Raw genomic sequence first — 111,332 nt, 5'->3', positions numbered from 1 at the left:
GAAAATTATCATTAAAAAATGTCATTCAGCGTCCAAACCCTCAAGGAACATAAACGTAATGATAAGAAGCAACACATCAGGGTTTTAATGGAAGAGATAAATCAAACATCAGTCAAAGAAATGAATCTTATCACTCCAGTCTGCAAGAAAAGAAATGATTCGAAAGAGTGCAGAACACTGACAAAGCCTGTGATGGAGAGAAGGATGCATTATTGTGTTGAAAAGCACTGAATTAATAAATAAAGCAGATAAAGATGATTTGATTCATTTAATTTGTCCTGGTGAGACAGAAGTTGCAAAGCTGGCGGCTTTTTATCGCCTCTCTTTGGAACAAAACTCTACATGTGAACATGTGATTACTAACAGATCTATACAGTGCATGTGGTTCCAGTTTTACATCCTTTTCTGTGAAACATCTGAGCCAGACGATGCAAACATGCATCCCGGTGACGGGGTCTCTATGTTTCAGCCGAATCAAAGGTCAAACCACAGACAGACAACTGAGGCAGGAGCTGGAAAGACGAGATCCGGAGCTTTTACTGAAGAGTGCTCCGATCTCAGCTTTCCAGATCCTCATGTCTGTGATGTCCTCAAAACCACCTGCCAAACAGGTTTCACTGCATGTGTTCCAAACCGGGATCTTAGAGCTGGAGAGCGCCGGTCTGCTGACCACACTTTCCACCATCATGGAGGTCGGCTGGAGAGTTACTCCAGCTGTTAAAAGTAACGGCGAAACATACCAAAATATAGTCAATGACGCAGATACTGTATTTTCATCATGTGTTGAAGAGCATGCACATCAGAAACAAATCACAGCTGCTGATGAAACGTCTGCTCGCTGTTTTTCTCCCATGCAAAGTGGTTCAGATTCAGGGTGTGATGTCTTGAGCTACAAACTGAGAAAGCTTCAGTCTAAAAGCAGCTTCAATCCGCCTGTTTTCATGCATCATTAAAGGTGGAAACACTGAAAACACGCTGAAATGTGACAAAAAGTTGTGGAAAAATCGATAAAAACAGGACGCCACTTCACTTCCCACTCAGTTACTGTGGTCCCGTCAGCAGAGTCTTCCTCTGATCATGTGTTACCTTGGTTTGTTTCCTGTTCTGGAAACATCACGGCAAGCAATGTTGAATGTTGAAATTAACATGTTAGCACGTTAAGATGCAGTTCCTCTAACTGTCACTAGGTGCTGCCTCCACTCAGAATAAGACTGGATTGAAACTAGTCAGAAAAGCTTCACTTTTTCCCCCAAAAACAAGGTCTGAAAAGTTCATTTCACTTCTTCTGATTTCCTTGATGGCAATTTTTGTTCTTTGCTTAAAGCAGGCGCCGTATGTTTGGGGTTAAATTGTTTGATTGACAGGTGTTTCAGGCTATAAGGCTGCTTGCTCACTGCATGGCCTGTTTCAAAAAATCAGTTTGTGAACGGTGACACCGTCATGTTTCATGTTTGTCACTTATTGCAAATAAATTCGGCCTTCAGGGCTCGTGCACGTTGTTGCACGGCTCGCAAACATGACGTTTTTTATCATGAAGCCAAAATGAGCAGAAGAGGAGATGACAGCAAATCTCAGCTTGCATGTTGTACGTTTGGTGACACAGACTTCATGTTTCATTCATGTCTGCATGTTATTATGAGATCTTGTTTTGCATGGGAGAAAAACAGCATGTGGGCTCTACGTCTCCGAGCGTGTAAGCATGGTGTGAAAAATCTCTAAGATAGAACAAGACGGTGTTCAGCTTCATAAATACCATGCTAGCTTGCTTTAAACTGACATTACGCAAAGACGAACCCAAGTCTCCAGTCAAAAGCGTAGAGATGAAGAGTTTGTGGGATGGTTGAATCAAAGTGGACCTCCAGGATGGCTTCCTGGGTGGCTTTTAAAATGCGAAAAGCATCGATACTGGTTTCAAAACAGGTTTCTGAAATGTATTCATCAATACTTTGATCCAAGGACAGCAGGAAAGACAGAACGACAACACAGAGAGAACATTCGAGATGCTGAATCTTTTCAGATAAAAACAGACTCCGGAATTCTGTTCACGCTTCGTACAACATATACCAGCCGGTCACCTGTGTAATAAACAAGGTAGATATCAATTTTAATAAAATACTGACAAAAAAAAACATTTAAAAAATCTTAAATGTGTGGTAAAGCACAGAGCATCAACCGATAAAGTATATTTGTCATAAAATTAAAGTCTTTACTTGTGTGTTACTGTGTTTAAGTTGCTCTACGTACAATAAGTTTTACACCCTCTGACCTGTCAGACTGTCAGCAGCGAGCCTGCAGGACGTCCCGTGTGAGATGCAGCTTCGCTATGTTCAAGCAGTATACAGATGTTTATTGAATGTAAACTTTGTATCCTAACAACTGGAAGCATCTACAGTGGCTGTGTGTGTGTGAGTGTGTGAGTGTGTGTGAGTGTGTTTTCCGTCACGTTTCCTCCTGAAAGACTCTGTAAAAGCTGAGTCCTGGTTTTGCAGCCTGTAACTGCAGCTGTGATAAATGCGTCTCAGACATCTACCGACACGTAGATGAAGGTGGTTTCACCCTCAGTTTTTCTCTCTTATGTGCACAAAACTGGCAGTTCTGCAACGGACTAAAATAATTTCATGTTCTTCATGACGTTTTTTTTGGAAGTACGGGTAAAGCTGCTCCTGTCGTGAGCAGTGATGCTGATAAAGTTTTGGTTTGAAGGTAGCCGAGATGTTTGGCTGTTAATGACACCAAGCTGAAGGCTGTTTTAAGCAGTTTAAAATCATGTCTTCATTTGTTGTGACGGCAAATAAAACGGCTTGGTCACGTTAGGAAAAGATCTGTTCCCATGGGATCAGTATATTACCTGGAAGCTTTAGCCATTTGTATAATTGAGGAGTTTGTCTGTGAGCTTACTGCCGTGCAAATCTGCCACTTCCTTTATTTGTAAAGTTTGTAAATTTGTAAATTGCAGACACATATAATAGCAGTCCTGAGCGAATGATCTCAGGGATTTGGGTTCATATTTTTTACTTTTCTTTGCAGCTTTTTTCTCTTTCCTGGTCGACAGTTATGGAGGCTGCACTGGCAATTATACAGAAAACTTTTGACAGCAAATTCATGAGGCTCTTTGCTCTCGTCGCTCAGGAAGTGGCTGCTGCGCGGAGCTGATCATGTCAGCAAATTCAAGTAAAGTACAGGCTTTGCTTATTGTGTGCGAATACGCAGCACAAAGCACAAACATGGGTTTGTTTCCCCTGGTCACAGTCCAGTCTACGACATCCACCCCTGACCAATGGTGGTCTCCTCTGTTAGTTTCCAGCTATGATCATTCGTGCTTTGCAGCTTCTCAGCAGCAAAACATGAAGGTTCAGGAAACGCGATCACGAACAGTTTAGTTTGGTTAAATTCTGCAGCTTCGAACCTCTCAGAGCTTCAGCTGAGCGACGAACAGTCTGCTTTCACTCGGGTTTGAGCTGGAGTCAGTCAACGGGATTATTTGCATGTGATTTGTGATCATGTTTGTTGATTGGTTCATGATGCTGAAACCATGTCTCTGCAAAATCTGAACACTGAGTTCAGAAAAAGTGCTGCTTTGACATCTGCAGTTTAAATCACATGTTTTTTTTTCTCTTAAAATGACTTTTAAAGCTGCAGCCATCATGGATGTCAGTACTGAACATCACTTGTGTCTATTGAAGCAGGTGTTTCAACGGACAACAGACGGTTTGATGGTGATATCTTTAGTTTTTAGCCTTTGAAGGTCCAGTATGGAAGCTTTAAGGGGACCTATTAGCAGAAAATGGAATAAAATCTTCATAGTTATGTTTTCATCAGCGTTTAATCAGCTGAAAATACGAATCATTGTGTTACCGTGTTTCTACAGTAGCTCAGAACAGACAGACCGAACACTGACTCTAGAGGGCGCCTTTTGCATTTCGTGTTCTCCTGCAGGCTTGAACGAAGTGTGAGGCGTATTCAGCTGGTTGCATCTCACCTGTAGATGCCGCCAAATCCAACACACTGCTTCTTTAAATAACCAAAACCACAAGAGCAATTCAATGCATGGATTAAACAGCACGTTTGTCTGCTCTCATACGTTCCCTGGCGAGCTAGTTTACCAGCAGCGTTACTTTCAAAGCCACGGAGCATCCATAGCTAACAATGTTATTTTTCAGGATTGTATGTTAGAAAAGTCTCCTCTCCTAATGTTCGTAACATTAGCAGCTCAGTTTATTCCTATTTTCAAAGGCTTTTCTCTTGTGAAAGTGGAAGAATGAAGCTGTTCTTCTCGTCCCAGGGTTTATTTTAACAGAAGCTTCCAGGGTCCAGTTAGATTGAATAATGTTTTAATCCCAATTAAAATGAACCAAAGCTGCTTCTTTATTTCCATTTATTCCACATGGACCATCAGCTGGGGAGGACTTGCTGCCTGGCTTTAGCCATTTAGCCACATTATCATGTATTTGCTGCCACCTTCGTCTGCATATTTTTGCAGGTTTAAAACCAAACGGGTTAAAAAGCTGACAGCGTTGGCATCAGTTAGTCAGACAGCTAGCTGCAGCGGCAGCAGGCGGATCAGATCGCTCGGAGCCTGAAGAGGCTGCAGTCTAATTCAACTCTGCACCGGGTCGAGCCTCTGAGCTGCTGTAAGTGGGGCTGACATGTCATGTACGCTGGTGTGATAGTTTAACATTCCAGCTGTCTGCTCTCGTTGCAGTCGGCCACCTCACGCTTCCTGCCCGCCGGCCTTTCTGCGATCCGCTCGGCTGCATGTTTGCCAGCCCGACCGGCTTTTCCTCTGCTGCTCGGCCGTCGCTTTCCCTGCCTGCCGGCCCGTCTGCCTCCACCTGTTGAACCTCATGTCATAAACCTGCAGTGAACTGTTGGTTTTTGAAGGGCCTGAAGTACGGCGCGTCAAACAGCTTCAGCTGCTGCCGCTTTCATGTGAAGACGTAACAGTGAGTGGAGCAAACAGCAATAAATAAATATCCTGCTCTCTCTACGCTGCAGCATTTATAATTAGAAGGATTAGAATAAAATACTGTGATTTGAATGTGTAAATTAACACTTTTCTTAACACAGACAAGAAGCACATTTCCTGCCAATCATGTGTAGGTTACTGCCAACTTCACTGCCTGAGATGAATAATTCATCCCCGTGTGTGATTATCAGTCTGCTGAAGATAAAGTCTTTGAACTCATCTGCAAAGTGTATTGGCTGTGGTGCGTTCACGTGCTGTCGGGAAGCTCCGACATTTGAGTTTTCCCGTCAGCGAACAGAGGTTCTGTTTACATTCAGTGCTTCTCACCAGAACTCAATGAGTGTGGCTCCTCGCAGAACATTTGCAAAGCTAATGTTTTGACTATTTTAAATGATGCATGTTTGCTAGCTAGCAGGCTTCTTCTTCGCTGCATTGTCACGCCTGTTTGTGCGTCACCTGTCGATTAGAGAAACACTGTGAACTTAACGGTCCTGAAGTCATTTTCTTATCACATGTCAGTCAGATCTGTAAATTAATAGTTGAACATGAGATGTAGCTGAAAGCTAAGAGGAAAGCTAATAAGTGGACCTTGAGTTAAGTTATAAACTAATACTTACACTGATTAATACTTAAATGTTTTACCTGCATTGTGAAACAATGATAATGTATTGAAATAATGCAAATAAAAAAGAGAGATCATTAATAAATTTCTAATGTTTAAAACGTGCAAAAGATACGAGTGCGGCTCTCTAACGTGTACTTCTTTAAATCTTATAATACTGCCATGTTCAGAAACAGATGTAGTCATTATGTTCAGGTAGAAATATGACGAATGTGTCTTAAAGTCGCAGGAGAGGGTGACATGTTTTCCCTTTCTCTGACTTTGTCTGGCGACACATCGTCCTGTTGCACTCCTGACATCTACCTTTTGGTCGTCTTCAGCCAAACAAATACTTGATTACTTGAGTTGTTTTTGCATGACGGCAGAAGAAAGACTTTGACGTCTACGGGTCAGAAAAAGAGAGAAAATGGCCGAAAGGAAGAAAAACCGCATAATTCATAGAGCCGACTGGAACTGTAAAGGGCGGTTTGCTTTTTCCAAGAGATAACTGGAGCGAGAAAGATAGTTCAGATATTCTGTTCACAGCGAGGACGCCCATTAACCCCCCCACTGGACTCCCAGTAAACCCAGTGCCTGCCTGCCTGCCTGTCTGCCAGTTTTGTGTCCAGGAGGTCGAACCAGCTCGTTATTATCACCTCTGCTAATCCTGAGCCGTGCGTCTCGCCCCTTCAGGGCGTTTTTTTTTTTCCAAATTACTGTACAAAGACGGAAAGAAAAGTGCAGCTCTGGAAGCGAGCCCTATTTGAAGGATGATTTCCAGTCTCTCGAATGGCCCATCGCACGTAAACTGTACACCTGTAGGAAACAAGCACACGTGGCAGCTCGTTCTCGCCGTTTGTCCTCCTTTCTCCACCTTCTGAGACGTTCACTTACAGTCGCTGGAATTGGCACTTGACAAATAACTAAATAAATAAATAAATATATAGAACAACGTCGGTAGCTCTTAGGATCCCCCCCCCCTCCCTGCGTGAGGAAACGTCCCTGTCGTGGCCGTTCGTCTGCTTCGTATCGTAGTTCAACAGGACTCCAGCAGCAGCAGCAGCAGCAGCAGCAGCAGCAGCGTTGTCCGGAGGAAGGTGTCGCTCCCAGCAGGTGCACAGGTAAGTCAGTGTGGTGGAAACATCGATGTGGGTCTGCTGTTGAGCTGCTGTCCGACGCCTGGTTTAGTCCAGCGAGAGCAGCGGCTGCATGTTGTCTTCCTCGCTCTTCACTTTGTCCGGTCGCTTCAGGACGCCCGGCTCCACCACCGACTGAGACCTGGAAACACAGCACGAGACGATCTGCGTCAGCGTGGGCTGGAAGTCCTCAAGACCAGACCTGGGAGCCAGACCGGCTCTGATTTCTACTGGCACTGCTTGAATGGATCTGGCACATCAGATCAGACCCTGATAATTATCCTCAGGTCTATTTTGAACCAGTTCTGACTGTCCTCGGGTCCCCGTTTGATGCACACCGCACTTTACACCTACACCTCCACCTCCACCTGCACCTTCTGTTTACTTAACTTTTAGGTACACACATTAACTTAACTAAATTGTATACATTTTAGTATATTGGCACATTATCCACTGGTATATTTTATTTCCACTGGTATATTTTATTCTGTCGGTACATTTCACTGCGTATATTTTATTCTGCTTGTATATTTTATTCTGTCGGTACATTTCACTTCCATATTTTATTGTTTATTGTTTAGTATATTTTATTGCCTTAGTATATTTTCATTCTGGTATATTTTTAATTGCTTTTACGAATATTTTTATTGCATGTTGGTTTATTTTATTTTATTGTAGTTATCTTAATTTTATTCTTTTTAATCTTCTTATCTTTCTTACTATCTGTTCCTAACATGGGGGTTGCAATGAAAATTTCATTGACATGCTTAATGACAATAAAGACTCTTGAATCTTGAATCTTGATCATTTATTTAGAAAATAGTCAAAAGTTACTTCAAATGAAATGTTTTATGTTTTATTAAGTGTTTACTTTGTGATTCAGTCAAATGTTGAGCTCATACGAGAATTAAAAAACTGGCAGCAATGAGCTTCCATACATTTTCTATGAGAATATTTCTAATCTGCGTTCACTGTAACTTGTTTATGTTTGCAGCTGAATTAAACCTCGAGTGTCAGATAATTTCTAACTGACTTGTGATTTATTGATGATGTGTTGACGTCTGCTGTCGTGTTGTTGTTTGTTCTCCACAGTCTAAATGTTTCTGAGCGGATGAGTCAGCCGGTGTCACACAGCGGCCGGATGACTTACTGTCGCGGTGAATCACTCCGCATGGTGGCCGATGGGGGGGGACGATAGTCTGAGACATGTCAAACAAACTCACAGCAGCAGGGTGACAAAGACAAGTCCCAGTCCCAGCTCTGTGTCTACAAACATTCACATTCAATAATTTAACCAATGTGGCTTTTTAAAGTCAGACATACTGGACTTTGAAGGCCACTAATTGATTAACTCCTAAACAGATTAGCTTTTTATTGTGCTTGTTAATATTCAGTGTCAGCAAATGCTAAAATATAAATGGAAAGCACAATTTAAAATTAAGAGAAACAATTATAACAGTTGTCAACATACTTTATATTTGATTCATTTAGCTGAAGGCCTTTCATTATTTACTGTCTGCTTTTAATTTTATTATATTTTGTTCCATTTAATGTATTTTTTCACTGCTTCCCGTTTAGTTTTGTCCTCACTGTGAGAGGAAAGCTGCAGAAAACCAGCTGCTGCAGGTCCACATTATTTCACTCTGTGTTCTTTGCTGTCAAATAAAGAAATCAATGGGATCAATTAGATCGATTTCATCCTCTAAAGTCAAGCCGAAGATGGCAGGCGGTAGGAGGGACATTAATTCCATCATTACCTCATTTGTTTTTACTAATTATGCAAAGATAACATTATTAGTTTGACAATATATTCCTTTTCTGTTGAAGCATGGATCCATTTTTCACATTTGGATTCCACAAACATCTGCTGTGAAGCTCTACGACACGTTCTTAGAAATGAAGGAAGCGAAACCAGGAGATGAGCTGACCTCTTCATGGTTTTTGGGGACAGGTTTTTCTCCAGGTCTCTCTCCAGGTCTTGCACCGACAGCGTGTAGGACTCCGGACAGTAGTCGGCCTCCTCGTCGTAGGCGTGGTCCAGCAGCGTCCGCGCCCACGTGCCCATGTCGTACGGCGGCATCATCCCGCCGAGCTCCGACGGCAGGATCTCAGGATGGATCAGCTGGTGGAGGCTGTTCAGGTTGTTGCCGTGCATGAAGATCTGAGAGAGGAAGGACACGAACAGTCGGAAACTTCTTCACATTCACATTCTGGCTCAGTCTGTTGAGTAATAACTAGCATACAGATGAATAAACGATAAATTTAAGAAGCTTCTGTGCAGACAGAGATGGTTACCGTCAGCAGCAAAAGGCTCCTTCTTTAATATCTAAGTTACCTAATAAATCTGAATGAAACATTTTCAGTTTTTAGGTTATTAAGACGAACCTGCTCGCACACAGCTACATTTTTCCAGCAGTTACTGAGCAACATTATCATTCACTCTCCTTTCAGCTCTGCTTTGGTCTCCATCAGCTCTGGATGGTGACATCTTGCTCTTTGGTCGCTAAATTGGCTTTAAAAGCAAAACGAGCCGAGCGTCAGCAGGTGTGTGTCTATTTACAAGGACCCGTGAAGCCCTGATATCGATTACAGCTGCTTCAGTGTCATGTGGTCTGGCTCACCCGCTTCCTGGTCTTGTCTTTGAGGAAGGGTCGTATCACGGTGTAGAGAGCGTGGATGTACCAGGGCTGGTTCACGAAGTGGATTCCTCCAAATCTGGCAGGAAAACTGTCCTGTTGGAAAAAGGAATAAATACAGGTGAACAGGGCTAATCCCATCCAGGTGGTGCCTGTTGAAGAGGCCTCTGTCTGAACGGCCCTGTGAGGGGGGGGGGGCTCATTACTCTGTTAATGTCATGCTCAGTTGTCCTGTTTATGATGCACTTTTCTTCCCGGAGACAACAGACTCAACGATGGTCAATCGTCATAATTATAACTCATGAAAACTAAAATTCATCAGAAATAACAAAGAGCCGGGCTCAAGCTGTCGCCTTTGCGATCCAGCCAATGAGAAATTACCTCTGTGACTGTCCTGTCCCTTTTCATTAGATTACTTTTTTAATGGGCTCTAATCTCATAGTCAATAGGAAATGGTTCGGTCTATTTTGGAGTCGCGGCAGCAGATCCCTGAGGCAGACGGGTCCTGGTTCAGACAGGTTGGTGTGTGGAGTCTGGGTCTGACACGGTGGTTCCTAGAACGCTGGACACAATTAGGATAATTACACTGCGCTCTGTGTGTGTGTGTGTGTGTGAGTCATAATTCGGCCCCGGTTCAGCAGTATGGTGAAATTATATTCTGACATAACAGAGCAGGCTGCTGAAAACAGCTCGGGGCAGACATTTATATAAAAACTGTTCGCAGTCTGTGGGAGAGGCAGAGACAGCGAGAGTCTCCGAGGTCAGGCCAGGTTTGCAAATTAGGCTTTGACAGATATGAATCACACAGAATGAAGTCACCGCCGGTGGTTTGCTCGGCTCGCAGACCGGCCGAGGCTCTGATCCAGAGCAGCAAACTGTTCCTGGACACCTACGGCTCACATTTACATCAAATCTGATGCGAATCTCCACGATCAGAAGGATTTCATCTAACACTGACGTCCAGCCAGATCCACCTGCGACCAACACTGTGGACCGCAACAGGATCCACAAAAACAAATGTGTTTCAGTGACATCTGCTGCAGATGTTCAGAGCATAAATCCGTCTTTGCTCCAGCGCCACCATCAGGTCAAAATGTAGAGGAGAAATATAAATCTGTCTGTACAGGATGTGTTTCAGCCACGTTTCTCTGTCTCACGCACGTCAAGACAGACACGCTTCAGTTCTGATCAATAACGGCCTAAAGCTTATTTTCACTCTTTAGCTCGATGCATGAGCTGCACCTGCACAACCTGACTGTGTTGTGCTGAGTGAACAGCGGCTCTGTGGCTGAATACATCAAGTGCACATAAACAGAATAAATAGACTCTATTCTGGTCAAAAGCTCAACATCTCAACGTATCAGCAGCTGGTTTGACATGAAACTCAAAGACAGTTACAGACACTGTGATGACGTCTGACCTTTGTATACAAGATATTACAGATCTGTAGTTTTCAGAATGGAAAAGCTGCACATGCACACAAATTATAAGGATCAAAGTTTGGACAAACAGTCAAGATTTTTACCAGTTTTACAGAACAAATCCAGACGTTCAAAGAGAAAAATGGGTTTGAAACAATCCTCACTCGCGTTTTACATCCTGAAGCTGCTGCAAAATGTTTCCAGCTGCAGGAGCACGACACAGTTTACAGCTAACGAGTTTCGAACCAGGACCAGAGAATGAAAACTGACGGAATAAAAGCTTTTAATGATGAGCACAGCAAAGACAATCTGAAAAAAAATGGAGAAAACACACACGAGCCAGCAAATTCATCAGAATAAGAAAAAAGAAGAAATGTTTTTTTTAAATAAAATTTTCATTTAGATTTTTTGCAAAATTGACTTCAACTCATATTCATGGTTGCCAAAGGATTAGAAACCTACTTATTCTGATGATTTCCTGAGTTTGTTTTGTTTTTGTTTTTGCTTTTTCCAAATTTTCCTCGAAAATATTCTAAAAATATTTCCAAAGCAGCTTATTAAAGCTGTTTTCACTTCATTTTTCCAAAACATAAGAGTCCTACAGCAAATACACGTTTCCACCACGACAAAGCAAAAACTGCAGACGGCCAGATGTCGACTATCAGCAGCTCATAAAGAGGCTGGATTTGGTCAAAACGGCGGCCGGGCAGCCGCCACCTCGCTCTGACTCTGAACCTCCGGCCTGACAGACTGCCTCGCTTTGATGAAGGGACCTGCTGCATTAAACATGAAACCCTGGAAATGGAGTACGAGCTGCAGGAGGGACTGAAGGAGGAGAAGAAGCAGGAGGTCTGATCTCCTCCGAGTGATGAAGGGGAAGGAGAATATTAAGAGTGGAGATGAAAAAGGCCGGCTTCCCCTGCGTGACGGCTTCCAGCGATAAGAGGCAGAAAAAATGCTGATGCTTCTCAGCTGCGCCGCCGGTTTTTGTTTTTGAGGTCAACAGGAAGCCTCACTGCTCGCTATCAGAATCCAATGCAGACCCTGAAGTTTATATCATCCCTCAATCTGAGGGGCGGATAAATCCTCTGAAGGACTAATTCAGCTGTTTGCATCACATTAGACTTTGAGAGCGACTCATCTTTTCTAATACAGCACAAAACCCCCCGTTAGCCCAACGAGCCTCTGAGAGACACAAACAGGATCATCAAGCTAGCATCACAACTGATGACGTCGTTAGCAATCCGACATTTAATTAGCGCACTGAGCCTCTCGGTGTCGAACTAATCTGGCAAAGATTATTTTTCATGACGACATATTAATTTTCCTACAATTCAACTAACTGTTTGCAGTGAAAAATGTCCTAAAATCCAACGTGAAGTGAATGTGTCTTCCTTTTGGGGGGCTGGTTGTCTGAAAATTACACCTTATATATAAAAAGCTAATGTTTGCAATCCCAGGCAGTGACCCAGCCTGCTAGAATTCCTGCATTGATCATTTATACGTGTTGTGTCATGAAAAGACTGAACTCATTTCTGAATGCTGTTAAAGATTTAAGGCGGTCTGACGTGTGTTCTGAAAATGACGTAAACGCGTCATTGGAGCTCACGTGCTCTGCTTTGGAAAAGGTCTGCAAAGTGCAGGTGACGAGTCGAGCTCTTTGATGCTTCAAAGGGACGACGCCGAGGCCGGCGCCCAGGAACACGGCGCCCTTTAGGCGGAAGCCTTCACTGCGAGCCGAGACACAAGGTCACCGAGCTACGTGACATCAGTGAGAAAGAGCGTCTCAAACAAACAAGCTGCAGCAAATGATCGTAAAACATATGGAAAACAAACGTGTGGAATCTGCATCAGCAGGCCATCTTCATCAGACGCTGTGGTGCACATGACTGATCAATGCTAACGCTGATGGATGACAGGAAACAGCTGCATCACTGCTGCAGATGTTTGACGTGTCCGTCTCATTAAATAATTGTTTCAGATTTATTTTCTTAGTTTCAGACAGTTTGGTTTGGTTGTTTTTTAAAGATGCCATTTATATATGGTGCAATATTACATATTTATTCTTCTGTGTAATTGTACAAAACACTGTAATTATTATCCATATCAGACTCATGTGCAATCCGCAGTGGCAACAGTATTTTTATGGCGGTAGGATTCTTATACATACATAATTGATTTTTATTCTGTATCCTTTCTTATTGTCTTTTTGATCTTTCTGCGTCTCTTTTGCTCTTTGCTGTCTGTAACAATCTCATTTCCCCTGCGTGGGATTAACAGTTTGATCTTGTCTCATTTAGCGATGCTTGTCTGTAGCTCACTGTTACTCCTGCTGACCTCAGCCGGGACACTGAAACTGCAGGAGCATCAGTCGGGAAGACTTTTGAAAATCATTAAAATGAAGCAAACACACTAAAAAACGGACAGAAGTTACAGGATGTGCTGATTTGGACAGAAACCGAACAGAGATCACGTTGAGAGAAATGCAGGATTGCTTTTGACCGGCAGCTCTGACCTGGTTGAAATACTAGTGGCGACTAGTTGCTGATTAAACAGCTCAAATATTCATTAAATATAAAGCAGCTGTTCCAGAGAGCAGCCACTGAAAAGCTCTTCACCGTATTGTTTGATGCTCGGCTGCTGGAGGGAAACTGGCTGCAGGTCAGAGCAGGTTCAGCTCCAGCGAACGGTTGACGAGGGTCAAAGGTGAGAGGAGGAAAGCCTGTCGACACCAGCAGGAGGCAGAGGAGGCATCTTTAAAAACACCATCACTTCATGCACAGACGCATTTAGCATTTCGTGTTTTCCCAACATCTCCCTCGAACCCCGCGCTGCCTCATCTCTCACCTCCCCCTCCGGAGCCCGTGGCTCCAGCGAGGAGGATAAACACATTAGGAAAGATTTTCTGCGCTGGAGAAAAACTGCGCCCACCTCCTGCTTTGTGACACGAAGCAAATCAGCAGCTTTTCCTCTAAATCTGACCTGGAGCCACAACGTGGAAAACGCAGTGAAGAAGAAGCTGTCAGTCTCGTTGGTGTTGGTCGTTTTGTCTTCTACAGTAATTACAGCAATTCACTCAGAGTGAATCTGTTTCTTGTTCTCTGTCGGAGAGCAAACTGCTCGTCTTTTGTCTTCAAATTCAAAATCAGAGCAGCTTTTAAACAGTAAGTTTGTAACTGACAGGTTCACTTCCTCCGATGTGTTTATCAGCAGAGAAAATTATCATTTAACTGTAAAAATGACTAAAAGACATACGAGTTGACATATGTTGCATATATTCTTCAGCCTGGGATCTAAAACATACTTAGAAACATACATCCAGTTGAAATACTGTTCATCATCATGTCAAGCACAAAGTAAACACCACCAGGTTTTGATTTGCAGCTCATACATTTCTCCAGTGTGAGATGAATAAAGTCTATCTAATCTAATCTAATATTTAGTGGGAATTTTGAGTATTTTGACCCATTTTGAAAGTTTTATGAGCAGATGTAACTTGACCAGAATGGCTCAGTGTGTGAGCCATAATTTTGTTGAAATTATGCAAAAAATTAAGCATTTTTTAGTGAGAATGCCAAAAAAAAAAAAAAAAGGATGTGATCTTGATGAATTGTGATATTTATGTTTAATTCTAATTCAATATAAACACCTTCTTCCTCTACATGTACAAGACAAAACTGCAGCTCAGTAATAACTATGACTTAATTATGTGCAGGAAATTAAACTCGTCAGTAGTTCCCATCTTGTGCCTTCTGATGTGTGAAAGCGTTTTAGTTGGACCACATGACAATTTTTCCTTCACTCCCGTTTGTCCCACGGGACCTGAACGCAGCATCAGTGGAGCTCCTCATAGGATGCTGGTGAGCTGCGGTTATGAAAGCTCGCAGGTCCTGAGGGGACACAGACAGACAAGCTGCCACTAAAACACTGCGAGTGTGTTCAAAGGCACACACACACACACACGCACACACACACACACTCAGCGGTAACGACATGTGACGTGTCCCCTCGATGGCCGAGGCAAAGAGCAGATGAAGTCAGCCGATCGTCAGCTGCTTCTTCACTGAGTCTGTGGATTAAAAGCTGCACTCTGACGACTCGAGCTCTGAGTCCCCCGAAGGATCCTCCATGTGTCCTTTAACAGATAAAAACAAGCACACACGCTACAGCTCTGAGCAGCGTTCACATTTTGATTCCAGCTTTGATGGACTGGTGGCCTGAATCAGGATCAGCCCGGCCTGCAGACGCCAAAATGAACTGAAACTGACTGTTTTAGTGTTTACGTGACTTTAATGGATTAGGAGATTCAATGTGTTATTAAATGAGCTTCAGATGTGCTGGTATTTTTGTCGCCTCTGCACAGAGCCAGGCTAGCTGTTTCCCCCTGTTTCCAGTCTTTGTGCTAAGCTAAGCTAACTGGCTGTAGCTTCATATTTACATGAGCACACAACAGCCTTTATCTGCTTGCTCTGACCTCTCGCTGCAGCTATGATTTATTTTGCAGTGAAAAATTCAAATCAAAGCACCGTGTTTTTGTCAAGGCTGCACCATTATGTGCTGAAAATGAAAATGTTCCAGACGTCTTGTGAATAATTTCCTCCAGAAAGGTTTTGATGTGGAAAACAGAAAGCTGGCCTTGGATCTGTGTTTAAACACAAAGACGAACAGCAGTTTTACACATGGCAGCACTGAAGCTTGGAAAGCAAAATAAAAACTTTTGGACGATATTGATTATCTCAAACACATCAGACGCACACATTCGGAGTACAAATACAAAAGATGTGTTGTTACATGTTTTGTCCACCAGAGAGCGCTGACTATAAATGTTGCACTCAGGCCATCACAATTCTTTAAAAAAAAAAGAGATCCTTCACAGGGATCTGTTTCTGTTCATATTTATGCTACAATTGTATAATATCCAGTATCGATCTGGTTCTGCAAACCTGGGATATAAACTGAATCTGGCAAATCAGATTTCAGTCACAGCAGCTCATTAAAGCGAGCTGAGTCAGCATCTGATGTACACACCAACATCACGGCATGACGTCCATCACGCGACCACATGAGGAAGAGGAAGCTGGAGAGACGCTGCTCTGTGGTGTGTAAAGTGTCTCTTATGGCTGAACCTGCTGAAGCTGTAACATCAGGTCGTACAGAGATTCAACCTGTGAGTCACCGGCTGCTCATTTATTATTGAGCTGATCAAACGGGGGCTGTGACAGCAGCGCGAGGCAGGATGGAAGCAGACGATGGGAACCAGGTCTACATCATCCGCCCCGTCAGAGATACAGAAAGCGAGAGCAGCAGGTGAAAGACATTTGATTCACCTGTCAGTGACGGTCCTGCGTGAGCTCAGCTCACTAAAAACGTCTGGCTGAAACTATCTACAGGGACTCTGCGGCTGCTTGGATCTGATTCAAGACTCTGCTACCTGCTTAGCACGCTGCAAATGGCTCAGGACCATCCTACATCCAGGACGCGGTGAAAACTGCAGCCCAGCCCGCCCACGATGCAGCATTACTGCCAATCAGCTGGCTGCTCCTCTGAGCTGCATCCACATGTTTCAACCCACTTACCAGAAGTCACTTTGGTTAAAATAGCTGCATAACTCTGTTCAAGCTGCATTAATCTTTTATCCATCTTCATCACATTATGAACTCGTAATATGGGTCAACCCCCCAAATCCTAAAGGGTACTGCACAATCATGTGCCTTTGAACGCACCACAGGCATCTTCATCAGGATGGGGGACAGTTATTTCAGCGCTGCACCTACAAAGAACATTGTTCACACATTTTACTCCAGGGAGCATTTAGCAACAACTTCTTTCATTCATATCGTTCATTTGAAACGTGTTTGTGTCGCCTCCTTTCTCTCTGTTTTGGTCTCCACCAACCTCTGACATGTTTCTGCTACAGTCTTGCTCCAGTAAATGTTAGCCAGTTGCTAACTTTGTCCGTGTGGCATTTGCTTTCAGTTGGGAAATGTACAGTCATCTTATCAGAGTTTGTTTTGCTGAAATGTGGTATGATGAGCATTAAAAAAACCAAAACAATGAGCTAAAAGAGCTTAAAAACCTACATTATGTGTCATCAGACAGTAGTTAAATAATGGAGCTTTAAACTCACTATATGTCAGATTCTTAAAACTATTAAAAAAGACACTGTGGCAGACAGAAATAAAAGGTAAAAGCAGCACCTAAACCCACTTCTGCACCAAACCTCACTGGGATTATCTCGTTTTTTACTATCAGGGCTAAATGTGCACACATCCAGGCAAAGATATTCAGGTGCAAGACAGGAAGCCTGTATCACTGCAGGGCACACAGGAGAAAGGTCTGCACGCTGTTAGGATCCACATGCACTCTCTGTTAAAGGCAGCGTTTTGATCTACAAGATCTTCCTCAGGCAAGTGTCAAAGAGAACAAGCACGTCTTGTAGAGGCGGTAGTCATCAAATCACGATCGCCCGCTGGTGAGCGAGAACAAACTCAGGAGTAAAAACTCCACAAAAACCTCTCGGAGGTTTTAAAGACACGATGCTTCAGTCAAATCTGAGTCTGAGAGAGTCGTCACTTCTTACATGACCGAAATGTCATCACTTTAATCAATATTTCCTGGCAGTGTGCGGGAATACACGGCTCTTTCACACAACTTTATTGTCCTGCGCAGCCGTTAACAAAGTGTGATTTGTCAGTTAATCAACATTCATGTTTGGATTCGCTGCTTTTCTCTCTTTTATATTTGAAGTGAATCTCATTGGCCTTCAGCCTGCTGGCTGCAGCAGAAACTCGTGAAGGTTTGGTGAAATTAAAAGGGTTGTTTTTCACAGTTTGTTGATATTTTAGAGACAAATAATGATATCTTGATTTGTTTTGCAAATCCTTTTTTCTCCTGATGTGATTTTTGCGAGAAATGCGTCAAACGCTGCAAACTGAATCCCAAAATGAAAATCTGTAACCTCCGACATTTCAGCTTCTCGAGTCTGAGTGTGTCAGCACTCTGCTGGCAAGCAGCTGATGCTACATCATGCGACGTGCGTGGTCGACCGCTCTATGTGTCGGGGTCGCGGTCGTACGGCTTCATGCTTTTTCAGTCTCGGTGCAGCACATCAGGTTGATGAGCTCTCTCCACTCTGCTCTGCTGCTGTCACTCCTCATCCACAGAGGGATGAGTAAACATGTCCTCCAGTAAAAAGGGGGGAGAAAGTGAGTTCAGAGGGAAGAAAAAAAAAAAGACGACATGCATTTGAGTGCAGGAGGTAAAGTGTAGCCCGGAGTGACGACATTGTTCGGCTTCTTCCTCTTCTCAAAGACCACCTTCGTGAGAGGACTGGAGTTAATGGTGAGCTTTAAAAAAGGAGGTGAGGGACAGAAAACTGAGCTCGCCTCCATGGGTCCAGATTTTCTCCTGAAGATTGTCAAACCAGCTCCTTGTTCTGGGTTTGGGGATTTCCTGCTTCACGTGTAGCTCGTCTGTGGATGAGTTTCACCTGCTCCTCGTTAGTCCTCCCTCGCTCCCGTGGTGTATTCTCCTTCTTCTTCTTCAGTTCTTCGGTCAGGTTTTGGATTCCTCCTCAGGTTGACCCACAGCTTTTTGTGCCGTCCACCGGCCTCAGAGTCCTCTGATAGATGAAACCATTAAGTTAACTTTAGTTCAACTTCTTCTTCATCTTTTATCCTCTTCCTCCTCCTGCTGTACCTCCATATCCAGTCAATACATTTCCATCTGTGTCTGCTCTCCCCCTCAAACCTTCTCCCCGTTCGTTCCTTCCTGGAGTCACATATCAACTGTGTGTTTACATGCACATGAGTTTTCCACTATTATTCCAAATATGGCAGTATTCCAGTTTGATACGGGTCATGCAAACAGCATATTGGACATCTGAATTCGGCCTTTATCAGAATGGAGCGTTTTCTGATTAAGACATGATGGATGTGCTGATATTATTCAGGTTTTAGGGGCATTCTTTGCTCGAGTTTCCAGCAAATTCGTTCCTGATTAATAGAAATCCTTCATTAATATTTCTACAGATTTAATCCCGGGATGGTGCAGACCAGACTGAGGCTCGGGTCAGACACTGAAAGCACTTTGGTTTAAGATTTTGGTTAAATGTAAATAAAAAAATCTTAAAAACAGACCAGAATCTGTCTTGAACCCTGCAGTCACTGTGGATCATGCATTGGCAGATCGTCTATTTTAGTGGACAACAAGTGAAATATGCTGTCAGAGATGCAAACGCATTGATGCATAATTCAGTGCAAAGATTTCCTTTTTTAAATGAAGAACTGGGCTTCACATGTCTGAGTGCATGAAGGCTGATAGTGCTGACATGCAGGTGTGAGGAGGGCAGTTTGTGACAGAGAGCTGAGCTGCTCTACAGAACAACAGAAGCCGCAACAATCGCAGCTATCATCATTACCAGGATCACCGTCGCCTACACGCTCTACTGCTGCTTCTGATGATGATGGTGAAACTACCCAGCAGCCTTTATTCTCAGGATCGTCTTTCAGCGCTGTGATGCTCCTCGTCTCATAAACTCACCTACAACATGGTTGTTAAACACTGAGATTTATGCCGAACTGGTTCACTCGGAGTGAAAAATTGTCTGTACTCAAGCGCAACGAGCAACAAATGTTTCGGTCGACGTCTCCGTCAGCGTGAAGCCTCACAGGTCACCAGTCCAAACTAATCTAACAGGTAAATAGCGCCAGGTGCACATAATCAGAGCAGATGTGTCGGCACACGGACTACAGGAACGGCAACATATGCCAAAATACACGGTTTAATCCAGGACTTAAATGAAGTCATTAGAGTCTTATCTCCTGGGTGGCTCCTCGCTGTAACTCTCTTCCTGTCTACATCAGAAAACAGCAGGACTTTCACACGTAAGGCAACGGTAAAACCCTGATCTGAAGTATCCGAAGCAACTTTACAGGCTGCTTCCTGCCGGAGAGTCACACTGACAGTGAAGGTCACACCAATTAGACTGCAGCCTCTGCAGGGTATTAAAATACTCAGGAGCTCTGGGAGGGAAGGAAGCAGAGACCTGAAGTTTCTCTCCGGCTAACAAACTGAACTTTAAGTGTGTGAGACAGTTAAACCAAAATGTCAGGTTGGTGAACTTCCTGCTAACCTGAACACAGCGTCCTTCACTCCGGAGCTTTAAGGCGTTTTATTGGTCATTCAGGAGGTCGTGTCTTTGGCTTTGTCTCTCTGCTTAGAGCACATCTCAAGACTCAAGGAAGGAGAAAGACTGGTCTTTCATTTATTATCAGTCCTGCCAGGACGCCGCCTCTCATCCGGTGCATCCGTCCTTTGGTGCAGCTGACCTGCGAGTCCAGACTGTGGGCTGAAGCTCAACAGATTTTGTCCTCCTGCCAAACTCACAGGGGGATGGAGGGAGAGGTACGCAGTGACGGAGGACTGATTTGGCCTGTTTCATCACTGCGTCATGATTCCTGAAGCGTCTGAGCGGGAAGAAGTGAGTCTCTGAGTGTTGAAACTCATCCCCCAGCAGAGGTCTTCTTCAGTGTTTGACCCATGCTGTTGTTTCCTGCTGAGGACTCCTTCAACAAACAAACAGGGTTCGGAAATAAGCAGATCCCGAATGCTGGCAGAGGACGTCGGCTGTTGGCAGCGTCTTTTTGAAACGGCGTCAAAACCTCACATCAGTCAAACCTTGTGTAATATATTTAATTGAAGCGGGAGAGAGGGCGGCTGTCGTCGTCCAGCTGCAGTCAACAGATAAAAGGCGGAGAGGAAACAGTTTCTATCAGCGCTGGAGTGTTTTTAAGACAAACAAACGCAGCAGCTCCATTTCCTGTTTACAGACCAGCAGCAGCAGCTAAACTGGAAGCAAATCCACTTGTTAAAGGGAAAAAAAGATGCTTTCTCATACAAGGCTTGGTTATATTTAATAAAATAAAAGGTAATAAACACCCATTTCCTCATTTTAAAGCATATAATGAACTTGCTGTCTTAATTATACTGCTTGAGATAAAAAAAAAGGCAAATTATAGGGTGCTTAAAAACCTTTTATCATTTATTATACATGATGACGATAAGAAGGAGGAGGGCTACAACGAGCGATTACCTCTAAAGAATTAAAAATCTGCTCGCTGAGAAGCTACAGTAGGTCGAAATGAGTTTCCTGCAGACGTTGTTGGCACAGTTTTCTCAGGAGTCCCACTTATTCTGGAGGTGTCTGCTCGTTACGTAACAATGCTAATGCAGAGCGAATCCTCGGAGAGCTTCAGTGGCTGGAACTGTGCTACTGTACATGTTAATGTGCTCCAAATATCTGCGAGTGTTCAGGCTCCTAACAGGGACGACAGCGCTCAAACTGAAAGAGCAATGATTTCACTGCAACTACGACTAAAGATTCAATCAAAGATTAACAGGCTAATTATTATTTTTGATCCTTTAGTGTTTAAAACGTCAGAAAACTGTGAAAAAAGGTTATTATTTCTGTCCAAAACCACCAAATATTACATTTAAAATTACAGGGAAAAGCAGCGTTACCATGCCACTGTGGCATGAGAAATTATTCAAATAATCAATAATCAAAAGTTGTTGCAGCTTAATTCTATTAAATTATATAATGAAAGTAAGAAACCTGCATTAATTGACATTTTCCTCTGAACGAGAGCAACAGAAGAAGCTGTAAAAACAACGTGTATGATCAGCTGAAAGCTCATGTTTGACATTAGCTAAATGCTAACATGCTAATGTTTACCATGATTTACCTCCTCTTTTTAACCTGTTAGCATGCTACCATTTGCTAATTTGCGCTTCACACAAACTACAACTGAGGCTTTTTGCAGGTGTTTGGTTTTATTAACGTTAGACAAATTAAAAAGTTGACCTGAAGGTGGCGCTCTAAAGTCAATTAGATTCATCCTCTGGGAACTGCGAGTATCGGCACTAAATTTAGGGCCAATCCATCCAGTTGATTCAGATGTTTCACCGGATAACCAAAGAATTTGACTTGGTGGTGGTGCAAAATGAAAAGTCAGGTGATCACCAAAGTCATTATAGTTCATCCAGAGGGGAATGTGAATGTCAATAGTTTAGTTTTCAGCATTTAATTAAAATCAAAATAGAAATGGACGCTAAAAAGCCTCAAAGCAACAACACAAACACACATGATTGAGATGCACTAAAGAAAGACAGAACGGACTAAACACTATTGAAGTTACAGCTGGTAGAAGTCAGCGGCATCTAGTGGTGAGGTTGCAGATTGCAGCCAACAGAACTCCCCTCGCCTCAGCCTAATAAAAGGCGTCTGTACAGGAAGTGTTTGTCCGCTCTGGGCTACTGTACAAACATGCCGGTTCTTATTTTCAGGTGATTACACACCTCTGAATATTTTTTATTCCATTTCTGCTAACAGATCCGTCTAAATCCCACACCGGACCTTTAAATGTAGGAACTCTTTCTTTACTTTACAGTATTGTGTACATAATGATTCTTTTGTATTGACAATTACACTATTTATTATTCATCACACATTTACACAAACACATCATACATTTTGCGGTGCATTCACTGACCGGCCGAGCAGCCGCCTGCGAGCGTCTTGGAGGAAGATGAGAGCATGAGATGAAGAAATGTGTTTCTGTCTCCGCACAAACACACACGAGCAGGCGGACGCGCAACAAAAGGGAGCCCATCTGGAGGAGAGGGCAGAGCCGATAGCGCGGCAGGCCGACGTGTTGCCGTGGCAACGTGGCAAGGGTGGGATGGGGCGGGAGGGAGCCGGGGAGGAGGAGGAGGAGAGGGGGGTAGGATGAAGCACACTGTGCCATGCCGCTGACTGCTGATGAAGAGGACGATGATGCTTCTTTAAGGGTCAACAGGAGGAAAAGGTGGCAGGAAGGAGCTTTTCAAGATGATTTCTGTCGCTACTTCCTTTAATGCTGGATTGTTTTACGCTGCGATAGAAATTACTGCTGCTGGTAACGATGTATCATTTAAATACTGTTTGATCACTGAGCTCATTTTTAAACCAACAAGCTGCAGCTTTTCAGCTACCGGCCGGCCAATCGAACAATGACTGAACTCAGAGAGAGAGAGGGGAGAAGGGGAGGATGATGATGTTGTTGAAGAGAGAAGAGGGGGAGGGTGAAGAAAACAAAAGGAGTCCAGAGGAGACAGAGAGGAGGAGGAGGAGGAGGAGGAGGAGGAGGGGAGTGAAAGCAGAAAAGGACACGTGAACTTCACCTCCTTCTGCATGATCCTCTTTTTCATCAGTGTTGAGTCATTTGCACCATCGCAGAGTTGAAAGGAAGATGACTAAATCAATGAGTCCACTTCCTTTTTTACCCTCTTACTCAACACTCGAACGGCGAAGTGAGATTGGAGGTCGAAGAAAAGGTTGAGGTGTCAGCTGAAAGGGCTTCACGTAATTATAACAGGACAAGCGCTCATTAAAGCCCGAACGTGTTGAAACAGATGAGAATTCTCACTTTGAGAGCTTTTTGTTGTCAGATTGACATTTTCTCAATGCAGCAAACAGAAACTGTGAGATCGTGAAGCTCATCGGGGTTCATCCTGCAGGCAGCGTGAGTGTCTGCGCGAAATGTGACGGCAAACCGGCCAATGACGGCAGAGATGAGCGCTGGACCGGCCATGCTCGTGTTCAGTTTCCCTCGTCGTTGCGAAAATCTAATTCCGGGCCGATCGGTTATCAATAAGATGAAACAGATCGACGTGACAAAGAATTTCTGCACACAGCTCCGTTAGCACAAACATCAAAAAGCACATTTCCTGCACTTTCTGTTGCAGGGGCTCAGAAAGCTGGACGCTGCAGCCTCGTGTTGCTGAAGACTTCCACACAGTCGAGTCGAGTTATACAGACTTTACATTTGGGGGAAAAATAGAGTCACATCTGCAGATTATCAGAAGAGAAACATTCAAATCGGTGCATCGACACTTAAAACCACGCAGTGCAGCATGGAGGTCCTCACAGGTCTAAATCTGAAGGCCCTCACAGGTGTAAAACTGAAGGCAGACCCACATGAGGAGAACAGCGTCACCGCCAGCATCACGAGGCTCCAGCAAACAACAGTCTGGGTCAAAGAGCTGCTGCGGTGCGTTTCTCCTGCTCTTCACTCATCCATCCGACATTCTCTCAGACCCGAGAAGCTCACCAAACAGCAGAACGCAACTCAATTAGATTTAATATCATTTGGACTGGATTGGACCGGGTCCCCCCGGCTTGGTTCTCGGATCCTAGACACCACGTCACGTGAAGATTGATAATGCGTTTATGTAACTGTGACGCCGTCGGCTTTGTTTTGGGTCTGGCTTTGTTTAATTTAGGTTGAACCTCATTAGCTGCCTGTTTGCAAAAAGAACAGGAAGACAGCTTCTACTGTCTCATAGGTTGGACTCAGCATTTAGAGGTCGGACCATAACAAAATCCTGGATCCAGATCAAATCCAATCAGCTGAGTCCTGCAAACAGACAGATGTGAGAATGCTCCTCTGGTGCACATCATGAAGAGATGAAACAGCTTCAAATGCAGGTTAAACACATGAAGCTGCAGCGTTGAGTCCGCCGGCTGTCAGCAGCTGTTCGGTCAGTCATCTGTCAGAGACGCGGGACGGCTCATTCCTCACCGAGGAGCAGGTAGCTGATCTGAGGTCAGATGGCGTCAGACTGTGACGGATCACCTTAACGACCTGATTCACTTCTCTGATCCCGAGAGACAAGACGCCGATACGACACCAGAGGCTGCTGAGGTCCAGCGAGCTGCAGCCGGTATGAAAACGCACACTTATCAAACCATCTACATTTGTTTATTGTTTACTGAATTTTATTATATTAAAAAAAGTATAACAAAGTTTAGAATAAACTGTTCCGTTTTCATTCATTTAAGGGTCATAATACCTGATTATATCAAGAATAAGAATAATAGGAATAATTGCACAATGTGCAACCATGATATCTTCTGAGGTGGTAATAAATCAATTTCCAGTCATAAAAACACTGCAAACATAACTTAATAGCCTAAAAATATTATTTTAATGTTTTTAAGCTGTCTTCTAATGCATTGTGTATGAAAATGTGCGCTACATGTACATTTACAACATGCTTCATGTCGTGCAAAGTTTCGAGAACTTCGAGTATGTAAAAAATATGCTGATGGTGCTAAATTAAAAGGAAGGTTAACAGTGAGATCCAGCGCAGTTCAGCGGCAAAAGGCAACAACAACGAAAAATATATATACCTGAAAACAAGATGTTTGGATGCACAGCTGCGACGCCGTTCGGTTGACGAAATAACAGGAAAAAACAGATGGTGAGAGCTGCGTGGTCGCATTTTCTGTTGTGCTGCACTAATTATGATGATTTAAGAGAGTTCATGTTCCATGAAACGGCTCGATAAAACCCTGAAGTATTCTGGCCTGAGCGAAAACTGGACCAATGTGTCCAAGTTTGCCAGCTTTGTCTCAAAAGCCTGGAAATAAAAAGATTGACAATAGATTATTTAATTTGTGTTCATTCTGTTTGCTCAGAGCCAAACAGGAAATGTGTTTGACAGTGATTCATGAATTTTGTTGGACCATGAAAGCTTTAATCCTTAATTGTTTTGTTGCTTGTAAATGTCCACATTAATTCATGGATCTTACAGACTATTCTTCCTTTTATTGTGTTGATAATTGATGTAAAATGAGCCAATCGTTCACTTTTGGAGACACAATTTTATCACGTCTAAAGTACAATGTTAAAAACGGCGACAAATTCTTTACCAGATAATATTTTAACAGAGCACAAATAAAACAGGATGTGATAACCTGAGAATCCACATTCTCAACTGAAAACAGCACAAAGACAATATATTTAATGTTTTACCTCACCAGCTTCATTGATTTTTGTAAATATAAAGTCAGTCATAACCAAAAAACTTTAGTTAGGACAGGCGATTGTTAGATGGTGACCTCTAGTGGCTTTAGTAATTATGACGGGTGCAAAGGAGGAAGTCAGGTGATGGAGTATAAAGGAGGAGGAGGCGTGGTTGGATGGTCCAACAAACACCGGCCAACAATGACTTATTTTAACTTATGTGATGCTGATTTTAACCACGATCGTTTAAAGCTGACCAAGTAGTTCTGGTGCTTACATCTAAGGAATCTGCGACTGTTTTACAACATTAACCATGTGCTGACAAAGGTGCGGCCAATCACCGACGCTCTCCATTGGAGTCTAAGGCATCTGATGTATTCAGTCAGTTTGAGGACGCGCTGAAATATCTGCTGATTCTGAATCTGATGCAGCAACACGTTTCAAACAAGAGCAACTAAAGACTGGGAAAGATGTGGAACGCTCCAAAAACACCTGTTTGGATCATTCCACAGGTAAACAGGTTGATTGGTAACAGGTGAGAGGATCATGATTGAAAGGCTCAGTGGTTCACAGCGAGGATGGAGCGAGGGTCAACACTTTGTCAATACGTGATTGGACAAAGAGATTAATACCTGGACTCAGGAACACTTCAGGAAACTGTTGTTAGGAAACACAGTTTGTTTATGAATATTTATGTTTTGCTGAGTCGTGACCTTTTTTTTTAGACTCTTGTTACTTTGAATCCATTTTTTAAAAATTCATTTTGAAGTTTTTTTTTAAAGTTTTGAAAAGAACAACTCAAAAGAAGACTTGAAGCTTTAATCCGTGTCTAACATTGTAATCCTGGAGGATTATGACTGGATGGGTTTGTATCCTGCACCCTGTCTCACCTCCTTAATATAATCTCTATTCTGAATGTGTAAAGAAACGTAAGTGGAACATGGAGCATATGCTGTACTGTGAGACTCTATCTGAGAGGACGCACAAGCTGCAGACAGTGGAGTCTGTGGCACAAACAATCAGGCAGTGCATTAACAGCAGGACTGTAGAGGCTGAAAACATATCAATGTAAACCAGAGAGTCCGGAGCAGGGTACAGGTATCATGACAGAGACCAGACATACATTCAACAGACCCAGAGGATCAACCCTGAAGCAGAATACATAGACTCAGCCTGATTTTAGACCTGACAGATCAGCTGTTGTTTGAATGATCAAAGATCTGTCTCTCAGATGATTGATTGACGGTTTGTTTGCTCTCATGGCTGCTGGTGATAGAAACTGCACTGAGCTCGGTTTAGAATCGTTGACGTAGTATTTTACATGTTGTGGCTAAAAGTAAAAAGCATCTTCCAGCTGTGGCTGCTGGTTTCCTGTCTCTCTCTGCCCACATTCTGCCTCTTGACTACATACTTAAAGGCAAAAATGCCCCCAAAACAATCCTAAGAAAAACAAACATGCTGTATTTTCAGGGTGTAATAACCATCGAACCCTCTAGGAGGCGCCAGCAGGGATCCGGACTACCAGTCCTGCTCCTGCTGTGTTCTGCACAGCATACTGTGCTACAAATTTGGATCCCAAGGCATGTGGCCTACATGCTATTTGTATTTGCTCAAAGCTAACATTGTCATGGTTGCCATGACAAAGAGTAAATCACAACTGAGGCTGTTTGAGCAACATAAACACGGAGGACGAGACAAAAGAAAGGCGAGCAGACGACTCGGTGCAGGCAGAGATGAACAGAAACGCATCGCAGACTGCAGAGAGGCCAATCCAAGAGTGTCACATCTTATTTTAGGGCATTTAAATCTGATTCTCCCTTAATGACGATAAATAACACTGTCAAACGCAATTTGAATCACATTCTTAGACTGATTTCAGAGTAACATTCGTCACATATTCAAACAGCTGATGAGAAACAAATGTGAAAAGTCCATGTTGTAATAAATCTTTGCAAGACAAAACCAACCTGGATAATCTTTTTAAAAAAGTAGCTAAACTTTTAATTTCTGGGCAAATATGAACAAAATAGTTCAAAAGTTCAAAAACAGACTGAATTAGTTTGTTTCTCATGTTAATGGGATTGTTTTCGACACATTTTTTGCAGTGTAATTGCTTGTCATTCGTCACGCTGCTGTCAGTTCATACAGACATCAGATAATCCAGCTCTGAGCGGCGTGAAAAATCTGTGGAAACAGAGAGAAACGAGGACGGCGGCGGCAGATATGAAGCTGCTGATGCACACAGACGTCCACTGAGTGATGTGTTCACTGGAAATCAGCCATCAGAACTTCAGAACTGCAGAGGAAACTGTGTCCGACTGCCCTGCACATGAGTCTGACTCAGCTGCTCTTAAACACTTACTGGTTTGCAGATTCGTAACCGGACCTGCTCAGACTGAACTGACTCACTGTGACTGTTTTAAAATATTTAGATGTGTGTGTGTTTGTGTGGGAATGACTCAGCTCCACTATTCTCACGTACTGTACAGAGGGCGGGACATGAATGTTGAATGCGTTTGCAGTTGATCAACTTCAATATTAGTTTATTTAACAGGGAACTTTCTAAACATCTAAACTCCCTCAAGACGAGGCAGACGTATTGCTAACGGTATAGCGACTTAGCTGCACAAGAATGGAGAGAAAGTGAAGCCAAAACGTCCCAATGCTAACATGCTAGCTTGAGCGCGCTGGCTGTGTCTTTATAAATGATGCATTCAAAGCTGTAACTTCACGTACGCCTTTTCACATCTGCATTGTAAGCAACCAGGATCCGACATAACTCCTCAGTCTTTTTTCCCCCCACCCCAAACTATTCTCTGTCCTTTTCTCTGCAGGCCACGCCTCTTACACCTGTGCTCCTGGAGCAACAGGTGACCCGACAGCTATTAGCATCATCAAACTACACATGGAAAGGAAGAAAAAGCAGCAGAGCTTCAACCTTGCAAGGGTTTAATATGAAAAGCTCTGTTGTCTGTGGCTCTCAGCTCCGAGCCCCACTGACGACGTGAAGCTTTAAAAATGAACAAAAGTTTTATTTAGTTCCAAAAAAGGCTGAAGAGTTTAATAAAACAGCTGGTTCCTTGTAATTTTTTAACAAATGGTACCCAAACCAGAGGAAATTTGTTTGGGACTACTTTGAGTGAAGGATTAACATTAACATTTGGTGCTCTAGTGAGTATTTGGGGCAGCAGGGTGGTGCATGTGTGTCGATGAAGGTGAAGTCAGCCTGTGCAACACTGACGTGGTTTTAATAGTGTCTGCATGGAGCTCTGTGCCACAGAGGAAGAAAATCTATCAGGCTTTGATACACATGTAATACTTAGATTTGTTGGTACTTGTCTTTTTATGGGATTTGTTCATAATAAGGAAAATAAAGCTCATTACCATCGTCTTTGCATTCAGAGGGAAATAAACATTTATTTATTGCCACCGTGATGATTTCAGTAATGTGTTTTATGCATTTTATTTGTCAAATCAAATCAAATCAAACCAGCCGATTCTGCCTCCTCCTCCTGCTTTTTGCACAAAATGACGAGCGGCCATTTGTGAGAGCAGTTGCAGAGCTGGGAATGACTCAGGGCTCAGCTAACAGTCCCCATCAATAATTCAGGCTCTAATCTGTGTCTGGAGAGCCGTCAGAGATGTGTCGTATATGGACTCAGTGATACACCGGCTCGCGTCTGCAGGGAAAGGAGGAAGATTTTTCTTTTGCCGACAAACCGCCTCGACTCTGTGCTGACACTGCAGGAGACTAACGCTCACAGAAAGTTCGCTGAAATTGTTTATTCTAATATTGCTGATGTTTTAGTAGAGGAAGGAAATAAGTTGAAGTGATTTGCAATTATTTCTCTTATTGAAGTATTTTTCTAGAATTATTTTTAAAAAAAGCTTTAAACAGATTTGTGATTCATTTTGTAAACCAGAGGTGCTCAAACTTATGACTCAAACATCTGCATCTGATTTTTATTCAAGGTCAGAGGTCCACAACTATTGGCCATAACAACATTTAACCAATTAATTAATCTCTTCTGATTGTAGGGAACCAAACAGATGAGGCTCAGTTCTGACTCAGATACATGTACACGAGTTATTGTGTGCCAAAGTCCCTCAAGTGACTAACTGTGCTGCATCATGGCCCCCGTACGTTCTCCTACGTGCTCGGAAAGGGAGGGTGAGATGATGCGTATTCAGGTGGTTGCAGTCTGCAACCTCACCACTAGATGCCGCTAAATCCTCCACACTGGACCTTTAAAGGAACCCTGCAGCGCTTCTGACCACGAGCAGCACAATGAAGCATGTTTTTAATGAGTTTCTGTGTGTGTGTGTGTGTGTGTGTGTGTGTGTGTGTGTGTGTGTGAACTTGATTAAGGACTCAAAAAACTTGATTTTTCCCACCATTTATAACTTGACAGTTTGGTATTTGGTGTGGACACGTTTAGTCAAATAATAAAATTTGAAATCCAGTTTTGCTGTTGAAACGTCTTCATGATGATAAACAGGTTTGATGAGGGTCCAGTTTAATATTCACATTTTTTGAGTAACTCATTATGAATCGATAATGTTTGTGTTTCCTAGTGGAAGAAATTTTCTGAATTATTATCACTTTCTTTTACCCGCCGGGAGAAGATTTCCTCCTCTTATTTTATGTATAAAACCAAAATATAGGATGTGAATTAAGTGTAAAATTCAAGGAAAGCAACTCTGACAGTTTGGCAGCCGTCACAAGCACATCAGATAATCTTTGAGACCACGCGGCGTCTTACTCAACACTTCCCCCTGGAAACACTTCCCCTCAGATTTCACTTTGACTAATGGAGCCCAGCACAAATTGGCAGATGATTCACAAGGATGTTGAGAACACATCTACACACACACACACACACACACACACACACACACACACACACACACACACACATTTCCATCACTTTTAGGGGCATTACATTGATTTACATTAATTTCCTGGAGACTTCCCCTGAACCGTAACCCAACATGTAATGATTTACATTTATAATCTAACCATTAAAACCAACGCTTTGAAGTTGTGAGGCCCGGCCAAAATGTCCTCATTTTCAGAAATGTCTCCATTTTTGCACACACACACACACACACACACACACACACACACACACACACAGGTTTGACTGGTTACCAGAGGACAGCTGCACTCGGCCTGTGAACCTTTTCTCCTGTAACTCATTTCAGACTTGATGTTAAAGGTGTTCGTACGACTGAGAACACTAAACACGCCATGAGAACTCCTCAACGCACAGATACAAATCTAATGAGAACTGTCACGTTCATTTCATTTCTGTGTCTCCCCCCATAAAACCGCAATACCAAATCTCATTCGAGGAAGCGAGAACTAAAGAAAACCAAACTGACAACCGCTAAAAATCACTTTTTTTCTCTCTCTTTGCATCATCTACCTGCCAAACGAGCCTTGAACAAAACCGCCCAGCAGCGTGTAATCAAAATGGAAATGTCATTATTCCTTCCATTGCTCTTTAAACAAGCTCACGGCTTTAACGCGGTGCTTGACTTGTTCTTAAGTGGAGCATTTTGAGTGCAGTGGCTGATGGGAAGGGAGCTGGAGGTTTGCTCTGCCGCTGTCAGAAAATGAAAAATAGTCCTTCAGAGTCAAGTAAGGCCCGAGATTTGGCTTGTCCCGCAGCTAAAATAGCTTCTTTAAGGGACAAGACTGCAGATGTCTAGACGCTAACATCAAACTGGGAAAACTTACAGTGTTGAGCTGCAACTAACATTCATTTTAATTAATTAATCTGTTAATTGTATTTTCAATTCACAGACAAATTCAGGAAGTCTTTAAATCTAAATGACAAAACAGGCTGTTTGCCACTGTGATCCTTTCTTCTCTGATCTCACACCTTCATGTTTCAGGTTTGGCTGACGTCTTCGTATGCAAACCACAGTCTCCAGTATCAAAGCCCACCCAACCATTAGCCGACCACAGCAACATCAACAAAGCGTCTCACCTGCAGCCCCTCGATGGCCAGCCGCAGCATGCTGGGGGTCAGTTTGGACGCCTGCTTGAAGGTGAAGTTGCTCCAGTCGATGATGAGGATGAAACCGTTGACCTGCAGCTCCGGATCTTCTATCATAGATTCCAGCGACAGCAGAATAGCCCTCAGTATGTCCACGAATGTGTATCTGAGAAAAACGGAACAGGAGAGAATGTGAAGGCACCAAAAAGACGTCAAATGTGAATTATTATCAATTTTTATCCATGTGTCACATGTTGGCCGATAAGTAACAAGAAGGTGTCACCATTTGTCCACCAGAGGGCGCTGACAAGTTGAGTTTTACAATGAAAAATGTCACACTTTGCATATGTTCTGCTCTTAGATCTAAAGATTACAGCCAATATATTGTCACCAGATTTTTCATCCTCTCAAACATCGACGTCAATATTTCAGTATCAGTTGTGCTGCAAAAATAATCAGCAACTGTTTTATTTTTCATCAGTTTTTCCAGTCACTTCTCAGTCGACGGTGAGGTTGCAGATTGTAAATGACTGAGCTCTCCTCGCCTCACCCGCTCACATGGTGGCCATGAAAAACAAAAAGCACAAAAGTCTCCGTCATTAGCCAGTGTTAGGTTTGTCTGCTCTGGGCTACGGTAGAAACATGGCGGACATTCTAAGGTTTTAGATTTCTGCCATAGATCCCTTTAAATCCTCCACACCGGATCTTCAAATTCACATTGAAAGAGGTGAAAACTGCCTCCTTCAGATTGCAGTTTGTCGGTAGAATTCGCCCACTCGCCTTCCTTTTCGTGTAATTTATTCTTGAGTTAATAAGGAGGTGTTCAGGGCCAGTTGCTGTGTGTCGGCAGCTGATCGTGGAGGAGCTGGAACGTAACCGCTGGCTGTTTGTGTTGCATGTTCGAGCTGCTCTCAGCTGCGACCGGGTGGCTGCTGGTGCTGCGAGTCACCCTGTCTGCTGCCTCGGTGGCTTTTCGTCCAGCTGATACCACGGATACTTCACTGTCCGATTAAATGGTCGTGTTTTTTCCCATTCGCCCTCATTATCTTGTCTCCCTCTTCATTTCCCTCTGATTCTTTATCAAGAAAACTTTCACCTCCGTCTTAATAAAAATATTATACGTGGCAGCTACATTTGCGAGCTGAGTCTCCTGCAGCTGAAGGCCTGGACGCTAACCCTGAGCCGCTGCAGGCTGTAAAGTCCCACATGAGTATGACAAGTATGAGTCCCTCTGGTTCATCTTATCTCAAACAAAAAGAAAGATGTCTGCAGATTTATCCCTAATTTGATCCTTTTAGAAAACTCTAGTAAGTAAAGTAAAGTAACTTGCATTCACTCCACTTTATTTTTTTTAACCAGCTATCAGCCTTTAAAACTCCACTACTGGTCAACCCGCACTGGGATATTATCAGACAGCAGTGATTACAGGTGACAACATGATGAGCAACAGTTTAAATCAGCAGTTCCCAACCTGCTGCACAAATTAATCTCTTTTTTTAAATCTGGAAACTTTTAAGTCCTCATGTCTCCGAACAGTATTTAAATAAAACAGGTAAAGCGTGGAAATCATTCTTCGGTGGAACGACAGTCAGTGGCGTGCAGCCTGTGACAGGTGAACAATGCTTCACTTTAATGGTTTAAAAGGTGAAAAGGTTCTGGTGTTAACTGCTCAAAACAACATGAGTAAGTCGGACGTGCTCACGCTTGTTTCCTTTAATCAAAATAAAACGTTAAAAGCAGGAGGTTGACTTTGCAGTGTGTGCACCACACGGCCAAAAGTATGTGGACGCGCTGCCACTTCTGGGGCTGTTTTTCCTTGTTTGGACTCAAAGAAATCTAAACGCTGCACCAGACGATCGTATTTTATCAAGTGCTTCCAGCTTTGTGGAGGAGCAGCCTGGGGGAGACTTGTTCCTGCTTCAGCATGATAATACCCCCGTGCACAAAGACATGGTCAGTCTGTTTCTCCGTGGTGTCACTTTCACTCTTTGTGCCTACTCTGCACATCTATCACATGTCTCTGAGGAAGGATTCCTCCTCTTCCTCTCTTCTAAACGCTCCTTCCTGTCTCCCCCTGAAGGGGTATTTCTGAGGTTATGTTCTTGATCTAAATTTAGGATATTAGGACAGTGGGCGTTGTCTATTATTTAGCTTGTAAAGCACTTTTAAGCAAATTTTGGGGGTTTCAGGCTAAGATAACTTGACTTTTCTCAGTTTGGTTTGGAACTTGACTGGCCTGCACGACCCTGACCTCGACCCCATCCAACACCTTTGGGATGACGTGAGCTGCCACCTGTGAGCCAGACCTGATCACCCAGCATCAGTGCTGGACCTCGGTGATGCTCTTCTGTCTCAATGGGAGCAAATTCCTGCAGCGAGTTTCTAAAATCTGGTGGAAAGACTGAAACCAGAAGAGTGGAGGCTGTTATACCAGAAGATTAACGCTCATCGCTGTTATATTTGGGTGTCCACATACTTTTGGCCATGTAGTGTATTTTAAAGCAGCTGATTAAAGAGGAAAGATGAGTTAATGTGTTGTTTTCGGTGATTCTGTGGGGCTGAATGGACAGACTCCACTTCATTGTAATGGATTTGAAGCAGTGACTCTTTTGTTCATTGTGTGCTGTTTCTCTTTGTGTGTCTGATCAGATAACACGAACACAGACCTCACAGCCCACCAGCAGCAGCCCAACCCTCCTCTTCCTCCTCATTACCTGCTCTGGTCCCAGTTGGCCGCGAACAGGACCAGAATTTTCCTGCCGTATCTGTCCAGATTGGAGAGCACGCCGGGGAAACCGTCCTTCAGGGCCTGCTTGATGCCCGGGTCCGTGGCTTTCAGGTTCTTGAACATGTCCAAGTTCTGCTGTCGGTACTCAAAGTACTGTGCCAGCAGCCGAAACGCCTCGAAGTGGTTGAATTTCCTCGCCCGGAGGAATCTGAGGATGAACGCGTCGTCTGTCCTGAGGAAACCAATGTCCGGCCGGGTGATGATCATGTCCCGGACCTCCTGGATGTCCTGGTGTAAAGTCTCCGGGTTTTCCTTCAGCTCCACCTTGGCCTTCTCCAGGGTCTCTGGAGACAGGCCAGCCTGTAAGTGAGTCATCTTTCGCAACAGCTGTCCCTCCACGGGGGACCACAGCACACCAGCGTCCAGCGGAACAGAAGAAATGCGACCTCCAGCAACAGGGTGAAGCGGATCAGCTGATTTTCTGCACGGTGTCCTGATCAGAAGCTGACTTCAGATGGAGGCCTGCTGCTCTGTAGACGTAATCCACCCTGAACTGGCACAGACGCTGCTGCTATGATGCTCCTGCGATGCATTATCATCATGTGGGCCATTCACTTTTACGCACAGAAACATTCAATTCCGCGTTGAAGAATTCAACTTTATTGTGTTTTTTTCCAGCATGTGGAGCATGACTCAGGTCCTCGGGGCTTCAGGCGGCGCATCCGACCTGCTGATCCGGGCGGCCTGAGCTCAGAGCCGACGAGCAGCCGCTTCCCTCCATGTCAGAGCCTCTCCTCTCTTTCTCTCTCTGTCTGTGGCACAATGACGACGACAGCATCACCGTCTCCGCGGCGTCGCTCGCGGCGGCCAGGCAATGCGGCACGACCCTGCAGCACCTGCTATATCACCATCATCATCATCATCATCATCCCTCCGCCTTCACAACGCATCTCCATCCGCCGACCCACTGATGCTGCTGGTGCTGCTGCTGGTGGTGCTGCTGCTGGTGCCGCTCCGTCACCGTCAATCGAGGCAGATTTGGCCGCTTTACGTCTCCGCCTCAGTCATCGCTGCTTCCCATCACCATCCACGATCTGGGTGTGAATTTTAGACCTTGAATCTGGTTTGACAAAGCCCGAAAGAGGGTCTTTGGCAGCACAGGTGTCCCGCGAGGTTTTGTTCCCCTCCTGCCACCAGTTTGTGGGTTTCGGAGAGGGGTGGGGTGGACTGAGGGGGATTACCGTCTCCGCTCCTCCCGCCGCTGCTGCCGTCTGTTCGCTGGGAAAGTGACTGACAACAAGAGAGTCTGCGCTCCGGTCGGTGTATGGACGCCACCGGCGGGGGGGCGGTGGTGGGAGGAGGGGGTGGAGTGTCGGATGAAAAGGCGACGGACGAGGAGGGGAGAGAGGGAAAGGTGGCAGAAAGGATGGAGAAAGGATGCTGAACGAGCAGTGAGGGAGGAGGGCTGGAAGATGAAGGTAGAGACCTGAAAGGCTGCAGGGATGAGGGTGGGGGTGGGCCCTGGACGTTGGAGGCCTGAGGCAAAATCAGGGGCCTCAGAATCCCTTTTTTTGTCCTGAAAGCACCATAAGTTTGCAGGTTTTTAGCTGCTAAATCATTTCTGTGGAGCGTTTTTAGAGTTTTGGGTTGAATTAAAGCATCAGGATGAAAGCTGGAGGCTCTAAAAGCTGGAAGCAAAGTTTGTGATCTGCAGTGAACTACTGGAACCAAACATTTAGGCATCCTGTCAGCGTTCAATGGTGGTTTGCAGGTCAAAAGATGTGAATATTATTGATTTATTTGGAAGGACTCATTGTTTCTGCCTTCACACTGTTGCTCTGATCATTAATATTATTATTTTACTCATTTCTATATTCATTTAACTGTTTAGTCATATTTTCTGTACATTTTATTCCCTGATGTAAAACTAAATGACTTGTCGAAGCCTCGTTCACTCTGCCGGGATCTAATGTTGACAGAAAAATACGGAATCTCTTCATCACATTTCAGTTTGATTTCATGTTTTTGGCCTTAAAGCAGGAATCTTTAAAGATATTTAATCAAATAAATGAAATCTGACTTTTGATTCTCTCAAACATCATTTATGTTTAATTATAGACTGTAAAATCCTCTGTGGGCTGTTAAAATACCCAAATTCTCAGAAAACAGATGCAGGATGTTACCTTCTCATTGTTATTAATGACTCCGTGTTGGATGCTGGTGAAACAACTTTATATTCAACGTAGATGCCTAAAATCTTGGCTCTGGATGTATATATAAATCATCAAATCGTTGTTTACTGGTTAGAAACCCTGAACCTGCTCGCCGCTCCGTTTCACAGTCATGAGAAAAGAACGTTTGGTTCAGGGTAAAACCGTTTTTTGTCTCTCTCACGGGGCACAAAGGACTTATTAATGGTAAAATTATGATGTAAAGTAGCAGCATGAGCGCTCACAGCGGGCTGAAATGCTCTTCTCTGAGTTTTGCATCCTGAATTCCCTGATATTTTTCTTCTTTTTCTTCCCTCTAGCATAATAAATGTGTTGGATTTTTACTGCAGAAACTTTTATGTGAATGTCTGCCTCATTAACATCCCTTAAATTGTCTCTTGCAGGTGCAAATTAAGCTCTTTTTTAATTAAAATTTGCAGTGTGTGCTTTTGGGGGTCCATGTCCTTCAGGGGCAGCAGGCCTGCTCCTTTCCTGATACTGAGGTCTTCCTCTGGGTGGAGATGGGAGGACAAAGTGACAGAAGAACTGGAGGAGGGACGAAGTGACAGACGAGGGCCGAGTGTTGGAGGGACGGACACTCGGGGAAAGACATTTTCTGTCCTCCACCACGGTGAATTCGTTCGATCATACTTCATCGAGTCAAACAGAGCACAGCAGCTGTGAGGATTCATCAGAGAGCTGCTGACTCAGTCGGCCAGTAGACAGATGAAATGGAGGGGTGTATGCATGAATAGATGGATGCAGCGGGGAGGGGTGGAGGAGGAGTGGCACCTGCTCAGTGGTGACCAGACAGCTGCACTTAAACATGCTGAATTAATTTCTTTTGTATCCGCCCGTGGTTCAGCGTGTCGCTGCTCACTGCTGAGTGCTGAGCTTCACGTGCAGCTCCGTTACGTTTGCTGCCACAGTCGAGACGAGCCAATCACAGAGCTGGAAGGAACTCAGAGAGCAAACGGCTGCCACACTTCCGTTCCTCTGTTGTTACGATGAGATGAACCTTTATCCAGCCTCACAGGGAAAGTTCAGGCAGTTCAGCAGAACGAGGACAGAAATAAGATCATATATAACAATCAAAAAGAAATGTAATAAAGTTCATTTAATAAAAACAAGAATAAAAATAACAACCTACAACCAGTGTCAAGCAAAATGACAAGCAAATAATACTGTAATATATAATATGATCAATGAAACATTGTGCTTGTTTGTATTGATAATATGTGATATTATGTTGTATATTATGGAATAAAACAGTCAAACATATATTATATAAAACACAGGATATAAAATATGAGCAGAAATGGAGTAATAAAGTATAAAACCCTGATTCCAAAACAGGTGGGACTCTGTGTAAAACATAAATAAACCAGAATGTGATAACTTGCCAATTTAACTCACCTGAAAACAGCACAAAGACAATATAATTAATGTTTGAGCTCATCAGCTTCATTGATTTTTGTAAATATCTGCTTATTCTGAATTTGATGGCAGCAACACATTTCAAACAAGTTGGGACAGGAGCAACAAAAGACTGGGAAAGATGTAGAACGCTCCAAAAACACCTGTTTGGATCATTCCACAGGTAAACAGGTTGATTGGTAACAGGTGATAGCATCATGATTGGGTCTGAATCATCCTGGAAAGGTGGCAACGGTTAAAACAGACGATCACAAAGAAGGATAAAGAAGCCGGGATGACTCTGACGAATGTGTTTTAAGGTTGCCCAGAGAGCAGCTCTTTTCAGAGAGCACATTTCTTACTCAATCAAACACAAAAGAAATGACCTCCCACTCACAGCCAACCAGATCCAAGCCTGTTCGGATTTTAAACCGGGACGCTATTTGCTCACATTCTCTTGTTTCTCATGCATTTTTCACACTAATTCAAAGACACTGACATCTCAGTGGGTTTGCTGCTGCATGACTCTCTGTCTCCTCACAGATAATCACACCGGATCTGGATCGTCATGCTGCACATACGTCTCCTGTCTGAACCATGAATCAGGCAGAGTTAGGATGCTATTCTGCCAGTGGGGGTGGGGGAAATCCTGACCGGAGGGGGATAGGGGGAAGTAACAGAGTCCCGGGGGGAGTCTGAGGGCTGGGAATAATTGCCCTCAGCTCTGATGGGCTGCTGTTGCTACATGCATTGGAAATTACCTCTGGTTTTCAATGGCACAGCTGTCATTTTCTGGAGTGCCTCTTTCATTCGGCTTTTAGTCTCTCAGGGCTGAATGTCTGATTGGAAAATGACAACTGGACTTAAAAATGTTATGATGAGGACGTCCAGGGAGTCTGAGGCTCCGGCGACTCTGCAGCTGAACATAGACCGCCCTAATGTATCAGAGATTTGATTTATTCATTGTCTGCTACTTATTCCTGTACAAGTCCTGTCCGATGCCTAGCTAAACACTGAGCTAAACACTGAGCTACACACTGTGCTAAACACTATGCTAAACACCTGGCAAAGCCTAATGCAGTCTAATACAACAATCCTGCAGCAAGTCCTGCCTTCATGAAGGTTATACTGTGCCTAATAAACTGGCCACTGAGTCATACTGCATATATGTCCCAGTCAGATATATGCCTTTTAAAGTCAAGACTTATCACATCATGTTTAAGACAGTAATATTGATGATTATCGCTCAAAGCAGGACTGATTGTCACAGAGCTTTTTTAAACTGGTCATTTCTTCATAACATTTTATATCTCAATCAGTCCTGTCATGTATTTATTTGGCTCATATGAGCAGACAAGCAGGTGAAATCTGAGAATATACACGAGGGCCATGAAATCTGAGATCATTAAAACCAAAATCAAGATAAAAATTACAGAAAAGAGGTGTGCACCAGCACATGATGCAGTCCTGCTCATAGAAAAACCATATCGATTCAGTTGCAACTTGATTATGGAAGAAGCACAGAAGCAGTGTGAACGTGCAGGTGCAGCACAGACAGGACTAAAAGCTGAAGCTGGAACCATCAGGATCACTGAGGCACCATGACGCCCCCTGCTGGCCAATGTGGGATTCATACACTGTATTTAACCAACAGACGGCACCGTGAAGAGCTGGTGATGATGGGATTTGGTTTGTTTCTCCTTTGCACGGATTATTTAAGCGTACAGTAATCGAACACATAATTTCACAGTTGCATGTGAGCTGTAGTGTTAATCTGAAGTGTTCCTCACTGACTGACTACATATCCAAAAACTGAGAGAATGTATCAGTGGTGAGAAGAAGATCCTTCGCCTAAGAAGTAAGACCACAATGTGAAAACACTCCACCACAAGTCTCAGTGTCACAAGTATTCTATTAATTTTATGAAAACAGTTTGAATAAGTACAAAACAACAGAGGACCTTTAGGACTTAATTATGGACACAAATTATTTGGTAAACTGAAGATTTTGGGGGTGTTTGCACCATGTGACATGGTAATCTACAAAGTAAAATAAGTACTCAGATAAATGTAGTGGAGTCAAATCTCTCTGACATGTAGTGGAATAGAAATTAAATTCTCATGTAAAGTACATGAAAATTATACTTAAACACAACACTAAGATACTTTCCTCCACTGGAGTGAATGTACAGTCTCACTCTTTATGAGTCTTTATGAGCGTTAGCAGAACGTTTAAGAAACACCATTCATTAAAGAGCAAGACTTCAGTTAGAAGCACAAACTGTACTTTTGACGTAAAATGAACAAAATAATTATTTTACTTTTTATGGCTGCAGAGAAGAAGAAAAACAGTTTGTTGTCTTGTCATAATAATGTTAGCTCTCGAGCCTCCAACACTCCAACCAGCAACACCACCGGACGAACAGCAGATGGCAGCATTGCTACAGTTAATAAACCAACTCTTAAAGCCTCGCAGGTGATTTCACCCTCATGACACAGTAGAATAAATTCAGTGGTAAAGCAGCAGCAGTCCATACATTATTGATTTGTTTCTTATGTTGTTTTTTAACACATTTCTTCACCCTTTTACATGCATAAACCACAGTTTTGAAACGTTTTGATGCCTAGAGGAGGGATAATAGGAGAAAACCTACCGCAGCTCTCATAAGTGTTTATGAGGGAAAGGAAAACAACACTGGACAAGAGAGACAAAGGGCTCAGATCTTCTTTGCCAGGCTGACAATGTCAAACAGAAGCTCGACCTTTTCAGATATGCTTTGAACGCTTGCTATCTCTCACAGGTTTTCCATAGATCCGGCCACAATAACAATAAACAATGAATAAAATATTTAAATAATGGGTTTGTTAATGCTTTCTATTTGATGTGTGGTCCCATGGCATTTGTTTTACTGGGTTGCATCTGTGCCTGGAAACATGTTACAATAATGGGAAACAGTTTCAGCTCAGCATTTCAATGACGAAAAAAGTCGGTAAAAACAGAGAATTTCTGGTAATCGTTCCCCGTGCACCTCCCCTGAGCCCCAGTCGCAGTTGTTTCTCCACTGGGGGTCGGACCACGAGGTCAGTACAGTGTCTATCAGGTGGAATAAAAAGGGTTGCAACCCCCATAGTGATCAAAGACACTGGTCAGCATGCCACACCCCTCTGCCCCTCTCTTCCTGTACAAACCTCTCTGAGGGCAAACTCACTGACCCTGCAAGCAGAGCAGGCAGGGGTGGAGGAGGGGCTGGGAGACCCTGTGTGAGGGGAGGATGGATGGAGGGGTGGAGTGAGGAAAGAACAGAGATTAAGCATTAACAGTCAGCTTAACCTCCTGGATCCCCTTCGCAGAATTATTAGCTGTTGCACGTCTTTGCAATGTGGCCGATCTGTGCAGGAAACAGAGGGAATGAAGGGATGAAAAGAGGGATGAAAGAGGAGTGATGGATCAGAAAGAAAAGCACGACTTCTCTTTGATTTAGAGCCACGATGAAGATCAATTCATCGAGCAGGAAATCACAAACAAATCAAGCTGCTGTAGAAACAAGCAGCAACCTTCAGGCTCCCTTTGTCTTTACCAGGTAAAAGTCTCTCTCTGAGTTAAATAAACACTCAAAGATACACGTGTGTGTTAATTTATGTCATGAACTGAGCTCAAGAAACAATATTTGCTTTAGTTCTGTGTGATTAAGAAAACTCTCCTGATCCGCAGCAGAAGTGCTAACAAAAACACAGCGTTGCATAAGAAACTTGATGCTCTGCCAGCGGGCAAGATCAGCTCTAACGTCACACTGAAGGAGAAACCGCTGACACAGCACACCTGAGGGAGAGGCAGCGCTGATTATACATCACCTGGACGAGGGAACGCGCATGTTAACGCCAGGTGTAAATGCAAATGCACACGGATCATTATTCAGATACAGATCATATTAAAACCACGGGGAGCGAGACAGCCCTGCAGCTACAGGTGAGTCACACCTGTCCCACCTGGACCAGTGAAACTGAACACACACACATCGTCACATCAGAACTGCAGCAGACACACACAGCAGGTGTCAAAGGTGGAAGGTGAACCATCACATTACTTCATGGTAGCATTTCGCTGATTTTACTGTTTCCACGTGCAGCAAATGGTGATAATAAAACAACTGACATGCTGATTAATCAACAGTTCTCAGCTTAAGGTCTAAAATTAAATGTTTTAACCAGATTTAACTATATTCTTCTCACCTGCAAAGCACCAAAACCAGCGTTTCAAATCTTAGGAAATATGTTTACTGACTTTCTGGCTGGTGAAGAGTGAGGGGATGTGCTTCCTCCCAGCACAGACTGATGAACGTGGTTCACCTCGTCTGTTTCATCCGAACAAAAATCAAACTGTAAAACTACAATTTAGTCATTTTATGGCTCTGAGCAGTTGCTAGGCAACCAGGGTAAATTTTAGGTAGTTGCAGGTTCAAACCCAAAATGCAGAACTATTCATTTAATGGGATAACTTGCTTGCTGAGAGGTTGTCATGGGTAAAAGCGTGAAAAGTTTCAGTCAGTCTGCGGTAAAAGCAGCTTTACTCAGAGCTGAAGACTGTGAGATGTGGTTGAAAGCTCCTGAGAGGGAATCAATGCACCCAGGATGTTGTTACTTCCATCAGTTTATCAGAAGATTTCATATCTCTGAACAAAACGTGAAAAACAGTTTTTCCATTTCTCAGACAGTTCAACGCTTCACCTCTCCGGCATTGCTGTCACACACACACGCAAAGACAAATTCCACAACACTCTCGTATAATGAGTCCCTTTTTCAACGGCCGCCATCTTTTGTGCCCATTCATAAATCCACCGCCACAATAATCACAGCTTTGTGTTCTGATACAAAAGCTTTACTCCAGTGGGAAATGCACAACTCCCGTTTCTGGGTGAAATTTTAATTGGAAGTGGAGACTCAACCGTGCAGCCGGCGTGTCAGGAGCTGGCCTCCGTCCAACACGCACACACGCGCACACACACACACACACACACACACACACACACACACACACACACACACACACACACACACACACACACACACACACACACACACACACACACAGCTTTTCCTTCCTAGACAGCAGCTCTCTAGAAAGGCTTGTTAGGTGTTTGGCTGCTCGGCTCGTTATAACTTTAAATAAAAACCGTTTTTTCTGATATTTGAGTTCTGTCAGCACTCAGTGTTGACTTATGATTTTTACCCAGATCATGATAATTTCCTGAAACTAATCAAACTGCGTCTGCTTCATAGCGTTAACCATGCGTTGGAGAGACACTGTGGAGAAAACGCTGTGTTGGACGACCTGGAAATGAGAACAGGTTGGCATGAGCAAACTTACATGGCTGAGCTAGTCTTAAAGGTCCGGTGTGAAGGATCTAGAGGGGAGAAATATCATATTTATAAGTTTTCATTGGTGTGTATTCACCAAAACTGTGTTTTTCACTCAGTCACTCATCATTAGTCCTACCTGGTATACTACTGGCGAGGCGAAGTTACAAATGTCATTGAAGTCAGTGTTATAAATATTCTTGTTTTAGTGAACGTCTTCGTTTACAGAATGGCGCTTTCTTCTTTTTGTCCTGCTTTCCTGCTCTCCTCAAATTAGCATTTTTTTGGCGGATGCTGGTCCAACCTGACACAGCCGCCATCGGAGAGTGAAGTAATGGGCTTTGTGGAGTCTGATTGGCTGCTGGGGAACGGCCTATGGTGGGCCCATACAAGAGCAATCAGGGCTACAAGAGGCTTAGAGCAAACTCCAGTCTGAGACTGGACCCCCACTAGTGTACACACACACACACACACACACACACACACACACACCAGATTGCCTGTTGCTGTCTCCACTCACTGATGAAGGCGTCCATTCATGCCCGCTGACAAATTACTACTGAAGCATGAGACTAAAGAGACCCCCCACCCCTCCGTCTCTGTGTCTCTCTGTCCATTATGGACTGTGTGAGACTTGGGTGTGAGACAATATCACACGGAGAGACCGGAGTTATGAAAGGAGCTTTATGTTCCGCTGTTCTGATTCTTAACAGAACAAAAAGTGTGAAGTTTCACTGGAAACAGTAATAATTCATTGTTATGGCATTTTTTAAAATAACGTATTTTAGTGCTTTAAAAAATATATAAAAGGGGTAAATTCTACACGTCAGAGCAGAATTTAAACAGTTAAAATATTTTCCTGATGGTTCCAGGACTTCTCCGTCTACCTGTTCAATAAACAAAGAGGACAGATTAAAGCCTTTTCTTTGCTTTACTAGATCTGTTAATGAGATCAGCTGCACGGCGATTAGCGAGATATGCTCACACATGATGCAGAGCGGTGAGGGGAGTGTGTGTGTGTGGGGGGGGGGGGGGGTCTGGATTCAACACAAGAAGGCAACAGTTAAAGGTGATACTCAGACACGATTAGTGAAGCAACTTCAACTGCACATGAACTCGAAGCGATATTGAAGTCGTTGCATAATACTGCGCTTAGTTAGACCCAAGCACAACAGCGACTCAGCCACAAACGGCACTAATCACTTTTAGTCCAACTCAGACCAGACAAGGGCTGTTTTACACAGAAGGATTAGCTCAGGTCCAGAAGGAGGGGGGGGGGGGGGGGGTCACCTGCGGTCACAGGCGTCTGCTGACCCTGCATGTGAGAGAAAAACCTGCCAAAATGTGTTTGATCTGCGTTAAAGGCCGCAGCCCTCAAGGCCTTTTGTCCAGGTGTCTCAACTGGAATCCAAGCCAGAGGAGCCTCTCATCAGGAAGCATCGACATTTGGATCCCCAAAGAACTAAGATGAAAACATCTATAGTGCTGATTTGATCCTTAAACCCTGATTCTACAACAGTCATGACCAAACAAACTGTGTTTCCTGACAGCAGTTTCCTGAAGTGTTCCTGAGTCCAGGTGTTAATCTCTTTTATCCAATCACGTGTTCACAAAGTGTTGAACCTCGCTCCATCCTCGCTGTGAACCACTGAGCCTTTCAATCATGATACTATCACCTGTTACCAATCAACCTGTTCACCTGTGGAATGATCCAAACAGGTGTTTCTGGAGCGTTCCACATCTTCAACGTGTTGCTGCATCAGATTCAGAATAAGCAGATAAAACCAATGAAGCTGATGAGATTAAACATTAAACATGTCGACTTTCAGCTGTTTTCATATCAAAAAGGATCAGCAGGTGATCTGTTTTATTTGTTTTACACGCCGTCCCAACTTGCTGGAATCAGGTTTATATATTCACTCTTTGTATTAATAATGAACACATCACCATAACTCGAACAGATCCATCAACATGACCGATGCTGCAACACACAGAACTTTAACTGATTGGTGTATGAGCTTAATTTCTACTTTTCCTTCAGATTTACTGTCGTTAGACGTGTTTTTACCTGCAAACCCTCAATTAATGTAGCTAAGCGTAAAATGTTACTTGAATCTCTTGTGCTGTTACTCAGGATGGTGTTTACTTCCTTTATAGAGACTGAATTCATGTGCAGACAGGAGGCATTTAATGGAAATAAGATACGATAATCCTGTCATGTCTCTAACTAACTCCTCCGAGCGTGAAGTCGCTGGATGCCACCAGACATCAGCTGTGAGAGGCTGAAGAATAACTAAACAGGGGAGCAGCGGCTCTTCAAACTCAAGAGAGGGACAACGTTTAAACTTGAAGATGTTGAAAGGGATTAGGTGAGCTGGAAGCTTGAAGGGTAAGGGTACACACACACACACACACATTCCAGCTCCCCAGGAGAGGGCAGTTGGATGGCTCTACTGTCCTGACAGTAATCCTCAGATTAACTGGTTGTGGGGCACCACCAGTCAGACAGTCATTTAGGAAGACAGCCACCTTATAATAACGTTTCTGAAGGTTTTCAGCTGCTGGATCGCCTCTTTGACCCTTCAGCAACAATCTCATTGGTGTTTGTAAAGGAGTATTTTCACATTGTTGCATCATTATTTAGAGTGAAGGTTCAGTTTTGTAAGTGAAACTTCCTTCTGGTCCTACTTCCTGTTTGCTGACCAGCAATATGATTGATGATAAAAGATTTAGTACTGACACAAGAGTAAAGCTGCACGAGCAGAGATGTGGATCTCTCTCCAGCACCAATTCAGGCTATAGGGGCAAATTAGGAAAATGTGACTTTAGTTTAGCTTTAGTATTTTACTGTGTTATGAAAATAAAGAACAATGATAATACCTTTCAGTCACTACTGTGACAGCATATATAAAAGTGCTTGAAATTTGAATGGAGTTTGGTTGAGTCCATTGAAGGTCTCTCTCATGCTAACACACAGACCTTTATATGCTGACTGGCAGGTCAGCGGTTAAATAATGGCAGCTAACAGTGACCTCAGAGATGGATTCAGAGGACTGAGAGCTCTGCTGCCGTTACCGTGGCAATGGAGTCCTCACCATCACCATGCTCGCCACGAACGCTGTCTCCACGGTTACGTTCTGTTAGGCACTGAGTGGCGGGACTCCGGGCTTAGGCAGGAATAATAATGGCACCGGGGGCACATGAGGGGAAAGATTTTAACAAAGACACACACAAAGTGCAGATTTACAGCTCGAGGCTCTAAAGGAGACTCAGGTCTTCTTTTGTCCATCTTAAGTTTTGAATAATATAAACAATTAGTGACATAAATGTGAAATGTATCTTAATTATCATCCCACTTTCGGCACATATTGCATGTGTTCAGGTTGTGACCACTTTAATCAAAAAAGGATCCCTCCCTCCAAACTTTTAGGGGTATGTAGCGATAAAATGATCCAGTAAGATCCTTGGGTGGGTGCTCGGGGTTAGGAAGCACCGTTCTAGAGAACTTTCTCGAATTGGAGGCACAATATTAGCTCATTTCGGCTGTAGTCCAACTTTTGCTGGAGTATTTTTACATCGAGAAGCTGCCAGTGGAGCTTTGTGAGAGGTGTAATCAACATTTGAGGAGGGAGGCAAAGGGACAAAAGAGCTGGGAGGGTGGAGGGGAAGAGGAGAGGGGCAAATGCTTGAGGTGGTGGCTGAGAAACAAGAGGAGTTTCTGGAAAGTTTGAACAGGGGTTGAATAAGATCGGGGGGCTGACGGTGGGAGGGGGTGAAACTGATGTGAGAGGGTCAGATGAGGTTAGTCGCTGTTCCTTTGCCCCCCCTGCAGAGACAAACTAGCCTGCACAAGTTTTCACTGCGGCTTTCGAGTTTAGCAACTGTCACAGCCTGCACACACAAAGACGAGACGCTTTCTCAACCCGCCTCGCTTCAAACACACTCTCTGAATAAAGATCTTTATTTGGTAGAAAAATAAAGTGCAAAATTAAAACAAATACACTCATTTGTAACAGAAAATCACCACAATCTTACACACTTTCCACAAGTCAAATGCATTTCTGCTGCACTTCAGCGTACACACGTTTCAATGATGTGATTAACTGTGAGCTACAGCTGGTTAATCCTGTCCATCATATAAAATCACACTTGGCCACTGGGTTGTAGCTGGCAGAGGGCAGAGCATCAAAAACTGTTTTAATTTCCACCTAGTTTATTCATTTCTCACTCATCCTCCTCCTGTAGGTTAGGGAGGTGTTGGTGGAGGTCAGCAGTCCTCTACAGTTCTGTACTGGATCTGATCTGAATCCTTCTCGTAACTAAACCCCGCTCACACATTTCATTTCCCTCAAACCGCCTCTTTCCTGCGAGTTAAATGTTGCTCAGCACCCGCGATCAATCGGCTCCATCAGGCCAAGTGATGGGCGACATCAGGCAGCAATTAGATCGTTCCAGAGATTAGGTGTAATCCATTAGTGCATGAAGGGATACGAGGGCCGAGGAGCTTCAATAATTCTGTGGAGCAGACTTCAAATGACTCTTTATTATTAGGTGCCACCTAAAAGCGACCACACCTGAACGATTTCCCTCATAAAGTCGACACCGGCCTCAAAACTGAGAAGCAGGCGACTTAGAGAAGATTTCTTTTTACGCTTTAACACAACAGAGATTGAGAAACTGCAACTCAGCATCATCCTGATGTCCGTGTGCACTGCAGCAGCGTGTATTTACTGCTAACTGAACAAAGAAAAGTAAAATAGCTTGAACATTAGGGAGCAGCAGAAGCATCTGATGCCCCTTTTTCATGGCTCATTCAGTAAAAAATATAGAATTTCAACATAAATCCTTTCAAAAATCAAAAACTAAATGTGAGTCCTGAGACAAAGTTCCTTCATTTTGGATCCATGTTAATGCAACAAACCTGAGAGGCAGATTTAAGGAGGACTTTTTCCCCCGTGAGGGCTGCAGCTCAATATGATTAATATATTGTGTTGCTTATTTTCTCCTTAATAAACCACTGATTTACTGTAGAAATGAGCAATTTGTACTTGTGATGTCAGAAAGTTATACCTTAGATAAAGAATATTTGGATTAATATGAGGCAGCAGCAGAACGAGTGCATGATTTTCACCTTTTCATGATTCCAGCAAAGTAAAAAAAAACATGATGCTACCATTCTCCCTTCGCGACGCACTTGGAGTAGGACAGCTGGTCCAGGTAGAGCACAGCGCACACCTGTCTGACCTTACACTCGCCGTCACAGACGATGCTGCTGTTGTAGCTCACCATGTAGTGACTGAAATACTTGTCGAAGGCTTTGGTCTGCGGCAGCCTGAAGCTCAGGCCCAGCTGGAGCAGGCTCTGTGGCTGCAGGTCAGTCAGTCCGAAAGCCTCGGTCATGATATATTCAAGCCTCCAGTCAGATCTTTGTTTCTCGTTGGCTTCCGTCAGATTCAAATAGTACTGCCAGATATCCTTCAGAGAGGCAGAAAAAGCACCAAAAGAGAGCGAGAAGGGAGAAAGAAACAAGTCTTTGAGTCTTTTTCAATGCCAGAAACTGTTTTTGTGTGCTGACTGACACCGTGATTAATCATCAGGAGGGACTTTTTCTTCCTGCTTTGATCGGGGAGATAAACGTTAGAGGAGGCATTTCAGTGCAGGACATTTTTAGTTTGACCTGAATTTGTCAATGTGTTTGCCAGCTCGAGCAGTTTTTCATCTCTCTCCTGCATCGTTCCAAACTTTCAGCTAGAATTTAAAAGGTATTCATTGCACGTGTTGGTGACACTGAAGCTCTCACTATGTTGACACGTATGAGTCCAGTGAGAAACACGCTGTCTTCACTTAGAGAGCTCTCAGAAGATCTTTACAATCAGCTCAGTTTCAAGGTGGACGCCCAAGATCAGAGTCGCCAACTCAGCATCTGACCGAATGTGAGGTCACAATCTGCCTTCTGTTCCTGAGTGACGCTGCTGAATAATGGACAGAAAGGAGTTTCACAGTGGTCACAGTGACTTTTGACCTCTGAACACCAGATTCTAATCAATTCATCTTTGAGTCCAAGTGAACTTTTGTGGTAAAGAAATTCCTTCAAGGCGTTCCTGAGAGGACGGACGACCTGAAAACATGGAGCCTCAGGTCGTGGCTGTCGCCGGCACGGAGGCATGAAGACATTTTTAAGGTTTCATTGTGAACTAACTCACTAGAAGAGCAGGTGTGTTTTAATTACAAAGCCCCACATTTGTCATTTGCCTCTGCTTCATGTGTATTTGTTCACCATGTGTGAGAAAGTCATCTGAGAGATGCATTTATGAGCTATTTTCTGTTTTTAATCCAACTGTTAAAATCTACTATGTGGCCAGAGGTTTGTGGGAACTGTCCACATATTTTTGTCTACTTTTAGGGCAGTGGGCTGGTTGTGCAGCACAGAGCTTCTTACCAACAGAGCAAAGTCCTCGGCGTTGTACACGTACATGCGGAAAGCTGGGTTGTTAGAGTACGGCTCCAAAACGTGTTTGATTGGTGTAACAGCCGGCGCCACGAAGAGGGAGTTCACTGGTTTACCTGCAGAGAACACAAACACTCTTATTTGAAGAAGTCTGTCGGCAGATCTGTGTGTGTTTCCCGATCGTTCCTCCTGGATCGGATGCATCCAATCATTTCTCACAGCTGCAGTCGCACTGAGTGTCCTCACCAGGAAACATCTGCACTTGACGAAGTTAGACCAGTTAGACCAGTTAATCTATCAAGGGGAAACTGGCTCAGCTGCAGTTGCTCCCGACAGTTATAATAGAAAGGAAATAAAAATGTCTTAGAGAACGTAAATACATGCAGAAATATGTACACCATGCAACAATATACATCAACCATAAAGAGTACACAATATAAATATGTATATGTTAGAAATCTAGACTATAATAGAATACTACTACCAATACTATAATAGTACCCATAATAACAATACCAACAATAACATATAGAACTCTATATATTAATAATAGTATATAGTGATTTCCAGTGATATATTGTAATAATATTAATGATAACAATAGCAACATACTGCATTATAAAAATATGCAGAATAAATAATACACATTGAGTTATTGGACATGTTGATGACATTATTCTAACTGTGAGGTGGTGCAGTGATGCTGCTGACGGGGAGGAAACGTCCAGACAGTGACTGCCAGTCTGAGGGCGGAGCTGAAAGGTGTGATGGTCACAGGTAGAAATGACTTCCTGTGGGGTCCTGAGCCTCGCACTGAAATATGTGCACCTCACAGACTCTTATGACTGATGGAGGTAATCTCAGATCTCAGAATCAGTTTCTATAGTTTTGGTGCTGGATGCAGCTCAGACTTACAGCTGGAAGATAATCTGAAGACCTTCATCCCAAATAAAGTGTGAATCTGTGTCACGCGTTTAACTTTCGTGGCTTCTTTGCTCTCACACACTAACTGCAGCAGTGCAAACAGCTTCTGCCGTCGGAGGCCAGCGTAGCTTTAAGGAGGAGCTCAGCATGGCTGGTCTTTGCTGTGAGAACAATAAAGCAACATGCACGAGGAGAGAAAATACACAAGCAATATGTTTCACCTTGTTTGTCCAACAGCACCATGATGCTGTCACGGTGGGTGTGGCCATAGAAATGTCCGGCAATGACGTGACTGTACTCCCGGCAGATGGCGACCAGCCGCTCGTTGTGGCTCTCTCTCACAGCAGTGATGTTTCTGACAAAGGGCAGGTACCCCACCGGCACATGAGCGATGATGTACACCTGGAGCGGGAAGTGAGCCACATTTCAGGTCTTCACAGCAATAAACTGATTAATATGCAGCACTGTGAGGAGGGTCAAAGGTCAGCAGGGTTAAAAAAAAAAAACATTCCAGACCTTCTCCAGGCTCTGAGCTGCTTTCTGCAGGGTTTTCTCCAGCCACTCGAACTGTCCAGCAGGGTCTGTCATGTTACTGGTGACTTCATCAGGACCGTAGTAGAGGATAGTGTTGAGACTCACCACCCGCAAACCAGGCTTTACCAGCTGGGAGTAGAAACCGCCTGCAGGCACAGAACAAAGCACAAAATGAAGCCTTACTCGATGCTAAGAGAAGGGCGTTTGCATAACTTTCAATTAGGACAGTATTATAATACCAAAACTAAACATTACATATTGAACACTGAAAACGTGCATATTAGCACGCTAACAGGCTAAACATTGCATGCTAGCATCAACATGTCAACAGCAGATTAACATGCATAGTGTTGAAAGAAACGGTTCCTTCATGAATTAGTCGAATTAATCTGCAACAATTTTGAGAATCAACTAATCATTTCAGTCTTTGAACAAGCAAAAATACCAAATATTTCAAGAATCTGGTCAGTTTGACAAAACAAGCAAAGGTCTTGTCCGGTTCTTTAGTTTAATGGGCATTTTTCACATTTCCTGACATTTTATAGATGAAGCAATTAATCAAAAAACTAATTCATACACTTATCAATAATGAGAAAAAGCCTTACTTGCAGCTGTAAATATGTGAGTGAATGTGCAACATGTGGGCATAACATGCTAACATTACAGCTAACAGCTGAAGCTAACGAAATAAAGCATCTGATATGAGTTTGATATGCGCTTAAATTTGACGTAAGATGCAAACATATGCATCAACTTTTTACATGATGCAGCCACACACAACTGTGGTGCTTTTCTCCTTTATTTCTCATTGCAGCATGCAGGAGTTTGAGCTGATATCTGTCCAGACTTTCATATGATTTCAGAACTACAACTGTCATCGTCTGAGGGATTGACGTAAAAGTAATGTGATTAATGTGTCTATGTCTGCATGTGGAGGGTTTACTTTGACAGAAACCCCCTCATAGCGGCTGATGTACCAACACGTCACCTTGTGAGAGCGTGAGCAGAGCTTCGGGCTGCAGCCAGGGTTTCCACAGCTGGGCAGCAGCTTTGTAGATGGCATTAGTGGAGGTGGGCATCTGGTCCTGTGATCAACAAAGCAAACAGCTCGTTACGTTTACAACATCAAATGCACTTTCACACACGATGGATGTTATAACAAAGGAAGTTCCTGGAATTATTTTGCCTTCTATGCAGTCATTTCAATCCAGCACCAGGTGTTAAGGTCTGGCTGACATCATTTAGCTAACACTGGTATCTCATTATAATGATAATGATCCTCTGCTGTCATTACTGAAGCTATACCTGTCCCTGGTCATTCAGTGTTTGTGTCACATCATCAAACGCTGCCTTTAGAGGCTTTTTTCAACCTGAACAAAAACAACAGTGTCAGGTATATTTTTAATTATAGCCTTGAAAATGCTCAAATTCAAGTATATTCATTAAAAGTGGCAGAAAGTCACTCTTTCATTTCACCTCGTAGCTACATCCTGAAACCATTTATCCTGCATACATCACCCTGCTGTCATGTGACATGCAGCTACCTGAGGCCAGTAGTCATGGTTTCCCAGGGCAGGATAGACCGTCAGGTTGGGGAAGTGCTGTCTGATGGTCTGCGTCATGTTACTGATCACCTGGATCACTATGTCTGTAGAGAGCTCTTCTGCAGGGACGTGAGGTGGACTGTCACTGGTGGAGAAGGAAAATAAGATCCAGCGTCATTAACTCAGGTCACAGAGAAGCTAAAGAGCATGAATACTGTTAATCTAATAATGCCCTCAGACACAAGACGCCTTTGCATGAATGGTAGAAATGGTCGTGGTACAATGGCGACATGCTTTTTCCAGAATTCATTGCATTTTTATATTCAGTAACTAATTTTTCCAGTTTCATGATGATCTGAACAGTCAAACCAGGTGTGCTCACTCGGTATGATTCTGTCTTTCCTTTCCTCTGACCAGGCTTTGTTGCAGGAATGTTTTCCCAGATTGCAGCCCTGAACTTGGTGAGTACAGTGTTATTATGACAGAGATGACTGCCAATTATTTTCATGATTAAACCAATTAATCGATTATCGAAATAGTTTGCTGTTAATTTAATATTTGACAACAAATTGATTAATCCATTAATTGTTAATAATAAAAGACTTCTATCACAGAGAGTTAAGCAGGACTTTAAATGTGAAGTAACTGCGTCACGTGATGAGTGAAGCAGCAGAGCTCAAGGAAAACCCTCGTTTCTCAACACGACTGTACTTCCTGTCCATCAAAGCACAGGCTCAGCAGAGTTACACTCATCTGTACAGTCCTGCACAAATAACGTGGTTTCCACTGCACAGTGAATTTCCCCTTTAAGTTAAACAGCAAACCCGTGCTACAAAGCCCAACAACAGAATAAAGCAAAAAATCTGCTTGCACAGTAACTTAAAACTTGAAAAGGACTCTCTGGTGTAGAGGATTAAGTGGCAAGGCGTCCTCTTAAGCATGTTTAATAAGCCTATGAATTCCTGGCTTAGCTGATTAGCTGCTGATTAATAGAGAGCTGTATGGACGTACTGCGGAACGTAGAGTTTTTCTATGTTATTATCACAGTCAATCAGTTTCCAGTTTCGCTTTAAGATACTTTCACCTCACCTTTAGACTTTATTCACTGCCTTTGAACACACTGTGCACTGTCAGCTCTGTACCCTCTCCATCTCTAATAATGGTAAATAATCCTGAATCCCACTCAGATTTTCATTCTGTTATTATGGACACTTATGAAATTGTGCAGTTTCATATTCAGGAAGTGACACTTTTGTTTGCTGACACACACTTCTTACAGGAAACGCCATGACAACCAAACCATGACCTTCACCATAAACACTGATATCTGTCAGTCTGAGCTTGCTAATGTTAGAGTGGCGATGCTAATGTGATGACGTCTAGACTTAGTGTAGGTGTGTTAGCAGGCTAACATTTCCGTATAAGCATTGACACAAGCTCCAGCTGAGGCTGATGGGACATTAACAGTCCTGCAGGTATTTGAGAATAAACCTTTGGATAAACTGAGATCTTGATTTTTGATGAAATAAATAAAAAAATAAATAAAATGAGCATCCATTCTCGTACACTTCGGTTTTTAGTTTGGCTAAAAACAACCACGAAACTCTCCCTTGAGGAAGTGGAGACTTCATTTCTTTTCAACATCCTCATTCTTCAAGCCGGAAACCTCAAAGTGGTTTGGTTCCCACATGAAAGCACAGAACGCACACAGAAGTACACAAAGCACACGGCCACTGTGGGAACAGGATGTGAAACTCCTGCAACGCCACAGATATTGTTTCTATGAGTTGAAACTTCATTATGACTCTCCCTCATCAGCGTACCGACCCGGTCCATATGATGAAGTCCTGCGGCTGTGTGAGTGGAGCCATGTGAGCGAACGCCGACTGGATGAGGCGGTACGGAGAGTCGCACAGGAAGTCCCCATACAGGCCGGCGTGGGTGGCGGGGACTCCTTTGGAGGAGAAGCAAACCTTGGTGGGATCTTGGGCCAGGTGGTAGGTGGGGTCCAGGTGGAGGTCCGTGATGTGCCAGAACCTGCCTGGATAGATGGAGGGGAAGTGAAGAAGAAGAAAGGACAAAGGGTTTAGAGAGAAGAACGAGACAAAGATGAAAAAACAAAAATAGTCTGAGGCACTACTTCAATTTAAACTATAATAACTTTACTTATTAGAAATGGAACATGCACTTAGTTATATATAGGAGCTGTGCAAGCATTAAAATGTGTCATGATGTATACTTTAGGATATGCATTTCTTTTTTTATTAAAGGTGAGGGTTTTTCATTCAGTTCTTTTCTGTCTGCATTTAATTTCTTTATAGGTTTGTAATGGAAGTTACTATAGGGCATTATAGTCTTTCCTCCTTCCTGGTTTAAAGTTTATTGTTGAAGTCTTATTTTATGCTAGGTTAAAGAACAAAGTCCCAAACGCGTTTTAGAATTAAAGTAAGTTTTTAAAAAAGCATCAGTAGCCCAATTAAATGGACACGCGGGAGTGTCTCGCTCTCTGAGGAGACGTTTCCGCTTGAACTCCGTTTAAAAATCTGTCAGTTAATTTAGTTTTTGTACATTTGCAGGCAAAAGGTAACTTTTATAGCCAAACTGAACACTTGACATAAATCTTCAAAATGTTAGCGTAAATTCGGCGAGAATGACATCCACCAAACAGCAGCAAATTTAAGAAAACATCCCCTTTTACAGCTGAATCTCTGAATGTTGAATATGTTCATCTCGCTAAGTGAAACATAGCAGATATACCAAAAGTATTAATCCGCGCTGTACGCTTTCGCCTGTGTGGTTCTGTGAACAATGGCACAATGCGGCAATAAACTGCTAGAAGTTCACCTGACTTCTGACTGCTCCGGAGTTTCCACTCACCTGTACCGGCCAGGTAGCTGCTTCCGGCGGGCGCCGCCGCAAGCGGAGCCGCGCCACATATCAGCAACACAAAACACAGAAGACAGACCATGTTCACTGAGTTACAAACCGACTGTGTTGTTTCATAAAAACTAAAGCAGCAAACCAGTGCAGTTCACTGTCCTCTGAAACAAACAGGAAGTGGAGGACTGGTCACGTGACGCTGTGTTTTGGTGCGCAGGGGAGGAACTTCAGAAAAAGCCTGCAGGGTTTGATCCATCATTTGACAGCTGTACGTTACAAATTAAAACTTTACATGCAAACACATGAATCTTTTGTAAAACAGGATGCATTATTACAGGTTTATTTACCAAAACAAACAAACAAAAAAATAACTCGACCAACTATAACGATAAAATGCTGCTTATACATTGTTATAATAATCTAAAACTAAATTTTATTTGTAATAGTTTAACTGTCAGACAGGCCATTATTCTCTTATTTTAGTTCTTTCAGTACTTTTGCTGAATTATGTATACTTTTACTTGAATAACGTTCCTAATGTAGGACTTGTACTTGCAATGGAGTGTTTTTATTTACGCATATTCCCCCAAATATGTAGGTTGTTAACAAAAAAAACATCTTAAGTTACGTCAGTTTGTTTCACCAGAAAGACAATTTCTTCCTCTGTTCCTTTACATTCATGTTTATAACAAAGCCTGAATGTGTGTGTGTGTGTGTGTGTGTGTGTGTGTGTGTGTGTGTGTGTGAAAGCGAGAGAGGCTCATTGTTCATTGTGGGCTATCAAACAGCAGGGGTGGCAGAATGTGTCTTTGTGATGCTGACAGGAGAGTCTCATATATGAGCACAAAAATCCTCAATGATGATAATCTATGAGTTTTATTCTTTTAAAGGTCTAAGTGATCAATATCCTCCCAACACTCATCCAATGCAAGACGTGAAGTAAACATTTAATCTCACGAAATTTAAAAACCTCAGCAGTTAAATTGCAGCTATGACCCCTTTATACAAGGCCACGTCTACATGTGGTCTCTCATCACAGGTAATAGTCTGAGCCTTTAACCCTTTGATTTTAAGGATTCATAGAATGTTAAAGAGGTAAAACTATCCAGTATCTCTCTCTCCTTCACACACACACACACAAATAATTATGTGGCTAACTTGTGTACATAACCTCTTTTCTGTCCTGTAGGTTTGATTATCATGTGACTCTTCAAAATTATCTTAGGACTTAAAGGGTCATTCCACTCAAAATCATGAAAACAACATTTTCAGCTCTCATTGGGACTATTTGTTTTTGTAGAAAGTAGTTTCAGGGAAAATGCATGACAGTGAGGTCAGGCACACTGATCCTGCTGCTGAATGTGTGAAAACGAGGGCAGTTAAAACTATCTGCACGGCTAGAAACCACGAGAGGGACGTGATAAGATGTGTTTGGGTGAGCTGACCCTTTAAGGACAGCGCCTGAGCACATGTGCTGTCAGAGCTCACCTCTGCAGCAAGGACTGATGAGTCCTTAAAATCAAATCAAATCACATCAGAGGTGCAATCAGAGAGATCCCTCTGAGGGGATAATTGGGAATATTGAAGCTGCTCCCATAATAGTCTCATTACGGCAGCAGGTTTTGAAGCTGTGATGGAATATTGTGTTGGGCTGTCAGTAAATTTAGTCATAATCAGAGACTGTCATGTGTTATTTTGTTGTTAAACTAGAGAAAAATATGTTTATAATATATTCTCTGATCAACCATATTGAATGATAGAACTATTATAACACAATATCAATACACCAGAGAGGAGACAAACATCATGTTCTCTGTGTTTTTTATTTCATGTTTCACACAGGGCTGCAGAGACGATCCGTCCATCACGACAGAAATGTTTTCATATAAAAAAAAAATTCTTACAAAACACGTGCAGCCTGCAGGCCGTGTGCATGTGGTGGAAGATGAAGTGCAAAGAGAAGCATACAGTCAATAATAATTAGAAAATCAACACTTCTTGGAGCACTCATGCTTTCTCGTAGCTACGCACCGCATGGACATCTTCAAAGGTCAAATTCTGCAGGGGAGAGAGGACAGTTACCATGACAGCCAAGTGGACGCAAACAACAGAAGCAGGTCAGTGCTGAATCTCCACCAGCCGCAACCAGCGAGCTGACCGGTCGGGTAATCTCCTTTGTTTAATACGAGCAAACTAATTTGACTATGAATGCGTAAAAGGGAAATTCTCATTCATTCGTTGTAGCTGCATTTTTTCAGCTTCAGCTTTATTTTTGAGCAAACAAGAGACAACCTGCACACGTTTTACATATAATAACATGAATAATGTCTAACTAGCTGCACATCCTCCTCTCAACATATGACTTTTTCTTAAATACTCATAATTTTGGAGATATTTCTTTTTATTTGAGGGCACATGCAAAGGAGTGGTGTGTTTGATGGGAAAGTTAGTGGTGAAAAGAGGTTTGGGGCACACAGTGACAGGATATTTATCTGAGAGTTGGTATTTCTGTCTGTCAGTACACTGAAGTTCTGCAACATCATAAACATGTTATAAAAGTATTTCTTGGTGCTGTATTCCAAAATGCAAAGCAAATTTCCCAGATGTTGATTGTCCTCTCTGCATCTTCCTCAGGGCTAAATAACTTTAATTAATGGCCACAATGAAACTTTGGTAGTTTGAGCATCACTCTCTTCTTTGTTAGTAAATTTATTCCATTTAAGTCATGTTTGTTGGTAATGAGACCCCTGAGAGATCTGCGTCGGTTCTTACCATGACCATCTTGCCATCCTTGATTTCTCTGACGAACTTGGTCTCTTTGCCGTCCCACTTCTGGACGTGGACCAAGCTGTCTCCCTCCAGAGTCACTGTGGACTGAAAGACAAAAGACAAGAATGTTTTGAACAAGTGAGGTGGAAAATGGCTGCATTAAGACGCTGCCAAACGCTCGGCTGCTTCCTGAGGGCCTTATCGTCACCGACCCACAAACAGAAAGTAAAGAAACAACCCGACTCCAAAAAAATACTTTTAAACTTTGTATCTGCTCCAGACATCAGGAAAGAATTGTGGTAAAAAAAAAGACATTTGGATCAAATAATCTGAGGATAATTTGAATTAAAACTCAGTTAAACATAAATTAGACACCCTTCAGGCACTTCAGGTGTTTTAACGTTTCGTTCAGCATGAAAAATACTACGACTTGAATGTATTTTATCTTTTTGAGCATAACCAGCCTGTAATTTGTGAATTTTTAAACTTACTTTGCAGTTCCTGTCATCAGCGGTGGTTTCGTCAAACTCCTCTCCCAGCTTGAAGGAGATCTCTGTGTTTTTGAAGGTGCTCTGGGTGCGGACCACCACCTTGTCACCCTCCTGGCTGATGATGACCGTCGGCTTGGTCACATTACCGACCTGGCGGGTGGCGAAGCCCACACCTGACCAGGGCACAGGGGTGAAATGTAACAGCCTTTTTTACGACAACCCTTGAACGTATCGTTTGTTATAGGCACACATGATGCTCAGCAGTTGCTCCCCCTTGGATTTACTGCATTTGTGAGTGAAGTGAAACCAAACAAAATAGGAAAAGACTGTTACTCACCGAGTGCTTTCATGTACTCATCAAAGTTCTCACTGTCAACCAGTTTCCAAGTGGCACAGAAGGCGTCGACCATGGTGAAGGTTTTCAGAGAGGCAACGTAATCTCCAAAGCACACTGAGCAAGCTGCAGCTTTTCCAAGTTTCCCCCCTTGTGTTATTATTCTGCTCCTTATTATTATGCATGCAGGTGGGTGGCGCCATGCATCCCATTGGCTCAGGAGATTTTCTCTCCCTCGTTATTGGATATTTAAATTGGGTCATGATCTTACGGACCCTTAAACAAGAAAAAAAGTTTAATTAGCCCATTTGTGTGCTTAATGATGCAATTGCTCTGATGGGTGTCAGCTATGTTTGGTGAGGTAAAGTGTTGTAACGTAATCCACATTTCAGAGATGCGAGAGAAAGTAAAGACCAGAAACTTGGATAATTGTTTGCATTTGACCAAAATAAGAAATGCATTAAGACCTCAGAGGGAAATAAGTTGAAAAGGAGAGAAAACGGGCCTCAGAGAGCCAGATTGAGGAAGCTTCCTCAATCAATAAGCGAGCTTTAGGAGCTAATCCATATTTATGTTTTAATGAACGTCCTCATCTTAATCCCCTGTTAGCCTCGTGCTGGAGACAGACCTTCTTGTGTCTGGAATGTGTCCTGTAGGGGGGCGTCAGTGGAGCAGAATCAGTTTGTTTGACAGCCCTTTGTCCTGAACTGCATTAACAACCCCCCCAACTGCAATTTCTTCATGCTCAACACACACACTAATTACTGTCTATAAACCTTTGTGTGTGTGTGTGTGTGTGTGTGTGTGTGTGTGTGTGTGTGTGTGTGTGTGTGTGTGTGCAGGCTCTACTTTCTCACACAAAGTAAATGCATGTTGGTGTCATATCTGCTTCCAGACTTGTGCTGAAGGAAGTTTGTTTTAAATTAAAGGAGGCAAACTGTGACTTCTATTAGGCAGCTGATCTACGTGCACAGTGTTCACGAGGTGCTGGAAAACGAGCTGCTTGCCTGGTTTTGTGGTTTGAGCTATCAGGGCCACCGTACCTGCTCCCTCAAAGCCACATCTTCATGATCAGTTTGGCACGTTGTTGGAGTGAATCTGCTCTTTTATATGAGCCAATGCATGCTTTCTGTCGGATGTCTTTCTGATAAGGGCAGACAATGGCATTGTTCTTGCATATCAGGGGTTGTTTTGCTTGAAGTGAAACTTATGGTGCACCGGCACTTAGCTTGTGGACAAACATACAAAATATCACAAATCACAAATCAGCTTAAATATTCTGTACATCACTCTAAGAAAAGTACTTCCATTTTGGGTCTTGTTGGTTTATTTACCTAAAATCTGGATTGCAAAGGCTTGGATGTGATGAAGGTTTAAGCACTATGACTGCTGGTTTCTTTGAAACTATATCATGCAACGAGCTCACTCTGTTTTACTCTGACTTCCTTTCCATTGCTGCTGAGGCTTCCTGGACAACAGCTCATTCTGCTGGTCCAGGATCAGCAGCGAACAGTATTACACAATGCTTCTGGAACGAGACCAACCATCACATATGACTGTGCGTTGAGGTGTCTGTATACTTCTGGCTCTGCAGTGGATGTGAGTGGACAGCAGTGACCTCCACGTGTTGTGAAGGATCTCTGGCGCCGCCCTCTGGTGAGAAACAGAAAAGCTTTTCATGTTTTGAATTTGTGTTTAGATTTGCAGCTACTGTATGCTGTATTATTCTGTTTTTATTTTCTTTTTTAATAATGTGCATTGTGGATTTTCTGGGATTGATCCCTCTGATTGGTGCTTTTCAGTGAATTTGTTCTGTATGTGCTTGCAAACAAAACAGATTTCATTTGTGACATCTTAATTACAGGTAATCTCTTTTCAATGTGTATATATAAAACAATCTTTATTTGTAAAGCACCTTTCATACAGGAATTGCAGCTCAGAGTGCTTTATGACAAAGAAATCACATGAACCAAGAGTGTGATTCACGTAAACGAATAGATTGGACATAAAAACAGGGATGAAAAATGTATGTAAACTAAGATGCAGAATAAAACCTATTCGGTAATAAGAGTAAAATTAAGAGAGAATAAAAATGAAAATAAAGACAATGCATTACATGAGATGGGAAATAAAACTACAGAATAAAATAACAAAATTACAGGTAAAAATACAGCAAATAGAACACATAACATCTAGTAAAATACAACAAGTGCAGCAGTGTGTATAAGTGCCAAGCAAGTCTCAGGCCTGTAACAGGAAGTCACAGCGAGTTAGAGGCTAATATAACAGCTGGTGCAGCTATTTTTTAAAAAACTGGTTGATTTCTTGTCAAACTTTTATTCCTGAGGTCAAGAATGAACTTTCATGCTGAATTATTTTGTGTTTCATGTAGATTTAGATCAGTTAGATCAGGAGATTAACATAAACGACGTGACCCTCCGAGTCATTCCCTGAGTAAAATCCACATCATGATCGTCCCCACATGGACAAATTGATGAACTCCACATCTGCAGAAAAGAATCCGGACTGTTTTTAGGCTTGAGTGACCCATGAGAAGTATAAAAATAGAGTTTTGAAAAAGAAAAAGAATAGTTTCATCAAATGATCTGATTGAATCTGATAATATTCAATTGAGTGACAGCACCACAATATATCTTTAGCCACAGAAGATGTAATTCTGTAATCTATAGATCTGACCCCAAAATACCCAAAATTATTTTGACATTTATGTTGATAATGGCTGGAATTCCACAGGGCAGTATTTGTGTAGAGGAAAATGCTTTTTCCTACATATCTTAAAGGTCTGAATCAGATTTAATTGAACACAGATATAGGAGTTAACCTTCTGCACCCCCTTCTGGATTAAGTGGTTTTTACAGCAAGAAATCCTGAAAGGCATCAAAAAATAGTTCTAGTAAAACTACAAATTCAAACATTTATCAAAGTAAAAGAAGTGTAATGATGATGTGAGCTGTAACTAGACCGCGGTCTCTTATTTGTTAACGGTGGCATAGAGGTTGCTGATATCTTCAGAGGCTCCAGCAGAAGAAGACAAAGCTTTCACGGCGGTGTAGGTCACATCTTCATCCTTATCCAGAGCCTGGTAAACAATAAACAAACAGCACAACACATTAATAACACAACATTAGATGAAAATGGAGGTGATGCAACATTCTGACATCCGGCGGCACTTAAACACAACACATGAAGCAATGAAGCAGCAAACAACAAAAATATGATTCAGTGAAGTCCTGAGGTGAACACCTCTGCTCGTCCTCACCTGTACACCTGACATTTAATCGTCAAATTATCTTTCCTGCTTCAGTTACTTGAGAGGTGTTTTTCATTCACTACCAGTCAGAAAGCCTACCTGGGTGTTACTGTTGCTCTTCTTGGTGAAGCTGATGGAGGCGTAGGAAACACCATCTTCAGGATCGGTCTGCGCAGAGAAGACAACATGGCTCCTCAGTAACATGTGGATTTATACTGACTTACATCTCTAACATTAGTCCGTTCTGGTTCGGAGGCCTCCTCCTCCCCTTCCCTGTCATGGCTCACCTACACCTGATTCTGCAGCCAATGACAAATCAGCAGCCACAGGATAAAAACCGGGGTCTCCTCACCAGCCTGATCACACATCTCAGCCACTGAGCTCTCAGAGTGCTTTGGTCTTTGATCATCTCCTTGTCCAGCTCCAGTCCACCACCTGAAATCCTGCTGACTCACCTCACCTGCCTGCTTCCTGGATCTGCACAGATCATCTCCCAGTGATCAATCTACCTCTCTGTGACAATAAATCATTTTATTATTCAAGCTATCTGAATCTGTACTGCATTTGGAGTTCAAAGAGGTGGAGCTGAGACGGCTGAATCAAGCTTCAGTGATGAAACCGACTCAAAGCGGCCATGCATGTGATTCTGCAGAACTTTAAGATTTAATTTAAACAAGTGAGTTATTTGAAAAGTAACCCAGGTACAGTTGACTCGCTTTTGGAGCCAGTGGCCATTTGAGGAAGTGCAGTTTTCACCACTTCCACCTTTTTTCAGAGGTAAACGCTCGGTCATGATAACCTACTTGCAAAGTCAACCTGAACAGTCATCAGATACGGTTCAGAAATGTGTTGTTTTTGTCCTCTGGATAATTCTAAGTAGTCCCGTCCTACTGTGCTGCGATTGGCCAGAACTTATTGCCACGATGCGTCCATCTGATTGGATGCTAGCTGTGGTGCCCTGCACAACCGAGTGTGGATTTTAACATCAGCGAGAACAAAGTGATTTAGTTGCTGACTATTCGCCTGCTTGTAAAACAGCGATCATGAGTCATTTGTTCACGTTATCTCTGGTTTCCTCACTGTATTTTTAACTTCCCTTTTTCTGTTTATTGCACATTGTCTCACCATCAGCACTGTAAGTAAGTGTGTGACTTTGCACTGGGTGGAGTGTGTGATCTCAAAGTGTCCTGGCTGCTTTCTGGAGGAGGAGGCTGAGTCGCTGCAGGGTTTGAGCTCATTCGCTGAACAAACACAGTTACATTTGGTCAAAACGCATCTTACAGTTCAGGTGATGCACATGCTGTCAGGACACAATACAAACGACACCTGGACGACGTAGGGAACATGTTTGTGCAGGATTCAGGGACAGGTGGAGTGATGGAGTGTCAGAGCATCTTCAGATCTACACCTTCAGTCCAGTGGATGAGCTCAGTTTGACTTGAGATGAATCAAACCAACCAGCACAAATACTGTTTGTGTGAAGCCTCTAATGTCCAGCTGACGGTGTGCCAGAGGTGATTAAAGGCTGCCGTCACTTCCTTGACATTTGCTGCTGCAGCCACGTAGTTTGAATACAGACACTCAGTACTGTTTATCTCATCTTATCCTTCCTCAGCTATAGAACCAAAGTTTAGACTGAAGAAGTTTTTACACTCACAACATTGTTGTTCGTCCGCGTTTTGTTCCCTGAAAAGACAAAAAAGAGTCAAGGTCAGCTCCTAAAGAGAAAATCCAGTTTTATTTAAACTTCCTGTTATGAAAGTTTCATCTGTGCTCTCACCTTCAGATCTCCTCCTTCTGATGACTTCCACGACAATCATTAAAAGTGCGACTGAAAGCACAGCCGCAATGACGTACAACCACCACCAACCTGCAAAGATACAGAAAACATCTGAAGCTCTGTGGCTGCAGCGATCTGCATCCAATAAAAACACAATCTGCAGCTGAGAAACAAAGCGAACACTGAACTCAGCGTTCACTCACTACTTCTTCCCAGAGCTTTCAACCTCATGTCACAGCTGAGACGCGGCTGAAAGCTCCACAAAAAATCAGTAAGTGCAACAGCAGCTAATTCAACCTTCTTTTTTCCGGCAGGGTAAAGTATGGTGTTAAAACTGAAGTAAAACTTTAAAACATCGCTTTTGCTGAAGTTGAAGGGCTGCATGGTTGCACTTTGAAAAAGTTCTTCAGCCTTTTGTGTGTTTCTGAAAGGTTTGTTTGCTTCTGTCACTGACTCTGTATGAATGGAAGGAACATTTCCAAACCCTGATGTGTCTGCAGTCACTGTGTAGAGCATCTCCAGACATTCAGCCAGTTACTGATGAAACAGCACAAAGCAGAAAACTCCAAACATAAAGCAGAGACATGAAGTGTCCGTCGGCATCTAAACGTTCCTCTGCCTGCAGGTCTTTGCTGAGGGTGAATTTAGCACAAACAGACACATAAAAACGTTAAATCTCCTGTTCTGTTGAAGCACCTTTGGTCGGAGACGCCATCGTCATGGTTCCTGCTTTCATGCTGTTTTCAGTTGTTCTGGTTAATTTAGTCGTTGTTGATTGTTTTGTTGTTGTGTCGTCACCTGAACAGGTGAACACAGCCCAACAAACTGTTCAGCACAAAACTTGTGTTGTGATGTAATATTTTAACTTTTTTAGCTAATTATTCACATCACTGTGAAGTGACTTTAAACAAAGGTCAATATATTCTCACCTGGTTTCTCGCCTGAGGGCTGAGGGATGAGGTCAAACTGCTGCACTTTGTTACCATTGGTCACTTTACACTTGAGTCGTTTATACCTTGATGTGTAAAAGTAATGAGAAGACAGAAACCGCAGAGAGGCAAAGCAGGAAGACTGTGACATCTTGAGATCCTGGTTATCTTTATCCACATCGTTACCGTTAAACGACCACTGCACTGTGTGTGTACATCGCTCATATGTCACCACAGAGCAGTTAAATGTCACCTTATCAGTGTCCTTAAGTTCAGTCACTGGAGAAGATGGAGATAATGAGAGAAAGACAACAAGAGGAAAGTCAACCTCATCACTGTAATCATGATTATTGTAATGTTTCAGTTTGTTGTTCTAACAAGACAGTTTGAGCTGAAAACACTCTGATGTAAATACTCACTGCTGATCACAGACAGATGAACCACAGAGTCTGAACCTTGTTCTCCTCCTGACTTGAACTCTCTGCATGTGTAACGACCAACATCCTCGACTGTGACCTTCTTCATGACCAGAGAACAGTTCTGTAGAACACTCAGTCTGTCTGATGAAGGTTCGTCACGTTCAACAACCTTCCCGAGTTGAACCAGCTCCACTGCTGCTGGGCTTCTTGAACCACTGTAGAGCCAGGTGTAACTGCCACATTTATGCTTCTTTTTCGCTGCATTTTCACAAGGCAAAGAGACGTCATCTCCAACTCTGACAGTGAAGGAGTGAGTGTGAGCTGAGTGTTTCTCAGCTGCTGCTGTTCAGAAGATGAGAGAAAATAATGAAAAATGATTGAAATGAGAAAATGTCTGTCATGTTCACAGTTAATGTGATTATTATTTCTTCATCCTTGTTTCCGTGTTAACTACGTTAAGAACAAACAACACATTTGGTTTTCTTAGTTCAATAAAACTTAAAAATAAACTACTGGTCATAACAATAATGATGATGAAGTTATTTTTTGCAATATGCCTTCCATTCATATATTTGCAGTGCATATTGATGAACATGTTAAAACACGTAAAGATGCAGGTTGACGCTAATTTCCATTTACAGTCCCATATCCATATAAAACAATTAAGACAGTACAACATTTCACAGTAAGAAAAAAGGAGCAGTAGCAATATAAAACAAGTACTAACAGTGAAAAAAACACATTGAGGAACACAAACCATAATATACAAATCATTTGCAATGCAGGTTGACTGGGTGGAGAGCTGGCCCACCAGAAGGGAGACCATAAGAGTTTCGTTTTGAGGAGTAAAGCGCATAGGTGCTCGATAAAGTGTCAAGTGCTAAAGTGCATGAGCGCCAGATGAAATTGCACAAAGCCCTGAGTGCACATTAGTTTAAAGTGCCAGTTTGTATTGCACAAGGCCCAGTACACTCAGTTGCACATGCAGAAGCGTGTAATTATTGCACTAGAATGTGATACATAAATGTATTATGTAAACACTACTGATGAGAAAAAAATCATACACAAAAGTATTGTGTAATTTTTGTACACATGTTACGGAAAAAGAAAGAAACTCTGATGATGACCCAACAACTGCACTGCATTACAGGTTACAGGAGGTCGCATGTTTGATTTTCTAGGAACAATGCGTTCAGCTTCCCCTTGAAAGTGCAGAGAGTGGTGCTCTATGTGGTGGTGATATATGTATTCTTACCTGTGAACTGAAGCATCACCATCAGAAATAAAGAAGTCTGAATCCATTTGAACTCAGCCATCATGATTCGGTCGCTCTCTTATCTCTTGTTCTCACAGTGAAAGCTGTCTGAGTTTCGAAAGTAATGCTTTAGTGGAGAGATGCTGAATCTACTTCCTGTTGACATGATGTCACTTCCTCATAGCAGCTTTTAGTTCGTTTTACATTGCGTGGTATTTTTTTTTGTAAATGTTAAAACAGTCAAAGGCTCTGTTAAACTTTTCACTTTGATGGTTTTGAAATGCATTTTTCTCTCATCCACAGTGACTGACGGTGACACCGTTGTCTTCATCAGCAACATGAGATGCAGCCATCAGTAAAGATGTCAGAGGTTGCAGCAGGCTGATAAAGGTCCTGAGCCTGTAAAGAAGACAAAGTCACTGGTCACCAGGCAAAGGAATATGTTTCTGCATTCACTGAGCCAATCTAATGCTGCAACAAAGAAATTTAGATGAAGACTCATATTGAGCCTCAAGTTCACACTGTGTCCAGTCCCATTGTGCATTTCTGACAACTACATGTTTCACCTCCAGAAAAGAAGAAGCAGACTGAGGAAGTTCAATGTGTTAAGATTGTTAGCTTCAGATAGCATTTCTTTAAAAACAGACAGGAGTCGTGGTGATAGCTGACAGCTCACATCAACAAACAGGGGAAGAGTCAAACTCCTCGTCCAGTTGTATTCGAATGAAGACGTTCATGGTGTAATATGGTAATACTGCGGCTGCTGGGAGAGAACACATATGAAATGATGTTTTAGTGGTCAGACCTGTTGGTTCCTTGTTGTGTCTTTGCAGATATTTTTGTCAGAGAACGAAGGAAGCGTTTTGATGAGAGTGTGAGTTCAACAGCAGCAGAACTCTGGTGGTTTTACCCTGTAATGACCACATCAACATCAGGCACACATGATACTCACAGAAACACAGTTTATTAGCAGGGATGCACATAGCTGGTACACAGGTGCACGTGTGTGACAAAAACCAGAAATGCATGACGTTGAGTTGTTTCAAAACACACCTTTGAGCACCAGGCAGCAACTGAACTACAAAACCGAGATTGTGCCTCCTCAGGTCAACATTATGTGTAGTACCAGAGTGGATCTGAGAAGACCACGATCAGACAGCACTGCTCATGATAGCAGTACTGTGTGTGTGTGTGTGTGTGTGTGTGTGTGTGTGTGTGTGTTTGGGATGAGAAAGTGGGGAGCCAATCATTATTATAGCTAAAGAGGGAAAACAGCTGACGTTATTGTTATATCTGCCTCCAAGAACATGTGATCTGCAGGAACGTCCTGTCCCCCCTCAGATTCTCTGTCTGTCTCTCGCTGTGTGTCTGTGTGGAGTGTGATTACCTGAGCGGAGACAGGTGTGCTGGAGCAGCAGCATGTCCAGCTGCATCCCATCCTGTAACCAAGACGATGAGAAGCACAATGGAGGACATGTTTATACGTCCCTGACAACAAGATGGCGATGAGCAAGACTGAGTTATACTACCGCTATTGGCACATTTAAGGTGTGTGTGATAAAAAAATCCCAATTTGCTGAAGAAAGACATAACAACTGTCGGGCATGTGAAATCACTTCAGACTTCGTCAGCCGTGGCATTTAGCTGCACAGACGGGTCAGTTTCGGTTCCAGGGAATACATTCCTGGTTTGGGTGCAAATTTTTGAAGACTTCTAGTGTGCAGTCCTCACCTGAGTGTCTGATTAAGAAAGATATGTGCATCCCTGTTTATTAGGACATAAACAAAATGCTGCTAATTGAACTCTGTCAAAAGCAACATTAACTCCTGGAAGGTTTGGAGCCACTGAGACTCGATGCAACATGTGGTTGAAACATTGATGAATGTCCTGACTGAATTGTCCTTAGCCGTCAGAACATGGAGCATCAAGCCTCGTCACTATGTGCTACTGTATATACATTTATTTTAGGTCAGAGTGGGTCGTCATGTGCATCCAAAACCTCTGAAAGTAGGCTGAGTTATTAGATTTGTGTACATCATCAGGTCACTTTGGTGCATACCACCTTTATTAAAACAAATATCAAAGTCCAGTGAGAACAGAGCTGTTGACCTCAACGGAGGGAAGTAGCAAGTAGAGGCAAGACATTCACAGTGAAGAATATCCACTTTCCATTATGACAGTGAAGGCATCACAAAACACAGCGTAGAATTAAGTGGTAAATATTTCTTTATTTGCAGGTGACATTGTTCACAGATATAATAAAGAGAAGACTGTTGATGACTCCATTAAGGTTGAAGACCCCTTCAAGTCAAACACATACACGTCTCAACAAATATGTTAACAACAATGCTACGACATGGAAGTGAATTCAAATGAGTTCTTCTGGACGCAGAGACATGAAACTGACCTCGAGATGCTGCAGCTTCAAAAACAACCAGTAAATCTGAAAACCATGATCTGAACTCTTCAGCTGGAAGACGATTTAAGGAAGTCAACAAGAGTTAAATGATCTTTCCTGTTAAATGAAGCTGAAATCCAGCTGCCGTGATCCGACCTGCAGGACATCAAGAATTTCACAAATGATGCAGGAAAAAGACATTTTCTAATTCTCACAGTGAGAACCTCCTGATGTGAGGTGAAATCAAGATTTGAATGTTGTCGTCTAACGACAGACATTTTATAATTTGTTATCTAAAGCCATCGGCTGCCGACGTAAATGTGAAGTCATTTAATTGCGCTGCAGTCTACTATGAGTCGATGTTGATGTGAAAGTTGTTGATCAGTGGAGTCTGAAAGAGGCAGAAGTGGCTCCAGGGTTTTCATATGCCATGGTACCATCATCTTCATCTTCATCATTTTTCACCTGTGAAACACAACACAAACAAACCCTCACTCTGACACTCTTTAACTGTCACCTTTCACATCGTTAACTCATATTTAACACAAAGAAATAAGAGATGATCTGACAACACCTGAACGCACCATCAGTTTCTCTCACACGTAGATATAAAATAAATTGAGAAAATGACAATAAAAAGAAGAACCTGAACGCACCATCTTTACCTGACTGGCTGCTGCACCTGAACGCCTCGCTGTTCTGCTTCCTCCTGAGTTTAAAACCTACACAAACATAAACAGTGAGACATTCACAGTCCTGCATTACAGCAACATGAACAGTTACCACCAGCAGCTTCTCACCATTCACACAGTCCCTGAACATTCATACACAGCTTTCATTTCACACATCAGGTCACTTCAGTTTTTATTGTCCACTCACAGTGTTGTCATCAGGTGGTCTCTGCCTTCCTGGAAAACAACCCACAGAGCAACATGTCAGCTCGAAACTCACACTTTGTGTTAATCAGTCTGAACAAATGCTGCTCTGAGTTTTCTCACCTCGAGCTCTGATGAGAAGAACAGTGATCACAGTGATGAGGACGAGTTCAGCCACACGCATCACCAACATTATGTAGTTCACCACAGAACAATCTGTACGAGCTGCGGAGCAGAACAATCGTGTCGGTGAAGGAAGGTGTTGTCAAACAGTCAGAAACGCGACACGTGTGAAGGAGCAGTTTTCATGTTTCAGCAATGTGTGAGAGCAGCATGGACAACAGGAAAATAAAAACATCCGATAAAGCTACTGGAAACATGCGTCTACATTTTTACCCAAATCTCCAGTTATTAATGTTTATTCACAAGTTCCACATTTGGTTTATGTTGAACATGAGTCAGTTGCTTTGTTTCTCACCGTCTGGAGTTGCTGTTGTTGTTGTTGATGTTGGTGGTGCTGCTGATATTGATGTTGATGTTGGTGGTGCTGATGATATTGAAGTTGTTGCATCTTCACCTGTCAAGTTAATAAAGAAAACAAACAAACTGTTTCTTCATCAGGCTCTGTGGGCAGTCTGTGAGTCATTTGACTCAACATGGACCAATCATGTGCCGCCTACTTCAGTCAAGAGGAGCAGGTCTTTATAATGATGAGCTATAAAGAATATAAAGTCGCTGTCAGAGCAAAAAGCAGCACTGCTGCTGTGAATAAGACAAGAGAGGAAGAAAACTGCTGATCCTGTAAATTCATAAGTAAAATAGACCAAGCATAAAACCAGAATCCAAAGTGGTTTCTAGTTTCTGTGTCTTCGTCATTCTTTAAGTTTGTGGCTGATCTGCTGTGTAAACTTTAGAGTTAAATGTTTGTAAGTTCCTGAGCACAAAACCACAACGTGATGCAGACAGTTTGTCCTTCTGTAATTACACATATTGTAAAGTCAGTCAATCACATTACTAACGTACAGCTCAGCAGGCAGCTTATCAGTCAATTCAATTTCAATCTGAAACTCTGAACAGAACCTCCTCCAGAGCAGGTTGCAGGTTGCAGCATCAGTTACCATGGAGATCTCGCCAGGATCAAAGAGAGACACCTTTGTGACATTGAAAATTCTGACTTTAGGTGCAACATATCTCCCTAACAAGCCATTTGCTAATCAGCAAATGCTAGCATGCTAACACATGAGCCACCAGTTCCTCTCTTTAACTTACTGTTGCTGATTCTTTTGTTGCTGTTCTTGTGTCCTCACCTGAACAGGTGAACACAGCCCAACAAACTGTTCAGCACAAAACTTGTGTTGTGATGTAATATTTTAACTTTTTTAGCTAATTATTCACATCACTGTGAAGTGACTTTAAACAAAGGTCAATATATTCTCACCTGGTTTCTCGCCTGAGGGCTGAGGGATGAGGTCAAACTGCTGCACTTTGTTACCATTGGTCACTTTACACTTGAGTCGTTCATACCTTGATGTGTAAAAGTAATGAGAAGACAGAAACTGCAGAGAGGCAGAGCAGGAAGACTGTGACATCTTGAGATCCTGGTTATCTTTATCCACATCGTTACCGTTAAACAACCACTGCACTGTGTGTGTACATCGCTCATATGTCACCACAGAGCAGTTTAATGTCACCTTATCGGTGTCCTTAAGTTCAGTCACTGGAGAAGATGGAGACAATGAGAGAAAGACAACAAGAGGAAAGTCAACCTCATCACTGTAATCATGATGATTGTAATGTTTCAGTTTGTTGTTCTAACAAGACAGTTTGAGCTGAAAACACTCTGATGTAAATACTCACTGCTGATCACAGACAGATGAACCACAGAGTCTGAACCTTGTTCTCCTCCTGACCTGAACTCTCTGCATGTGTAATGACCAACATCCTCGACTGTGACCTTCTTCATGACCAGAGAACAGTTCTGTAGAACACTCAGTCTGTCTGATGAAGGTTTATCACGTTCAACAACCTTCCCGAGTTGAACCAGCTCCACTGCTGCTGGGCTTCTTGAACCACTGTACAGCCAGATACAACTGCCACATTTATGCTTCTTTTTCACTGCATTTTCACAAGGCAAAGAGACGTCATCTCCAACTCTGACAGTCAAGGAGTGAGTGTGAGCTGAGTGTGTCTCAGCTGCTGCTGTTCAGAAGATGAGAGAAAATAATGAAAAATGAATGAAATGAGAAAATGTCTGTCATGTTCACAGTTAATGAGATTATTATTTCTTCATCCTTGTTTCCATGTTAACTACGTTAAGAACAAACAACACATTTGGTTTTCTGAGTTCAATAAAACTTAAAAATAAACTACTGGTCATAACAATAATGATGATGAAGTTATTTTTTGCAATATGCCTTCCATTCATATATTTGTTAATTTGAATGGGACAGTGCATATTGATGAATATGTTAAAACACGTAAAGATGCAGGTTGACGCTAATTTCCATCCACAGTCCCATATCCATAAAAAACAATTAAGTACAACAGTACAACATTTCACAGTAAGAAAAAAGGAGCAGTAGCAATATAAAACAAGTACTAACAGTGAAAAAAACACATTGAGGAACACAAACCACAATATACAAATCATTTGCAATGCAGGTTGACTGGGTGGAGAGCTGGCCCACCAGAAGGGAGACCATAAGAGTTTCGTTTTGAGGAGTAAAGCGCATAGGTGCTCGATAAAGTGTCAAGTGCTAAAGTGCATGAGCGCCAGATGAAATTGCACAAAGCCCTGAGTGCACATTAGTTTAAAGTGCCAGTTTGTATTGCACAAGGCCCAGTACACTCAGTTGCACATGCAGAAGCGTGTAATTATTGCACTAGAATGTGATACATAAATGTATTATGTAAACACTACTGATGAGAAAAAAATCATACACAAAAGTATTGTGTAATTTCTGTACACATGTTACGGAAAAAGAAAGAAACTCTGATGATGACCCAACAACTGCACTGCATTACAGGTTACAGGAGGTCGCATGTTTGATTTTCTAGGAACAATGCGTTCAGCTTCCCCTTGAAAGTGCAGAGAGTGGTGCTCTATGTGGTGGTGATATATGTATTCTTACCTGTGAACTGAAGCATCACCATCAGAAATAAAGAAGTCTGAATCCATTTGAACTCAGCCATCATGATTCGGTCGCTCTCTTATCTCTTGTTCTCACAGTGAAAGCTGTCTGAGTTTCGAAAGTAATGCTTTAGTGGAGAGATGCTGAATCTACTTCCTGTTGACATGATGTCACTTCCTCATAGCAGCTTTTAGTTCGTTTTACATTGCGTGGTATTTTTTTTTGTAAATGTTAAAACAGTCAAAGGCTCTGTTAAACTTTTCACTTTGATGGTTTTGAAATGCATTTTTCTCTCATCCACAGTGACTGACGGTGACACCGTTGTCTTCATCAGCAACATGAGATGCAGCCATCAGTAAAGATGTCAGAGGTTGCAGCAGGCTGATAAAGGTCCTGAGCCTGTAAAGAAGACAAAGTCACTGGTCACCAGGCAAAGGAATATGTTTCTGCATTCACTGAGCCAATCTAATGCTGCAACAAAGAAATTTAGATGAAGACTCATATTGAGCCTCAAGTTCACACTGTGTCCAGTCCCATGGTGCATTTCTGACAACTACATGTTTCACCTCCAGAAAAGAAGAAGCAGACTGAGGAAGTTCAATGTGTTAAGATTGTTAGCTTCAGATAGCATTTCTTTAAAAACAGACAGGAGTCGTGGTGATAGCTGACAGCTCACATCAACAAACAGGGGAAGAGTCAAACTCCTCGTCCAGTTGTATTCGAATGAAGACGTTCATGGTGTAATATGGTAATACTGCGGCTGCTGGGAGAGAACACATATGAAATGATGTTTTAGTGGTCAGACCTGTTGGTTCCTTGTTGTGTCTTTGCAGATATTTTTGTCAGAGAACGAAGGAAGCGTTTTGATGAGAGTGTGAGTTCAACAGCAGCAGAACTCTGGTGGTTTTACCCTGTAATGACCACATCAACATCAGGCACACATGATACTCACAGAAACACAGTTTATTAGCAGGGATGCACATAGCTGGTACACAGGTGCACGTGTGTGACAAAAACCAGAAATGCATGACGTTGAGTTGTTTCAAAACACACCTTTGAGCACCAGGCAGCAACTGAACTACAAAACCGAGATTGTGCCTCCTCAGGTCAACATTATGTGTAGTACCAGAGTGGATCTGAGAAGACCACGATCAGACAGCACTGCTCATGATAGCAGTACTGTGTGTGTGTGTGTGTGTGTGTGTGTTTGGGATGAGAAAGTGGGGAGCCAATCATTATTATAGCTAAAGAGGGAAAACAGCTGACGTTATTGTTATATCTGCCTCCAAGAACATGTGATCTGCAGGAACGTCCTGTCCCCCCTCAGATTCTCTGTCTGTCTCTCGCTGTGTGTCTGTGTGGAGTGTGATTACCTGAGCGGAGACAGGTGTGCTGGAGCAGCAGCATGTCCAGCTGCATCCCATCCTGTTACCAAGACGATGAGAAGCACAATGGAGGACATGTTTATACGTCCCTGAAAACAAGATGGCGATGAGCAAGACTGAGTTATACTACCGCTATCGGCACATTTAAGGTGTGTGTGATAAAAAAAAACCCAATTTGCTGTAGAAAGACATAACAACTGTCGGGCATGTGAAATCACTTCAGACTTCGTCAGCCGTGGCATTTAGCTGCACAGACGGGTCAGTTTCGGTTCCAGGGAATACATTCCTGGTTTGGGTGCAAATTTTTGAAGACTTCTAGTGTGCAGTCCTCACCTGAGTGTCTGATTAAGAAAGATATGTGCATCCCTGTTTATTAGGACATAAACAAAATGCTGCTAATTGAACTCTGTCAAAAGCTACATTAACCTCTGGAAGGTTTGGAGCCACTGAGACTCGATGCAACATGTGGTTGAAACATTGATGAATGTCCTGACTGAATTGTCCTTAGCCGTCAGAACATGGAGCATCAAGCCTCGTCACTATGTGCTACTGTATATACATTTATTTTAGGTCAGAGTGGGTCATCATGTGCATCCAAAACCTCTGAAAGTAGGCTGAGTTATTAGATTTGTGTACATCATCAGGTCACTTTGGTGCATACCACCTTTATTAAAACAAATATCAAAGTCCAGTGAGAACAGAGCTGTTGACCTCAACGGAGGGAAGTAGCAAGTAGAGGCAAGACATTCACAGTGAAGAATATCCACTTTCCATTATGACAGTGAAGGCATCACAAAACACAGCGTAGAATTAAGTGGTAAATATTTCTTTATTTGCAGGTGACATTGTTCACAGATATAATAAAGAGAAGACTGTTGATGACTCCATTAAGGTTGAAGACCCCTTCAAGTCAAACACATACACGTCTCAACAAATATGTTAACAACAATGCTGCGAAATGGAAGTGAATTCAAATGAGTTCTTCTGGACGCAGAGACATGAAACTGACCTCGAGATGCTGCAGCTTCAAAAACAACCAGTAAATCTGAAAACCATGATCTGAACTCTTCAGCTGGAAGACGATTTAAGGAAGTCAACAAGAGTTAAATGATCTTTCCTGTTAAATGAAGCTGAAATCCAGCTGCCGTGATCCGACCTGAAGGAAATCAAGAATTTCACAAATGATGCAGGAAAAAGACATTTTCTGATTCTCACAGTGAGAATCTCCTGATGTGAGGTGAAATCAAGATTTGAATGTTGTCGTCTAACGACAGACATTTTATAATTTGTTATCTAAAGCCATCTAAATGCCATCGGCTACCGACGTAGCCGATGGCACCACACCATCTTTACCTGACTGGCTGCTGCACCTGAACGCCTCGCTGTTCTGCTTCCTCCTGAGTTTAAAACCTACACAAACATAAACAGTGAGACATTCACAGTCCTGCATTACAGCAACATGAACAGTTACCACCAGCAGCTTCTCACCATTCACACAGTCCCTGAACATTCATACACAGCTTTCATTTCACACATCAGGTCACTTCAGTTTTTATTGTCCACTCACAGTGTTGTCATCAGGTGGTCTCTGCCTCCCTGGAAAACAACCCACAGAGCAACATGTCAGCTCGAAACTCACACTTTGTGTTAATCAGTCTGAACAAATGCTGCTCTGAGTTTTCTCACCTCGAGCTCTGATGAGAAGAACAGTGATCACAGTGATGAGGACGAGTTCAGCCACACGCATCACCAACATTATGTAGTTCACCACAGAACAATCTGTACGAGCTGCGGAGCAGAACAATCGTGTCGGTGAAGGAAGGTGTTGTCAAACAGTCAGAAACGCGACACGTGTGAAGGAGCAGTTTTCATGTTTCAGCAATGTGTGAGAGCAGCATGGACAACAGGAAAATAAAAACATCCAATAAAGCTACTGGAAACATGCGTCTACATTTTTACCCAAATCTCCAGTTATTAATGTTTATTCACAAGTTCCACATTTGGTTTATGTTGAACATGAGTCAGTTGCTTTGTTTCTCACCGTCTGGAGTTGCTGTTGTTGTTGTTGATGTTGGTGGTGCTGATGATATTGATGTTGATGTTGGTGGTGCTGATGATATTGAAGTTGTTGCATCTTCACCTGTCAAGTTAATAAAGAAAACAAACAAACTTTTTCTTCATCAGGCTCTGTGTGCAGTCTGTGAGTCATTTGACTCAACATGGACCAATCATGTGCCGCCTACTTCTGTCAAGAGGAGCAGGTCGTTATAATGATGAGCTATAAAGAATATAAAGTCGCTGTCAGAGCAAAAAGCAGCACTGCTGCTGTGAATAAGACAAGAGAGGAAGAAAACTGCTGATCCTGTAAATTCATAAGTAAAATAGACCAAGCATAAAACCAGAATCCAAAGTGGTTTCTAGTTTCTGTGTCTTCTTCGTTCTTTAAGTTTGTGGCTGATCTGCTGTGTAAACTTTAAAGTGTTAATATTACCTGAAGCAAACAGAAAAAAAGGATTTTCTGCATCATCAGCTGAATGTTTGTAAGTTCCTGAGCACAAATGTGATGAACATGTGATGAAGACAGTTTGTCCTTCTGGAATTACACATAATGTAAAGTCAGTCAATCACATTACTAACGTACAGCTCAGCAGGCAGCTTATCAGTCAATTCAATTTCAATCTGAAACTCTGAACAGAACCTCCTCCAGAGCAGGTTGCAGGTTGCAGCATCAGTTACCATGGAGATCTCGCCAGGTTAAAAGAGAGACACCTTTGTGACATTGAAAATTCTGACTTTAGGTGCAACATATCTCCCAAACAAGCCATTTGCTAATCAGCAAATGCTAGCATGCTAACACATGAGCCACCAGTTCCTCTCTTTAACTTACTGTTGCTGATTCTTTTGTTGCTGTTATTGTGTCCTCACCTGAACAGGTGAACACAGCCCAACAAACTGTTCAGCACAAAACTTGTGTTGTGATGTAATATTTTAACTTTTTTAGCGATTTATTCAAGTCGCTGTGAAGTGACTTTAAACAAAAGTCAATATATTCTCACCTGGTTTCTCGCCTGAGGGCTGAGGGATGAGGTCAAACTGCTGCACTTTGTTACCATTGGTCACTTTACACTTGAGTCGTTCATACCTTGATGTGTAAAGGTAATGAGAAGACAGAAACCGCAGAGAGGCAAAGCAGGAAGACTGTGACATCTTGAGATCCTGGCTATCTTTATCCACATCGTTACCGTTAAACGACCACTGCACTGTGTGTGTACATCGCTCACATGTCACCACAGAGCACTTTAATGTCACCTTATCACTGTCCTTATGTTCAGTCACTGGAGAAGATGGAGACAATGAGAGAAAGACAACAAGAGGAAAGTCAACCTCATCACTGTAATCATGATGATTGTAATGTTTCAGTTTGTTGTTCTAACAAGACAGTTTGAGCTGAAAGCACTCTGATGTAAATACTCACTGCTGATCACAGACAGATGAACCACAGAGTCTGAACCTTGTTCTCCTCCTGACCTGAACTCTCTGCATGTGTAACGACCAACATCCTCGACTGTGACCTTCTTCATGACCAGAGAACAGTTCTGTAGAACACTCAGTCTGTCTGATGAAGGTTTGTCACGTTCAACAACCTTCCCAAGTTGAACCAGCTCCACTGCTGCTGGGCTTCTTGAACCACTGTAGAACCAGGAATAACTGCCACATTTATGCTTCTTTTTCGCTGCATTTTCACAAGGCAAAGAGACGTCATCTCCAACTCTGACAGTGAAGGAGTGACGATGTGTCTCAGCTGCTGCTGTTCAGAAGATGAGAGAAAATAATGAAAAATGAATGAAATGAGAAAATGTCTGTCATGTTCACAGTTAATGTGATTATTATTTCTTCATCCTTGTTTCCGTGTTAACTACGTTAAGAACAAACAACACATTTGGTTTTCTTAGTTCAATAAAACTTAAAAATAAACTGAATAAACTGTGATATATGTATTCTTACCTGTGAACTGAAGCATCACCATCAGAAATAAAGAAGTCTGAATCCATTTGAACTCAGCCATCATGATTCGGTCGCTCTCTTATCTCTCGTTCTCACAGTCAAAGCTGTCTGAGTTTCGAAAGTAATGCTTTAGTGGAGAGATGCTGAATCTACTTCCTGTTGACATGATGTCACTTCCTCATAGCAGCTTTTAGTTCGTTTTACATTGCGTGGTATTTTTTTGGTAAATGTTAAAACAGTCAAAGGCTCTGTTAAACTTTTCACTTTGACGGTTTTGAAATGCATTTTTCTCTCATCCACAGTGACTGACGGTGACACCGTTGTCTTCATCAGCAACATGAGATGCAGCCATCAGTAAAGATGTCAGAGGTTGCAGCAGGCTGATAAAGGTCCTGAGCCTGTAAAGAAGACAAAGTCACTGGTCACCAGGCAAAGGAATATGTTTCTGCACTCACTGAGCCAATCTAATGCTGCAACAAAGAAATTTAGATGAAGACTCATATTGAGCCTCAAGTTCACACTGTGTCCAGTCCCATGGTGCATTTCTGACAACTACATGTTTCACCTCCAGAAAAGAAGAAGCAGACTGAGGAAGTTCAATGTGTTAAGATTGTTAGCTTTAGATAGCATTTCTTTAAAAACAGACAGGAGTCATGGTGATAGCTGACAGCTCACATCAACAAACAGGGGAAGAGTCAAACTCCTCGTCCAGTGGTATTTGAATGAAGACGTTCATGGTGTAATATGGTAATACTGCGGCTGCTGGGAGAGAACACATATGAAATGATGTTTTAGTGGTCAGGTCTGTTGGTTCCTTATTGTTTCTTTGCAGATATTTTTGTCAGAGAACGAAAGCAGAGTTTTGATGAGAGTGTGAGTTCAACAGCAGCAGAACTCTGGTGGTTTTACCCTGTAATGACCACATCAACATCAGGCACACATGATACTCACAGAAACACAGTTTATTAGCAGGGATGCACATAGCTGGTACACAGGTGCACGTGTGTGACAAAAACCAGAAATGCATGACGTTGAGTTGTTTCAAAACACACCTTTGAGCACCAGGCAGCAACTGAACTACAAAACCGAGATTGTGCCTCCTCAGGTCAACATTATGTGTAGTACCAGAGTGGATCTGAGAAGACCACGATCAGACAGCACTGCTCATGATAGCAGTACTGTGTGTGTGTGTGTGTGTGTGTGTGCGTGTGTGTGTTTGTGTGTTTGGGATGAGAATGCGTGGAGCCAATCATTATTATAGCTAAAGAGGGAAAACAGCTGACATTATTGTTGCATCTGCCTCCTAGAACATGTGATCTGCAGGAACGTCCTGTCCCCCCTCTGATTCTCTGTCTGTCTCTCGCTGTGTGTCTGTGTGGAGTGTGATTACCTGAGCGGAGACAGGTGTGCTGGAGCAGCAGCATGTCCAGCTGCATCCCATCCTGTAACCAAGACGATGAGAAGCACAATGGAGGACATGTTTATACGTCCCTGAAAACAAGATGGCGATGAGCAAGACTGAGTTATACTACCGCTATCGGCACATTTAAGGTGTGTGTGATAAAAAAAAACCCAATTTGCTGAAGAAAGACATAACAACTGTCGGGCATGTGAAATCACTTCAGACTTCGTCAGCCGTGGCTTTTAGCTACACAGACGGGTCAGTTTCGGTTCCAGGGAATACATTCCTGGTTTGGGTGCAAATTTTTGAAGACTTCTAGTGTGCAGTCCTCACCTGAGTGTCTGATTAAGAAAGATATGTGCATCCCTGTTTATTAGGACATAAACAAAATGCTGCTAATTGAACTCTGTCAAAAGCAACATTAACTCCTGGAAGGTTTGGAGCCACTGAGACTCGATGCAACATGTGGTTGAAACATTGATGAATGTCCTGACTGAATTGTCCTTAGCCGTCAGAACATGGAGCATCAAGCCTCGTCACTATGTGCTACTGTATATACATTTATTTTAGGTCAGAGTGGGTCATCATGTGCATCCAAAACCTCTGAAAGTAGGCTGAGTTATTAGATTTGTGTACATCATCAGGTCACTTTGGTGCATACCACCTTTATTAAAACAAATATCAAAGTCCAGTGAGAACAGAGCTGTTGACCTCAACGGAGGGAAGTAGCAAGTAGAGGCAAGACATTCACAGTGAAGAATATCCACTTTCCATTATGACAGTGAAGGCATCACAAAACACAGCGTAGAATTAAGTGGTAAATATTTCTTTATTTGCAGGTGACATTGTTCACAGATATAATAAAGAGAAGACTGTTGATGACTCCATTAAGGTTGAAGACCCCTTCAAGTCAAACACATACACGTCTCAACAAATATGTTAACAACAATGCTGCGAAATGGAAGTGAATTCAAATGAGTTCTTCTGGACGCAGAGACATGAAACTGACCTCGAGATGCTGCAGCTTCAAAAACAACCAGTAAATCTGAAAACCATGATCTGAACTCTTCAGCTGGAAGACGATTTAAGGAAGTCAACAAGAGTTAAATGATCTTTCCTGTTAAATGAAGCTGAAATCCAGCTGCCGTGATCCGACCTGCGGGACATCAAGAATTTCACAAATGATGCAGGAAAAAGACATTTTCTGATTCTCACAGTGAGAATCTCCTGATGTGAGGTGAAATCAAGATTTGAATGTTGTCGTCTAACGACAGACATTTTATAATTTGTTATCTAAAGCCATCGGCTACCGACGTAAATGTGAAGTCATTTAATTGCGCTGCTGTCTACCATGAGTCGATGTTGATGTGAAAGTTGTTGATCAGTGGAGTCTGAAAGAGGCAGAAGTGGCTCCAGGGTTTTCATATGCCATGGTACCATCATCTTCATCTTCATCATTTTTCACCTGTGAAACACAACACAAACAAACCCTCACTCTGACACTCTTTAACTGTCACCTTTCACATCGTTAACTCATATTTAACACAAAGAAATAAGAGATGATCTGACAACACCTGAACGCACCATCAGTTTCTCTCACACGTAGATATAAAATAAATTGAGAAAATGACAATAAAAAGAGAACCTGAACGCACCATCTTTACCTGACTGGCTGCTGCACCTGAACGCCTCACTGTTCTGCTTCCTCCTGAGTTTAAAACCTACACAAACACAAACAGTGAGACATTCACAGTCCTGCATTACAGCAACATGAACAGTTACCACCAGCAGCTTCTCACCATTCACACAGTCCCTGAACATTCATACACAGCTTTCATTTCACACATCGGGTCACTTCAGTTTTTATTGTCCACTCACAGTGTTGTCATCAGGTGGTCTCTGCCTCCCTGAAAAACAACCCACAGAGCAACATGTCAGCTCGAAACTCACACTTTGTGTTAATCAGTCTGAACAAATGCTGCTCTGAGATTTCTCACCTCGAGCTCTGATGAGAAGAACAGTGATCACAGTGATGAGGACGAGTTCAGCCACACGCATCACCAACATTATGTAGTTCACCACAGAACAATCTGTACGAGCTGCGGAGCAGAACAATCATGTCGGTGAAGGAAGGTGTTGTCAAACAGTCAGAAACGCGACACGTGAGAAGGAGCAGTTTTCATGTTTCAGCCATAAGTGAGAGCAGCATGGACAACAGGAAAATAAAAACATCCAATTAAGCTACTGGAAACATGCGTCTACATTTTTACCCAAATCTCCAGTTCTTAATGTTTATTTACAAGTTCCACATTTGGTTTATGTTGAACATGAGTCAGTTGCTTTGTTTCTCACCGTCTGGAGTTGCTGTTGTTGTTGTTGATGTTGATGTTGGTGGTGCTGATGATATTGAAGTTGTTGCTTCTTCACCTGTCAAGTTAATAAAGAAAACAAACAAACTGTTTCTTCATCAGGCTCTGTGTGCAGTCTGTGAGTCATTTGACTCAACATGGACCAATCATGTGCAGCCTACTTCAGTCAAGAGGAGCAGGTCGTTATAATGAAGAGCTATAAAGAATATAAAGTCGTTGTCAGAGCAAAAAGCAGCACTGCTGCTGTGAATAAGACAAGAGAGGAAGAAAACTGCTGATCCTGTAAATTCATAAGTAAAATAGACCAAGCATAAAACCAGAATCCAAAGTGGTTTCTAGTTTCTGTGTCTTCTTCGTTCTTTAAGTTTGTGGCTGATCTGCTGTGTAAACTTTAAAGTGTTAATATTACCTGAAGCAAACAGAAAAAAAGGATTTTCTGCATCATCAGCTGAATGTTTGTAAGTTCCTGAGCACAAATGTGATGAACATGTGATGAAGACAGTTTGTCCTTCTGGAATTACACATAATGTAAAGTCAGTCAATCACATTACTAACGTACAGCTCAGCAGGCAGCTTATCAGTCAATTCAATTTCAATCTGAAACTCTGAACAGAACCTCCTCCAGAGCAGGTTGCAGGTTGCAGCATCAGTTACCATGGAGATCTCGCCAGGTTAAAAGAGAGACACCTTTGTGACATTGAAAATTCTGACTTTAGGTGCAACATATCTCCCAAACAAGCCATTTGCTAATCAGCAAATGCTAGCATGCTAACACATGAGCCACCAGTTCCTCTCTTTAACTTACTGTTGCTGATTCTTTTGTTGCTGTTATTGTGTCCTCACCTGAACAGGTGAACACAACCCAACAAACTGTTCAGCACAAAACTTGTGTTGTGATGTAATATTTTAACTTTTTTAGCTATTTATTCAAGTCGCTGTGAAGTGACTTTAAACAAAAGTCAATATATTCTCACCTGGTTTCTCGCCTGAGGGCTGAGGGATGAAGTCAAACTGCTGCACTTTGTTACCATTGGTCACTTTACACTTGAATAATTTATACCTTGATGTGTAAAAGTAATGAGAAGACAGAAACTGCAGAGAGGCAGAGCAGGAAGACTGTGACATCTTGAGATCCTGGCTATCTTTATCCACATCGTTACTGTTAAACGACCACTGCACTGTGTGTGTACATCGCTCACATGTCACCACAGAGCACTTTAATGTCACCTTATCACTGTCCTTATGTTCAGTCACTGGAGAAGATGGAGACAATGAGAGAAAGACAACAAGAGGAAAGTCAACCTCATCACTGTAATCATGATGATTGTAATGTTTCAGTTTGTTGTTCTAACAAGACAGTTTGAGCTGAAAACTCTGATGTAAATACTCACTGCTGATCACAGACAGATGAACCACAGAGTCTGAACCTTGTTCTCCTCCTGACCTGAACTCTCTGCATGTGTAACGACCAACATCCTCGACTGTGACCTTCTTCATGACCAGAGAACAGTTCTGTAGAACACTCAGTCTGTCTGATGAAGGTTCGTCACGTTCAACAATTTCCCCGAGTTGAACCAGCTCCACTGCTGCTGTGTTTCCTGAACCACGGTACAGCCAGGTATAACTGCCACATTTATGCTTCTTTTTCACTGCATTTTCACAAGGCAAAGAGACGTCATCTCCAACTCTGACAGTGAAGGAGTGACGATGTGTCTCAGCTGCTGCTGTTCAGAAGATGAGAGAAAATAATGAAAAATGAATGAAATGAGAAAATGTCTGTCATGTTCACAGTTAATGTGATTATTATTTCTTCATCCTTGTTTCCGTGTTAACTACGTTAAGAACAAACAACACATTTGGTTTTCTTAGTTCAATAAAACTTAAAAATAAACTGAATAAACTGTGATATATGTATTCTTACCTGTGAACTGAAGCATCACCATCAGAAATAAAGAAGTCTGAATCCATTTGAACTCAGCCATCATGATTCGGTCGCTCTCTTATCTCTCGTTCTCACAGTGAAAGCTGTCTGAGTTTCGAAAGTAATGCTTTAGTGGAGAGATGCTGAATCTACTTCCTGTTGACATGATGTCACTTCCTCATAGCAGCTTTTAGTTCGTTTTACATTGCGTGGTATTTTTTTGGTAAATGTTAAAACAGTCAAAGGCTCTGTTAAACTTTTCACTTTGATGGTTTTGAAATGCATTTTTCTCTCATCCACAGTGACTGACGGCGACACCTTTGTCTTCATCAGCAACATGAGATGCAGCCATCAGTAAAGATGTCAGAGGTTGCAGCAGGCTGATAAAGGTCCTGAGCCTGTAAAGAAGACAAAGTCACTGGTCACCAGGCAAAGGAATATGTTTCTGCACTCACTGAGCCAATCTAATGCTGCAACAAAGAAATTTAGATGAAGACTCATATTGAGCCTCAAGTTCACACTGTGTCCAGTCCCATGGTGCATTTCTGACAACTACATGTTTCACCTCCAGAAAAGAAGAAGCAGACTGAGGAAGTTCAATGTGTTAAGATTGTTAGCTTTAGATAGCATTTCTTTAAAAACAGACAGGAGTCATGGTGATAGCTGACAGCTCACATCAACAAACAGGGGAAGAGTCAAACTCCTCGTCCAGTGGTATTTGAATGAAGACGTTCATGGTGTAATATGGTAATACTGCGGCTGCTGGGAGAGAACACATATGAAATGATGTTTTAGTGGTCAGGTCTGTTGGTTCCTTATTGTTTCTCTGCAGATATTTTTGTCAGAGAACGAAAGAAGAGTTTTGATGAGAGTGTGAGTTCAACAGCAGCAGAACTCTGGTGGTTTTACCCTGTAATGACCAGATCAACATCAGGCACACATGATACTCACAGAAACACAGTTTATTAGCAGGGATGCACGTAGCTGGTACACAGGTGCATGTGTGTGACAAAAACCAGAAATGCATGACGTTGAGTTGTTTCAAAACACACCTTTGAGCACCAGGCAGCAACTGAACTACAAAACCGAGATTGTGCCTCCTCAGGTCAACATTATGTGTAGTACCAGAGTGGATCTGAGAAGACCACGATCAGACAGCACTGCTCATGATAGCAGTACTGTGTGGCTGTGTGCGTGTGTGTGTGTTTGGGATGAGAATGCGTGGAGCCAATCATTATTATAGCTAAAGAGGGAAAACAGCTGACATTATTGTTGCATCTGCCTCCCAGAACATGTGATCTGCAGGAACGTCCTGTCCCCCCTCTGATTCCCTGTCTGTCTCTCGCTGTGTGTCTGTGTGTCGTGTGATTATCTGAGCGGAGACAGGTCTGCTGGAGCAGCAGCATGTCCAGCTGCATCCCATCCTGTAACCAAGACGATGAGAAGCACAACGGAGGACATGTTTACACGTCCCTGACAACAAGATGGCGATGAGCAAGACTGAGCTATACTACCGCTATCGGCACATTTAAGGTGTGTGTGATAAAAAAATCCCAATTTGCTGTAGAAAGACATAACAACTGTCTGGCATGTGAAATCACTTCAGACTTCATCAGCCGTGGCATTTAGCTGCACAGACGGGTCAGTTTCGGTTCCAGGGAATACATTCCTGGTTTGGGTGCAAATTTTTGAAGACTTCTAGTGTGCAGTCCTCACCTGAGTGTCTGATTAAGAAAGATATGTGCATCCCTGTTTATTAGGACATAAACAAAATGCTGCTAATTGAACTTTGTTAAAAGCTACATTAACTCCTGGAAGGTTTGGAGCCACTGAGACTCGATGCAACATGTGGTTGAAACATTGATGAATGTCCTGACTGAATTGTCCTTAGCCGTCAGAACATGGAGCATCAAGCCTCGTCACTATGTGCTACTGTATATACATTTATTTTAGGTCAGAGTGGGTCATCATGTGCATCCAAAACCTCTGAAAGTAGGCTGAGTTATTAGATTTGTGTACATCATCAGGTCACTTTGGTGCATACCACCTTTATTAAAACAAATATCAAAGTCCAGTGAGAACAGAGCTGTTGACCTCAACGGAGGGAAGTAGCAAGTAGAGGCAAGACATTCACAGTGAAGAATATCCACTTTCCATTATGACAGTGAAGGCATCACAAAACACAGCGTAGAATTAAGTGGTAAATATTTCTTTATTTGCAGGTGACATTGTTCACAGATATAATAAAGAGAAGACTGTTGATGACTCCATTAAGGTTGAAGACCCCTTCAAGTCAAACACATACACGTCTCAACAAATATGTTAACAACAATGCTGCGAAATGGAAGTGAATTAAAATGAGTTCTTCTGGACGCAGAGACATGAAACTGACCTCGAGATGCTGCAGCTTCAAAAACAACCAGTAAATCTGAAAACCATGATCTGAACTCTTCAGCTGGAAGATGATTTAAGGAAGTCAACAAGAGTTAAATGATCTTTCCTGTTAAATGAAGCTGAAATCCAGCTGCCGTGATCCGACCTGCAGGAAATCAAGAATTTCACAAATGATGCAGGAAAAAGACATTTTCTGATTCTCACAGTGAGAACCTCCTGATGTGAGGTGAAATCAAGATTTGAATGTTGTCGTCTAACGACAGACATTTTATAATTTGTTATCTAAAGCCATCGGCTGCCGACGTAAATGTGAAGTCATTTAATTGCGCTGTGGTCTTCTATGAGTCGATGTTGATGTGAAAGTTGCGGATCAGTGGAGTCTGAAAGAGGCAGAAGTGGCTCCAGGGTTTTCATATGCCATGGTACCATCATCTTCATCTTCATCATTTTTCACCTGTGAAACACAACACAAACAAACCCTCACTCTGACACTCTTTAACTGTCACCTTTCACATCGTTAACTCACATTTAACACAAAGAAATAAGAAATGATCTGACAACACCTGAACGCACCATCAGTTTCTCTCACACGTAGATATAAAATAAATTGAGAAAATGACAATAAAAAGAAGAACCTGAACGCACCATCTTTACCTGACTGGCTGCTGCACCTGAACGCCTCGCTGTTCTGCTTCCTCCTGAGTTTAAAACCTACACAAACATAAACAGTGAGACATTCACAGTCCTGCATTACAGCAACATGAACAGTTACCACCAGCAGCTTCTCACCATTCACACAGTCCCTGAACATTCATACACAGCTTTCATTTCACACATCAGGTCACTTCAGTTTTTATTGTCCACTCACAGTGTTGTCATCAGGTGGTCTCTGCCTTCCTGGAAAACAACCCACAGAGCAACATGTCAGCTCGAAACTCACACTTTGTGTTAATCAGTCTGAACAAATGCTGCTCTGAGTTTTCTCACCTCGAGCTCTGATGAGAAGAACAGTGATCACAGTGATGAGGACGAGTTCAGCCACACGCATCACCAACATTATGTAGTTCACCACAGAACAATCTGTACGAGCTGCGGAGCAGAACAATCATGTCGGTGAAGGAAGGTGTTGTCAAACAGTCAGAAACGCGACACGTGTGAAGGAGCAGTTTTCATGTTTCAGCAATGTGTGAGAGCAGCATGGACAACAGGAAAATAAAAACATCCGATAAAGCTACTGGAAACATGCGTCTACATTTTTACCCAAATCTCCAGTTATTAATGTTTATTCACAAGTTCCACATTTGGTTTATGTTGAACATGAGTCAGCTGCTTTGTTTCTCACCGTCTGGTGTTGCTGTTGTTGATGTTGATGTTGGTGGTGCTGATGATATTGAAGTTGTTGCTTCTTCACCTGTCAAGTTAATAAAGAAAACAAACAAACTGTTTCTTCATCAGGCTCTGTGTGCAGTCTGTGAGTCATTTGACTCAACATGGACCAATCATGTGCAGCCTACTTCAGTCAAGAGGAGCAGGTCGTTATAATGAAGAGCTATAAAGAATATAAAGTCGTTGTCAGAGCAAAAAGCAGCACTGCTGCTGTAAATAAGACAAGAGAGGAAGAAAACTGCTGATCCTGTAAATTCATAAGTAAAATGGACCAAGTATAAAACCAGAATCCAAAGTGGTTTCTAGTTTCTGTGTCTTCTTCGTTCTTTAAGTTTGTGGCTGATCTGCTGTGTAAACTTTAAAGTGTTAATATTACCTGAAGCAAACAGAAAAAAAAGGATTTTCTGCATCATCAGCTGAATGTTTGTAAGTTCCTGAGCACAAATGTGATGAACATGTGATGAAGACAGTTTGTACTTCGGTAATTACACATAATGTAAAGTCAGTCAATCACATTACTAACATACAACTCAGCAGGCAGAAAATCATTCAATTTCAATCTGAATCTCTGAACAAAACCTCAGTTAACATGGAGATCTACCCAGGTTCAAAGAGATCCACCATCGTAGTGAATTTCTCCATTGCAAGATCAATAAAGTCTTATCTAATCTAATAACATTGAAACCTCTGACTCCAGGATCTACGTGGTTTATAAGCCATTAATGTTCGCAGCACACCCCTCAGATGACTCCACAATGACTGAATTCAAAACTGGACTGAAATACGAAGTAGACTGACAAGGGGATGAAGTGTAGGTGGAGAGATGGGCGGAGAAGTTCAGGTGAGGTGAATGAGGTGATGAAACAGGAGAACAAAGAAGGAGCTGCTTGGCTGGTGAAAACACAGGTGACAGGGCTAACGAGGCTGATGCAGGCCAGCTGAGCAGCAAATCCAGAACAAATACAACGATGGAAACGTGGTGCGAAAACAAATGGATTAACTGCAATCACGCTGCAAATACAGAAACTGTCAAAATCTAAAACACAAACATTCTTCTGCCTCTGGAAAAGAAGCTTGCTTTTCAACCCGAGAGAGAGAGAGAGAGAGAGAGAGAGAGAGAGAGAGAGGGAGAGTCGACCAGTCGACAGAGTATGTTTGTTTGATGCAAGAAGAAAAACACGAAGGCCAAAAGACATAAAAAAGAAAGCGAACCTTTTCATATCGTATCACCTCTTTACTCCATGTTTCTGGATTTTTGGATTTTCTTGTGTTTTTAAATTGCCATCGTCCTCATGGAAATGCTTTAGGCTGCTGCAGCGTGTTCGCGCTTGTCGGCCACCGTACTGTTTCTTAAAACACTTGGATGCAATTTTTTTGTAAACGACAGGAAAAAACCTGTTTTTAAAAAATACGACCAGGCAAAAGAGAGACAGAGGAGCATCAGGAGACACAAGGGAAAAAGGAAACATCAGAAATCACAAAGGAAATAAGTGCAGGCACGGCCGTGACTGTAACACAGATGAAGTGATTATAAACAGCTCATCTCACCTGCTTTCCCACCTGAGGGCTGAGGACTGAAGTCAAACTGCTGCACTTGTCCAGTGTAATGATTGGTCACTTCAAACTTGAACAGGTCGGGATATCTTAAATCCTGCTTCAGATAAGTTGTAGGAAATTTCACAGTAGCTGAGCAAGTGGGATATGTCTCCATGTCTTTGTCTTTCTCCACATTTTGATCCTCATGCAGCCACTTCACTCTGTATTCACACTGTCTGTGAGTTAACACAGTGATGAACAACGTCACCTCCTCAGAGTCTGTACGTTCAGTGACTGGAGAGAGAAAAAGAGTCAAATTAACTGAATCACTGTAATCACATTTATAATATGAACATTAGGTTTCAGTATAATATATTAAGACAGTTTGGTGTAAATACTCACTGGTAATAACAAACAGATGAACATTAGCATCTTCATATTGATGTCTTGGTATGATCCGTCTGCAGGTGTACAAACCAACATCCTCGCCTGTGACCTTCTTTATAACCAGAGAACAATTCTCTGTCACGCTCAGTCTGTCCGGTTTAATGTTTTCACCAATCTGCCCATTTTTAACCAGCTGTACTGTTGACCTTCCTGGACCACTGAGGAGCCAATCAATACTGCCACATCCGCTCTGATCATCTATCATATGTCTACAAGGCAAAGTGACTTCATCTCCATCTCTGACAACAAAGTGGGGGGAATATTGTCCAGCTGCTGCTGAAAAGATGAGGAGTGAGAAGTGTGAATATGACTTTTACTCTGACAGTTAATGTGAGGATAGTTTTAGATCCAGCAGAAGTCTGCTGGTATTTCTGTATATTTATGCATCCTTACCTGTAAACTGAAGCATCAGTATCAGAAATAAAGACGCTTTCGTCCGTCTGAATTCAACCATCATGCTTCAGTCTTTTTGTCGGCCCCCTTCTCAGCTATCAACTGTCTGTCTTTGACCTGTTTAAATAAGGAAATGAAAAGTCTACTTCCTGTGATAAGTCATGTGCCACTTCCTTCATTGTGTCTTTTGCAAGTTGCTGAATTTAGTTTGGCAAATGCTCAACCGACGTGATTTTCTTTTTTAATCTCTCTGAAAACAACCCAACACTTTCATATGTTAACCCCTTAGCTAACACTGTCATCCACATGGATTTACACCAATCAGTAGATTACTACATTGATAATTATCAGAACAAACTAAGAGTTGCAAGACCCATATAAGTGTTAGTGAGATTCTGTAAAAATACAACAGGAGGGAGGAAGCTGTGGTTCAGTGTGCAGTCAGAGGACATGACGAGTTCCCTGACACAGACTGTCTGTAATGAGCTAAATTACTTGATATAGTTCATCGGAGGCTTTGATTTCATCCTGTGCTCTTTCAGATCAGACCTCTGTTTCTGCTGGTGACTGGATGGTGAAGCCGTATGAAGCTTTCTGGCGTGAAAAGGTTTGAAGTTTCAGGGCTTCAAATGCAGGAAGCACAGCGACGTCAGGTGGTTTGTCGAACTTAAAGCAGGTCTTGCTCAAGCAGCACTGCAACGTCTCTCTTTCACTAACAAAGATGCCTCCATAGGCCGGTATCACAGAGCTTCTCTCGGTCATAGACCACGCTGACACATGTGTAATCATGATTAAATGTAGATGGTACGATTCAACACAACAGCAAAATAAGCAATAAATTGTCCCGAAAGCCTACATCTAAAATATTTCTGCTGACACAAAAAATGAATGTATCTTACTGGAGCCGTTATTTACATTTCATTTGAGTTCCAATGTGATGTGAAATTCATTCACAAGAGCTATTAGCACATTTAATTACTTTATTACTTGGCATGAGCTGGAAATGCTCGCATACTGATAATTACGCCTCGTTAGTGTACATCAACCTGTGACCCATTCAAACTAACAATCCTGCATATATAAGTATATATATACATATATAAGTTCAAGCTGCAGAAGCCAGGTCTGTCTGTCTGCCTCTGTTCTGTTTCAATAAAAGTGCTCGTTAAGATATCTCACATGTGGCTTTGACTTACAGCTAAATATTTAGCCCCTTTCATCTTCTCAAACCTTGAGAAGGAGATCAGGTGAGACTTTTTTCCTGATATCACTGAATCTGATATGGATAAATAACTCTGGTGGTGGGAGAATTAAGCATGTGGTCACAGCATCTTTAAAGTGTGTGTATGACTTGGTGCTACCACTGTGTGGCAGCAGAGGCAGTCGACTAACATGGAAACACAGCTGGAATGAAACTTTAATACATGACCTCGTCCGTGAACATCACAGTCAGACAGGCTCAGAAAACTGTTTATTTAACAATGAAGACTTCATTTTTCTGTTGGTTTGACTTCACAACATCATCAAACTTCATCTTTTTTTTTTAATTGTTCAGTGGCAGAGATTACACGCTGTAAGAGAAGAAACAACTCAATGACCAATCTGATTGTAACTCATGTTATTACATTAAATAAAACAGCATCGTGCTTTTAGTGAGTAACATCTTGTTTGTCTGGGTTGTTGACGGCAGCACTGAAGTTTCTGGGATCAGTGGAGGCTCCAGCAGAAGAGGAGGAACCTTTAACAACGCTGTAGCTCGCTGTATCACCTTCATCATCATCATCATCATCACCATCACCATCACCATCACCATCATCTCCCCGAACCTGAAAGCATAGAAACATAACCTGACAGGAGCTCTGAGTGTCCTGATTTAACGACTGAAATGCAGCTTTAATCTGCTGTTTCTGAAATATCTTGTGAGTGAAGTTGACATGTTGGTCTGATGGTGGCGCCAAAGGTCACCGTAAAAACACCAGGACTCATCTGGCGACCATGAATATTCAGAATCAGAAATCATAAATATATATCAAGTTTAGCAATTAAACAGATCCTTCATTCTTTCACCACTATAATCCAGCAGACATCTTACCGGGGCTTTACTGCTGGTCTTCTTGGTGTAGCTGACGGAGGCGTAGGAAACGCCGTCTTCAGGACCAGCCTACACAGAGAGGACAACATGTGGATTTAAACTGACTCACCTTCTGTGCCAGAAGGTTGAATATTTACGTTTATTGCTGGGCTGTGATCTGTAGTGGCCGTGGTGATTATGAATATGGAGGAAGGTGATTTTTCACCCAGGAGACCAAACCGTATTGTTAAAGTGTTTTAATACTTTAAAGCTCACCATGTTTTCATCCATCTGTGCTTTGCTGCCTGGAAGGACAAAAAAGAGTCGACTGAAAATCCAGGTTTTATCATAACTTCTTGTTGATAAAAGTTCGATCAGTGGATGTTCTCACCTTTAGTTCTCCTCCATCTGATGATAGCTATGATGATTATTAAGAGAGCTGCTACACCCACAGACACAATGATGAACCGCCACCAACCTGGAGAGAGAGTTGTTGTTAATGTTTTGTTTGTTCCTTCTGATCTGCTCAGCGTCACTGATTGGTTTCCTGTAGTCGATGTTGATGTCACTGTTCCCGGTTTTATCGTAGCCGATGTCGCATCAGCACCTACATGGATGCAGCAACAAAATGCAACAAACTGCACAATAAGACAACACTTGATCATCTGCATAAAACGAATGACCAAGAATGGTTCAAACCTGCAAGCAATTATCCAAAATCTCACCTGAGGGTGGGCGGCTGAAGGTGAACAGCTGCACTTCTTTACTGTAAACATTAGTCACTTGACATTTGAATAAGTCACGAGACTTTGACCTCTGCTTGAGGTCGGAGGTGGGAAACGTCACAGCGGCTGAGCACTCGGATGTCTTCATCTCCGTATCCACGTCTTCACCCTCATACAGCCACTTCACGGTGTGTGCACACTGTCGATGTACTGGCACAGAGCAGGACAGCGTCACCTTGTCATCGGTCTTATGTTCAGTCACTGGTGTAGATGGAAGGACAACAGCAAAATTAGCTTCAGTTGTTGTAGTGTTTCAGTATATTGTTCTAACAGGGCAGTTTGAGCAGAAAACATAATGATGTAAACACTCACTGTGAATAACAGACAGATAAACTTGAGCAACTTGATCTTTTCCTGATTTGAACTGTCTGCAGGTGTAGTAACCGGCATCCTCAACTGTGGCCTTCTTTATCACCAGGGAACAGTTCGCTGTAACACTCAGCCTGCCTGCTTTCGCTTTGTCAATCTGCCCTTTATCAAACAGCTTTACTTGGTTTGCTGAACCACTGATGAGCCAAGTCGTCCCGTTACACTTATCCTGATCGTCTGTCACATTCCCACAAGGCAAAGTGACTTCATTTCCCACTGAGGAATATTTCACAGCGGCTGCTGTTGAGGAAAAAGAGAGAACTGTGAAAATGGAGCATGAATGTGAACAGAAATAAAACCAGAATCAGTCATCTCCAATCAAACTGTGTTTCCTGACAACAGTTTCCTGAAGTGTTCCTCAGTCCAGGTATTAATCTCTTTATCCAATCATGTTTACCTGTGGAATGTTCCAAACAGGTGTTCAGAATAAGCACACAAAAATCAAAAAAGCTAATGAGCTCAAACATTGAATAAGATAAGATAAGATAAGACTTTATTAATCCCCAGCCGAGGAAATTCGGGTGTTACAGGCAGCAGGCAATAGCAGAAGGAAAAATAGCAATAGAGAAATACAAGATCCAAAATAAGAGCTGATTGTATATATGTACATTTTATACAAAAGACTATATAAAACAAAAAATACGTAAAAAGCATCGCCACAAACAACTCTAAGAATTATTGCCATAAAAACAGTTCTTACACAAATTGCACAAGTTGGGTTCGTATAAAGTAAGTACAGCACTACAGTAACACAGTAATAAATACATATGTGTCACAGTAGAATGCCAGTATGTAGTGATAGGTTGAGTACTCAAAGAGAGTGAAAAAAAGCAATATTGCACAAGGTAATTCGTGCATGATAAATCACACATTAGTGCAAAAACAGTCTGAATATGGACCCAGTGCTAAAAAATACAAATATATTGCCAATGGAAAATATTGAAAAATACTGAAAAATTGCACATGGACAAGATAAGATAAGATAAGATAAGATTGATACGTGTGTGTGTGTGTGTGTGTGTGTGTGTGTGTGTCCATTATATGCAAGAGGAGTATGAAAATAATTTTGCCGTAACAGAACAGAACAGAACAAATGTTTCCAGAACGGAAGTTTGTGAATGCATCTCAGTTTTGGTCTCCAAGAGTTCATTAAACTCACCATGTTACAAACAAAACTTCCTAATGAAGCACCATCAGTAATATTGTTTCATCTTAGCAGTGTTTTATATTTAAAGTGTGTTTAAAGGATTCTTACCTGTCAAACTAAACACCAGCATCAGAACTGAAGAAAATAGGATCCACCTGAATTCAGCCATCATGCTTCTGTCTTTGTGCTGCTGCTTCTTAAAACTGAGTGCTGCATGTGCTTCCTGTGATAAGTGAAGGCTCAGTTCCTCATTCTGACTGTGTGTGTTTTCTTACCTGTTTCCTGCTAAATTTATTTCTTACATTTTAACATTTACATTTGATGCACGTTCAGAGGTGAAGAGTCAGACGCGTCCAGCAGAATCTGAAGTCCACTTTGACGCCATAACAGCTGGGACAGAACCGGGATCAGATTGTGTTTTAGTGGTGAGACTTGTTGGTTTCTCACTGTATTTTTTCAGGGAACTGAAAGTGTTTTGATGAGAGGGTGCGTACATCAGCTGCAGAGCCTTTGAGGTCTTACATCAGTAACATAAACGTATTGATGAGCATCTGCCTGGAGGGTTAGGGTTCATGCGTTCAGCACCACTTCTGAAGGAGCAGTTCTGTTCACGCTCTTCTGTTAGAATCATTTGTTTTGCGTCTCTCTCCCCAGTTTGTTTGACCTCACCACCTCAGGTTTTTTCATACTATGGCCACTGCAGAGACGACTCCTTTACTGGTGTCTGAGAATAATTTGGAGTCATATTACTGCTGCAGTCAGAGTTCATGTGCATCCACCGTGAACGCTTCTGAACGCAGCCTGAGCTGTCGCACTTCTGTGCATGTTCCGATCATTTTGGATGCACTTTAGAGCCCAGAGAGGAGATGTTTGACTACGGTGGGCAGCTGAGAAGAGGCAAGCTTGTAGTGTGTGTGTGTGTGTGTGTGTGTTTGTGTGTGTGTGTGTGTGTGTGTGTGTGTGTGTGTGTGTGTGTGTGTGTGTCAGTTCCTCTGTACTGAGTGACAAAGCCGATGCCAAACCTCTTCAGCTAAAACTCACAATAGTTTTTATTCAAGATCAGATGAGATTCAACTTTTCTGGTGGAACTCTACTGACACAAAGAAATGCAATTTAGCCTCCAGAAGCTGTATACAGCATGAACAGCATGTGCAGCAGTTGTTAAGTACAGTAATACAGTATTGATCAGATATATATACAGTGCAGACAGCAGTGTCAACACATGTGGATATGTGGGAGCCTTATTCAAAGGCATTATGTGAAATAATTCATAACTGAGGCAGTAAAAGACATTTTATGGAATCTTTGGAGCGTCTTTGTCCAGCTCAGACTGAAATACAAATAGAAATGATTCTGTTGTTATCTTCAAATCTGAAGATATTAAGCAGCAGTGGTGTCGTTTCTCTGGTGAGTTGATGCTGACGATCAGTGGAGTCATACAGAGGCAGAAGGCTCCTCGACGTTCTCATAGATCACTGTGTCATCATCTTCGTCGTCATGTTCCTGTGGAAAACAACACAGTTGAGATTCTGGGTGAAAATGGAGAAAAGAAATGTTGACACACAGAGCAGCTGTGAAGGAACAGCTGGAGTTTGGTGCCAGAGTGTTACTCCTTCACTTTTCTGCACACTATCAGTCCAGAGTATTTTTTTTTTATTACAGCCCAAATTCTCTGACTATCAGGGTTTCACTGCTCCACAGTTAGCATGAGGGGGTCCAAAATAATCAGCCTGCTACACTTGCAGCACATATTGATATGAGCAAAATGTAGCATGCAGTATGCAAACAAAAGCAAAATCAGCAGTATGTAAAAAATACCCACATTTTCTACCGATTCTGCAAAACTCTCCAGTATGCATCAGACTAGTTTATCTCAGTTCATTCCTTTCATTAAAGTTTTGATGTGTTTTATTGAAATTATGCAGCTGTTGCCAAGGGGACAAGTTCACTAAATCATCGTGAGCATTAAAACCAACAAAAAAGACACACAGTTTGGTTGAAGAAGGACAGCTCGTTGCTTCCAAAGCAACAGAAATACCAAGAGGACGAGCTCCAACTCACGTGAATCTGGTTTCTTCCAGACGTCAGATAGACGTTGCCCATCTCTCAGGTAAATGTTCATCTTTCAGAAAATCACTTTACTTCCACTTTCCAAAAACAGAAAACAGAATACATACTACATACTGTGTTTGTCGGTATTATGTAGGGGGAGGTTCCTGAACGTCCCACAGTTTCCTCCCAGCTGTTCTAAAACTAACCACGGTTAACAGCTGAGTCAGCAGGACCTGAACGCACCATCAGTTAGCGTCTGATCTGATCTTTCCCTGAGTGCCTGAAAATGGAACTTGCTCAATTCTATGAATGAAATCCCATTAAGCTCCACTGTATTGGATTAGAAGCATAAAGACAGTGATGTTAATTCAATTCTACGGTCACTTTGGAAGCTCTTGTTTGTGGTGTCTGTTGCTGTCTGCTGCATGTCCACAGTTAATAGTGTAAAACAAATATCACAGGTGCTGATTTTAAACTCACAATGTTTTCTTCCATCTGACTTTTGTTCCCTGAAAAGACAAAAAGACAAAAGAGTCACAACTTTTCCATGAGTGTTTCCTCTGTCAGTGTCCTCACCTTTAGGTCTTGTCCATATGTTCACTGCCACAAAAGTTATTGTGAGCGCTGCCAAACCCGCAGACACAGTGATGCATCTCAGCAAATCTGCAAACATGGAAAACATTTTGGCTGCAGCTTTTTGCTCTGTTAAAAACTACATGTGCTTTTCACAACCTGAAAAAGATATTTATCAGTGCTCCATGTGGAAGAGTTTCCGTCTTTGTGTGTTGCTGAGAAAATACAGGGATGGAATGATTTGTCGGTAGTTTCTTCACTTCTTCTTCTTCTTGGTGTTCTTCATCGATCTTCTGGCTGTTCTCACATATTTCCAGTTTTGGTATCCACAAGCTTAAAGTGTATCCGTCACATGCTTGTGCACTTGTTTATGTTTAAATGACAAATTCATTGTCGGTAGCTAACAGATGCCGTTTGCACATTAATGCAGTCTTTCATGGAAAATCTCTGCTAACGTTGGTCCTCCTTCAATCGTGAAGCAGGTAGCCAAATGTATGTCTTAGTTTTGAACATTTGTTAGAAAAGTAATGAAAAACTATTGAAACTTAGTAAGTTACATTGCTTTGATATAACTTATTACATTTTAACAGGGTAACTACAGCGGGAATCTGTAACCAATTACATTTCACAAGTAACTTTCCCAAAGCTGATAAACACATATAAGATAAGATAAGATAAGATAAGATAAGATAAGATAAGATAAGATAAGATAAAACTTTATTTATGCCCAGCCGGAGAAATTTGGGCGTACATACATAAATATTATCATTTTCTTAGTTAAAGTGCACACTGCATGGTGCTCAGAAAAGCTTATTTATTTCTTTATCTTCTGGTAACTAAAAATAATTTTTAGGTCTTCGCTTTAATTTAAGGACTACGTGGTTGGTCATCATGTCAAGCAGATTCTTCTCCTGTTTCCTCATCATTTTTCTCTTTCACTGTGTAAACAAAATGAATCCAATCTGAGAGTGAGGGACAGATTTTGCGGCTGCTGCTGTGACGAGCGTTACAGATCATTTAACACTTTACAGATGAAGCAAACCACAGAGAGACAGACTGAGATGTTATGAACTCACTTGTTGCAGTTTCATCCTTTGCAGACAACGTTCGGTTTCTCCACGTCGGTGTTTCTTTTTGAGTTTGTTGAAAATGAAATAACAAAACACAAATGTGAGGAAAGATCTGCTCACCATCTGCAGAAACTCAATAATACAATCTTTATTAAATTCTCACCTGGTGTCACTGGCACTTCTCCACTGTTGATATCTGTCACAACACACTTCCACAACTCAAAATACTTTGATGTATGATTAAAATCAAAACTTAGAAATTTCACAGTGGTTGATGAGGAATGCTGCAACCTCTCCATGTTTGTGGAATTATTGATATCACCCTCATAAAGCCATTCTACTGTGTGTCTGCAGCCTCCATACTGAGACACAAAGCAGGACAGGATGACCATATCAGTGTCCCTGTGTTCAGTCGCTGGAGAACATGGAGACAATGAGAGAAGAAGACAAAAATAACAAAATTAAGTCCATCATTAAATCACAGTTGTTGTAATATTTCAGTATATTGTTCCAACAAAGCAGTCTGAAGTGAAAACATCATGATGGAAATACTCACTGACAACGACAGACAGATAAACCTGAGAGTCTGGACCTTGTTGTTGTCCTGATTTGATCTGTCTGCAGATGTAACGACCAAAATCTTCACCGGTGACGTTCTTTATAACCAGGGAACAGTTCGATGAAACACTCAGTCTGTCGGATTTAGATGTGGCCTTTTCACCAATCTGCCCGAGTCTAACCAGCCGTACTGCTGTGAATCCCGACTGACTGTAGACCCAGGTGGTGCTGCCACAGTTATCGAGGTTATCGATCACGTTTTCACAAGGCAAAGTGACTTCATCTCCAACTCTGACAGTGAGCTGGGAGGTATGTTTCCTGTTGCCTCTGGTGAGAAGATAAGAGAGAGATGAATGAACTAAAGCTGGTCACACTGCTCTTCCTTTTCCATCAACCTACTCTGTTTCCATCACAGTTGGTTTCATAGTGACAAGAGACAAGACTCAGTTTGTAAAAGGCAGACAAATTTGCGTAACTAAACCAACATCAGTTAGACTTGTGTGCAGCTGCCATCATATTCAGGCGCAACAAATCTGACATTGACCAGTTTATATTGCGGCCTGACAAAAAGTAGCATATCGTCTGCATAGAAAGGTGCTGTGTGGCAGCGCTACTTTGTTGAATCACCTGAGCAAGCATGCTTACCTGTAATCTGGAGCACCAGTATTAGAAACTGAGACATTTTAATCCATCTGAATTCAACCATTGTTCTTCTTTGTCGTTCCCTCGTGTTTTGATACGTTCAACTCAAAGAGTGTTTGAGGTAGTGCCTCATAAATATCTACATCCTGTGGTGAGCAAAGTGCCTCCCCCTCATAGTGACTGTGAATCAGTCTGTTTTTCTTCTGTGAATCGCTGAAAGTACAGGTGGAGATATTTCCTTCTCATCCTCCTGAATTTCTTGTACATGTCTAATGAGTACAAACCATTTCTGCTCTTGTATTTTAGACATCCAGCTCCCATTTCCCATTTCGAACAGTGCAACCAACATCACCTCCATTTGCAACAATGCAACTCTTCTGTTCTTTAGATGTGCATCATCCCCCACCAAAACCTCAACACACTTCCTTTCCACTGAGGTATTTTAGGATTAACATTCTTCCTGTTTACAGTTATGACCTCATCATATAATGCTTTTGAATGGAGCAAACATATTTTTGTGCACACTGTGTAGACAATTTGAGACCGAACACAAAACGAGGTCGACCTGAGCTGGTCTAAATTTACCTTCAAAGTGAAAATATTTTATCCTCTTAGTTTGGTATAAAATGAATGGACACTCCTTCAGTCAGAGGTAAACAGGAGGAATGTTTGTAGTATGAACTGAGAAGTGTTAATGTTTTGGCCTCTCGTCCACACATTCAGAGCATTAAATGCATCTAAATCCTACACACTGGACATTTAAAGAATAAATACATAGAGCGACTTTTAGCCTCTCTGTGGCACGGCTGTAGGGATGGCGATGTTGTTCTGTCGGTCAGGCCAACACTTTGGTACAGACTTAAATATCTCTCAACTATTAGATGCATTGCCATTTAATTGAAGCAGTGATGAATTCTTAAAATGTATGGAAAGGGTCTTTAAAGAGCTATTAAACAGTGTTAAACTTCAAGATTACTGCATATAGTCAGATTACCATGAGATACTCTAAGGACATTCATGGTCCCCAGAGGATTCATCGTACAGTTTTGGTGATCCCCTGACTTTTCTTCTTTCACTGCCAGCAGGTTTTGACCTTTAGTTAAATATCTCAGCAATTATTAGATGGCTTGCCGTGAAAATTGATACTGATATTCACGGTGCCACCAAGAAGTTGGCATTTGTGGTTTCTGCATGTGGATGATGTACCCAGAAATTCAGCAATATGGCAGCAAAAAGCAGGGAGAAAAACTACAAGCGAGGGAGCTAGCAGATATTTTATAAGGAAATGCATTCAAAATGTGATTTGGTCACCATGTCTACTTGTCCACTTGTCCTTTGAGAAAAGAGTGAGAAGAATTCTTGAACACAAAATTACTCCTGGAACCTGTTGAACAGCCTGCTGATGAAAACGTGAAGGCAGAAAAGCCTTTTAGGTCGATATGAGACAGAAGCTGCAGACCCCAGACATCCAGTCACTGTTGATGTCTGTGCCAGAGTTACACAGAGGCACAATCTGGGCGTGTTTATTTTAAGATTAGTGCGTTCCCAGGCCCGAGATGGCTCAAGACCAAGTGCATTAACTGTGGAAAAAAATGCAGCTGTTTCCATCTTTGCTGAAGCTGTTTATGTGTGTTTATCTCATTTAAAAACACAGCATGCACTAGCCGGCCTCGGAGGAGAAAGGAAAGTCTTCCTGGCGCAAATCCACTGCTCAGCATCTCCTTCATACGCGTCCCTGAGTCTATTTCTCAAGTGTCTCCAGTCCATCAGTTTTTTCTGGGACGGTGGAAGCAACCAAGAACCAAAAATGTAAAACTTCTTGCTGTGAAGTACCAGTGTTGTGTCGCTGTGACGTTGACTCTGAATGGAGACGCTCAAAGGTCGGGTGAAAAGCCTGGAGTCGGTTCATCGCTGGTTGCCGGGCAACTGGTATTTCTGCAAATTTGAAACTAATTCTTTAAGGGTTTTTTTTATATATCTATTTGCACTTTATTTACATGGTGCATTTCACTCAATAAAACACAGTAAAACCTTTTACTAATAAATTTACTGTACACAAAGAGTGGGTGTCAATGGGAGTCAGGTTTTGTTGTGAGTCTGTTTTGCCTGATTTTAGCTCAGCTTGAGGTTCAGGAATGCACTGTAACCCCCCCCCCCCCCCCCCCCCCCCCAACAAGCTGCATTTAAATTCTAATGTTTGTATTCTTATATGTCAGCTCTGTTATCTCAGTGTCAGGAATGTACAGAGCAGCTCTCCGAGGAGCTGCAGAGCATCACTTAACATTCCCTGTGAAGAGCTGTGCTGTCAGGCAGCGTAGCCTAACAACCACAGAGGAAACAAACAGAGCTGAGGGGGGGACACTGATGAATGCAGGGGGGTCAGCACTGCCAGGATTAATCACATTTCCAAGATGAGGGCACCTGCAGGGGCACATGTCTGGAGATGGGATGGCACTCGCCACGTTTAAATGCAGGTCAGAGATGTAGATTTGGGAGGTCTGTATCATGATTACTGATGTAGTTTTGGAGTGGAAGGCTGACAGGAAGTCCAATCTGAACCCAAAAAAATGTGGTTGTGATGCTAATGAATAAATGTATGCTAACGGTTTGCTGTGTCAGTTATATAGAACATCATACTGTACATCGATGTTGTGTTGATAGCTTGTTTTATAAGCAGGTTTAAACGAGTGTACAGAATATTTTCAGCAAAATGTCATTAAGATAAAATTTAAAGCACTGATTCAGTAAAATGGTTTCATGTTCACATATACATCATATCATTGTGTCATTATGTGGTGCATGAACATGTAAGCAGCATTATAACTGTGTTGATGGTTGACTTCGATCTGACTTTAACTACTTTATGTTTATGTGTGCATTTTAATCTATAACAATGAATAATATTTTGTAGGATGCAAAATCGTATTCTACAGCTGTTAGATAAATGTCTGAGAATGAAGAATAAGATAGTAAGAACATTGTATGGAAATGTAACTGCATTACATCTCTTCTCCACCTCCAAATCATTTCAAAGCAGCAGATCAAACATCTGAGAAGCTGAACCATCAAATGTTTTCATAAGAAAAAAGACTCAAACCTTTCTGAACACAGCTTCAGCTGTTAGTACTGCTGAAAACATCATGCTTCATAAACTCTTCATGGTTTTTGTGTACAAAAATGATAAATGGAGTAACAAAAAGAAGAGCACAGGCAGATGTATGAAGTGGCACGAAAAGAAATGACTGGAGTGAAGTGCAAGTACCTCAAATATTCAAATATAAGTACTCAGTTACATTCCTGCTGTGAGCGTGAGGGCGAGCGCTGCATGACGTCACCCCGAGGGCGGGGTTATGCAAATGAAGGAAGCGGAGGGAGGATGTGAGCGCTCCCATCATCATCATCACCACCACCATCCTCTGAGGTGTGTCTGCGCCGCTGCAGACAGACACAGACCGGCTTCGTCTCTTTGTTCGCTCCGAACATGGCGTCAAAATGTCCCAAATGCGACAAGACGGTGTATTTCGGTAAGTGCTCGTCCTCTGTGTAACGGCGGGGCAGCTGCGGCTGCTGGGTGGGACTGTTGGAGCAGACAGTCCGCCGCTCCGTCACTCTTCATCTTTTTTAAGGCGTTCCGTTTGTTCAGACCAGACGGGGTTCATTCTCAGCCTGCAGCCATCGACCGATAAACAAAATGATTAGACAAATATTTTATTCTAACAACTTTTTAGGTAGCATCCGGGAATATAGTACAAAATACATCCTGGATATTTTGACTGAAGTCACAACTATCTCATGAATCCCTGAATGAATGAATGAATGAATGAAATGTGAATCTTATTTTAAAGAGCTATGTTTTATTACTGGCAGGGCTGGAGAACATTAATATGGTGATAATCCACCTTCTGTTTGTTCATGCTGAAGCTTCAGAATCACATAGTGAAAAGTTATATTTTTGTTCATCCCACTGAGTCCAACTAATTTCTAATGATTAGAAATAGATAGAAATAGAAATATTTCAGATCATGTTGCAAAATATGAAATGAACTTCTAATAGTGCAATAATAATGAATTGAACTCTTATTCTTGTGCAATATGGATAAAGACGTCTGTTGCAGTATATTGTTATGTGCAACCTATTGTCATAAAGCATTGATTTGCAGCTTTGCACAATGACCGACCAACATATAAAAGTGATCTCATATGAAAATCTCTGACAAAGCTGAAAAAATGAAGGTTATTTGATGGTAGGTATCATCACTCAGACCTGTCCTCCTTCATCCAGAGCTGACGACTGTGGACAGAAAAATGTAGATTTGATTTTGTCTCTATAACCTTCATGAAGAAATTGGACCAGTATTATAAGTGGAAGTGTGAGCACTAGATCAGACAGTAAAAAGAGTTATTATAGGAATATTATAGTGAAATCATAACATCATGTAATGTTTGGATGTTACATTTAGAAATGTATGCTGTCATCTGACCTGAGAGCTCAACGTCTGCTGTGGCCGCTACTGTAGATAAGCTAGTCAGCTAATCGTTTAATCGATAAAATATTTTTAAAAAAGGTGATAAATTCTCATCACGGTCTCCTAAAGCCCAGGTTTAGATATTCAAATAGCTTCTTTTGTCCATCACCATCAGTCCAAACCCAAAGATATTAAGTTTACTATCATAAAAGATTAAGAAAAACAGCAAAAATTCTCATTTCAGAAGCTGGAAATGGTGAATTATTAGACGTTTTTAATCAAAAACAATGATTTACATGATTCGGCTCACTCAGTTATCAAAATGATGGAGTCTTGGAAGCAAAAACACCCGTTTATTTACCAAGAGACGGTGCAGCTACCGTCCAATCGGCAGGCCAGCTCTGTGCATTCATGCTGTGAGTATGGGGTCCCTGTATTATCGTGATATTCATCAAACTTTCCTGAAGGACTTCTGTCAGAGCTGAAATAGAGTAAAACCAGGGTACCAGCCCACCTTTGCCCTACAGTACAAAGCTTCATGTGCAAACAGGAAGATTACAGTAATATAATACAACATCAGTTGTAACCTGGCTGCATGCAGCAGGAGCCTGAATATTACAGTGATGTGCCACCAGGGACAGAAAATGATCTACTAACCCTCCTGCTGTAATTATGTGATCTGCTCTGTGCTGCTTCACTCTGCCTCCGTTTTTTCATCTCTTCAAACTATGTTGTGAAATGAACGTGACAGTTTCTCTCAGATGGTGAGTCGCACACTGAAACCGGTAACCGCTGTGCTTTCACGCCGCCCAGACTGAGCTATAATTGGTTCACTATCTTTGGAGGAGATTACAGGGAGTCATCAGCCAGAACTGCGTTATCTGACAGCTTCTGTCAAACCGCCATCTTTACGTTCACCTTTAGGTACCAGCTCAGCTCGCTTGGAGCTGGAGGACTGTGCTGAGACTGGGATCCCACGGGTCCGAGGAGGAAACGGGCGGTTTAAACCTTGTTGTTGTTGTAGGCGGGAGAAAATAACCTGCTCTGAAATTAGTCCCTTTATGTGTGAGTCAGTGATCACACTGCCTTGAAATATCCGCTACTCTATGAACGCCACGGGAACAGACTGTGCATGAAGTAAGTGTATGGTGGCTCAGAAAGACCAAATGCGGAGGAGGAGAATGGCATGTGGCCCCGTTATTATAGACAGGTGTGCATCAGAGGACTGCCTTGGGGCTGGGATCTCATGTTGTGGGTCCCGTGCAGGGCTCTACTTTGAGCCGAGTGTAAAGGGAGCGATCTTAGCTGGCTTGATCCCTGGTTGCTGGACACCACTGCTGATAAGATTAAACATCACTTTCTGGCAAAGTTGCTGTGTTGCAGCTGCACAGGGAATTTGGTCGTGATGGAAATGCATTTTAGAAATATGAAACTCAGAAATTTGATCTATTTTGAGTGTGTTTCCAACATTTCATTCATATGAAAATGGGGAAAAGGAAAAAAGTTTAAAGAAAACAAACAAACACACACATCCTCTGACAGCAGTGCAGACTGTCGCTGCGTGACAAGGTGACTTTCCGGTCACATATCACAGTGACAGGCTGGCCGCTGAGTCTCAGCAGGAAGTGTCATGTTGTATCAGGGCCTCAGTGTCTCTGCTGGGATATTCTGGGACGAGGACAAACAGATAAATGGCTGTTAGTCTCTCCCTCTGTCCGTCCTTCTGTCCTTTCTACGACGGCCTATGTGACAGAAACTGATGAGCAGCTTCAACAAAGACTGTTTTTATGGACTGTACAGACAGACGATGGTCGGTGAAGGTGGAGGTGAAGGTTATGTAGATTTTCATCTGACTGAAGGGAGGTGAGTCTGACTTTTCTGGGGCTTTTATTTTGTCCTCACATCAGGTTTATAATTTCCTTCAGCATTCCCTTATAATACAGTTAGTAGTTAATAGTTTCATTAAAAACATGTTTTCTTTGTGCACCACAGGCAGTGGGGGAAGAGCGACTCAGATCTTTACTTGAGTTAAAGTAGTAACAAGGTATTGTGGTAATACTTTGTGTTGTCATGCATTTAATTTTTTTACTTATTCAGACTTAATAAAGTCTGAGCATGAAACTCAGGGCTGCGCCACTGGCAGGTTACACTAGCATCGCGCAGACAAGTTACCAAACCGTTTTCTCTGGCATGATCCAGTAAGCTTTCAGCTGGTCATGGTTTTCCAGCCCATAACCAACCGCTCTCCTAGACTGCAGGAGGGAATAAGGCCCCCTCCCGGACCCACTGCAGTGGGACTGATGCTTCAGGTCTTGGCAGCTGGCAGGATTCAAACCAGATACTGCACCACTGGCACCTTAAGGTCAGGAAGCAAACCCACCACACCACCAAGTCCCCTTCGCACCAAGATCTTCTCTGTGAGCACTTTTAGGTCTTCACGTTGGGCGTCGGCCTTTAAAATTCACTTCCAGAAGGATCAAACCTTCATTCTCAGATCTGCAGAGCAGTCCTCTATCATCCTGAGCTACTGGATCAGACAGCTGGACCCTCTTTCTTCGAGGTTTTGAGTCGTCCTCTGGGTGTTGCACTTCAAAACTCATGGAGATACCTGAGAATCAAACACATGACCTCAAAGCTTCTGAACAGTTCTCTTCACCTTGATCCCTTCAGTCCAACGCACTGAAACCCCATTTTTAAGCTTTTCGGTCTTTTCTTTAGATGTCAGTCTTCAAAATTCACTGAGCCTCAACGAAAACCTCCCCAGCAGACCTTTAACACTCAGAGCTGTTTGGTCAAACACTCGAATGCTCTCTCTCTCTCTTGTAGAGCTCTTGACTCTTTCCTCTGGGTTTGGGACTTCAAAAAGCACCTTTCCACCTGAGCATCAAACCCTCACCTTCAACCCAGTCTTCTTACTGACTGAGCCAGACACAGTGAAATGCTCTTTTACTCTTTCCTTTAATCTGCCTGCAAACAGCAAAAAGCTACCCTCAGGATTGAACCCGTGGCCTCAAAACTTCTCTGTCTGCTGCCAACAAACTAAACTATTCAGCCACTTTATTCCGGAAAGCTGTTGAGGCTTCCTCTGAGGCTCCAACCCTCAACCTCCAAGATGTCCTCTTTTGTCCAAGACACTGATTCAGAGACATGACAATCCCTCCAGGACGCTGATTTTTACACTGTTTCTGTCAGATTTGTACTGAACTACTTCTGTTTATGTTTATGCCCTTAATGTGTCAGATTTATCCCTGTTATTATCTCTTACCCAGGACTGAGCACCTGGTCCATTCATCTCAGCTTGTGAAAGGTTTAAGCACCATAAACGTGAGCATGCAACACTGGGCTGATATAAATTTCTCATTTCTGTCTCTTCTTCCTCTGCAGCGGAGAAGGTGTCGTCTTTGGGGAAGGACTGGCACAAGTTCTGTCTGAAATGTGAGCGCTGCAACAAGACGTTGAACCCTGGAGGCCACGCTGAGGTATGCTTTAATCTCCAGTCATTTATGAAGTGTAGCAGTAGAATATGTTGACATAGAAATCCCACATTGTTGTGTAGAAACATGCAGAGACTCAGGATTGCCTTTGTTTTACTTTAGAATAGATATTTAGATTTGACTGATCATGAAGGACAGAGAGGCAGTGATAGAAAGATGAGAGAAATAATCACTGATGCGTGAAATGATTTGTGGTCACAGGATGTTTCAAATAAACTTCGTGTGAATGTGAACTAAAACCAGTAGAACAGAGTTATGACTTTTTCGGGAGCTCAGCAGGAAGTACTTTGGTTTCCTTGTGGTGAAAACTTTAACAGTCAACTGTACAAGTCTGACCACAGAGAAACCGCGTGCACATCCTGCTGAGGTTATATTCTCTGACACCAAAGGCCAGAAAAGTTGTATCTGCCCGAGTCTGAGGATCCTTATTTGGAAAAGTTAATTCATCTTTAGAGCATCTCTTTGTTTGTCCAGGTAAAAGCAATGTTCTTTAAATCAAATATCTGATCTTTGTCATACTTACTGTGCTGCATAACATGACCTGAAGCTCCAGAAAGAAGCGATCATAAAACTTTATGTGTAAATAGCAAAAAGAGATGAATGGATGTCTGAGAGGCAGCAGATTCTCTTTAGTAAGACCGACCCAGAGAGTCCCAACTCATAAATCATTAGTGCAGAGCAGCTCAGATTCAGTCATGGACAGGATGAGTTCAGGTGCAGTGTGGAGTGTAGGTCACCCATGTGCCTTCAGATACACAGTCACTGTGGTTGCATGTGTGAAGTCGAAGAAAATTGACTTGATGCATTTGTATGCTTTTGGTTGCAGCTACACCCGTATAGTTCAGGTTAGAGGTGGAAATCAGTTCGGTTTAAAGATTTGTACTCGCTGACTGTGTGTGTATTACTTCAAACCCTTCGTACAAAACAACATCAATCTGTTAAGAGGACTTTATACAACCAGAAAGCTTGAAAGACCATGAAAGAATATGGAGTCGTCCTCGCAGCCATCTGACTGCAACGAATGACGCTTTTGTGACTGGTGATTCCAAACTTTTGAACAGTAATGTAAGTGAACGCATCACTCAGCACTGATTCTGACTTCAGTAGTAATTTCAGTTTAAGGTCCAAGGTGTTACATTCAGTAACAGGAACAGTCACTGAGCATGAGCTGACAGACTCTGCAGTGTGTGATCGATGAGTTATCAGATTAGCATTTTCACAGTCTTTTCATGAGACAGCTGAGCCGATAGCAGCAGAGCTCCAGCGCTGAAAGCTGCTGATTCAGTGAGTGACGACCATGTTTCTGTGAAGCCTGTTCAGTTTAAAGATTCGCTGTTAGAGATCGGTCCGTATGTGTTCTGGACACCTCCAGCATGAGTGAAGCGCGAGCCGTCCTGCAGCGTCTGTAGACAGCTGGAGAGGTTAGCAGCAGCTGAAAAACGTGGCTGAAAGCTGAATAAAACAACATTTACAGAAAGAAAACCAATGTCTGAATGACAAACAGACATTGCTTTCGATGAAGCCGGCGATGTTGCATAGTTTATGCGTTGCATGGACAGTCCAGCTGAGGACGCCCTCCTGGAGGAGACACATTCGTCAGCTGCTCGCAAAAAGAGCGTTGTTATGCCAAGCTCGTTCAGGAGCATAACAAAAGAGGGAGAACTACAAAGCAGCCAGTTAAATTAACCAAATATTTATTACACAAGCAACACAAAGAAGAAACTAAATCACAAAGAAGCAAAAGAGCCACAAGAACACAACCCAAAAACCAAACAACATTACGCTGGGGTGCCTGGAAAGCACACGTCATCCTGATGAGAGAGAGAGCCCACAGCCAAGCCTATATAGAGGAGGCTGCAGGTGAGGTGAATCTCCCCACGAGGTGGGTGGAGCCAGACAAGAACCTGGGGAGGAAGGAGCACAGGCAGGCCAACAAGAACACACAAGATGGCTGAGGCCAACACAAGCGTGCTGTGTCATTTTCCTGGCTTTCACAGAGAATTAGAAAATGAAAAGCGGGTAAACAGAACGCAGAATGAACTGAGCTCATTCATCATACGTTATAAATGGTGTCAACAGAGAAAAAAACAGAGAGCAGACACATCTTATAAACGTCTGTGATTAAGTCCTGGTTCATTTGTTATTTGGCATCATGTGAATCCAAACAGACTAAATACAAAAATGTGATTAAACAAACTTTTCCTCTCTGGTTCAGAGAAACTGGACCTTTAGTTGGACTCCTTTGACAGATGGCTGCCTCTGCTTACTTTCCTTTCCTTCCTTCATGTATTTTGCAGCATGATGGGAAGCCTTACTGCCACAAACCCTGCTACGCCGCCCTCTTTGGACCAAAAGGTGCCATTTCTGAGTGTTTACCCTTAAAAAGAGCATCTGTACCATCTGTACTGGTCATGATCAGGTTTGTGACTGCAGCGTCCGCATGTGTTTCAGGCGTGAACATCGGCGGAGCTGGTTCCTACGTGTACGACAATCCTGTTAACGAAGCCCCCGCTGCCGTTTCCATGGAAACAGATGGAAAACCAGAGGAGGAGAAAAAAGCCCCCGCACGGGGACCCGTGAAGGGTGAGAAATATGTGCAGCAAAAATAGAAAAGCTGTCATATGTTGGGAACCGAGCAGCTTCCTCTCTGGAGGGAGTGGGAGGTGGTTCGGTTTCGTTCGCTGTAGTCGCACAGATGATGAATGTCACACAGGCTGATGCGGATTAAAACGTTTGAGTCAAAGTGATCATTGTAGATGTGTGTGTTTGAGGAGGAAAGTTGTCATTTTCCAGTCAGGAAAGGATCACCTGTAAAAAACATCACATTATTCCAATTCAATGTTTTTCAGCTGCAAGCTTCTCGTCTTTCTCTGGAGGACCCAACATCTGCCCCAGGTGCAACAAGACCGTATATTTCGGTAAGCAGAGTGGTCTCTTCATGTCTGTAAGCGTCGGAATGTGTGAGAGTGACTCAGGCTGGTTGCCGTGGTGACTGTCTCCATGGCGGTGTGTTTGTGTGCAGCTGAGAAGGTGTCCTCTCTCGGGAAGAACTGGCACCGGCCCTGTCTGCGCTGTGAGAGATGCAGTAAGACTCTGGCTCCTGGCAGCCACGCCGAGGTGAGAGGTGCAGCCGCACGTTTTCTTTTCCACCTCATCACAGAAAAGCTTTTCAGACATGGAGTCCACATCAGGAGGGGCTGAGAGGGAATCTTTGCTTTCTGTTGCAGCATGATGGACAGCCATACTGCCACAAACCGTGCTACGCTGTGCTGTTTGGGCCCAAAGGTACGACGTCAGAAACACACTTAGAGAGAGAGACTGTCCCTGCAACAATAGTTCAGAAACCAACATGTCCTTAGACAACAGTCTGCAGGCGCTCATTTTCCATCACAGAGGCCATGCTGAAGCCCAGTGACAGTGACTCCAGCCGTCGCCATCTTGCCCGTGCCTGACTCCACCGCACTCTCAGCTAAACCAAAAACGGGCAAAGAGGTGGAGCACAGGTGGAGCTGAGGCGGCTGAATGAAGCCTGGTCGCTGAAACCCAGCAGCTGCCACTTAAAG

The 111,332-nt window shown here is 42.5% G+C and overlaps 10 protein-coding genes across 25 annotated transcripts in view; 1 reads left to right on the top strand and 9 right to left on the bottom strand.

Moving 5' to 3' along the window:
- Nucleotides 1–6,751: 6,751 nt before the first annotated feature.
- Nucleotides 6,752–34,717, bottom strand: clvs2 (clavesin 2). The gene is made up of 5 exons (XM_041959277.1): nucleotides 34,329–34,717; nucleotides 31,606–31,780; nucleotides 9,325–9,435; nucleotides 8,632–8,864; nucleotides 6,752–6,845 (listed from the first exon to the last, which is right to left on the bottom strand). Exons 1-5 carry the CDS (start codon nucleotides 34,715–34,717, stop codon nucleotides 6,752–6,754), a joined length of 1,002 nt encoding a protein of 333 aa, XP_041815211.1.
- Nucleotides 34,718–47,250: 12,533 nt separating this feature from the next.
- smpdl3a (sphingomyelin phosphodiesterase acid like 3A) lies at nucleotides 47,251–55,828 on the bottom strand. The gene is made up of 8 exons (XM_041958580.1): nucleotides 55,650–55,828; nucleotides 54,600–54,813; nucleotides 52,773–52,917; nucleotides 52,217–52,313; nucleotides 51,211–51,374; nucleotides 50,916–51,096; nucleotides 49,762–49,886; nucleotides 47,251–48,797 (listed from the first exon to the last, which is right to left on the bottom strand). Exons 1-8 carry the CDS (start codon nucleotides 55,738–55,740, stop codon nucleotides 48,492–48,494), a joined length of 1,323 nt encoding a protein of 440 aa, XP_041814514.1. The 5' UTR covers nucleotides 55,741–55,828; the 3' UTR covers nucleotides 47,251–48,491.
- A 1,764-nt stretch (nucleotides 55,829–57,592) lies between these two features.
- LOC121621601 (fatty acid-binding protein, brain) lies at nucleotides 57,593–59,345 on the bottom strand. The gene is made up of 4 exons (XM_041958090.1): nucleotides 59,250–59,345; nucleotides 58,913–59,085; nucleotides 58,425–58,526; nucleotides 57,593–57,710 (listed from the first exon to the last, which is right to left on the bottom strand). Exons 1-4 carry the CDS (start codon nucleotides 59,320–59,322, stop codon nucleotides 57,660–57,662), a joined length of 399 nt encoding a protein of 132 aa, XP_041814024.1. The 5' UTR covers nucleotides 59,323–59,345; the 3' UTR covers nucleotides 57,593–57,659.
- A 1,779-nt stretch (nucleotides 59,346–61,124) lies between these two features.
- LOC121622461 lies at nucleotides 61,125–67,004 on the bottom strand. 3 transcript variants are annotated; one of them, XM_041959417.1, is made up of 8 exons: nucleotides 66,901–67,004; nucleotides 65,646–65,987; nucleotides 65,227–65,505; nucleotides 64,994–65,095; nucleotides 64,298–64,387; nucleotides 64,175–64,203; nucleotides 62,617–62,685; nucleotides 61,125–62,346 (listed from the first exon to the last, which is right to left on the bottom strand). In XM_041959417.1, exons 1-8 carry the CDS (start codon nucleotides 66,962–66,964, stop codon nucleotides 62,239–62,241), a joined length of 1,083 nt encoding a protein of 360 aa, XP_041815351.1. In that variant the 5' UTR covers nucleotides 66,965–67,004; the 3' UTR covers nucleotides 61,125–62,238. The 3 variants fall into 3 exon arrangements, with proteins under 3 accessions (XP_041815351.1, XP_041815352.1, XP_041815354.1); XM_041959418.1 differs by having other exon boundaries at nucleotides 65,646–65,984; nucleotides 66,901–66,989; XM_041959420.1 differs by lacking the exon at nucleotides 64,994–65,095.
- Nucleotides 67,005–69,119: 2,115 nt separating this feature from the next.
- LOC121622462 lies at nucleotides 69,120–73,392 on the bottom strand. 4 transcript variants are annotated; one of them, XM_041959422.1, is made up of 8 exons: nucleotides 73,305–73,392; nucleotides 72,031–72,369; nucleotides 71,612–71,890; nucleotides 70,652–70,750; nucleotides 70,297–70,398; nucleotides 70,178–70,206; nucleotides 69,955–70,020; nucleotides 69,120–69,763 (listed from the first exon to the last, which is right to left on the bottom strand). In XM_041959422.1, exons 1-8 carry the CDS (start codon nucleotides 73,366–73,368, stop codon nucleotides 69,680–69,682), a joined length of 1,062 nt encoding a protein of 353 aa, XP_041815356.1. In that variant the 5' UTR covers nucleotides 73,369–73,392; the 3' UTR covers nucleotides 69,120–69,679. The 4 variants fall into 4 exon arrangements, with proteins under 4 accessions (XP_041815356.1, XP_041815355.1, XP_041815357.1 ...); XM_041959421.1 differs by having other exon boundaries at nucleotides 72,031–72,372; nucleotides 73,305–73,390; XM_041959423.1 differs by having other exon boundaries at nucleotides 69,964–70,020; nucleotides 72,031–72,372; nucleotides 73,305–73,390.
- A 2,593-nt stretch (nucleotides 73,393–75,985) lies between these two features.
- On the bottom strand, nucleotides 75,986–78,792 carry LOC121622471. 3 transcript variants are annotated; one of them, XM_041959442.1, is made up of 7 exons: nucleotides 78,695–78,792; nucleotides 78,165–78,494; nucleotides 77,746–78,024; nucleotides 76,731–76,829; nucleotides 76,376–76,477; nucleotides 76,257–76,285; nucleotides 75,986–76,099 (listed from the first exon to the last, which is right to left on the bottom strand). In XM_041959442.1, the coding sequence occupies exons 1-7, from the start codon at nucleotides 78,756–78,758 to the stop codon at nucleotides 76,007–76,009; spliced, it is 996 nt and encodes a 331-aa protein (XP_041815376.1). In that variant the 5' UTR covers nucleotides 78,759–78,792; the 3' UTR covers nucleotides 75,986–76,006. The 3 variants fall into 3 exon arrangements, 2 of the variants coding, with proteins under 2 accessions (XP_041815376.1, XP_041815375.1); XM_041959441.1 differs by having other exon boundaries at nucleotides 78,165–78,497; nucleotides 78,695–78,784; XR_006007685.1 differs by having other exon boundaries at nucleotides 76,037–76,099; nucleotides 76,178–76,285; nucleotides 78,165–78,497; nucleotides 78,695–78,784.
- Nucleotides 78,793–80,918: 2,126 nt separating this feature from the next.
- Nucleotides 80,919–84,505, bottom strand: LOC121622469. Of its 5 annotated transcripts, XM_041959434.1 has the most exons (9): nucleotides 84,387–84,493; nucleotides 83,857–84,189; nucleotides 83,440–83,718; nucleotides 82,449–82,523; nucleotides 82,094–82,195; nucleotides 81,975–82,003; nucleotides 81,752–81,817; nucleotides 81,447–81,561; nucleotides 80,919–81,252 (listed from the first exon to the last, which is right to left on the bottom strand). In XM_041959434.1, exons 1-8 carry the CDS (start codon nucleotides 84,448–84,450, stop codon nucleotides 81,478–81,480), a joined length of 1,032 nt encoding a protein of 343 aa, XP_041815368.1. In that variant the 5' UTR covers nucleotides 84,451–84,493; the 3' UTR covers nucleotides 80,919–81,252; nucleotides 81,447–81,477. The 5 variants fall into 5 exon arrangements, with proteins under 5 accessions (XP_041815368.1, XP_041815369.1, XP_041815366.1 ...); XM_041959435.1 differs by having other exon boundaries at nucleotides 80,919–81,561; nucleotides 83,857–84,186; nucleotides 84,387–84,505; XM_041959432.1 differs by having other exon boundaries at nucleotides 80,919–81,561.
- A 2,086-nt stretch (nucleotides 84,506–86,591) lies between these two features.
- LOC121622470 lies at nucleotides 86,592–90,657 on the bottom strand. 3 transcript variants are annotated; one of them, XM_041959438.1, is made up of 8 exons: nucleotides 90,543–90,657; nucleotides 90,105–90,425; nucleotides 89,715–89,996; nucleotides 88,123–88,191; nucleotides 87,768–87,869; nucleotides 87,649–87,677; nucleotides 87,426–87,491; nucleotides 86,592–87,234 (listed from the first exon to the last, which is right to left on the bottom strand). In XM_041959438.1, exons 1-8 carry the CDS (start codon nucleotides 90,604–90,606, stop codon nucleotides 87,151–87,153), a joined length of 1,017 nt encoding a protein of 338 aa, XP_041815372.1. In that variant the 5' UTR covers nucleotides 90,607–90,657; the 3' UTR covers nucleotides 86,592–87,150. The 3 variants fall into 3 exon arrangements, with proteins under 3 accessions (XP_041815372.1, XP_041815374.1, XP_041815373.1); XM_041959440.1 differs by having other exon boundaries at nucleotides 87,435–87,491; XM_041959439.1 differs by having other exon boundaries at nucleotides 90,105–90,422; nucleotides 90,543–90,619.
- A 1,431-nt stretch (nucleotides 90,658–92,088) lies between these two features.
- LOC121622148 lies at nucleotides 92,089–95,116 on the bottom strand. Of its 3 annotated transcripts, none has more exons than XM_041959012.1 (7): nucleotides 95,023–95,116; nucleotides 93,711–94,004; nucleotides 93,339–93,599; nucleotides 93,005–93,220; nucleotides 92,890–92,918; nucleotides 92,635–92,703; nucleotides 92,089–92,368 (listed from the first exon to the last, which is right to left on the bottom strand). In XM_041959012.1, the coding sequence occupies exons 1-7, from the start codon at nucleotides 95,084–95,086 to the stop codon at nucleotides 92,192–92,194; spliced, it is 1,110 nt and encodes a 369-aa protein (XP_041814946.1). In that variant the 5' UTR covers nucleotides 95,087–95,116; the 3' UTR covers nucleotides 92,089–92,191. The 3 variants fall into 3 exon arrangements, with proteins under 3 accessions (XP_041814946.1, XP_041814945.1, XP_041814947.1); XM_041959011.1 differs by having other exon boundaries at nucleotides 93,711–94,007; nucleotides 95,023–95,099; XM_041959013.1 differs by having other exon boundaries at nucleotides 93,005–93,091; nucleotides 93,711–94,007; nucleotides 95,023–95,099.
- An 8,174-nt stretch (nucleotides 95,117–103,290) lies between these two features.
- The window catches only part of crip2l (cysteine-rich protein 2-like), an 8,585-nt gene continuing 543 nt past the window's right edge, over nucleotides 103,291–111,332 (top strand). Inside the window, exons 1-7 of the mRNA XM_041958588.1 lie at nucleotides 103,291–103,333; nucleotides 107,660–107,754; nucleotides 110,067–110,124; nucleotides 110,221–110,352; nucleotides 110,619–110,687; nucleotides 110,792–110,886; nucleotides 110,997–111,054. Coding sequence (XP_041814522.1) covers nucleotides 103,291–103,333; nucleotides 107,660–107,754; nucleotides 110,067–110,124; nucleotides 110,221–110,352; nucleotides 110,619–110,687; nucleotides 110,792–110,886; nucleotides 110,997–111,054 — 550 coding nt within the window. The remainder of the gene's footprint in view (nucleotides 103,334–107,659; nucleotides 107,755–110,066; nucleotides 110,125–110,220; nucleotides 110,353–110,618; nucleotides 110,688–110,791; nucleotides 110,887–110,996; nucleotides 111,055–111,332) is intronic.

The sequence above is a fragment of the Chelmon rostratus genome, chromosome 18 (assembly GCF_017976325.1).
Source record: "Chelmon rostratus isolate fCheRos1 chromosome 18, fCheRos1.pri, whole genome shotgun sequence".
Classification (NCBI taxonomy): domain Eukaryota; kingdom Metazoa; phylum Chordata; class Actinopteri; order Chaetodontiformes; family Chaetodontidae; genus Chelmon; species Chelmon rostratus.
The sequence above is the reverse complement of the archived record's forward strand: the minus strand, read 5'-3'. Positions and strand labels throughout refer to the sequence as shown.

Excerpts from the sequence above, each read along its gene's own strand:
- clvs2 (XM_041959277.1), bottom strand. The coding sequence starts at position 34,717 with ATGACTCACTTACAGGCTGGCCTGTCTCCAGAGACCCTGGAGAAGGCC. Across the intron at positions 31,781-34,328 it reads GCCAACTGGGACCAGAGCAG|ATACACATTCGTGGACATAC; the intron begins GTAATGAGGAGG and ends CGTTTTTCTCAG. Across the intron at positions 9,436-31,605 it reads TGGCCATCGAGGGGCTGCAG|GACAGTTTTCCTGCCAGATT; the intron begins GTGAGACGCTTT and ends TTTTTCCAACAG.
- smpdl3a (XM_041958580.1), bottom strand. The coding sequence starts at position 55,740 with ATGGTCTGTCTTCTGTGTTTTGTGTTGCTGATATGTGGCGCGGCTCCG. Across the intron at positions 52,918-54,599 it reads GACTTCATCATATGGACCGG|TGACAGTCCACCTCACGTCC; the intron begins GTCGGTACGCTG and ends CTTCTCCACCAG. Across the intron at positions 51,375-52,216 it reads TCTGCTCACGCTCTCACAAG|GCGGTTTCTACTCCCAGCTG; the intron begins GTGACGTGTTGG and ends CTGTGCCTGCAG.
- LOC121621601 (XM_041958090.1), bottom strand. The coding sequence starts at position 59,322 with ATGGTCGACGCCTTCTGTGCCACTTGGAAACTGGTTGACAGTGAGAAC. Across the intron at positions 59,086-59,249 it reads TGAGTACATGAAAGCACTCG|GTGTGGGCTTCGCCACCCGC; the intron begins GTGAGTAACAGT and ends TGCCCTGGTCAG. Across the intron at positions 57,711-58,424 it reads AGGATGGCAAGATGGTCATG|AATTTGACCTTTGAAGATGT; the intron begins GTAAGAACCGAC and ends TCTCCCCTGCAG.
- LOC121622461 (XM_041959417.1), bottom strand. The coding sequence starts at position 66,964 with ATGATGGCTGAGTTCAAATGGATTCAGACTTCTTTATTTCTGATGGTG. Across the intron at positions 65,506-65,645 it reads TCATCTGTCTGTGATCAGCA|TGACTGAACTTAAGGACACT; the intron begins GTGAGTATTTAC and ends CATCTTCTCCAG. Across the intron at positions 64,204-64,297 it reads CAGAAGGAGGAGATCTGAAG|GGAACAAAACGCGGACGAAC; the intron begins GTGAGAGCACAG and ends TTGTCTTTTCAG.
- LOC121622462 (XM_041959421.1), bottom strand. The coding sequence starts at position 73,368 with ATGATGGCTGAGTTCAAATGGATTCAGACTTCTTTATTTCTGATGGTG. Across the intron at positions 72,373-73,304 it reads GGTGATGCTTCAGTTCACAG|CAGCAGCTGAGACACACTCA; the intron begins GTAAGAATACAT and ends TCTTCTGAACAG. Across the intron at positions 70,751-71,611 it reads GCCCTCAGGCGAGAAACCAG|GTGAAGATGCAACAACTTCA; the intron begins GTGAGAATATAT and ends TTAACTTGACAG.
- LOC121622471 (XM_041959441.1), bottom strand. The coding sequence starts at position 78,758 with ATGATGGCTGAGTTCAAATGGATTCAGACTTCTTTATTTCTGATGGTG. Across the intron at positions 78,498-78,694 it reads GGTGATGCTTCAGTTCACAG|CAGCAGCTGAGACACATCGT; the intron begins GTAAGAATACAT and ends TCTTCTGAACAG. Across the intron at positions 76,830-77,745 it reads GCCCTCAGGCGAGAAACCAG|GTGAAGATGCAACAACTTCA; the intron begins GTGAGAATATAT and ends TTAACTTGACAG.
- LOC121622469 (XM_041959432.1), bottom strand. The coding sequence starts at position 84,450 with ATGATGGCTGAGTTCAAATGGATTCAGACTTCTTTATTTCTGATGGTG. Across the intron at positions 83,719-83,856 it reads TCATCTGTCTGTGATCAGCA|TGACTGAACATAAGGACAGT; the intron begins GTGAGTATTTAC and ends CATCTTCTCCAG. Across the intron at positions 82,524-83,439 it reads GCCCTCAGGCGAGAAACCAG|GTGAAGAAGCAACAACTTCA; the intron begins GTGAGAATATAT and ends TTAACTTGACAG.
- LOC121622470 (XM_041959438.1), bottom strand. The coding sequence starts at position 90,606 with ATGATGGTTGAATTCAGACGGACGAAAGCGTCTTTATTTCTGATACTG. Across the intron at positions 90,426-90,542 it reads ACTGATGCTTCAGTTTACAG|CAGCAGCTGGACAATATTCC; the intron begins GTAAGGATGCAT and ends TCATCTTTTCAG. Across the intron at positions 87,678-87,767 it reads TCTTCTCATCAGAGCTCGAG|GAAGGCAGAGACCACCTGAT; the intron begins GTGAGAAAACTC and ends GTTGTTTTCCAG.
- LOC121622148 (XM_041959011.1), bottom strand. The coding sequence starts at position 95,086 with ATGATGGCTGAATTCAGGTGGATCCTATTTTCTTCAGTTCTGATGCTG. Across the intron at positions 94,008-95,022 it reads GCTGGTGTTTAGTTTGACAG|CAGCCGCTGTGAAATATTCC; the intron begins GTAAGAATCCTT and ends TTTCCTCAACAG. Across the intron at positions 92,919-93,004 it reads CAGATGGAGGAGAACTAAAG|GCAGCAAAGCACAGATGGAT; the intron begins GTGAGAACATCC and ends TTGTCCTTCCAG.